Source organism: Pelophylax lessonae, assembly GCF_965119305.1.
Source record: "Pelophylax lessonae genome assembly, chromosome: 4".
In the NCBI taxonomy this organism is placed as follows: domain Eukaryota; kingdom Metazoa; phylum Chordata; class Amphibia; order Anura; family Ranidae; genus Pelophylax; species Pelophylax lessonae.
Window position 1 is genome coordinate 83,887,422 of NC_138771.1, and position 143,372 is coordinate 84,030,793.

The window sequence follows — 143,372 nt, forward strand, 5'->3', positions numbered from 1 at the left end:
CTACCTGTAAGTTATTAATACTATGTTTGCATTTGCTTATTCTAACCCTTTCCTTTATGACCCTAACTATAGGAGTATATGGATGTACAGGTTATTGAGGGAACACTGGTAATCTAACTCAATCTATATGTATTTCTGCTAGCTACTATATAAGGCTTTTTTTAAGAGATTTTACTTTAGGCTGCATTCACACTATGCCGCCATGAAAATGTAGGCACAAAAGCATGACACGCTTGTGGTGCCATTGTTTCTTAATGGCACCTCAAACACGGTGCGATTGTGCTATGCAACAAAATGCGTGTCGCCAAACGTACCGGGCTCAGTGCCAAAACTTGGCACATGAGCTTCTTTGGCACTTTTGACAGGTAAATGACAGGATGCTGATGTAGTTTGATTTTAGAGATATTTTAAATCCTGCATTGAAAGTTAGAGTTGGACCCCATTCACACCTCGCATAGTGGGAATGTGTTCTCACTTAGGGATGATCGAACTTTTCAAAAGTTCGGTTCGACCAGAACACCCGAACTTCCCGAAAGTTCGGCCCAGATTTCAGAACCCCATTGAAATCAATGGGACCCGAACTTTGGTAATCAAAAAACACCATTTTGAAGCCCTAAAAGCCAATAAATGCCCCTAAAAAGTGCCTAGGGTTCTGGGTCATGCCCCAGGGACTATTAATCACTAGTGTTGAGCGAACACGGACTGTATTATTCGTGTTCGTACCGAATAATTGGATTTTTTTTACCCGAACACGGACACGGACACTTTACTGTATGTTCGGGTAAAAATCCGTGTTCGGTCGTTTTATTTCCGGGTTTTGCATGCTTTGGCGCTCTTTTCATGGCGGGCTTTCAACAGCCAATCAACAATCGTTTAACTGGTGTGCCTTAAGCCATCCCAGCCATGCCTGCAAATGTCTTAGTAGCTGTGATTGGCCGTCTGAAGCATGTGACCAAGTCTTTATAAGTTCGAGGCAGCCGCCGCAGCAGCGTCATTCTGCTGCTTAGCTAAGGGACAGAGCACACATCAATGTGCTGGCTGCTGATTAGGGAAAGATAGGCAGGAAAAAACCATTTGTGTCCGGATAGAATTGAGGGACAGGTCGGAGTGTTTAGGCAGGGCGAGTTGTAGGCATTTTAGGGATAGAGTCTGCTGAATTATAGGGTCAGTGTCTTCTACAAACTACAATCGATATTGCTGTGTGGGGGGTGGGGTGAATCTGCACTCAATCCTGATCTACGATCTCTTCTCAATCCTGTTAGGGACAGAGTCTGCTGAATTTTAGGGAAACTGTGTTCTACAAACTACAATCGATATTGCTGTGTGGTGTGGGATTGGAGATAGGCAGGTGTCAGTGATCCACATCCATTTTTCTGTGTGTGAGCTGCAGTGAACACAATCTTTTTGGGCTGCAGTGAACACAATCTTTTTGGGCTGCAGTGAACACAATCTTTTTGGGCTGCAGTGAACACAATCTTTTTGGGCTGCAGTGAACACAATCTTTTTGGGGTGCAGTGAACAAAATCTTTTTGGGGTGCAGTGAACACAATCCTTTTTGGTGTGCAGTGAACACAATCTTTGTGGGGTGCAGTGAACAAAATCCTTTGTGGGGTGCAGTGAACACAATCTTTTTGGGGTGCAGTGAACAAAATCCTTTTTGGGGTGCAGTGAACAACATCCTTTTTGGGGTGCAGTGAACACAATCTTTTTGGGGTGCAGTGAACAAAATCCTTTGTGGGGTGCAGTGAACACAATCTTTTTGGGGTGCAGTGAACACAATCTTTTTGGGGTGGAGTGAACAACATCCTTTTTGGGGTGCAGTGAACAAAATCCTTTTTGGGGTGCAGTGAACAAAATCATTTTTGGGGTGCAGTGAACACAATCTTTTTGGGGTGCAGTGAACACAATCTTTTTGGGGTGGAGTGAACAACATCCTTTTTGGGGTGCAGTGAACAACATCCTTTTTGGGGTGCAGTGAACACAATCTTTTTGGGGTGCAGTGAACACAATCTTTGTGGGGTACAGTGAACAGAATCTTTGTGGGGTGCAGTGAACACAATCTTTGGGGGGTACAGTGAACACAATCTTTTTGGGGTGCAGTGAACACAATCTTTGTGGGGTGCAGTGAACACAATCTTTTTGGGGTGGAGTGAACAAAATCATTTTTGGGGTGCAGTGAACAACATCCTTTTTGGGGTGCAGTGATCAAAATCCTTTTTGGGGTGCAGTGAACACAATCTTTTTGGGGTGCAGTGAACAAAATCCTTTGTGGGGTGCAGTGAACAGAATCTTTGTGGGGTGCAGTGAACACAATCTTTGGGGGGGTACAGTGAACACAATCTTTTTGGGGTGCAGTGAACACAATCTTTGTGGGGTACAGTGAACAGAATCTTTGTGGGGTGCAGTGAACACAATCTTTGGGGGGTACAGTGAACACAATCTTTTTGGGGTGCAGTGAACACAATCTTTGGGGGGTACAGTGAACACAATCTTTTTGGGGTGCAGTGAACACAATCTTTGTGGGGTGCAGTGAACACAATCTTTGGGGGGGTACAGTGAACACAATCTTTTTGGGGTGCAGTGAACAACATCCTTTTAGGGTGTAGTGAACACAATCTTTGTGGGGTGCAGTGAACAACATCCTTTTAGGGTGCAGTGAACACAATCTTTGTGGGGTACAGTGAACAGAATCTTTGTGGGGTGCAGTGAACACAATCATTGGGGGGTACAGTGAACACAATCTTTGTGAGGTGCAGTGAACACAATCTTTGTGGGGTGCAGTGAACACAATCATTGTGGGGTGCAGTGAACTCAATCTTTGTGGGGTACAGTGAACACAATCTCATACTTCTGAAGATTTGAGGGTGCTGCCTGTTCCATACTCCCCCTACTCCTCATCTAGCCTTTTAGGGGTACAAACAATAGTAATTGGGGCCTAGTGTGGTTGTGTACGTGTGATATACATACACTTTTTTTGGATCATATTTTCTATTCCGCTATTTAATCAAAAACCTTTGGGGATCAGTTAAATTGGGGGATAGTCTGTGTTGGTACGTGTGAGAGAGATCCACCTTTCCAAGTTGTTGGGGTTCATCTCATACTTCTGAAGGTTTGAGGGTGCTGCCTGTTCCATACTCCCCCTACTCCTAGCCTTTTAGGGGTACAAACAATAGTAATTGGGGCCTAGTGTGGTTGTGTACGTGTGATATACATACACTTTTTTTGGATCATATTTTCTATTCCGCTATTTAATCAAAAACCTTTGGGGATCAGTTAAATTGGGGGATAGTCTGTGTTGGTACGTGTGAGAGAGATCCACCTTTCCAAGTTGTTGGGGTTCATCTCATACTTCTGAAGGTTTGAGGGTGCTGCCTGTTCCATACCCCCCCTACTCCTCATCTAGCCTTTTAGGGGTACAAACAATAGTAATTGGGGCCTAGTGTGGTTGTGTACGTGTGATATACATACACTTTTTTTGGATCATATTTTCTATTCCGCTATTTAATCAAAAACCTTTGGGGATCAGTTAAATTGGGGGATAGTCTGTGTTGGTACGTGTGAGAGAGATCCACCTTTCCAAGTTGTTGGGGTTCATCTCATACTTCTGAAGGTTTGAGGGTGCTGCCTGTTCCATACTCCCCCTACTCCTCATCTAGCCTTTTAGGGGTACAAACAATAGTAATTGGGGCCCAGTGTGGTTGTGTACGTGTGATATACATACACTTTTTTTGGATCATATTTTCTATTCCGCTATTTAATCAAAAACCTTTGGGGATCAGTTAAATTGGGGGATAGTCTGTGTTGGTACGTGTGAGAGAGATCCACCTTTCCAAGTTGTTGGGGTTCATCTCATACTTCTGAAGGTTTGAGGGTGCTGCCTGTTCCATACTCCCCCTACTCCTCATCTAGCCTTTTAGGGGTACAAACAATAGTAATTGGGGCCCAGTGTGGTTGTGTACGTGTGATATACATACACTTTTTTTGGATCATATTTTCTATTCCGCTATTTAATCAAAAACCTTTGGGGATCAGTTAAATTGGGGGATAGTCTGTGTTGGTACGTGTGAGAGAGATCCACCTTTCCAAGTTGTTGGGGTTCATCTCATACTTCTGAAGGTTTGAGGGTGCTGCCTGTTCCATACCCCCCCTACTCCTCATCTAGCCTTTTAGGGGTACAAACAATAGTAATTGGGGCCTAGTGTGGTTGTGTACGTGTGATATACATACACTTTTTTTGGATCATATTTTCTATTCCGCTATTTAATCAAAAACCTTTGGGGATCAGTTAAATTGGGGGATAGTCTGTGTTGGTACGTGTGAGAGAGATCCACCTTTCCAAGTTGTTGGGGTTCATCTCATACTTCTGAAGGTTTGAGGGTGCTGCCTGTTCCATACCCCCCCTACTCCTCATCTAGCCTTTTAGGGGTACAAACAATAGTAATTGGGGCCTAGTGTGGTTGTGTACGTGTGATATACATACACTTTTTTTGGATCATATTTTCTATTCCGCTATTTAATCAAAAACCTTTGGGGATCAGTTAAATTGGGGGATAGTCTGTGTTGGTACGTGTGAGAGAGATCCACCTTTCCAAGTTTTTGGGGTTCATCTCATACTTCTGAAGATTTGAGGGTGCTGCCTGTTCCATACCCCCCCTACTCCTCATCTAGCCTTTTAGGGGTACAAACAATAGTAATTGGGGCCTAGTGTGGTTGTGTACGTGTGATATACATACACTTTTTTTGGATCATATTTTCTATTCCGCTATTTAATCAAAAACCTTTGGGGATCAGTTAAATTGGGGGATAGTCTGTGTTGGTACGTGTGAGAGAGATCCACCTTTCCAAGTTGTTGGGGTTCATCTCATACTTCTGAAGGTTTGAGGGTGCTGCCTGTTCCATACCCCCCCTACTCCTCATCTAGCCTTTTAGGGGTACAAACAATAGTAATTGGGGCCTAGTGTGGTTGTGTACGTGTGATATACATACACTTTTTTTGGATCATATTTTCTATTCCGCTATTTAATCAAAAACCTTTGGGGATCAGTTAAATTGGGGGATAGTCTGTGTTGGTACGTGTGAGAGAGATCCACCTTTCCAAGTTGTTGGGGTTCATCTCATACTTCTGAAGGTTTGAGGGTGCTGCCTGTTCCATACCCCCCCTACTCCTCATCTAGCCTTTTAGGGGTACAAACAATAGTAATTGGGGCCTAGTGTGGTTGTGTACGTGTGATATACATACACTTTTTTTGGATCATATTTTCTATTCCGCTATTTAATCAAAAACCTTTGGGGATCAGTTAAATTGGGGGATAGTCTGTGTTGGTACGTGTGAGAGAGATCCACCTTTCCAAGTTTTTGGGGTTCATCTCATACTTCTGAAGATTTGAGGGTGCTGCCTGTTCCATACCCCCCCTACTCCTCATCTAGCCTTTTAGGGGTACAAACAATAGTAATTGGGGCCTAGTGTGGTTGTGTACGTGTGATATACATACACTTTTTTTGGATCATATTTTCTATTCCGCTATTTAATCAAAAACCTTTGGGGATCAGTTAAATTGGGGGATAGTCTGTGTTGGTACGTGTGAGAGAGATCCACCTTTCCAAGTTTTTGGGGTTCATCTCATACTTCTGAAGATTTGAGGGTGCTGCCTGTTCCATACCCCCCCTACTCCTCATCTAGCCTTTTAGGGGTACAAACAATAGTAATTGGGGCCTAGTGTGGTTGTGTACGTGTGATATACATACACTTTTTTTGGATCATATTTTCTATTCCGCTATTTAATCAAAAACCTTTGGGGATCAGTTAAATTGGGGGATAGTCTGTGTTGGTACGTGTGAGAGAGATCCACCTTTCCAAGTTGTTGGGGTTCATCTCATACTTCTGAAGGTTTGAGGGTGCTGCCTGTTCCATACTCCCCCTACTCCTAGCCTTTTAGGGGTACAAACAATAGTAATTGGGGCCTAGTGTGGTTGTGTACGTGTGATATACATACACTTTTTTTGGATCATATTTTCTATTCCGCTATTTAATCAAAAACCTTTGGGGATCAGTTAAATTGGGGGATAGTCTGTGTTGGTACGTGTGAGAGAGATCCACCTTTCCAAGTTGTTGGGGTTCATCTCATACTTCTGAAGGTTTGAGGGTGCTGCCTGTTCCATACTCCCCCTACTCCTCATCTAGCCTTTTAGGGGTACAAACAATAGTAATTGGGGCCCAGTGTGGTTGTGTACGTGTGATATACATACACTTTTTTTGGATCATATTTTCTATTCCGCTATTTAATCAAAAACCTTTGGGGATCAGTTAAATTGGGGGATAGTCTGTGTTGGTACGTGTGAGAGAGATCCACCTTTCCAAGTTGTTGGGGTTCATCTCATACTTCTGAAGGTTTGAGGGTGCTGCCTGTTCCATACCCCCCCTACTCCTCATCTAGCCTTTTAGGGGTACAAACAATAGTAATTGGGGCCTAGTGTGGTTGTGTACGTGTGATATACATACACTTTTTTTGGATCATATTTTCTATTCCGCTATTTAATCAAAAACCTTTGGGGATCAGTTAAATTGGGGGATAGTCTGTGTTGGTACGTGTGAGAGAGATCCACCTTTCCAAGTTTTTGGGGTTCATCTCATACTTCTGAAGATTTGAGGGTGCTGCCTGTTCCATACTCCTCCTCCTACTGCTCAACCATCCTTTTAGGGGTACAAACAATAGTAGTTGGGGCCTAGTGTGGTGGTGTACGTGCGAGATACATACACTTTCTTTTTGATCATATTTTCTATTCCGCTATTCAATTAAAACCTTTGGGGATCAATTCAATTGCGAGATAGTCTGTGTCGGTACGTGTGAGATCCACCTTTCCAAGTTGTTGGGGTTCATCTCATACTTCTGAAGATTTGAGGGTGCTGCCTGTTCCATACTCCTGCTCCTACTGCTCAACCATCCTTTTAGGGGTACAAACAATAGTAATTGGGGCCTAGTGTGGTTGTGTACGTGCGAGATACATACACTTTTTTTGATCATATTTCCTATTCCGCTATTCAATAAAAACCTTTGAGGATCAATTGAATTGCGGGATAGTCTGTGTCGGTACGTGTGAGATCCACCTTTCCAAGTTTTTGGGGTTCATCTCATACTTCTGAAGATTTGAGGGTGCTGCCTGTTCCATACTCCTCCTCCTACTCCTCATCCATCCTTTTAGGGGTACAAACAATAGTAATTGGGGCCTAGTGTGGTTGTGTACGTGCGAGATACATACACTTTTTTTGATCATATTTCCTATTCCGCTATTCAATAAAAACCTTTGAGGATCAATTGAATTGCGGGATAGTCTGTGTCGGTACGTGTGAGATCCACCTTTCCAAGTTTTTGGGGTTCATCTCATACTTCTGAAGATTTGAGGGTGCTGTCTGTTCCATACTCCTCCTACTCCTCATCCATCCTTTTAGGGGTAGAAACAATAGTAATTGGGGCCTAGTGTGGTTTTGTACGTGCGAGATACATACACTTTTTTGGATCATATTTCCTATTCCGCTATTCAATAAAAACCTTTCTAGGGCAAGATCTTAAATTAGTAATTTCAATGGACTTCAATGGGGTTCGGTGTCCGGGAAAAGTTCGGTAAAAGTCCGGGACACGGACCCGGACTTTTTTTTAAAGTTCGGCCGAACCCGTCGAACACGGACATCTAGGTGTTCGCTCAACCCTATAAATTACAGAAATATGAGGAGACCGTCAAATAAGGGCCGTGGCCTGGGTCGTGGTGCTGCTGGTAGAGCTCCTGTTGCAAGGAGAGGACGTGGTCGATCTGTGCCAGCTACACGCACAAGTGAAACACCTTCCTCAAGTGTGAGTAGGCGACAGAACCTGCATCAGTATTTGGTAGGGCATCAAACGCCCCTAGAAGTGATGAGGCCAGAACAAGTTGAGGCGATAGTAGATTGGTTTGCTGCTGACAGTGCCTCCAGTTCCTTCACATTGTCTCCCACCCAGTCTACTGCAGAAAGGTCAGAGTTGGCACCTGCAGCCAATGTCCAACCGTCTTTCACCTCACCCCCTTGCAAATCAGGCCAGCAGTCTGAGCCCCAAGCCATACAGCAGTCTCTTATTCTTTTTGAGGACTCTGTCAGCAGGGTTTCCCAGGGCCATCCACCTAGCCCTGCCCCAGAAGTGGAAGAGATTGAGTGCAGCGATGCCCAACCACTTATTTCTCAAGATGAGTACATGCAAGGATCATCGCAGCACGTCTCCGATGATGACGAAACGCAGGTGCCAACTGCTGCGGCGTTCAGCATTGTGGAGACCGACAAGGAGGGCAGGGGTGAAGACTGGGTGGAAGATGATGTGGAGGACGATGAGGTCCTCGACCCCACATGGAATGAACGTCATGCAGGTGACCTGAGTAGTTTGGAGGAAGAGGCGGTGGTCGCACAGAGCCACCAGCACAGCAGAAGAGGGAGCAGGGTGCAGAAGCGGAGCGGCCGTGCCCTAGACACTACGCCCGCTACTGCCCAACGCAGCAAGGGAACGAGCGCACCAAAGTCAGCTCAAAGGAGTTCTCTAGCGTGGAAGTTCTTTAGAAAATGTGCTGATGACAGGACACGAGTGGTTTGCACCCTGTGCAATCAGAGCTTGAAGCGAGGCATAAACCTTCTCAACCTGAGCACAACCTGCATGATCAGGCATCTAAGTGCAAAGCACGAGCTGCAGTGGAGTACACACCTTCAAAACCAAGAAACGTCTCTGGCTCATCCTGCTTCCTCTTCTGCTGCAGTCTCGGCCGCTCCAGCCACATCTGTAGTGATACCGGCACCTGCCACCCCGCAAACAGACGATCTGTCAGCAACACCACCACCTGGGTCACCAACAACCATCTCCACAATGTCCCGTGGAAGCGTTCAGCTTTCCATCTCCCAAACACTTGAGAGGAAGAGGAAGTACCCCCCTACCCACCCGCGATCCCTGGCCCTGAATGCCAGCATTTCAAAATTATTGGCCTTTGAAATGCTGTCATTCCGTCTGGTGGAGACGCACAGTTTTAAAAACCTTATGTCGGTGGCTGTCCCACAGTACGTCGTGCCCAGCCGCCACTACTTTTCCAGGCAAGCCATCCCTTCCCTGCACAACCAAGTGGGGGAAAATATCAGGTGTGCACTGCGCAACGCCATCTGTGCCAAGGTCCACCTAACTACGGATACGTGGACCAGTAAGCACGGTCAGGGGTGTTATATCTCCCTAACGGCACACTGGGTAAATGCAGTGGCGGATGGGCCTGAGGCGGATAGCAATTTGGCGCATGTCCTTCCACCACCGAGGATTGCAGGGCGCTTCAGTTTGCCTCCTGTTCCTAACTCCTCCTACTCCGCTTCCTCATCCTCTACCGCCTCCTCATCCGGACAGCGTAACACCTTCACCACCAACTTCAGCACGGCCAGGGGTAAACGACAGCAGGCAGTTTTACAACTTGCCTGTTTGGGGGACAAACCACACACCGCGCAGGAGTTGTGGAGGAGCATGGAACAGCAGACAAATGAGTGGTTGCTGCCAGCGAGCCTCAAGCCCGGCCTGGTGGTGTGCGATAACGGGCGAAATCTCATAGCAGCTCTGGGCCTAGCCGGTTTGACGCACATCCCTTGCCTGGCGCATGTGCTGAATTTGGTGGTGCAGAGGTTCCTTAAAAACTACCCCGATATGTCAGAGCTGCTGCAGAAAGTGCGGGCCGTTTGTGCGCACTTTCGGCGTTCTCACCCTGCTGCTGCTCGCCTGGCAGCGCTGCAGCGTAACTTCGGCCTTCCCGCTCACCGCCTCATATGTGACGTGCCCACAAGGTGGAACTCCACCTTGCACATGCTGGAAAGACTGTGCGAGCAGCAGCAGGCCATAGTGGAGTTTCAGCTGCAGCACGCACGCGTGAGTCGCTCTGCGGAACAGCACCACTTCACCACCAATAACTGGGCCTCCATGCGAGACCTGTGTGCCTTGTTGCGCTGTTTTGAGTACTCCACCAACATGGCCAGTGGCAATGACGCCGTTCTCAGCTTAACTATCCCACTTCTATGCCTCCTTGAAAAAACAATTCGGGCGATGATGGAAGAGGATGTGGCACAGGATGAGGAGGAGGAGGAGGATGAAGAGGTAACATTTCCAAGGCTTTCAGGGCAGTCATTCGCAAGGGGCTCCGAGGGTGGGTTCCTGCACACGCAAACGCCAGGGACGCAATTGTCCAGCAGGGGCACAGTTCTGGAGGATGAGGAGGATGAGGAGGAGGAGGAGCTGGAGGAGGAGATGGAACCATGTTCACAGCAGGGTGGCACCCAGGCCAGCTCATGGCCATCACTGGTGCGTGGCTGGGGGGATACAGAGGACACGGACGATACACCTCCCACAGAGGACAGCCTTTCGTTGCCTCTGGGCAGCCTGGCACACATGAGCGATTACATGCTGCAGTGTCTCCACAACGACCGCCGAGTTGCCCACATTCTAACTTGTGCTGATTACTGGGTGGCCACGCTGCTGGATCCCCGTTACAAGGACAACGTACCGTCCTTAATTCACTCACTGGAGCGCGATCGCAAGATGCGCGAGTACAAGCGCACGCTGGTAGACGCCATGCTGCTGGCATTCCCATCTGACAGCGGGGCCACAGTGGAAGCACAAGGCAGAGGAGGAGGAGGAGGAGGTCGCCAACGCAACCAGGGCACCGCCAGCACCTCAGAAGGCAGGGTTAGCATGGCCGAAATGTGGAAAAGCTTTGTCAGCACGCCACAACAAACAGCAGCACCAGCAGCTCAGATGGAACGTCTTAGCAGGAGGCAGCATTTTACCAACATGGTGGAGCAGTATGTGTGCACACGCCTACATGTAGTGAATGACGGGTCTGCCCCCTTCAACTTCTGGGTCTCCAAATTGGGCACATGGCCTGAGCTTGCCCTTTACGCCTTGGAGGTGCTGGCGTGCCCTGCAGCCAGTGTATTATCTGAACGGGTATTTAGCACGGCTGGGGGCGTTATAACAGACAAGCGCAGCCGCCTGTCCAGAGACAATGTGGACAAGCTCACGTTCATTAAAATGAACCAGGCATGGATCCCACGGGACTTTTCCGTACCTTATGCAGAATAGCAATGGATACCGACCTTACCCACCCATTGTTCCATTTTTGCTCTTTCTCACTCTTTTGGGGTGTACCCTCATTTAAAATTTTTGAAAAGAAGCAGTGTTGGCTACCTCGTCCTCCTCCTCAGGGCCAGATTAATGTAGGGGCTATTGGAGCTGCAGCTCCAGGCCCCTACCTTTTATATAGGCCCCGGGTTGGCCATATTCACTGTTACCGCTCTTCTGTCACTTGTAAACACAGAAGTCTGGCTTCTATGCTCGCTTCCCCAGGCAGCACCCTCAGAACCTCCCCACACAGCGTGAAGGCCGGACAAGGAGGGACAGTTGGCGATGCATGGATGTGTTTATGGGCTTCAGAGACAGCATCCCATGTTGAATTAGGCATGCATGGCTGCACCCTTCCTCCTCTGGGTGCATGGCAAGGCACGGCCCTTAAGGCCCTTCAAAATCCTCAGCACCAAGCCCATGATGCTGTTAATCCGGCCCTGGTCCTCCTCCACCGCCGCTTCCACCTACACCGCCCATAGGTGTGCGCAGCCTATTGCATTAAGGTGTGCACCCCAAAGTTGAAATACACATGCATGTGTTTGCCAGCAGGGAGAGTAATGTATCGGGGCCATGTACCTGTAGGCAAGGAGAAATAGAGCAGAGCAGGTCCCAGGGAGATCTTTCCCATCTCCTCACTGGCAATGCTATGTGCCCTAGGTGATTAGGGTGTGCCCAGGCACACCCAGCACACCCTGTGCGCACGCCTATGTCACCGCCACATCCACCACCACCTCAACCTCCCTCCTACTCCATATGGGCCTCGTCCTTCAGAGATGAAGAAGAACATTGTTTTATTTTTCTGGTTTTTTTTGTTGTTTTAAGTTATTTCCCTATCCACATTTGTTTGCAGAGCACTTGCCATGCTCTTAATTACGTTTTGCTGCCATTTGCAGCACTCTAGCCCTTTCCTTTGGTGTTTTAGAGCCATTTTAGTGCCTTAAAGTTCGGGTCCCCATTGACTTCAATGGGGTTCGGTGTCCGGGAAAAGTTCGGTAAAAGTCCGGGACACGGACCCGGACTTTTTTTTAAAGTTCGGCCGAACCCGTCGAACACGGACATCTAGGTGTCCGCTCAACCCTATTAATCACACAAAAAAAAGTTCTTAAAAATTGTCATTTTTGATAGAGAGCCAATTATTGAAAAAATTATTGAAAAAAAATGAGATTTCTTTGGATTTAGTGTCTGGGGGGTCTAAAAAGTGTACATGTGAAGTTTCAGCTCTGTAGCGTGTCCAGAACCAGAAAAAAAAGTTTGTTTGTATTAGAATTGCAATAGAACAGGATAGTGGCTCCGCTATTTTCACACCTTGCCGGTTTTGTAGCAGGCGTTTTTTTGGGCATTTTTTGGGGATCTTTGGAGGCAGGCATAACATCAGAACTTCTGTGTAGGGGTATATATATATATACACACACACACACACATGTATGTATATATACACACATACACAGGTGTGAAAGTAGCAGAAACCTATGCTTGCGCTAATGAAATAATTAACACCCATATTGCTTCTCTGCTATAACACCTATATGTGTGTATGTGTATAAATACATATAAGTGTGTGTGTATATATACCCCTATTCAGAATTTCAGATGTTTTGCCTGCCTCCAAAGACCCCCAAAAAATGGCCAAAAAAAACGCTTGCTGCAAAACCACACCTGGGCGTTTTTGTAGCTGGCGTTTCTTTGGGCATTTTTTGGGCGTCTTTGGAGGCAGGCATAACATCTGTACTTCTGTGTAGGGGTATATATATACACACACACATGTATGTATATATACACATACACATATATAGGTGTGAAAGTAGCAGAAACCTATGCTTGCGCTAATGAAATAATTAACACCTATATGGCTTCTCTGCTATCACACCTATATATGTGTATGTGTATAAATACATATAAGTGTGTGTGTATATATACCCCTATACAGAAGTTCAGATGTTTTGCCTGCCTCTAAAGACCCCCAAAAAATGCCCAAAAAAACGCCTGCGCCAAAAACAAAAACGCCCAGGTGTGTTGTTGCAGGCGTTTTTTTGGGCATTTTTTGGGGGTCTTTGGAGGCAGGCATAACATCTAAACTTCTGTATCGGGGTGTATATACACACACACTTATATGTATTTATACACATACACATATATAGGTGTTATAGCAGAGAAGCCATATGGGTGTTAATTATTTCATTAGCGCAAGCATAGGTTTCTGCTACTTTCACACCTATATATGTGTATGTGTATATATACATACATGTGTGTGTGTGTGTGTGTGTGTATATATACCCCTACACAGAAGTACAGATGTTATGCCTGCCTCCAAAGACGCCCAAAAAATGCCCAAAAAAACGCCAGCTATAAAAACACCCAGGCGTGTTTTTGCAGCAGGCGTTTTTTTGGGCATTTTTTGGGGTCTTTGGAGCAGGCAAAACATCTAAAATTCTGTATAGGGGTATATATACACACACACACTTATATGTATTTATACACATACACATATATAGGTGTTATAGCAGAGAAGTCATATGGGTGTTAATTATTTCATTAGCGCAAGCATAGGTTTCTGCTACTTTCACACCTATATATGTGTATGTGTATATATACATACATGTGTGTGTGTGTATATACCCCTACACAGAAGTTCAGAGGTCATGCCTGACTCCAAACATGTCCTCAAAAAAAGCCCTATAAACGCCTGCAACAAAAAGCCGGGTGACAGGGGCGAAGCCACTATCCGGTTCTATAAGTGTTCTAAGAGAAACAATCTTTTCTCTATAGCGGTCACCGTGACATAGAAGGGTTTTGTCACCCTGCCATAGCAGTCAGAGTCAGCTAACCCTACACTACGGTCCCCTTACACTTAACACTTTCCCTACAGAAACTAGATTATTAAATCTAACTATAGTGGAAAATAGTACCCTAACTACACTAGATATCCCTTTCCTCACACTAATAATTGCTAAATGACACTTTGAAGCAGAAGTAACAGAACTGCTTCCACTCTCTTCCACAGCCCTGTATTAAAATGGTAGAGATTTGACAGGGCTATCTTATATACTGGGGGGCGTATTCACTAATGATTGGCCTCTGGACCCCCTAGTCACTCCAATCACATTCCTAGCATTCTCCTGCCCCCTCAATTGGCTTTTACTGATGGTTCTGGTCCAATCACGGGCTTTTAAAGCCCAGTTCCTGTCCCATTGCATTTTGGTCGGTTCTGGTTGCCGAATTACAAACTTTTTCAGCAAAAAGTTCGGAATTCGGCCGAACCTCGAACAGTCAATGTTCGGGTCGAATTGATGGTCGACCCGAACCGTTCGATCATCCCTATTCTCACTGCCATTTTTTTTTGCGTTTCCTCCCATCATGCATAAGATAGTCACTTCAAGTGAATGGGCTGCCCTATGTCTGTTCCACTTTTTTTATTTTTTAAGTCTGTGTCCTATTAGGGTTACTTCCTGCTACACTTCCAGTATTGGCTTTACACAATTCATATAGCCTAAGTTTAGTCAAAACAATAATTAAAAAAAAGAAAAATGAGCACAAAGGACAGTACTTAAATGTAATCCAATGTGTACTGTCAGTTAAAATCATTGTCCTCTGCCCCTCTCCAATACCCCACAGCTGTAATCTTTCAGTGCTGTGGGGTAATAGAGCCAAATACCCATCATAAGCACTCATTAATAGTGCCAACTATATCTAACTTTTACACCCCCCTCTTCCATTCACAGATACTGTACTATAACTTTCATTAATGAAAAGCTAGCTACGAGTTGGGGATGGGTGGATAAAAGATCTGTCCCCTCCATTCATAAAGCGCTTTTCATTCATGAAAACTATAGTACAGCCTCTATAAATGAAGGAGGGAGGGGGAAAAAGGGCAGGCATAGTGTGACAGGTCCCTCAGCTCCATTAACCTCTGAAGATTATGGCTGCAGGGTATGGAAAACATAGGATTCTATGATAGCAAGCACCAGCACAAGGGACACTTTAGATAAAATGTAATTAGCATCCCTTGTGCTGATTTTGTTACAAAACGTTTTGCCTAAACTTGTTTTTTTAGGATGCTCTAGAAAGCAGAATTATTACCTTACACAGCAGCAGCCACCTGGACCTAAGAGAACCCTCATGATAGCCAACAACAGAAATCAGAAAATAGTTATATTTTTATCTCAGTTATTCGGATCACAAGAATAGAGGTCTCTTTACTTCCTAAGATTTTTAGGAATAACCTTATTGAATAAAACATGTACAAAAGGATTTTGAACTGACTGACTTCTTTTGAAAGTGCTAGTTGCCTGGCTAAAATGTGAATTTCTAATCTGCATGCTTGTTATGAGCGAATAACAAAGTATTGAAGCCAGCAAAGCAGCAAACATTTTTAGAAGGTCAGCATTGGCACCCATTATTTTTTTTCTGTACAAGCTTCCTTCAGTCAGTATCTCCATCACGTCATGGAAGATATACATCCTACTAGTAGGAGATGAAATTCTCCTGGCCAGAAGATGAACCGGAGTTGTAAGAGTTGTAAGAAGCATTGTAGTTGAAATAAGCATTACTTGGCCCCTCCTATTGAAATAAGCATTACATGGTCCCTCCAATTGAAATCTGCATTATTTGGCCCCCTTCAACTGAAATATGCATTAGTTGGTCCTTCCAATCGAAATAAACATTATTTGGTCATGGCAGTAGTTGCTATAGTAATATTATGCAAGCACCACAAGGCTGGAATAATTATACTCAGTCATTCTGTGTTTATGTTTCTAGGCAGGTTCTATGTGGTTGTAGACCTCAATATATATGGCCTCCAACCTCTCTTTAATGCTTCTATTGCTTATCTCTGCTCTCCATGTCTTTCTTTATATTTCCCTCAGGTCAAATTGTCAACACAACAAATCATATTCCCGCTAAAAGCAAAGCAATTATCGCTTTGGTACCTCTGTTCAAAGCTGGTAATCTGGATTGATAGAGGTTGCAGTGGGAGACATGGCTGTAGTGATATCGGAGCTGGTACAGGTGATAGTCTTGATAAAAGCATCACTTTCAAAATTTCCTTTGCTCATTTTAGAGTTCTCATATCTGTCATACAGTTTTGATGTTGGAAGAAGCTACTGTTTGTCTCCATTGTGCAATAGTTGATGAATATAACATACTTTTCCCTTGTACTTGTATTATTACCATACTATAATTCTATAGCACCACCAGTTTGTGCAGCCCTTCACAATATGAAGGGATACAGAACAGTTGCAATACAGAAGGATTAGGGGGCCCATGTTCATGGAGTTTACAATCTAAAAGGGAGGGGGAAGTTGTACAAAAGATAAGAGCTGTGGGGGATATGTTAATAGACATGGTTGAAGTACAATTTTTAGGTTGAGGCAGGGTTGGCTCCCTTGAATAGATGAGTTTTCAGGGATCTTCTAAAGGCAGACAGGGTAAGAAGTAACTGTACAGATTGGGGTAGGGACTGCCAGAGGATGAAAAGTTAAAAATTCATAAAAGGCAGCGCTAACAGGTAAAAAACAAAAATCCGTGTATACAATACTAAAAAGTGTATATAAATAAATATATCCGAATAACTGTGATAAAATATTAAAATACATATGAAATAAAGTGCATTCGTGATCAGCAAATACAAAAATCAATACATATTAAAGTGCAAAAATATATTGTAGTCATGTGTCCATTGTGCAACCATATGCAAGGTGCAAAATATATATATACTAAGGTGCAGTCCAGAAGAAGGTTTCCTTCAAAGAAACTAAGGTGCTGGAAAAGTGCTCAAATAATCCATATAGGTGCCCAGGTGCTCTTCAGGAAGAAAAACCCCCTATGGGGATGCACTCACCAAATTTAGGATATAAATAAGCCTTAAGCAGATATGATATCCCCTGGACGGATGGATGGATCCAATACAGTCTCTTAGGAATGGCTCCCTTAATGACTCCTCTCCTCTCTCTCCCCAACAGTATATTCAAAAGAAGGGGAAGAAGCCAAACATAGTGAAGCCCGTAGGTGCTTTTATTATAATCAAGTTAAAAAAGATGGTACTCACAAACATATCGTAGTAATCAGCATAGGTTAGCAAAACACTATGTGTCACTTCGCCGCCATGTACGCTGTCGGCGTGCGTTCCACGGTGGTTTCAGGTGACACATAGTGCTTTGCTAACCAATGCTGATTACTACGATATGTTTGTGAGTACCATCTTTTTTAACTTGATTATAATAAAAGCACCTACGGGCTTCACTATGTTTGGCTTCTTCCCCTTCTTTTGAATATACTGTTGGGGAGAGAGAGGAGAGGAGTCATTAAGGGAGCCATTCCTAAGAGACTGTATTGGATCCATCCATCCGTCCAGGGGATATCATATTTGCTTAAGGCTTATTTGTATCCTAAATTTGGTGAGTGCGTCCCCATAGGGGGTTTTTCTTCCTGAAGAGCACCTGGGCACCTATATGGATTATTTGAGCACTTTTCCAGCACCTTAGTTTCTTTGAAGGAAACTTTCTTCTGGACTGCACCTTAGTATATATATATATATTTTGCACCTTGCATATGGTTGGACAATGGACACATGACTACAATATATTTTTGCACTTTAATATGTATTGATTTTTGTATTTGCTGATCACGAATGCACTTTATTTCATATGTATTTTAATATTTTATCACAGTTATTCGGATATATTTATTTATATACACTTTTTAGTATTGTATACACGGATTTTTGTTTTTTACTTGTTAGCGCTGCCTTTTATGAATTTTTAACTTTTCCGGTATTTTATCTAGTGATCAGCAGCTTTAGGATATATTATTAATTCATTTATAATTTTATCTACACTTATTCAACATCACAGCACGGGTATTAATTTTCTGGTTTTATACTTCCAGAGGATGGAAGAAGTTCTAGAAAACTTCTGGAGTGGAGAATGAAAGGAGGTGATGAGGGAGCTGGAAAGCAGGAAGTCTTGGGAGGAACAGACGGTTTGGACAATATGTTGAGATGAGTTGGTTGTCGTCAGTGTAGAGGTGGTATTGGAAGCCATGGAACATTATCAACTGGCCCAAGGAAGAGCTCTTGAGAAAAGAAAGGGACCCACTGACAGAGCCTGAAGAGGAGAGGAGGGGTTAGCTTTCTAACCAGTAATTTAGGAGGCACAGTACATTGTAGTTCTCTGCATTATAGTTCATACCAGTACTTTTCCATTATAAACAGCCTACCGAAAAAACATCATCTATAAACCAGAAATCATAGGGGTTGAGAAAGGGAATCTTCACAGACACACATTGAATCCCACAGTAAAACCCACAGTACTGGTGTTACAACCCTTGTTCACCTATAGGGTCATATTACAGCTACCTAGCACTTTTTGAAAATTTGTACATGTGTCTGAACAGAATGCGTGCCATGTGAAAATGGCCATAATTCTTTATGGCCCCTTCCTGAATATTCTGTGGCAGTGAGCATCCAATATTATCTGCATTTGAGTTATATACTGTATGCTTTGATAAGCAGGTTGGGGAGTGTAAACTATGGGTTTTTTGTGTAACTTCTGTTTTACTGTAAAGAAACACCTTGGTAGATACATACAAAAAGAATCTAATTTGAAGATATTTTCATCAATAAAACATTGTAACCTGGGGGTTTAGGGTGAACTGTATGTGGTAAAGGCATATTAAGGGAGCTTCCTGCTTCTGTGAAGTTTTTTTCCTTTCTAGGCCTTTCAAGTTTTGAGAGTGTGCTTTTGTCATTAGTTACAAACTATTAATACATACTGTATACAGTGGAAGTACAACAGAACATTTTTTTTTAGTGTCAGTATCTTAAGTACAGTACTAAGAGACCAATTAAGGCCTCCTTCACGCGGGTGCTGAAAATAGGCAGTTGGGCCATGTGACCACTTCCCGACCACCTATCAGCACCACTCACAACAGGGAGCTGAAGATGTATATACAGCTTTAGAAGAGATTCACATTGTGATTTGGCAAAAATAAGGCTGCCTGCAGAGTTAGGCAGGAGCTAACACTTTGCAAATGCCTCAATTCACCAATATTGAAACCTGCTCCAAGCATACCATAAATGCAATAAAGTAATATTGCTGCGCTAAGTAAATCAAAAGATCACTTAAAATATGTGACAAATAATAATGTGATAATCATAAATCAATACCACTTAAAATAGGTGCTGTGATAATCATAAATCAATATAAATCAAACAAACACACTAGATAAATGTCCCAAATAAATGAGCAGTGACTTAAAATAATGTGACAAATAAAAGTCCCAATATACAGTGCAATCTCAGTGATGTATGAATAAACAAATCTTCATCTGTGCAAAATGTTCTGCATGCTTCACTCCCAGTGCTCCAGTGACAAATAGTGAGATTAGCAGCTCACCTCAAATGGAGACTCAAATGAGTCAAGACAGGCACATACAGCAGTATCCACTATCGCCTGGTGATCACCTCTGCCTTCACCTCCAACCAATCTCTCAAACTCCAGGGATGGGGTAGATGAAAAACAAATAAAGGAGATCTAGTGCTCTCTGTATTGATTAAGGGGCTATTTATTCATCAGTATAAGTAATACACTTACATAGACAGGCACTTCAGCCATGCCAGCTTGCAGTCGCCTCCAAACACTTCCTGGTATCTCCGGACCGGCGTAATGATGTGCAGCTCCTCCCCCGTACGCATTGCGTCATCGACTTCGTCAGCTGGATACTGCTGTATGTGCCTGTCTTGACTCATTTGAGTCTCCATTTGAGGTGAGCTGCTAATCTCACTATCTGTCACTGGAGCACTGGGAGTGAAGCATGCAGCACATTTTGCACAGATGAAGATTTGTTTATTCATACATCACTGAGATTGCACTGTATATTGGGACTTTTATTTGTCACATTATTTTAAGTCACTGCTCATTTATTTGGGACATTTATCTAGTGTGTTTGATATATATTGATTTATGATTATCACAGCACCTATTTTAAGTGGTATTGATTTATGATTATCACATTATTATTTGTCACATATTTTAAGCGATCTTTTGATTTACTTAGCGCAGCAATATTACTTTATTGATTACTGTGGGTGTTTTGTGTTTGGCACTGATTGCTTGCAGCTTTGTGTTTATCACTTTATTTTGAGGATTGCGCTGATTATTTTCACTTTATTTGATACCATAAATGCACCCTATTTCATTTACAGCATGTTTAAGGTGCAGTTGCAAAGTGATCATTTCCCAGATAAAAGTTGTAAAAAAAGTTCCAGGGCATTTGCGGTGTGTCATTTGCTGTACAATAAGCAAGCCTGTTGGTGTCAGCTTGCTAGCAACTGGATTTCTAAAGAGCACAGACCAAAGAGCTGCAGGGCCTACAGCTTCCTAGCGCTTTCTGAAAAATGGCACGTACTTGGCCTATCTATAGAGCATAATGGACAAAAACAGGAAATGCCTCTGAACGGGCCTTTTAGGGCCTTCAAAATATATATATATTGTAATCTAGGGCTTAGTAGACCAACAATAAATATACATAAGGTAACAATGTATGAAAAAATAAAACATTTTTTATTAAATACACATATTAAAAATGAAAGCTGATAACACATGCACAATAATAAGGAGCACAATGTAAACCATAATTGCCACCAAGTGATATTGTACAAAATTGAATGTGAAACCCATGTGGACACCCAACGTATTTCAGAGTTCAAAATGTCCTCTTTCCTCAGGGGAGATGAACAGGGGTACAATTCTTCTTGCATTTAAAACATCCTATAAAGTGCAGATCAACTTATAGTTACATAAAAAGAGACAAGAGATAGATGGTCCTTTTCAGTGCACTTGTAACATTACGGTCCTTCCTTGTGCCATGTTAGGATTGTTGGTGGGCTTTGCATCTGCAGTAAGTATAGACCATCTGCAAGGGACTTGCTCCAATTCTTTGGGGCTTCCCCTTCAGCTTCACCCCTCTTGCCGTGGTTTTACTGCAGAATCCAGTGAGGTTTTTTTCTTGGACTATGTGGTGTATTTAAGCCATTGTTTGCCGATTCCAAATTAAGTCGGGAGTCGATTCTGGACGATGTTTTGATGGGTTTACAGTGATTGCTAATAAGATTGCTAACTGATTGTACTGAAAAGGACCATCAATCTCTTTTCTGCTTTTATGGAACTATAAGCTGATCTGCACTTTATAGGATGTTTTAAATGCAAGAAAAATTGTACCCCTGTTCATCACCCCTGAGGAAAGAGGACATTATGAACGTCCTGTGTCCGCATGGGTTTCATATTCAATTCTGTACAAAATCACTTGGTGGCAATTATGGTGTACCTTGTGCTCATTATTGTGCATGTGTTATCAGCTTTCTGTTTTTAATATATTTCATAAAACATTTTGTATATTTTCAAATATATATATATATATATATATATATATATATATATATATTGTAAAGGCCCTAAAAGTCCCGTTCAGAGGCATTTCCTGTTTTTCTCCATAAATTCTTGTTGGGATGTTGGCCTATATTTGATGTATTATACATTTTGTGTTCATTTCCAAGATTCTTCCCCTTTTCCTTTCTATCTATAGAGAATCAGTACCATATGGAAATTGCCACAATTCTGTATGGCCCTATCTGACCCCAATAGTAGTGAGCATCTAATGCAATCTGGTTCATTTTACGTTCTGGAAACCTCAAATACAATTTGTTTCCAATGTGTATTATAGGACAATTATACCTTTGTGGACAAGAGACTACCAAAGGTTAACAATAAATGCATACATTTTGGAGCAGAAACGCCTCTTCAACTGCCTAGCCTTTACCAATTCAGCACAGTGTTTGCATCCTCCAAGAATGCTATACAGTAGCATAATATTGCAGGCAGCATATGCAAGATGAAGGTAGGGCTGGATGGGTTTAAGGCTGGCCAATATTCACTATGGCCAGGTCTAACACTGAATATTAAAAATTGGCGGTATGTTGACTGCTAATGACAAAAGCTGCTTTTATTTTATTTTATTTTTGGTGGTTAGGCTTTAACACAAAGACCTATCATTACTCAACTTATTTGGATGTTTATTTTAAAGAGGTTGTAAACTAAAAAAAAAAAAACCTGTAAGACAAAGGCATAATGAGCTAGTATGCATTGCGCTGCAGTCAGTGTAAAACTGCTAGAAAAAAAATACAGTGGATTGGAGTCAGTGCCAGTGGTCTACTGCTGCAGTAGAGTGCCACTCACTGCTGCAATAAATTTAAATCACTGCAGTGAGTGAGTGCCCTACTGCAGCGGTAGTCCACTGACTCCAGTCCAATCCACCGTGTAGCTGTTGCCTAGCTTTTTTTCTAGCAGTTTTGCACTGACTGCTGTAGTTGCAGTGAGTGCCATACTGCAGAGGTAGTCCACTGACTCCAGTCCAATCCACCGTGTAGCTGTTGCCTAGCTTTTTTTCTAGCAGGTTTGCACTGACTGTACTGCAGTAGTGAATTAAAATTATTGCAGTGAGTGAGTCCACTACTGCAGTACTTTATTATGCATTAATGCACAATCAGATGATGTGAAATGCAAATGTCCCTGCAATTGAAGTTTTCCTATCAGTTTTTATGCAGTTAAGGTGTAAGGAATGAGCCCTTAATGTTAAAAATGTTAATAAATAAAGATTTACATGTTCAGTAAGAGATGTGTCGAAATTTTAGTTTTTTTTTTTTGCAAAATTTTACATGTGTGAAAATATCAGCCAATACCGACATGCGATCGGCAAAATAACGGTATCGGCAATGAAAAACCGATATCGGTCGATCACTATTCTAAATGAGGTCTACCTAAAAGTCTATGTATGGGAAGCAAGACCTCCTTCCAACTCCAGTGATGCACTCCAAAATTATTTTCAGTTTCCTCATTGCCTGGTCACACGGTTTACTCATTTGCAGTCCTATACAATGAGCACTCCCAAATTGTTTTCCTCTTTAGTTCTGTCCAACACTCTACCCCTAAAAATGTACTCTAATCAGAGGATTTGTTTTCTCCAGGTGCAATATCTTGCATTTAGATGAACTGCCAAACCATAATTCCATGTTACAGACCCCTCAAAGAATATCAACCCTATTGCACACCTTTGTGTCATCTGCAAAAAAAGACATACCTTACCCAACAAATCTTGTTAATAATATAAAGATTAAATACAAATTACAGATTAAATATACTGTAATAGAATGCAGTTCAGAGACTTGTGGTACACCAATAATGGCTGCTCTCTTCTGAATGAACTGAACCATCCAAAGTTTGTCTTAGCCTGTACAATTTAGTTATAGGATCATTGCATGGAACCATATCAAATACTTTTCTCTAAGCACCACCTCGGTCCAAAATATTTGTAATATAGCCCGAATAATCGGATTTGATCTGCCCTCCGTAAAGCCATGCTGCCCTGGGTTCAGCAAGTTGCATATTTTAAAATGACAATTGATCCTTCTATTAATGAGCGATTCTGTTAAATTTTACTTACTACAGATGTTAACTCACTGGCCTGTAGTTGTCAGCTTCTTCCTTATACTACAATATGCTTCTGAGGGGAGGGGGACATTGAAGTGATCCTGTTGCTTTGTCCCGCATTAGTAAAGCTGAGGGTACTTTTTTATTTTTACTATTCTAACCATATGCAAGGATAAAGTGAGATTCAAAATTATTCTTTTATTTCGGTATTTTATTTTAACTTTTCATGCGGTGTTAAAAACCCAAAAAGTACAGAATTATTTACACATTCACAATACAACTTTACAAGATATCTACACGTTAAAGTACTCTAAAGAACAGGATAGAGCAACTTATTTCAATGGTTACTTTTATATGCTGGACGAATATAAAAAAGATACAATCTGATTTAACCTTTGCACAAATGGATAAAGCACTTTTATTAAATTATTTTTTTTTTCGCCTAAATTGAATGTTAGAAACATCAACATAAATACTGATAGAACTCACATTACGATCTACAAGGCAGTACAATGTTATCCAAGTTAACAGAGTTTGTGGTTTGGCTTCTTCAGGCTCTAGTGCTCACACCACAATCTTACACATGAAAACACATCAGCATTTTCACTTAAAAAAAAACCCGAATGACAACGTTGACATAGATTGCATAACTGGTAGTCATTAAATTAAAATATTGCCCCAAATCTAAAAATTAGAGTTCTCAGCTTTGGCCACAAGAAATACAGTTCAACATATTTTTATGGATTTTTTTTATATAGACTGTTTAAAAAAAAATAATAATAGTGAAGTAATGAATTTTATTTCCCTTCTTTGTATAAAATATAATCTAGTTAGACACAAATTTATCTGAAGGTTCCTTTTGAATAACATTAAAACAAATTCAACCTCTGCTTTGAAAACAGTCTATGTCAGGGATCTCCAAACTACGGCCCTCCAGCTGTTGCGGAACTACACATCCTATGAGGCATTGTAAAACTCTGATATTCACAAACATTACTAGCCATGATGGGAATTCTAGTTCCTAAACAACTAGAGGGCCATAGTTTGGAGACCCCTGGTTTACGACATGCTTGATAAACATGGTTTAAGCACATCTTTTGGGTTAAAAAAAAAAAAAAAAAAAAGACATACGTGTTAAACATCAGTGACAGAGAGGTACTTGTAAACACTTTGCACATTTCTAGCAGGTGCTGCATTAGCTTAGAAATCTTCAGAAATTCCAAACCGTGTTACTTACTATCCCGGATTAGGAATTTTGTAATAAGTGTTCCAACCACAACCTGTGTTCTACGGCCGTGTTTTTTCTCCTATGTAGTTGCCAATAGGGTTCAATCTAGATATTTCTGACTCTCACGATAAGGTGTGCTATATTGAACACACTTGACATACTATATTAATGTATTTTTATGAATAAGGCACAAAATGCACAGATTCGGGTACCCTCACACTCCTATTTACAAAATATAGTCATTACCTGCATGACCAAAGAAATCACTCATACATGTAATATATGTGTTTTAATTGCACTACTTTTAAGCTTCCTATGTCGTTCTGGGCAGTGTGACTGATTTACACATTTATAATCTTTTATGTAACCCAGTTATTAGGTTTCTCCCCATCACACCTTTAATTGCATCTTAAAGGCTACATTGCTGTTTAAAGGCTCTAAATGCTTTTGTGGCCCTGATACAGCCATTAGGTGCACAGAGCCAACGCGGCATCAAGAAGCATTTAAGCAGGCCAATTGCCTGGCCCTGTATTAAAAAAAAGCGAACTGGGTGATTACAATAAATCTACAACTTAGAGATTACCCAACAATAATCTCTTAGGAGGTTAGTAGCTGTCCTTCACTGGCCTTCTTTGAGGATTCCTCTTGGGAAACCATGACACTATATTTGTTATTTGTCATGAGGCCTGCATGTTCTTCCTGCTGTTTGAGGACTGTTCTGTGACATTCCTCCAAGGCTACACATGCACCTATGCTTTAAACAGGTGCAGGAAACTCTTCCAAGCGTTGTGAGGTCACGGAAATGCAGATGTTGATAAGCAAGGCAGAAGGTGTCATTACCAAAATGCTTCAGATCTGCTAAGTACAAATAACCTCTGCATTGACAAAGGTCATGTGAGCATTATTGGTCAGATGGTTTTATTTTAAAATCTACCCATGTAAGCAACTTTTTCAGATTTTGCAGGCACTCTGTTATACGTTGCATGTTGTTTTTATGTAATCCTTAAAAATGTTATGGGTCTGCTTTCAAGGCCCCATACATTTAAATTGCCCTTAAAAATGAAAGCCGATGTACAAGAAATGGCTTTAAGAAGCATTCTAAGACATACATAAGTGTATTAGAAATGCAAGCAAACAGATAAGGTATGGAGTATATACTTTAGGCACATTTTCAGGCTTATTCACTAAAGCAGTGCTAAGAGCACTGATAATGTGCAAAGTGCAGCAATCTAGAGCAAACAATTAGATTTCACTTTACAGTAGTAAGCCTGGATAAAAAGTAATTTTGATTGCTTCAGGTTACTGCGTTTTGGTCTTTGTTTTATATAATAAACCCATTTATGTTAATGTTTCTAATAGACTACACACTTGAATAGACGGCAAACATAAAAATGCCAGCTCTTGCATATATATTTATGACTCTCACCAGGTGACGTCGTATGAACTTATGTATTTTAGGGCATGTTGGCAACCACTTAAAAAAGTGTCCAAGCTCTACCTACATGGGACATTTGAGAGCCCCACCATCCACTTCTTTTTGGGTTCATTGAACAAACACTTGGTTGTTTTGCTGAGAACATTGCAAACCATCTATATAAGAGCATGTCCTATTCAGATGCTTTCATTGCACTTAGTACAGCACAAGTCAGGTAAAGCTCGGATGGCTTCTTAAAAGGCTGTCTACATGAGCCATAAAAGTTTGGTGGCCACATCAGTTTTAACAGGGAGAAATGAGCTGATCTATGGCTAAAAACATTATTTTAAAAATATAAACCATTTACTGAATTAATATTTTTACCACTTCTGCCCTTTTAACATGACTTGTGACATACATACACATAATAAAAATAAAAAAAAATCACCATCCAAGAAAAAACTACAACTTTAATAGAACTATTAGTGCAGGTCACTTTGTAAAACATTAGTGGTACTAAATTGGGATTTATAATTAAATCAGCTTTATCCTCCTAAGCTGTAAGATAAAGAGGCCCAATAACTCCTCCAACTCCAAACACTGCCAGGCCTTATCTGGAAAGGTGTAACCCCTTTTTTCAGAAAGGTCACCCCTCTAGGAGCTAAATTATGACAAACTTGCTAAAACCAAGATGTTCTTTATTATTAGTGTCAGAATAAAACTTTGCTTTGTAAGTTGTAATTAAAAAAAGTTTTGTAGCAAATGGAATGAATAAATTTAACCTGCCCATTGAAACTTTGACAACAAGCATAGATTTAATAGGGCAAATAACTATAGGAGCATTGTGACAGTATAGAAATCACTGATTTTATGTATTGAATGTATGTATTTATGTATTGAATATACAAGCTCTACCAAAGGTCTTCAGAGTTTAAAGCCTCTTAAAATCCAGGCGAGGGCAAGCCTTAATTAATCTTCATTGTGATCGGTTAACAATTCTTATGTCTTAATGCTATATTACCTTTCTTGTAACTGTCCATTTGTGGCTTTAAAACCAAAGGTAAATACAAATTATTTTACAAGGTCCCTTGCAATCCCTTCAGACCCAATATCTTATGTCCTGCTATAAAACTAGTAGTTCCATTTAAGGAGGCCTGCGTTTTCATTGATGGAAGCCAGGAACAAAAAAAGATTTGCTAGGTTACTAGCCATTGCGAGTTTCCTTCAACACCAGCTTTAATCAATGGGATTAAGCTCATAATGTCTAGGTACACCAAGCTAACTGATGCCAAGAGGAAACAAGCATGAACATACATAAATGTAGATTCTCCCCAGCATGTCCAGTGAATTACACAATATTTTAATAGCAGCATAACAGTTCTAAGAAATCTTTACATTCTTGCACGAGGTACCTTGTTCAGCCAAGTCAATTATCTGGAAGGCAGGGGAGATACAGAGGTTAGCCTTCAGCTGTTCTCCCAGTAGAATACTAGTGGAAAGAAATAAACTGTTTGTCCAGTCATGCTCCTTGTAAACAGTTGCACAGCATAGAAATTGCAATGAGAATCCTTACGTGCAGATGTATGTGTGTATGAGAGACAAACACACACACACACTAAACAAGTACACGTCAAGAGCATACAGAAATGCTACAGATGACCAATGATATGTATTGGACTTCATATAATAAAAAGGTACATTAACTTAAAATGCAAACTTTAACCGAGACACTTTTTTGACTCTTGTGCAAGAGGCAAGGTGAATGCATACATATTAATATGTTCACATTTAATGGGATGACTACACACAGCGGCAGTTTGAAATGAAAAGCTTGTTTTTTTTTTCGTTTCAAGTATATTTAAATTCTTAGTACTGTATCAGGTTTTTGTAATTGCAAGGTAGCCCCAACTGTGCTACATGTCCACTTACTGTATCTCCAAACAAAAGAAGCAAAATGACCAGCACTTTCCTTTGTTTTGTTCATTACAAGCATAGTTTGCAGTTCCCATGTCTTGGCAAAACCTAATGTTACCAAACTAAAGACCATTTCTTTGGTCTGTCATGTGGGGACTGGTTTGGCAAGCAAGCTTCTCTCTGCCTTAAAGGTTCTTTTACAACACAAAGTGTTATAACCATACACATTTCAAACAAGATGTTAGGCATCAGTAGCTATATTTATTTAGCTGTCTAACTGTTGTAGTTTGTGGGGCAAATGAGGGTTTTGGTGGCACGTCAGGCTTTATGGAAGTTGTCCTCTTTATTCCCATACGAGGGAGAGTTCCATGTCCTGTATAGCTGCTTTGCCGTGATAAGGAAGTCTGTTGATGAACTATAACAGGTGTTCCTTGCATGTAGTCCATCCTTGGGTTAGGACTTGGAGGCATATATCCGCCTCTATTAACACTATGTTGTCTGGAAATCAAGACACCATTTGGTGAGTTCATAGTTTTGGGCATAGCTGATATTGAATGCCTCTGGGAAGAGTTTTTATGGTAACTTCTTTGTGATTCTAAAGATGACATTTGTCCATTTGGGGTAGAAGGCACATCCACCCGTTTTGTTGGGCTATTTCGTGGAAGAGTTGAAGAGGGGGAGTATAAAGATGCCTCCCTATTTGGAACTTTAGGTGGAATTTCAGACATGTTTCCCATAGTGTCAAGCATCAGTGTCTGATGTGGAGTATGGTGGGTATTCTGATGAGCTACTTGTATATCTGCCATCATAGCTTTTGGATTCCCGGCAGATTCATTCAGATGTTTTAGAAAGTCGTTCAACGTATTTCTGGAATCCACAGAACGTCGATGGTCTCTTTTACTTGGCTGTTTAACCAAAGAATGCTCAATATTATGAAGCTTTTTGTCTGATTTGTGTGCATTGGAATTAGAAAAAGAAGTATTGTAATCATGGGTGGCATTTGGAAGAACAACTGCACTTGGGATTTGTCCGTGAGCAAGAGGAGAGTGAGGGGGAGGGCTTGAAGGAAAAAACTGTGGACTTTTAAGATGGGTTTCTTTAGGTGAAATATTTAAATTATTTTGAGCTTTTTCCCACTGGTTTTTGATGGGCTGTAAGCTCTTTTGCTGAAGCACTGGTGTAGATTCAGGTGTTGGAAGTGCAGCTAGTTCAGGTGGCTGTCCCTGAACATCCATCATGATGACCTTGGTTTCACCACTGGGTGGAAGTTCCTTTCTACTAGTAAGTATATTAGTATAATGTTTAGGTGAATCAATGCTTTGTTGGTATTCCTTAACAGGGCTGTCAAACAAACCATTAAGTTTGGCAAAGCTTCCACTGGAATCAGTACAGGATTGGGCAGACTCAGCATCCTTATGTATTTTTCTGGTTTTTCGTGCAAACATTTCTCGGTAGCAGTAGACAACAACTCCAGCAATGAAAGCCCCGAGAACAAATGCGGCCAGGACACAAGTGATCAGAACATTCATATGCACCATTTGGTTTGATTCTCCCGAGTGTACTTCCCACCTTACACCTGTAAAAATAAAACAGATGCCAATTTTCAAGACATATCTCTGCAACTCACAATAAGTCAGGGGTCTTCAAAATAGTGACAGCTCATTAAATGTGTTTATCTAAATCAGATCATTTGCATTCTGCTCTCAGTCTCCGTTCTATTAATCCTTGCATCAGTCAGGATGGAAAACAACTTGGAGAGGATAAATGATGAACGTAAAGATAAAATTAGGAGATAGTTACAAAATACATGTGGGCAATTACAGCTTGTGATAAGTATGGGGTGTTTACTGCAATATAGTATAGAAGGGATTTTAAGGTTTGCGTGGTTGGCGTTCCTATGCATATAGTTTGTGTTCCATGGCAGAACACAAAATATGGCAAAATCTAAAAAGGTATTTTAAGAAATGCTATAATTTTTTGTTACATCCTTTACAAATTGTGTTTGGACGGAGCCTTTCCACGGCAAATTTCTGGGCAGTTTGGATTGTAATTTGTTCTACTTTCCTGTGTTAGGAAACCTGTGCTCAGAGCCATGTTTATTTATGCTAATAAGATTTTTACAGCTGTGATATGATTACATAGAGTCAAGGTCAGAATAAGCACTGCACAATCACATAATAATTCTGATGGAAGTCAGAAGGTAAAACAGAATGTGTTCTTTCTTTGAGGCACTGAACAAAAAAATGGTACAACATGCAAAATTCCGAATGTATTCGAAATGTACCCACATTGTTTTTTGTGACCTCTCATACTGTATATTATAGAAAATAATATTGGTCAAGTCTTTTCTTTACAGAACTCACCTCAGGCCATGGCTCCAGTTCATTTTTGGAAATTTTGAGGAAGCCCAAGATTTAGACATATGTACTTATGCACCTCAAGTTACCAAAGAAGACCTTCTTTAGGTGACTGGGAGTGGTTAGGAAATATGTAACAGCTGCCAGGAAAAGTTATTCAGTGGTAACTTGTCTAGGCAAAGACTACTGTTTAAAGTTTAGACTGCCTCTGTTTCCCAGAATTTCTAATTGTGTGGGTTTATAAAAAATCTTTTGCTGGTTCCCTTGATTGGTGAAATCATTTAAATTAGGTTACTGAAGGATTGCCAGTCCCTTAAGCTCAGGAGTGGGGAGCAAATAACATTTATAAGTGAATGCATATTCTGCATATTGCAAACATGATAGATCTGAAAAATTTGACCTGTTGCCAAGGCACTGGAACACCAGGTGGACAAAAAAAAAAATGGTCACACAATAATCTCATACACTTGCAGGTGTAATATGCAACCGCTTAGAAAACGTCAATAATGATTTGGCAACACCATTGTTTTGTCAGTAAAATTATATTAAATAATTAACTTGTATAAATAAAGAATGCAGTATTAGCACACCATTAGAAAAGAACCAGATAAATATTTGAGAAACACATCTTGGATTCTTGGATTAATACATTGGTTAACCTTCTAAAAATCACTGAGAGTAATATATAAGCAGATAGGTGACCCTAAATGAATACAATATGCATTAAACAGCTGGCTTAGAAGGGAACGTTGATGTTAATTGCTTGTCACTATCAGAAAGGTAAGTTAGCAACCACAGACATACAAGAAGTTAAACTGCTCATACAAAGAAAAACTGAAGATAAATCCTTCATACACTTTAAAACCAGCTGGTTAGAACAGCTCCTAGCTGAGTGCAATACTTAATTTTGCTATTATAGTGTTTAGGTGAAGAATTAGTACTAGAACCACAGAGAAAGCTGGATTCTGTTAGTGGGAAGGCCTTTGAACATTTAGCAAGAAATGCTCCGGGTTATCAAGATTTGTTGGCAGTGTAGAACGGAAAAACAAAACATGCACACATAAATTACAACTGAAGAATGAACTCATTAAAAAGTAAACAAAAAAAACCAAAAAAAACAGACAATGCCAATAGTTTATAATTTAAAAGACGGAAAACTTAAGCAAGGCACTGAAAATAATTAAGTGGAGTATAAAAGCAATGCATATCTAAACTAGACCTATTTTGTGTTGAGCATTTAGAAGTGGAAAATCCCACACTTTTTGTTACCAATTAATTTTTTCAAGAATGTATTCTTCCCTTTGACTTAACCTCATGTGCATATCAAATAACTTAAATTATGGGTGGCTAGTCAAAAGTAATGCCCCAATAATTGCAAGAAATGTTATATTTGGAAATGGCTAGAAAATTGGTTTATATCAGCCTGTGGCTTGAGAATTGCTTCATTAAAGGGATGTCAACCATTAAAAGCAATAGGTTCCCATAATCAGTGCTGTATTAAATTTGAAAAAGAAATCCTTGTTGCCTTTTGAAACTAGAATATTTAGGAACTATGCAAGGAGATCCTACTTTTCATTACAGAGACGGGAAAGTATTTTAAATTGAGTAGGTCTCTTCCAGTTTCTAGACTGCTTTTTAAGCTAGAGATGTAAGTTCTAAATCAATGAACTTCACATATTGGGACAGTTTTTTGGTACAATGACATGGCTATCATTAGGTCCCTTTGATTCAAATTTAAAAAATAAAAAATGTGGGCTAATTCTAAAGTTTTAGAAAATCATCATCTATTCTAAAGAAGAATCATTTAGCTATTGTACATATATTTCATGACGTCATTAACTCAATAGCTATGTGAAGTTACTCAGTAAAACAAAATAGCAAATAATAATAATGGCATGTAATAAAAACAAAATACCAAATAAAAAAGTGATGCAATAAGAAACATAAAAAAAAACAAATGCATTGACAAATGCATTCAACATAAAAGAAGTTAAAAAGAAAAATAAAGATACACTGCCATTTCTGAGTAGAGACTTACCATACAATCTTTACAGCAATTACATTCATCACTGTACAGTGTCCATGTTTTAAACCTTTAATAAGATGGCATCAAGACCATCTAAAGTGATTTTTTTTAGGTTGTTAAAAAAGCCAGAAAAGCAAATAGAATATGGTCATGTACAGTAATGATGTATAGATACATGTAATCTGTAGCTGGGCAAGTCTCCACTCAGTCTTCAACATTCCCCTTGAAGGCCTTACCATTTGGGACACCTGTTAATGTATCAGTATAATCAGATGGGTTTGGGTCATCTTCTTGAACAAATTTCCGAGCGCCAGTCATTCTGGGTTTCCAGGAACCAATCACTTTAGGTAGAATGACTGGACTACTTGTCATTGTGGTTACAGAAGTGGTAGGAACTTCAATGTCTGTAGTAGCAAACAAATGTTTATTAAATTGTATTCTGAAACATACCTAATAATATCTATCTATTCTATTGTTCTGTTACATAAGAGATAAATGGGTTTTCCACTTTCAGCAAAAAAAATAAAAATAAAACAGACTATGTGGAAGATCTTTTAAAGGTAATAGTAACCTACATCAACTACAGCATAGTGGTTTAGGGCGGGGGGGGAAGTCTGCCTCCCATCAATCATCTGATTGAACACTGTTGTAGGTAAGCTGTAACATATGAAGGCAGCCAGAGGTTTTGGCTTAGAAGAAAGAAAACACATCTACTGCAGAGTTCTGAGATAGGAATTAACCTCGAATCAAAGAGAACTAAGCAACTATGAATGCTCTACCGGCCCCAGAGTAACACTGACCAATCGGGGTCTTAGGTGGGGAACTCCCCCCATTAGCCATTAGATATTTTCCTTTCTTCCTAAAAGTGGAAACTACACATATTATTGGAGTATTCTTTACCATAAACATTGAGACTTTGACATATAATCTTAGACTTTAATTGGTTCCATTTTACATAACTAGAACAAGACATAACGCAGAGTAATACATTTTAGTAAAAGTACTCTCATATATAAGGATGTAGTATGAATAATGTGACCATCATCTATCACTAATAGATGAAAAACACATTCTGACAAATGTATGAAGAGACATAATGAAAGCTGGCTGGCTTTCATGCTGTGAAAATGTCACATACTAATTAGACTTTTAATAAAAGATTTGACGCATCCATCAATAACGGGCAATTGGATAACATGCGGCCACACATAGGTGAATTAATTATCTTGAAAAAAAAAAAAAATACAAACAAAAAAAGGACAGATATCCATCCTTGCAATTAGTGAGTGCATGAAGTTGAAGCACAAAAATGAGGCCAACTGCAAAAGGAAGGGAAGAAGGGTAGGGTAGGGTCGGGCATAAGAGCAGAAAATGCTGAACCAAAAGAAAAGGCAGTTAATTTTAGATAAAATTAATAAAACTAACCAGATGTTGGATCGCCAAATATTTTGTAATCTGGTGTAGTTGTAGTAGGCAATTTTTCTAAAATTAAAGGAACAGGTCATCAGTAAAAAGAAATTAAAGGAAACAAAAATGTTACATAAGTTCTCGACAAAAAAAAAAAATAAAAAAGCAAAAAAATAAAATGTATTTTCAATTTCCTTTTTGGTATGTCCTTAAGCAGTTGCACATAGCCCAAAAATAATATAGAAAGAAAATAAAAACCACATTTCACATGTTTTTATCAACTGCAAGACAGCTAAGCCCATGAAAAAAATAAGTTAAGATTGAAAGGTGGTATGCGCATTATGAGTGCACTCTGTATTCTACTCTACAAAGCAAAAATTAAAAGGCTCTAATGAGATTAGTAAAGACCTGGTCCTTACCATGGCAGTCTCCGAGCTGTGCCGTGTTACCATGTTCCACATCCTGCTCATAACCAAAACTGCATAATGAAAAAAAAAAATACACATTAGATTTTCTGCAAAATACTACCAGAGAAGCAGTGCTCTGGTTTACATGTATAAAGAAGAAATACATCTAAACAGCAAGTTCCAACAAGACAAAATGTATTGTGTATACATAGAAAGCCAATTTATGCTTGTTTGTACAGGAGAATTGTTCCGTGATAATTAATAGGATTCTCCAGAGGAGTAATACTTCACCTCCCAACTGGATTCAAAGCAGATATTACAATTCTCGCAAGGATTAATGTTTTCTGTCTCCTAAGTATTACGTTGGAAATACCAAATAAAATACACAGTAATTTCTGTCGCTAAACAAAAATTATTTTATTCTCACTGAAGTCATACTGGTAGAAAGAAGAAATGCATAATCCTAATAAAACCGTTTAGAACCTCTAGTAAACTGAAATCTGTCAGCACATTAAGCTGTGAGAGGATATCTACACTTACAACATGCCAGGCTTGACTCTGCCACAGGTTTCATGATTTAGCCAACCGCAATAAGGATCTCGCGAACTGATGCAAGACCTGTAGATTAATGAGAAAGCATTTGTTAGGCACATTCATGCATTATTTTAACCAACAACTTGCAACCGCTGAAATACAATAATCATACATACTTTTTGCATGAGCCATATCGCTCACAGCGACTTAGAGGCAGACGAACAATGCATCCTGAAAAGGCTACAAATAAGGCGTGGTGGTCTTTATCCATTTGCAAGGACAAGACTTTTCGGGCTTCGTCATTGTCTCCAAAACATCTGTAGGAGTAATATGGATAGGAATAATGCAATTATTCAAAACAATCTATATACACAAGGCTACAACCTTAAAAAAAAAAAAAAACTATATATATATATATATATATATATATATATATATATATATAGATCTAAATAAATAAAATGATTGGACCTTGTGTGTAAAAACCTAATGCTTTAAACTGGTCTCCCATTCTCCCAGTATGCTCTGAGAACACGAAAGTGAGAGAACTGGTTGCCGTGGATAACAACTACTGCACATTAGTAGTATGCTATGTTCTATAAGTCATAGCAACAAATTATAAATCATCTTTTTTTTTTTCTAATGGTTACTTACAATTTCAGCTTACTATCTTTACTTTTTCAGGTTTATGTTTAATAAGCATTTTTACGCTAAGAGCACCATTTTCCTATTGCCAAAAGAAATGAGCAGATTGAAAATGTGCATTTGTATAGGAGAGCAACTTGCAAGTGAAATCGATACATTTGTTTTGTACAAGGTAATGCTTACTTTGCGCGATTGTAAGCATCAATTTCTTCCAGTAATACACTGTCATTCAGAGAAAATGGATTAGTCTTGGCCAAGATCTTTAGAACAATCCCAGCTTCCGAGCCCACAAACATAACTGTGTAGTTAAGGTAGGGGCCAGCTAGATGGTCAACTGCCACAGCTGTCAATCTGTACCTGAAATAAATAGAAGAGAATGATTAAATCAATTTTTTCATACTTTCTTTTGACAAATTATGGTAATACAGTGGATTTTCATGACTCATGATTACAGTATGTGTGAACATGCATAGGAAATTTTGGTTTTGGACTGTGTCCATGCACATTACCAGTGGGCTATCTGTATCTATACACTGGGGGATCTGATAGTTTAAAGGGAGTAAGTGCTTTTCCCATTCATGATGAAATAACAGTTAAGTTTAGTATCTGAACCACACTATTGCTGCTACTTAGCTTCCCCAAGATCTACCACCATCCTGTTTGATCCCTAGAGCTCTGTGAAATACCCTACAGATATAGCCAATCACTAGGTCTGAGAGCTCCCTTCTGACCAGGCTAATTGGGTTGCGAGGAAGGCGGGTAACACACACTGACGCAGCTTGGCTGTGAAGAAAACCTGTTTTTTTGCCCTAAATATGCAAAGTACAGGTTATCTTTACATGCCACAGAAACTGCTCCTTTGACTTTTCTTTAAGCAGCATAATGGAAAGATAAGGGGGGTTCTTTCTGAAAAAGTAAAATGAAAATGTTCTCTACCCATCTCCATTTTCAATCTTCCAGAGTATGCATATTTCAAATGACAATGTTGTTAGATAGATGCATACACAATCTTGGTCTAAAACTGTATAAACAAAAATCCCCAACTAGTCAAGGAATATGATGAGCATGCAGCGATATGGCCTTTCCGCATACACATATATACGGTCATAAAGCCACTCTTGTATAATTATCTTAAGCCAGGGGCTGATAGCAACCTTTTCAGAAATGAGGATTTTTTTTTTCCTGAGTTACATTTTGTTGAAATAATACAATAAGTAATTTGAACAGTTTTTTTTTTTTTTTTAAATGACAGAATATAATTCATTTTGATCAAGCTTAGTCAGACGTGCTCATACTGAAAGCTAGGGGCCTAGGAAATGTCAGTGGGTTCACAAACTTGTTGATTAGCGCAGGGTTTCTCAACCTTTTTTCAGTTGAGGCACCCTTTAAAACTATATAACATCTCAAGGCATCCTTTAAAATTATATAAAATCTCAAGGCATCCTTTAAAATTATAGACCATCTTAAAGCACCCCATTCTAAAATGTAAAAAAACTATTCTAATAGCTTTACACAATGTAGCAACATCCACAGGTAGGATACCCAATGTTAGAGATGATTTATTATTCCAAAGCAAATACACTTTTGCACACTGGTATGGACTAGTATTCCAGTGTTTCTCTTCTCCCTCAATTTCTCTCTAACAGTCAGCTAATGTCACCCCGGTGCTGAGGGAGAGGGGCACAGGAGGGTCACACAAGGATGCTGTGGAGGCAACAGACATCCTCCTTATTAACTGATGTTATTGATTGGGAGGATGCCAGTGTCTAGAAAGTCATAATGGCGCATAATGAAAACCCTCGGCTTTGTGCAACTAAAAGGCAGGCTTGATCCCCCTGCTGGCTTGTATACATTTTTTAATCAATTTTTTGGCATTTTTCCATGGCAACCTGAAGAAACCTCAAGAAACCTTAGGGTGCCTGGCCACCCTAAATGAAAAAGGCTTTATTAGAGACACTGGGCTTTACAGTGGTAAATCTGCTATGAGCAGTAGCCTTTTCAAAAGCCAATAAAAAAATAAAGGTTTTGCCAAAAGTCTAATTTTTGGGGAATTTTCTTTAACTAGAACTAAAGACAACACTATTTTTTATTTTATTTTTTTTGGGTAGAATGATGTGAGGACAGGACCACAGTCAGGTTTCTATTTCTGTCTATTTGTGTTCTTGCAAGTTTACTCTCTCCATCCATCAGGATCCCAAATATCACCAGGAATGAAAGAGAGGATAGATCCAACATTTTGCCACCACAACAGGAATTGAGGGAAAAATCTTCCAACATTGACACTTGTTCTCAAGACAACTGTCTAACAGGGAATATTCCTCACATTGGAAAGATACCTTCTCTTCCTGGACAGTATACCTTATAAAATATGTTATAACACAGATGAAAAAAAAACGGACAGATTTTAACCTTCCCCAACTCCAACCTCTAGGGGAAAAAAATCTTGCCATTAGATATACAAATACTTCAAGAAAGAACTGCTAAAATCACCTAAAGTATGTGTCAATTTTATGCTAATTTCTGGAATACATGCACATGTCTCTATATTGTATCACTTTTAACATGCTATACGTACAGAAAATTACTGTTAATGTGCCAGAAATACTGTGAGCTTCTTCTGTCCTCTTTGATATGACCAAGCCCTGAATTCCTAAGCATATGGTGTCAGGCCTAAAAAAATTACGATTTTAAAAACCAAGCAAATGCAAGAGGAGCCCTCTGGGATATCAAAGGTTCTTTTACGGTCCTGTCCTTAAGAACAAAGTCTCTGTACATTAATATCACATAGAAAAACTTATCACCACCTAGGTATAGTCATGCAATATGAAAAGCTTACAATTGTATTCATAACTAAATTTAATTTAAAAAAAATCACAATAGAAAAAGCAAAAACCAAAAAGCACCCTTAACCCTACCCTTAAAAATGACAATAAACATCACCCTAGGTTCAGACCACTCATACAGTGCACTGTTATAGCTAGCAGTCAAAATTCATTCAAAGACTTTTAGCGATCTTTAAAACCCCCAATTATATTAAACCACCAACAGGTTCTCATGAAGGGTTAAAATATTGGGAAGTCCAAAGTCTTTCACAGCATTAGATTATTTAGCCTTGAGGATGTCACCTTTATAACCGCAAATAAACTAGAAATAAGAGCACACATGACCCCCTCATTAGCCACTCTTAAATTCCTCCAAGTTCAACAGTGCTTCAGCAGATATTAAAGGACAGTCTCTCAAGGTAGGCGATCACCCCTGCAATATAGAGCCAGGCTGGCACTAACATTTACACCTAAAAAGAGCCCCACATAATAGCTTGTATTGCTTAAGTGTTAGGCCAGCCATACATGGTTCGAATTCCGGGCGGTTCAGTAGGAACTGCCTGAGATTTGAACTGTTAATGGGCTGGCTGAATGTACCAAGTTGATCAATCGATCAACTTCGGTAAAACCAGCCTGTAGATTCTCTTCCAATTATCACTAGCAGCTGCTATAGTCCCTAGCGATAATCACTTATTTCTGTCAAATGCATCCAGTATTTTTTACACATATTAAACAGATATAATAAAACATTTTCAATGGTATAGTTAGTAGACCAAAAGGGAGCCAAAAAAAGAAGGTTATTGTTGGGATTTACATACACTTTAAAGTAAACTGGTCATACATATTACATTCAGATTGTACAGACCTTTGCAATACATGGTTGTTGGTAGACTTAACAGATATTGTATGGTAGATTTAATGGACATTGTATGGCTAGCTTTACTTTTAAAAATAAGATGAACTCACTGAACCCTTTACCTGGTTATACCCCATATTAGTGATATAAATTATAAATCAAGTCGCGCTAAAGCAATGAAAATGGAACAACTTAAAGTCCATGTAAAGTCCATAAATTCGTGCAATCCGTGATTCTCAAACTAGGCTCCTCATGGATATATGCTTACCAGAGAGGTAAAATTTGAAAGCAGGTTCTCTATAACAGAATCTTTATCCACTTGATGGAGAACAAAGTAAATCAAGGCAATCACGTATAACACCCAACAGTGCTATCCTTCACCAGAAGAAGTCGCCTCTTACCAAAGAAAGGTAATAAATACGCCTGCGGGTAGATCAGACTCCAAGTAGGAACAATGGTATCTAATGCTTCTGGTTTTGAAACAAGTTCTGACCCAAATTCCAGATCATTTTGACCATCAATTAAGGATGGTCAAAACAGGCATGTGTCCAGATGGTATCCCAAGGCATGAACAATTCATCAAACACCGGTAGCAATCACATTCACGTGGGTGGCGTCTCCAAACCTCTTATAGATACTCAGCTCAATACGCCGTGTTACCTGGCGCTTTCCCGTAAACGGTGTTATACTTGTGACAATGGAAATGTAACTTAATACACACTGTACACTGGGAAATGTCAACAATGGTTCGGTTTTTCATAGCACTTTAAAAATAATTACACCATGAGTTTGATTTAATAAGGTAAAATAGGCTGTCAACTTGCAAAGGAATTTGCCCCAGAACTTAGTGAATGTGGCAACGTTTCACTTTGCAAAGAATACCCAATCAAGTGCAAAGAAATAATATAAAAAAAAAAAAAACCCAGACAAACAACATTTTTACAGGATTGGAGGATGGTAGTCAGCACAGCTTCACTCCTCACCCACTAAGCTCTGGGGCAAATTCCCTTGACAAGTGCAACTTTCCTTGCAAAGTCAGCAGCCTACTTGCTTTTAGTAAATCAACCCTTGCGAGTCTTAATTGTGTGCTGTTGTTCTCTATTCTGCATTACATCTACTGATTCTGGCAACATTTGTCAAGTCTAGACCTTCAGCTTGGTATGCCGTTTTAGCGTTAATCTGCTGAGCTTTTCAATGCACTAAAATGTAATGTGTCATTATATTTTAGTTAAACGTACCATCTAAACATTGATTTGCTCAAATAATGCATATTGTCTTTAAGGGAAAAGTCTGTAGTAAGTCAAATAATGGGCTTTTTAATAAATAAGCTCAAGCCATTGTCAGGTTCTGGTCATCTTTCATACTCTTCAGTATTTAAAAACATTGTTCGCTATCCAGAATGAAATAGGTGTTGGATATCATACCTGACACGGGTTTTTGTGAACCAAGGCTCTTCGCTGATAGATGGGACTGCAGGGTCCATCAAGGGATGGGACTTGATAAAAGCCAGAGTTTCATCTGGAAATTCAGTGGAAGACCTATAACCTTCGGCAAAGCCATGTCTTGCACAGCAACCAGGCCTAAAACAAAGAGAAAATACGGCCTCAATAAACCCTTCGCCACAATTCATCACAACTTTAAAAGCCAATGCTTCATTAATTCACTAAATGGAAAACGCCTGTATTTAACCACTTTACCGCTGAGTACTGGAATAGTACTGCGGCAAAGTGGCACGATCCCGTCTGACGACGTAGACCTACGTCGCCAGACTCCTCCCCTGTAGGCGGCGCTCGCGCGCCGCCGGAGGCGCGCTCCCGCTGTTTTCATTCACAGCGGGAGTCGGGCCAGGGGAGGAGCAGCGGCGATCGCCGCTGCTCTGCCCCGATCGTCGGGGATCTAGTGTGGAGATCCGCCCGCTCAGTGACAGGGAGTGACAGATCGGAGTGTTCAGCATAGCTGGACATCCGATCTGTCCCTGTCTCACACAGTCACCTCCCCCCACACACGTTAGTAAGCACCAGGCATACATTAACCCCTCCCTCTCCAATAAAATTAACCCCTTCCCTGCCAGTGTCATTTTTACAGTAACAGTGCATATTTATAGCACTGATTACTGTAGTAATGTCACTGGTACCCCCAAAAGTGTCAAAAATGTCAGTCAAGGGTCCGATCTGTCCGCCGCAATGTCGCAGTCCCGCAAAAAAAATCGCAGATCGCCGCCATTACTCGTTAAAAAAAAAACACCAAAAATGACAGAAATCTTTCCCTTTGTTAGTAAACGCAATAACTTTTGCGCAAACCAATCAAAATACGCTTATTGCGATTTTTTTTACCAAACATAGGTAGCAGAAAACAAATTGGCCAAAAATTTAAAAAAAAATTGTTTTTTACATCTTTTTTGGGGGGAATTTCATACAAAAAAATGTTAAAAATATTGTTATTTTTTCAAAATAAACGCTCTTTTTTTGTTTATAGCGCAAAAAGTAAAAATCGCACAGGTGATCAAATACCACCAAAAGAAAGCTCTGTTTGTGGGAAAAAAAGGACGTCAATTTCATTTGGGTACGGCGTCGCACGACCGCGCAATTGTCAGTTAAAGTCGCACAGCGCCGAATCGCAAAAAGTGGCCCAGACGTAAGACAGCAAAATGCTCTAGTGGTAAAGTGGTTAAGTTGTGGCTTTTTTTTTTTTTTTTTTTTCAAAGCTACCCCCATACCTTGGTTTTGGTACTTTGTCTTCAGGTACAGCTGTCCAAACAGAGTCTGGAGTCTTTTGTTCTTTAAATCTTCCTCTGAATGCCTTCTCAATGTCATCCATCGTAAAAGCGCAAACCGCTGAACCTGGTATACTAAACAGCAGAAAAAGAGAGAAAATAATCTTTCTGGTGTTCACAATTAAATAGAGGCAATTTAAAGCCAAGACGAAAGTGAAGGTCTCCATTTGATGTCAGATTATTCCTCTCTTTACCTATTAAGCTGTGTAGTAAACACTCCAACAACAGTGGGAATTCCATTGATTTCTATTATGTTAGTTATAGACTGCAGAACATCAAAGTAGAAGAAAGAATCCCCTGGAACAGAGCAGTTGAGTCTTGCTTTTACAAATGATGTCCAGTGTTTCTCCAGGACTCTCTGTGATCCTCCTAGGTCGTTTTTACATATGCGGGCTACACGGGAATGTACAGCCTGTGAAAAGGAACAAATAAAAAAAGCATTGATTATTAGAAAATGGAAGTGGCCATTATCAAGAAAAAGCTACTAAAAGGATTCTGAATAAGATTTTCTCTTTAAACAAACACAGAAATGATGTGGGTTGTTTCTCTAATAACAGCAACCTCTTACCACACTGAAGCCACTGGATCTGTGTATAGAAACTGGATTTTGTACAAAAGAAGAGAACCTCCCATAGCCACCATTGGGGCATTCATCCATTAAGGCGCAGGTGTCAAACACAAGGCCCGCGGGCTGAATAAGGCCCCCCCAGGCCATTTCCTGTGGCCCCTGCACCTCTCCTGCAGCTGCAGGACCCCCCTTATCTCTGCCCTCACCTTGCCTCTGTAGTCGGCAGCAGACAGGACAGAACTCCTTTGCCAGATCCTGCACTTCTCTGTGAAGCTGCAGAAAGGCTCGTCTTTGACCACCCCCCTCCCTTCTCAGCAGTCCGCAGCAGAGAGGAAGGCAGAACTCCGCCTACAGATCCTGCACCTCTCTGTGCAGCTGCAACACCACCCTGCCTCTGCCTCCCCTGGTCTCAGCATTCAGCAGACTCTGGAAGCTGACTCCAGCCCTCCTCTGGTTCTCCTCCAGACCCTGCGCTTCTTCCCAGATCCATCTGCATCTTCTTCCTGGCAGCAGCACAAGGTAAGGGGGTGCATTGTGATGTAAGGAAGGGTGGGTGACTCTTGACTTCTGATGGTGGGGGGGGGGCTCTTGACATCTCATGTAAGGGAAAAGGGGGCATGGGGTGCTCTAGACATCTAACCTTACAGATATAACTGGCTCTTTGAGTGCAACCATAATGCTGATGTGGCCCACAATGAAATTGATTTTGACATCCCTGCATTAAGGTCTTATTCTCTGAGAAAAAAAAATATGTAATCTAATTGGTCACTATGGGCACGTTCCCCATTTCTGTGGAGAATAAAAATCCATACTGAAAACATATGTGAGTTTAAAGAATATCAATGGTCAAAATGTAATATATTTATTTCCACATTGCTGTTCAATCATTTCTAGCTTACTCCTATTACTCTGAATGATGAAGTTTGTAAACTAATTTTATGAAGTTCCCTCCACATTTACCTCCTTGAATTCTGTGACACGTAGTCTGTATGCCCTGCTAGTAGGTACTGCTATGTCACACAGAGCCTGTATTCTAAACCAGTGGTCCTCAACCCTGGCCTACAGGGCCCACTAACAGGCCAGATTTTAGGTATTACCTTGGGGAGATGCAGACTAGAATACTGCAATCACTGAGCAGCAAATGATAACACCTGGGATGTATTTCAGTTATCTTGAAAATCTGGCCTGTTAGTGGGCCCTGTAGGCCAGGGTTGAGGACCACGGTTCTGAACTACAGAGGTTTTGAGAAGAGGAGTTGTTAGAGGCGGAGCCAAGACAGAAATCACTGCTTGAAGGCAACAAGGTACCATGGGATATATAGTCCTTACAAATGGAAAGTAAACGGTAGAGGAGAAGCTGCAACGCATGCAGGGAACCCAGAAAGTTGTGGAAAAGGATGGCTGACAGGCAGATCTCACAACATGAAAGGAGATTTTTCAGGTAAGATAACATTGGATTGTCAATAATAACTATTGCTTGTATTGTCATCACAGTGCCAATGTTAAAAAAAACAAAAAAGTGTACACTGTGACCATAGAGTTCCTTTAAATATTATTGGAAAGCCATCTATTCCCTTTTTAATGGACTTTTATGGTCGATGAGCTTGGTTGAAAGTGGCTTAATGACAACAAAAGTGACTTTTTGTTTTTTAATGCACCCTACAAAAACAAATTGGTCCTGAAAACAGTAGTAGGGGGACTCTCCTTGTGCTTTTCACGCAGTTATAGGTCCAAGAAAATGTTTACAAGACTTCTTCTAGAAGAATGAAAATTCTCTTTTGGTTTTGTGAGGAAAGACTTTTTTTTTTTTTTTTATGAACCCCGTGAAGTGAATACTATTTAAATAAGGCTTTTACTGCCGAAACCGATAATAAAGACATATGGAAGCCCTTTTCTTCCCAGTTTATAAAAGCTTGCACTTGTTGGGTTTAAGCAAGAGCTCCAGTTTATCTGAATTAGTTACTGGAAGAAAGCAGACAGTATTTAACTGCAGCTTGATGTCCATTTTAATGCACTGTTGAGCACAGCCTGTAACATTCACGCAGATCCCCCCACCTTTTGTGAAGTCTTTAATTAACCATGCGTAAATGGTTAAATAATTTACAGTGGAATGTCTATAATGCAGCCAAAGTATCATAAACTGCATTTGTGTCATTTAAATATTTAACATTTGGGAGGCACAATGGAACCTCTGTTGAAATATAAACATATTTATACATTTAATCCATGCCAAAAATGAAGCGGTGTCCTAATCAGAGTTACGCAGCATCCTGCCAGCCATTTTGCTCTGGGAAAATGTATTCCCCGTAATAATTGTTCCTTTACTCTGTTAGGACTTTGCAAACTGTGATGCACCTGGGCCATACAATGTACATCAGTCTTTTTAGGTCAGGTTTGAAGGCCAGCTTTGAAGAATAATTAGAGAAAAGATTGAAGCAAATATCATTTTAACAGAAACGGTGGTTAAGAAGCAGATAAAAATTAACAGCCCAGGGGCTAATGGATATTTTCATAATAGCAGGGAGAGGTTTCAAGTGCTGGCTTGTTGTAAGAAGCAGGCCAGATTTTTAGTATTTGCAAAGAGAAAGGCAGCTTAACCTCAAAACATAGAAATAATCTTTTGCTCAACTGTGACTAATAAAGGTGAATGTGCATATACATGTGTCATAGGTTAGATACCATTCTGTATTACTACCTTGTACAGTCTGTGCGTACATTTATGCTTTGTGGCTGTTTACACTTTATTCTGCCTTTGGACCAAAGACATTTATGATATACCCAGAACAACATCACAACCCACACCCCAAACTATTGTAATGCAAGGATTAGGGGGATCTAATACAAGGAAACAAAGACCATTACATGTATAACTACGTGAACCTATCTTTATATTAGTCTTCTGTAATCCCCCCGCACAGCAAAACTTGAAAAGGTCAGCAACAGAATACAGCCAATCAGCTGCAATGTACAGTATTGCCCTTCCAACTAGTTATGATCCCATTAGTATACTGCCCTCTTTATTGTTCAGCCATAGGCTAGGGCAGTGATGGCGAACCTTGGCATCCCAGATGTTTTGGAACTACATTTCCCATGATGCCCAACTATACTGCAGAGTGCATGGGCATCATGGGAAATGTTGTTGCAAAACATCTAGGGCAGTGGTCCTCAACCCTGGTCCTCAGGGCCCACTAACAGGCCAGGTTTGCAAGATAACTGAAATACATCCCAGGTGATATAATTTGCTGCTCAGGGATTGCAGTATTCTAGTCTGCATCTCCCCAAGGTAATACTTAAAATCTGGCCTGTTAGTGGGCCCTGAGGACCGGAGTTGAGGATCACTGATCTAAGGTACCAAGGTTCGCTGTCACTGGGTTAGGGGCAAAGCTTCTCAGCCTTTTTTCAGTCAAGGCAGCCTTTAAAATTATGCACCTCATTCTAAAATGTAAAAAAAAAACTAAACTGATAGTTTTACATATCACAGGAGCATCCACACATTTGGACCCCCCAGGATTCGAGAGTATTTTTTTCTTCACCTTTGCAAACGAATGCTGGCTACTATTCTCTCATCTCCATCAGTTGCTCCCCCTCTCTCTGCAAATGTGACCCCAGTACTGATAGACAGAGGCAGTGGATATATATATATATATATATCTATATATATATATATACATATAGATATATATATACACACACACACACACACAAGGATGCTTTGCAGGCGTTCGACGTCCTTCATATTAACCAATGGCCTCTGGTTATTAGGATGCCAGTGGCTGGCCCACACTGTGCCCAGGGTTGTAATGCTGTCGTTTTGTGTAACAAAAGAAACACGCTTAATCTCTTTGCTGGCTTGTTGACCATTTTGGGGCAATCTGTGGCAATTTTTATGCTTTTGCCAAGGCACCCTTGAAGAACCCAGAAGGCACCCAAGTTGAAAAAAGGCCAGGCTAGGGCATGCTCAGACCAAGCTTTGTTGGTTAATTGCAGTGTTTTCTTCAGAGGGGTCTAGGACCTATATTGCTCTATCTAGACTACAAGACTATGTATAATGTTCCCATCGTACACGTTCCTGGAAAAGGCATGAAGTAAATGGGTGCTGCAACAAGTGCCAGTTGTAAACTGGTACTACAAGCTAAACTATATATCACCAGCACACCAAGAATCATTGATATAATGTCTAAGTGTATATTCAGTGATCACATCTGGACAAAGCGGTCCTGTGTCGCTCCAAAGCAGGGATCCTCAAACTACGTCCCTCCAGCTGTTGCGGAACTACACATCCCATGAGGCATTATAAAACTCTGACATTCACAGACATGACCAGGCATGATGGGAATTATAGTCCTGAACAACTGGGAGGGCCATAGTTTGAAGACCCCTGCTCTAAAACATTGCACTTTACCACTGTTTCATTATCACTAAATAAACGCTCAAACATTATTTCACTGATTCTTGGTGTGCTGGCAATATATACTTTAGATGACAAGACTGGCACAAAAGAATTTATATTACTCTGAAGGAAAAGACAGTTCAAATACAGTATGTGTGTATAAACTATGCGTTTAGCAGTCTGCTTGAAGTCTGACTTTAAAATGTACAGAAATATAATAATATAAAAATATACAGTATGCGGTTCCCTTGAATGCCACAATTTCAAAACTCCAGAACACCCCCAATTCAAAGCTTACCTTGCCCAAATTATTATGCTCCACAGCAATCTCCCGAAAAAAGAAGTAAATGTAACTGCCGTACTCTATTGCGTGCAGAAAATGCGGCTCTGGAAAGGCAGGGAGACAAAATTACTTACATTATCCAAACTGCTTAAGAAAAGGCAAAATGCAGCTTTAATTCAAAAAGTTAACATAAGATTACATATTTTAGACCCGAGGTAGAAATATAGGTGGTTTCCAGCTTAATTGATTCTGCAGCCTTTAATGCTGTCTAATGGAGTGTAAAAGGGCCTCAAAGGATTTACATTACAGCTTTTTTTTTTTTTTTTTAAACAGTGGAATCAATCATAAACCATTTTGCAAACGAGGAAAAATATGCATTTAGCGTAAGGGCCTTGATGTATCAGCATACAACATTTAGTTTCATCATACAGCTGTGTCATGCCTAAAAGGATCCAAGGTAGTTAATATGCATCGTATTTCTCAGAAATACTATTAAACTGAGTCACGCTTCATTCCCATATCAAGTAGGTGTCTGATCTCTATGTCATTAATAACTGCCAGGTCTTGAGTACCTTTTAGCCACTTGGAGTCATATTTAATTGTCCTCAGAGCAAATCCATCCCCCATGCTCCGATAGATCACAGCGTCACTGGCTTGGAAGTCTGCCATGGTAGCCGAGTATAACTTCCCGTCTAAAAGAAAAAGAGAGCAAAACTCCTGGTGAGATGAGCAGGTTGAAAATAAAGCACTGTAGTGAACAACAATTAATTATCTTCAATGAATGAATTGCATAAAGCACGTTCCTAAACCATCTACAATTAATACTTGAATCTGGATTGTATACAGAGAAAACAATACTTTGTTTAGAAAAAATAAAACTACAAAAACATAATAGCATTGTTACATAAATCATGCATACAAAAAAAAAAAATACAAAAGTGAAGCTTTTAACAAAAAAGTTCAGCAAGGTACGGTTCGAGTAATTTATTGTATATATGTACTTCATAACATGGTACAGCATTGGCTACCCATAGGAGAGAAAAACCCTCCCATTCTGACTTTCTCAAGGAAATTTCCTGAATTCCCTTGGAATCCAGATTCCTTCTCTGTTCTAAAAATATAAATTAATTTAATGAACAAAGAAATGTTCATTAAAGGATATTTGCACCTTTTTGATAATAAAAGACTGCCCGCTACTTTTCCCCTTACATCTAAGAGGAGATTGCTACAATCGTATACTGGCATAAATACATGCACAGAGACAGACTTTGATGGACAGGGAATAACAGCGATAGGAAGACAACCTAAAATAATTTTAAAGTAAAATTAGGCCCTATCGGTGAATTAAAAGCTATCCCAACTTTGACGAGTTCAGCCCATTTCCAAGCAAATGCAAGGCCTGAGCTTACTGGAAACTTTACCAGCTATCAGATTATTCAAACAGGATTAATATTCTGACTACTGAATGCACTATTATATGTTGTAATCATTACTTTCACAAGGCTAAATTTAATTCAGTAAAGTATAATTTACAATAAAACTTCCATAAAATTATGATATCAATTTGCTAAACTGGAACAGCTTACACAATCACATCTGTCATAAATAAGCAAGCTAAAGGTTCTTACCAGCAAAGAGAGCAACATTGGTTTGTCTGGCGTCAAACGGGCACCTTGCCAAGCCACTAATTTCTTCCCCGTCATATTCTAAAGTACTTAACTGCAAAAGTTAACCATGTAAAAATTTAGCAACAAAACATAGCAGTGAGCCCATAAAGAAATAAAATTTAGCACAAGAATATTTACATTAGAGTTAAAATAAAAAAAAGACATGTCATATTCAGGCTACATTCACATGGGTGGCTGCGGGTGAGATTTAGAGATTTTCGCTGGCAGAGCTACCCGCAGCATGCAAACAGTGCAAATGTATTTAAATAAAGCCTCTGACCAACCCTGTATGATGACCGTGTGCATCCAGGGCAGGGTATCTGGCCAATCGACAGCTAATTGGCTAGTTGTATGTGTTTAGCCATCTCTGAACACAGCAAACTCTCTGTACTGGGGACCCATGTTAATGGGGACTAACTGAAACTTACTATTATTGTAATGCATTATCTCTTTATTATAAATGCAGTAGCTTTTTTTTTTCTATACACAAGTGTATATATTTTTTTCAAATATAGAATATACATATCTTTAATGAGGTAAATTGATCTGTAATGATTACAGGTCTACAAAGTGGATAGGAATGACTTCTAGACACAATAATGCACAAACTATCCCTAGCGGTCAGCACCACTCACCCATATCATCGTACCATAAGACCTATCCTATCATAATAAATAAAAAATCCTAGTAAACCTAAAAATAACCCTTCAGTTCACATCTATACTGCAGGAGGTGGAAGTACTAAGAAGATAGTTGGGCTTCTGTCTCCTTGTAAACAACATATAGGTCCGTTTGAAGAATTCCCTGTAAGGAGTTTTACCTCTATTGGCCTGAAATAATAGATCTGCACTATGCTGAGCACATAAAGCCTAATGTGTATTGGGGAACATGAAACATGAAGAATAATCCCTTACCCTGTAATATCTGCACATGGGATTGAAGGCGTTTGTACCACAGACAAAGATCATCTCATCGTTTCTTGGAACAAAAACCTTGATGTAGTTATGGCATTCATCCTGAATCACAAATACATGAAACGTTAGAAGTCTTAAGCTTCCTCTCTCTATCAACGTCATCTTTTGATGTCTAGCTTTCAATAGGTTAGTCTGGAAATACCTTGTGTTTGCCTTTCATTGCACAATTCTTTCGGTCTCCTTGACCCGATCTCCACGTCAACTTCTGAAGAAGCAAAACAAGCATATAGAAATGTAAATGGAATTGTCTCCTCTCCTTCGCTTTTAAAAAGTCAAAACCTATTTTTGACGGCCCTCCTATAACAGGCTCACTTACTCTGCTTGGTGTAATTTCAGTCTTGTGCACTTCATTTAAATTTACGGCATAAACTTGATCTCTGTGGAAGACGAAAAAAACAGCACACTTAGGGAAATGGAGAGCCGGCCTGAGATTTATCCATGCATAGCATGACAAGTGTGTTTTTAAGGCTCTTGACAGACAATGCATATGCTCTGCAGTCCAGACGTATTTCTTTGTCTGAGTGAAGGGGGGTTACCGCTGGGTTACATTTTCAGTGTTTAAAAAGAGTATCGCTTTCATTGTCTTTTGCTTGTGATAGAGCAATCTAGCTTTCTAGCGCCATGTGTTTTTTTTTTTAAAAACGGGCCAATTGTTGTCTTAGTGAGTTCTTGTTGAACAAACATCCATCTGCAGAGACTCTTTAATCATAGTTCTTACGCAGGTCTTTCCAACAAAAGGGATCATCAGGTTTTACCCAAGAGACAGTCGGGCTTGGCTATAGTATTTCACCATAATATTTATGAGAAAAAACCGAAACATGCTGCCTAATGTGCTAACTTTTCAGAAACATTTCACAGTTTAATAAAAAGAATACAATTAGCACTAAATATTCACAATGAGCTTCATTTATGGAAACTGTAGAAAAAGAAACCAATTACAACCAATCACGCATAAACTGCTGTTTTTTTAGTCTACTACTGACATTTATCTAGCGGTATGGTATAGAAGCGAATGAGGTTTGTATTTTTAATCTCTAACAGTTCACAAATACTGTTCAATTTAGGAGACACAGATGGCAGACAATATATTGAGGGCATGCCACTTGAAGAAAAGAGAACAAAAGTGTTAATACATAGTCAAATATAGCAAAGGAATCATGTGTAGAGCAGAAATGGATATTGCCAATGAACATCTGGCAGACGACAAGAGGACTCCAGCATTCTAGAATCTACCCTGTGATGACCAGGTCTAATATAAAGAAGTGATGACCAAGGAACCTATGTGACCTCCTTTTACATTGACTCATTGACTGGGTGCCAAAAATCCGTATGTTTGAAGCTTAAAGCAGTGGTAAACCAGCTGGTAAGCCTATAATAAGGCTAAACTGTAGGTACGGTTAAAAAGGAAGTAAACTTAGCCAAACAAACCCTAAAAATAATATAGCCACTACACAAAATCTTTTTAAATCAGTCTTATAAATAAACCCCCTTGGTTTCTTTTTAGTAGCTTATTTTTGTTTCCATGCCTTTGGTCCAAAGCTGGCACCATTTTTACTGCTGTCTTTTCTATCTAAGCACTCTAAAACTTCCACCCTTTGTTGTGGTAATGCCCGGAATCTCTCACATGCCCATTGAGTGATAACCAAGCCTCATTTTCATTCTAGGATTACTATGGCAACAAAGTCCGTCGTGTCTACAATTTGCACACCTGCACCTGTTTTCTGAACAGAGGTACTAAGAAAAGTAAAAAGAAATATCACATTGTGGGAGATTTGCTGTTTTGGTGTAGTTTTTTTTCAAGTTGCATTCTCTCCTTGCTGTAAGTGCCATGATCGGTGCTGGGGTTTACACCCATAGACACACAGAGCTGCAGCTCGGCTCGGGTGCCCCAAAAGCAAGCTGCTTGCTGTGGGGGCACTCTGCAGGAGGGAGGAGCCAGGAGCCTGGAAAGAGGAGGTTCTCGGCCACTCTATGCAAAACCAACTGCACAGAGGTGGTAAGTATAACGTTTGTTGTTTTTTTTTTTTTAAAAAAAACAAGATTTTACAAAGTTTTAACTGCAATTACATTTTTTTTGTAGTAAAAATTTTTTAAATTAGCCGTTCTGCAGCCGCCTAATATAGTTCCTGTGACATAGCCCTTAGAAACAAGAAAGAACATTTAAGTATTTGTTACGCCAACGTTTCTTATTCCTGATATGTGTATGCTGTACCATGTACTTGTCTGAGAAACTATCTTGTTCTCTTTGTATTGCTTCCTTTGTGTGAAATCTCTGGTGTTCCTGCCAGTCCCTCTGCTTTCCTATCAGAAATTGACCACACTAAGCAGGAGAACACACCGTGGTCAGTTTTCTAGCTGTGCTGGGAACTCAGCCTGCTCTCCTCCAATGATCAGATTTGTCCTGGCAACCCTTCCACCCCCCCCCCCCCCACACACACACACAGCCATTCACTGGAAAGCTCAGTGTGCTGTTTCTTCTCCTCCCCCAGCTCTTATCTTATGCAGCTGAGAACAGAGGGAATGTGATCACTTATAAAAAAGGGAAAACAGGTATTTAGAATGTTTTTTTTATATCTATACACAAATGTTTTGCCTTTCATTTCTATTTTAAATTGAATGGGTTGTTTTACAAAGTGATTGTTTATAATCACTTTAATTATATGCTAAAAATGAAACGGTTTTAAGCTGCCCCAAAGCGTAGTGACTCTCTAGGCATATGGCAACTTTTTAATATGATATAGACATGACTGTAGTAATTCTTGTTTATTCATGCTGCTGTTGCATGTTTTATTAGAGCTTCCTAAGCAGTAACCTAAAAGAATTACAATCCAAAGAAATATCTTCCATTTCTTGTCATTCTTGTGATAAGCTTTATATGGTAGAAACCAGCGAGGCAGGCTGGAACACAGTATCACATGGCAGCTCAGTGTGACTTGGTAGATCTTTATTACCATTCCATTACTTTCTAAGCATGAAACACAAAATGCTGATAGAGATCACTGTTTTCATTTAAACAGAAGATTTTTCATGTGTGTTAAAAACGAACTGCTAGAATAAAAATACAAGACCAATTTAAATAAAGAGATTAAAGGAAATTACCTTCCAGCAACATAAAGTGTGTCTCGAATTTTTAACATCAGTTGAAAGTCCAAGCTGTGCTGTGATTCATTGCCTGAAGGGCGTCCTCTAAATACTGGATATTGCCTTGAATCTGCAAGTTAAAATGGGATACACCATCACTTTGGATTACACAGCTCAAGAATCAATATACAGGATTGATTAGCTGTATATACCAGGTGTAGAAGGGTTTGAACTAATCCCTGTTGCTGCGTCTTGAATATAAATGAATAAAATATGACCAATGTCAGCAAATGTGACTTACTTTCCCCTCAAATGACATATTTTCCACTAGGGCACATCAACTTTAAGTAACTCTAGGGCTGACATATATGAAATTAGGTGATCCCCTATATAGGCTTAGGGCATTACACTTAATATTTAATTACCTATTACAATCAGCAATGGCATGAAATGCAAGAACCCACAGCAACCAATCAGAAAATGACTTCTATTCTAATAATAACTTGTGCAGGCAACTAATTAATTTTAACATAAGTAAGCATTTACTTACAGTGGTAATCTATAAGGTTGATAGGTTCATCGTCTTCAGGAAAACTAACTGCATAGACCAAAGACACCATTACCAGCACTTTGCCGGCAAGAAGCCCATAGAGCCTCATGGTTCATTAAACGGATGGCTTCTCAAGTTTCAAGAAGAGATTTCACCTACAAAGAAAGACAATATTCATAAATTATTTGCGCTTTTAACCTGCAATGTTTAATACATCCCAAACCTATATTCTGCCATATTACTGATATACAACATTTATTTGTAGGATTAAGTGCAATCAGATAATCATAAGGAGACCTTGAGCAAGTTCATTCTGCTGCAAATCAAAACACCAATATAGAACATGGTTTTCTCATTCAGTTTCAGCCTCTTGTTCTACAATCAATAAAGGTCAGGTTCCTTAGTAGGTTAAACAACAGGTAAACCTTATGGGGGAAGATTTACTAAAACTGGTGTACACAGAATCTGATTCAGCTGTGCATAGTAACCAATCAGCTTCTAAGGTTTATTGTCAAAGCTTAATTGAACAAGAGAACGTTCAAAAGGTTATTCGTTACTACAGTGTTTCCCCCAAAAATAAGCCCTACCCCGAAAATAAGACCTAGCATGATTTTTGGGGAAAGCTGCAATATAAGCCCTACCTCGAAAGTAAGCCCTAGTAAAGTGCTTGTAACAATATAGAATATGTTTTGTAAGAAGATTATGTCCAGTGGGTCCCCTTTTGTAACGGGTGCTCAGGTGACCAGCCGGAGATCTTCTCCTCTCCTCCTGGCTGACGTCAGCAGCCCCTCCCTCGGCATCGTTTGGAGTGGGGCTGACATCAGCTGGGATCTGGGCCCTTCCCTTGGCAGTGCTCGGTGCGGGGAAGAAGAGCTCCAGCAAATCACGTGAGGGCCTAGCGGTGCTGTAAAGGTATTGTAAGGGTATTTTCGACAATAAAGTTACAAAAAGGAGACTCACTGGACATATAATCTTTTTACAAAAACGGATTACATATTTTTACAATTTAATGAAGGTTTGTTTTTGGGATTAAAGAGGTCATATTGACTCCTGAACCTACAAGGGGAGAGGGGGAGAGAAGACAGGGGAAATAGATAAGACATCCCCTGAAAATAAGCCCCCAGTGTATTTTTTGTAGCCAAAATTAATATAAGACCGACCTCATTTTTGAGAAACAAAGTATGCACAGCTGCACTAGATTCTGTGTGCACCAGATTTACTAAATCCTATCCCCCCCCCCCCCCCCCAAATATGTTATACATTATTTTTTCATCTGCTCCATACTCCAAGGTCTTCTCCTAAAAGGAACGTAAACTCTGCACTCTTTATAACATGGGCATCACGGCTTTCTAGATGCCTACTACATGAAAGGCTATTGGTGGTCCCCTTGTCCTGCTAAGCCATGGTCAAATGTTCTTTTGTTAAAATGACCCCAAAACCAGCAAGACAAAACACCATACCAAAGAAAATATTTTGGGGATTACTTTTACATTTATTTTGTGTCTGGGTGCTTGTTCTCCAGGACCAGACACTGGCATGTGGTTCTTGGCACTGCATAAGCTCTAAGACGGTCTGAAAAAGAGCTTACACAGGGCTTCCTTCTTGGGGCTTTGGGGGGGGGGGAGAGTGGGACAGTGGTGTAGTACCAGAAAGTAAGTATAAGTATTAGCAGGTGAGGTGCTAGGCTATAAAGAAAACATGTTACTGTGAACTACATGAACAATGTGATAAGTTCAACTTCTAAGCACTGCCTTTCAACATGAACTTCTCTGGAATGTCTGTACAGGTAGCCCATACAATGGGCAGGGCTGACATCAGCCCATTCAAAAGCTGTGTGTTGCCAGCCTACAATAGAAAATTAGGAGCTAAGTGCATTTCAGGCAGATCCCCAATTATTTTTCTGAACTTAAAGGTCATTAAAAAGGGATAAAACCCAGGGACCTATGCATGTATAGAATATGGGCTGTTTGATTTAGTCTTGACATATGATTTTAATTTGTTCCCTGCATGACACGGCTTATATGCAGACAAGCTGCAGGCACTTATTGCTGTCTGCTTAGAATACACTATACATGATCCTGAACATTCCAGTGGCAAACCTAGATCTCCCAGTGGGACTGGAAAGTATGGAACCTTTTACCTCGATGTATGCTTGTAATACCAAATATTCTCTCCTACAGAACAAATTGTATTCTAGCGAGATCTCGTGCTGAAATGTCATCAGGTCTGGAATGCTCCCAGTAAAGACTTAAATTGTTTTATTTAGAAAGACATTTAATACACAAGCATGTGGGACTGCACGAAAGGTACACATTGGAACCTCACTACATGCTGAGGATTGCCCTACAACAAATCCACACAGCCAATAATTGCCATATACAGTAAAAAAAAACAAAAAAAAACAAAAAACTCAGTTTTAAAGCAATGGGGAATAATCTCCTAGTGCGCTGCAAGGCTGTTATAAAAAGGGATTTAGGAGGAATAGCACGTTTGCACAAGCGTTGTCTGTTATTTTCGCAGTTCAGCTCGCTGGGAAAGGCATTATTTGAAATGCACAGATATCACCTTCACTGTTGAAAGAAGACAAATGATGTTTTGTCACTTGTCAATTTTAACCGCTAATTTATCAGTACTCTCCCTGTGGATTTATCTACAATAACAATTCATGTTACACGGGCGGCTAGGTTAAATGATATTTGTTACAAATCTATGTACAACTCTGTCAGTTCCATTACTTTATTGAAATATGGGCTGATATTATTAAAGTGCCATATAAATGAAAGGAAAATCTCTTTTTTTCCAACTTCGAAACTAAAGTCTTGTTTAGGGACAAGAAAGGTGCACAGTCTCTCCATGTGTTCAACGCTTGCCCAAGATGTTCAGGGGATGAGGACACAATCAAAGAATATGGTGAACATATCCATGTATGCAAGACAGTGGGGTTAATTTACTAATAGGCAAAATAGGTTGGTTACTTTTCAAAGGAATTTCTCTTTGCTTAGTGAATAAGGTGAAGTTCTTCTGACTTCCATCATCCAATCATGGGCAAGCTAAATACCTTTTTATTTTTAATTTTCCTTGCATATGTTCAGGTATTGTTTGCAAAGTAAAAATGACCTTGCAAAGTGAAAATGACCCCGAAGGTCTGTACTAAGAGGCTGGGGTCTTTACTTTGGGGGTATGTACCAAAGAGTTAGGCTGGGAAGCGGTGCTGAAAAAGGACAGGTCCCAGGAACTGTCCAGAAGTCAGGACTTCCCTTACTCTGTCTGAACTGCTGCTGCATCTGCTAAAGAGATCTGTACTGAAGGGTGGTTAGTCTGGGAGGGGGGTGGGTGTCTGTACTGAGGGGGACTGTACTGGGGGGAAGTAAACTGAGGTAGGGGGGTCTGTACTGAGGGAATCTATACTTGGGTGGGAGTCTGTAGAGGTTGGGCTGTGATGAGGGGGCCTGGATTTTGGGTGTCTGTATTCGGGCATCTGGGGGGGGGGGGGGTTGGGACCCTTTTCTTTGGGTGTCTGTACTGGGGGTCACTCTACTGGAAAGGGGGAGGGGTCTTTACTGAAGTGTTAAGACTTAGTGGGGATGTGGGTGTTGAAAAATGATGGGTCCCCGCAGTCAGATATTCTAGGTATGCTACGGTCTGGATCTATGTGGTACACACCGATAATTTTTTTTTGCATTCAACCAAGGATAGAGCTGCTGTACTAACTATCAAATGTTAGTATAGCCATCTCCCTTTCTGTGCTATTGTGTTCTGACAGGGGGTATGGCCATTGGCTGAGAGCGCTGATCGGGAGCCAGCCGGCAGACCTTTTTCCGTTAGGAGCATTAGACAAACTGGCTTCTGTTGGACCGGCTGCAATAAACACAGGCCAAATGTCGGACGGTTTCTATTGAACTGCCCAATGCCAGCCAACGTTCGGCCTGTATGTACTAGGATTAAGTTTCAGCTTCAGACATTCAGCAGGCTAAAGTAAACAATTTAACAGACCCTGCAGCAGCCAGTGATGGAACACACTATGTCTTTTACTGTACAAATATACAAAAATCATGTTGGTCAAACTTCACCTTTAAATGTGTATTTGTTGTGAAAAAAAAAAAAAAAGGTGAAAAAAAACTGACCACAAACGATTGTATTTTCCCCTTTAATGTAATCCCATTGTTCAGTTACAGATGCATGTAGTGTATTTGCTCTCAGCCTGTACTGTACTCGTATAACACGTCCTCCTGACTAGCAGTTCTACGTGCTGGGTGAAACGTAAATTGCGTCTGGTTAGTTCACAAACGGACAACAATTTCTTCCCTCAACTCCGATAACTATAGAGCCATAACTCTGCACAGAGCACTCCGGACAATTCTAATTTACTATATAGACGTGCTGAACTTAAATCAAAACACCTATAAAAACATGAACTGCTACAGAAACCAAAATAATAAAATGCACCGCTAGACAGTCATGACGGCAGCGTGTTTATTTTAACCGAACGTGCCTTCAAACATGTTTTGTTGACAGTAAAACAAAAGTACAAAGCAAATACCATGATTTTTCTTTGGCACTCACACACTGCAAACAGCAGACGCAGCAGAAATCCCGCTGCATGGGCACAGCAGAACATGAATGTTAAGTGACATAATGACAACGTTATCAGAAATTGGAAGCATTACTCGCAGTTCACATTGCCTATACATTCCACCTCTACCTACATGGAAAGTCACTGTGCTTGTATGTAAGACAGAGAACTGTAAGCCAGCAAACTAGCAAAGTAGTTCAAGGTAAGAGTATACATTAGTTTTTAATTAGTCTTTTCACTCAGTATTAGAATTTCATGGTTGGAAAGAACATGGGTTATGTTCATACAAATTGAAGAATAAGATAAAACTCATGGATGGGATTCAGTCTGAAAAGAGAAATGGCATAATATTGGCGAGACATGTTGACTTGATGTAGACACACAACCAGCGTCTAAGCAATGTCTCCTGGCATTCCATTGCTCTGCCCAGCTAAGGGGTTCTGTGGGAAGAGCAATTCAAGTAAACAGAGTGCAGCATCAGCGGACACAGACATCATATCCTGTGTGTATTTCAATGTTTTCCCTGTTTCTTGTATTTCACTATTTTGGGATATGGCAGATGGTCCAATGGACATCTAGACACTCCGTTCTCTATTTTGAAAGTTAGAAGTGAGACCCCAGCGAACACTCCGTCTTGTTCAAACTATGCAGATACGCACTCTTTTTCCCTCTGGCGGCGGCTGTCGCACACTGCTGGGTGGAAGAGCGCAATGCACATTTAAATGAACCAGAGGACCCACTTAGGGTGCTTTTCTAACCTGCGGCCCATCCTGATGTTTAGGTAGAGCAAAGGAGTTTGGATACCTGGAAGTATTCGTGGACAAGAGAAAAAGTCCTATAGACTTTGTCTCAATTTTCTCATTCCATTCTTTCAGTACATAAAATATGTAAACAATATATAAATCTTCTTAGTAAAACACCAATAGACACCATGTGCACCTCTACCCCTCAAAATGGCACGCACCAGCAATTATGACCCTCAAATAACAGGAAGGTCAAGCAGGTATCAGACATACTATATCCAGATCATGGAAAACATCATCTCGTCCACAACAGCTTATAGTCATCCAAAGAATGCCAAAAACCAAAAGGGCTTCATATAGAGCAATATTGTTTATTAACCACTTAAATTATAATAAAATAAGTAACGCACGCACATGTGCATAGGTTGCACTATGCTTTTATAGCCATTACAATATGGCCACTGAGCACCACATATGTAAAATCAAACTCCTTGCATTTCCTTTGTATTGCTGAGCACTCTCGGGAGCTCTGTGAAACCAGGCTACAGTATATCACATAGGACACAGATTACAGAGAAAGTAACATTTAAGTTTTAGCATGAATCTAAATACTTAGTCTAAAATTGCAAAGCAGGCTGCTTTTGAGATCCTGACCCTCTAAACTGCAATGCAAGTTATGTGAACTAGGGGTGAAGGTTCACCCAAGGTCTAAAAGTTGCTTCTATAAGTCATGTGACCTCTAACCCTTGACTCTCCAAACCCATATACCGTAAATAAACCTAAAAAAGGAGGCAAAAATAAATCTTTCATACGGAACTCTGAACAAATGTAATCATTTTAAAATGAACATTCAGATTCTTGCATAGGCCCACTTGTGACAACCTTTTCTAAAGTCAAATGTGTGTATATATATATTTTTTTTTTTTTCTTTTTTGTTATGATGTTAGACTGCTTAACAAGTAAATAATTAGGTTTCCTTATGTTTTAGTGCTTAGAACACAGAGTGTTGTGGTGCTGGACCTCTTGTGACCCAAAGTACTTTTACTTTGGGTGGGAATAACCTTTTTAGTGTCTGGTACCAGAATAAAACCTCCTTCAGCAACTCAGAGGAACTTCAAACCTTCAAATAAATAGTACAACCACACACTGGTCTTTGTCCCCATTAAAAGCTCGTTCACATTATTTTAAAAGCACAGCACAGTCAAGCTCCCATTTCACATAGCAACATTTTGGACCATGTCTAGCCCTTTGTCATGCTAGAAGCAAACAGTTTATTTCTAGCTTAATAAAGGGCTAGCCATGGTCTAAAACATAGCACTACCACTGTTTTATACTACCATGTTTTTACAACAAAATGAAAGTCGAGACATTTTTTTAAAGAACACAGCCACGTTGGTACACCTAAAACTTTTCTGATTCGCCAATCTATTGGTAAACTTGAGACCAGATAATCTTCCTCTATAGTTCTATAATAGGGTCTTCGCTGACAGGCCACCACATTATAATAAAATTCCAGTGAGCGGTCGCTGTTTACCCAAGTTTATCAATGGGACTGGGAATCAGAAATGTTTTAGGTTTACCAACATAGGGGTGTTCTATAATTTTCGTCAACCTTCCGACAATCTGTACAGTGGTGACGTCACACCAGGTGATCGTGACTTGCCCTTACTGGAAGAGACGTAATTGGAGATTACATGAAGAGTTGGCTATTTTGACAGAACACCGGCACAGGGCAGCTTCATACAGTTCTGAGCACTAAAGCTGGTCATAGACAGACCATAATTTAGCTTGTTAAGCAGGGACTGGCTGATTTTCGGTCAGTTTGTACCTATCCCTGCTTGACAGAAATCAAATTATTTGTCCAGCTGTCAGAATACAATGCCCCAATGGGGGTGGGGGCTAATTCCTTCATCCACCTAATTTGTGTGACTACAACAGTGGCCTCCCAACTTGTGGCCCCAGATGTGGCCCTTTGCTTGCCATTATCTGGCCCTTGGGGCACTGTTCCTTCCACTGACGCCAGCAGTGGGGCACTGTTCCTTCCACTGACGCCAGCAGTGGGGCACTGTCCCTTTCACTGACACCAGCAATGGGGCACAATTCCTCCCACTGACACCAATAATAGGGCATTGATTACTCTCACTGGCCACAGTCCGACCCCCTAAAGTCGGAATTACAGTAAACTGGCCCTTTGTTTAGAAAGTCTGAAGACCCCTGGTCTAGAGGAATGCACTGGCTAAACGAAAAAAAAAAAAAGTCTATGGCCAGCTTTAAACATAATAAAAAAATACTTCCATATTCTTTGCTTGTTATGCTGGTGACTGCCGAACAATAAAAAAAAAAAAAAACATGAGGTTAACTGGGGTTTAAGGTAAACAGAGGGAATTTTTCATCTTTAGCAAAACCGCACTGTTTGTAGCATAGCATTAGCACTTCATTGATTGATTTCGCTTGTCTCCTACAACTGCTCATTATCAGCCTGCACTGTAACTACAGAAACGTGTCCTAATATTCAAGTTTGCTCATCAAAGTCTCTCGATCGCTAGCATGACCATTTTATTACCATTTATAGAGACGGAACATCTGCCGCCTTTCGGATCAAATACATGTGTATGTTTTCTTCAGATTATGTAGGAGGGAGGAATACAAATGTGTGTGCTTTGTTCTACATAACTGTGTACTTAGTCTCTTCTTCTCTCTCTCTCTGTTCCAGACACGTCTTCTTCAATGAAAGCCTACAGTGCTTTTCTTGTTTGTCAGCAACAGATACATCAGATACAGCATTGGAGAAATACAGAGAATTCCGGGGCATGATACTAATTGAGTGCGATAGAACAAATGCCCATTCTGTCACTTAAAAACACTACTTGACTTGTTTCAAAGAATCTGCATTAACACCTCTTGATCTATGTCAAAGCGAAAAAAAATTGTTTAATATTGAAACGATGAAGCCGCACTACTGAAAATCTCTGCTTTGATCTTAATTGGCTTCTGGTACTGCTAGTTATATTTCAGCTGTTTGCCAGCTTTTAATATTACAGAAAACCCATCCTTCCCCCTTGAACGGGAACAAGCTGGCAGAAATTCTTGAAAATAGATTCAGTGCTTTTTAATGATGTTGGTGCTTAGTGCTTCATTTAACTTACTCTGAGAACTAAATGCTGCTTTGATTAATAAAAGCACTTTGTACCATCTTTTTCATGTGAAAAACCCTCTAAAACCCAAGATAACTGCACTCTTATTTTTAAATTTAGTTTTGAATAATGTATAAACCGAAGATTATTATATGTGCTCAGTCTACAAAATTCTCCTATTAGAAAGAACGAGTTTTAATATTATAACATTTTTTTTTCCCCCTCATAAAGTGCCGCTAGTGCATTTGGAAATTTTGCAGGCGAAAACGATTCCCTGCTCCACTGAGCTTATAATATTATTTTTGCTGGAGGCCTGAGATCACAAAACAAGTTGACACTGGGATCGGCACCAAGTTTTGCCAGCTAAAAGCTAGTGGTCTGTTTCCTAGACAGAAAATATTCTACACCTGGAAGCAGAAAACGGCACATCAATTATTCTCTTTTGCAATTAAAAATAAAGTTTTGTGCACTTCAAATTTAAAATGTTCTTTATGTTGCATGAGTGATCTTGAAATGACTGAAAAAAGGTGCTAGTAGATTTTTTTCTATTACAGCAAACTTAAAGTAAAAAATTGGCTTAACGTTTTTTTTTCCCTTTATGCGTGACCACCAAAATATCAGAGCCCTGACCCCCATTCCAGATATCAGTAAAGTATTTCTGGGATCTTACATGGATATTTTAGTAGGGAGCATTAAGTGGAGGAAGGGGGACCAATGTACCTTTAGCATATACATACTGTACCTCCTAATTAGAAGCAGCAAAGCACTTCCATGCATGTGACAGTAGGCACCTTCTCTTTTTTCCCCAGCCTTATGGGTGCCCATCATTGACCGTCTTGCCTTCTGTCTCCAATTTATATTGATGGGGTCATGTGTAGTCACAGGCACCGGTGAGTCATGTGTAAGCACGGGCATCAGTGAGTCATGTGTAAGCACGGGCATCAGTGGGTCATGTGTAAGCACGGGCAGATCTGTCATGTAATTGGTTGCACTCCTACCAAATATTGTTGCTGCCACAGAACACTGCATGATTGATGAGAAAGTTGGCCAGGAAGAGCAGATGAAGAATGTCTTCTATAGGGCACTGTCTTTCAAATTAAATTGAGTATTTTGATTTAATTTTTAACCATCTGGATTGAGTGGGACATTGTAAAGTATGTGTAAACTGTACATGGAAAATTCAGTTATGAATGCCATATACAAAGGCCAAGAAGCCAATGTTCTACTGTGGCACAGATGAAGTGCAATAGATTTTTAATGGGATAAGGGGGAAGACTGGTGACCGCCTAGAGATTTTTCTACAGCAGAATATTTTTTTCTCTGATAATGAGCACTTTTTTGCTTGTTATCACTTAATAATTAATCACTTCAGCTCAGTCATCTCAAGCAATGCTGGAATTGGTAATTTTACTTGCAAATTTTCGAAATACAGGGCTTCTCTAGTGGTGGCAAGAGATTTAAAAAGGTTGTGAGCAGGTGCAAACATGATAAAACAAAACGGCTTGGCAATGTGTTCATGTTTAAGCCAATGTAAAGGGGAGAAAAAGCAACTAGATACCAATTGTTTTCTGGGTGGAGAACAACAGTGAATGGACACTGCTTGACATTTGTGCACACCAAAGACTTGAAATATCATCTGATCCGCCATGTATGGCCAGCAGCAAGATGACCAAAACACAAGTCCCCTGATCCATCACCTTCAGCAAAATCAAGAGATGGTCTATAAGCTATACAGTTTTCTTATTCAATTTTTAATTAGATTTACCCTCAACTATGTAGTGGAGGAGCCTGCCTGCATATAAAATTGAAAGTGTTTAGATTTGACCTCTTATTACATGGTTTTGGTAAATTTAAATGAAAATTGCACAATGTATGGCCAGCCTAAAGGCCATAAGGTAACAACAAAAACTGTTGGCCAAGGCATGTCAGGGGAGGAAATGATTGGTCATGTTTCCAGTCTTGTCTGAATGCTTTTTGTTTTCCCCCTGACAAGCAAACCATCACAGCAAGTGTATATAGTGTGCCTCCCCATCCCTCACTAAAACGTAAATAATGATAGCACTGGGTATAAGGCCCCTTTCACACTTGTGCACCCCAGAAGTCGTGCAATTTTTCCACAATTTTGACTGGACTTGAATGCCTGTGTAATCTTGAGGTCTACGAACCTCAAAACCCATAAGTCAGACCAAAGTAGTGCAGGGACTACTTTGAAGTCCCACATATATGACTGGTACTCACTGGAAATCATAGAGTATGACTTGTCATGTGACTTTGCAGTCTCAGGTTGTAGGACAAGTCGCAGAAGTGTGAAAAGAGCCTAAATGATAAGCGAATGCCCTGCCATGCTGTCACAGTGGCAGTCATGGGCTAACTACTCAACAAAAAATAGAGAGTGAATATTAACAGAGGATGGTTTGGAAGGGGTTATTTTGTTCACCTATTACAATTTATCTTATAAACTATATCTGTGTGAGATAAAAAAAGTGGAACAGCCAAAATAATAATTTGTTTTGTGTTGGATAAAATGAAGTGAAAAGGTTTAGAACCTCTGCACTTTTGTTCCATGTTGGGACAATTTCTTTCACTTCCAGCTCTGGTGGTGGCCAGTGCCATAAGAACACAAAGTGAATTAAAATCTCTCCAACTGGGATATGGAGAGCAAAAGAAGGATGTATTATAGAATGGGTAAAGATCAGAACCTTGGTTGAGTTTATACCCCGCTAAATAGGAAGGGGGCTGGTGTCTTTCCAACGGCTGTTCTAGTGATTGGTGCCACCAGGTGAAGGTAGGTTTTCCAACAACAATATACATTAGCATGTTCTCACCAGTCTTGTGTGTGGGCAGCTTTGCAGCTCTAGACTTTATATCTATAGGGTTTGGATGGGGTAAGAAATAACGTGCATAAAATAAGAGGTCTATGAACAGACAATATTGTTTTAATAATATGTTTTTCTATAAGCGTAACATAAAGTAGAAGTGCACAAGACTTCTTCCACTAGTAAGGCCTCTTGCACACTGGACATTATAAAAATGCCAGTAGTGTTAGCTGTAGAATGAGTTTATTGGTGTTTTTTAGCGTTTGCATTTTTCAGCTTTTTTTTTTTAGCAAGACTATACTCCCACAAAAGCTTATGGCTCAAAATTGCTCATATACGCCGAACAGCCAGCGTTTTTCAGCTTTTTTTCAGGAGTTAGAGCTGAAAAACTCCTCTTTAAACCCAATGTTTTTTTTTTTTTTTTTTTCTAGCCAGAAAACGCCCCTGCCAAAAAACACTGATAAAACCCTATGTGTGCATGGACACATATGATAACATGCTGGGGAGTTTACTGACTGCAGAAAGAAAACGCCTAAAGCCAGCTGAAAAATTGTACAGTGCGCATGAGGCCTTGAGTTTGAAGTTGGTTTTGTTTGCACTGCAGATAGGTTTGATATGATCACACTTATTTTGGGAAAATTAAATGAAAAAATGCACTTGTAGTAAGCAAATGGAAACGTCATAGCTGAAAATGTTGTTGTACAAAGATCATATGTGTGATATACTTGTATATTAACTAGATGGCTTTACTACATATGGACAGTGAGAGCAGTATTTGCTTTGCAGTGAATCGCAGTGAATCAAAGAGAATAGATTGTCTTTTTTTATATATACACATGGGATTTGAATAATGTACAAAGTTCCTAAAGAGAAATCCTACATATATCACATACAATCAATACATGTATCAGCAACCATAAGAAATTTGAAGGTTGTACTAAAATGGTTATATGTAATGGTGCCAAAACCGAAAGCATGAATTGGAGCACAATTTCAGGTATTTTTTTTTTTTTAACAATTATACCTTTGGGAAATTAATCTCTTCACAATGGAAAAAAAAAAAAATCTCTGCATTAGCATTAGTTTTTTCTAATCTCTTAAATTAAAAAAAAGTCAACTGAGTAATTTTGGTGTTCTATTGACTTATCTAGCTGGAGGTAAAGGAAATGGTGAGCATGTCAAGTTTAAGAATTAAGGCTATATACACAATGCCAAAAAGATTCAAAATTCAGGGGCCAACCTAATGACAGATACAAACCCTGAGTTAATGCAGAACTCCAACTAACAGTTTCCATTATTAGTTGTTTTAGCCGGAGGGAGAGGGTTAGGACATCTACAATGTTTTTGTGGTCTGCTGCTTCAGAAAGTTTCCCTTTCACTTCCACAGCTAGAAGTGAGGGAGAATCTTCCAATGATTAGACAGAAAACAATAAAAAAACCTGCCCAGGATCCTTATGCCCCGTACACACGTGCAGATTATCTGAAGACTTTTGTCTGCAGACTTACCAAAACCATATAATATGAGGTCAAACCTAAACACTTTCAATTTGTATGCAATCCGGCAGGCCCTTGCACTACATAGAAAAGGTAAATCTGCAGACAAAAGTCTTCAGATAATCTGCACGTGTGTACTGGGTATTACTCTTCAATGTATCTCACCTAAAATGGAAGGTTTTAGCTTGAGTTCTTAGTTTGAACAAAGATACAGAATCAATCCATGACTGGTATGCATTTTTCTGTACTGGACACAAAGAAAAGGCAGGTGAAATAATGTTCCAGCATCAGCCAATGAATAGTTACCTCCCAATTTTCTGACTTTGCAAATAACTGTTGCTTCTATGTTTTGACTTGTTGAAAAAACTGATTACAGGCTTACAACAATAAAATTTCCTTATGAATTATCTGGAAATGATAAACTATTATTGGGCTGTGTGAGATTTCAGAAGATATAACTTCTGTGTAATGTAAAATGAGTTTGTGATGCATCGAAGATTTGTGTGGTTTGTTTTGATGCCTCAGGCAACATAGATGCCATACCACACTCAGTCTATATTCCATCAATCAATATGGACCAACAGCATTGAAGTATATTTTTTATAAAGTCAGCAAACTCGTGATCAAAGAACTTGGCTAGTGTACTTGGAAATGAACAGAGCAAAATAAATCTGCTTCCTAAACATCCATAACTCTGTTTTGATGTCAATACCAAAGATTACGGTGTACGAGACTCTTCTGCTACCATTAGGCCCATGCAAAAGATGGAATTTTCCTAATAATGCATTGCACTAAGACAACATATATGTGCAGAGATTCCTCAATATTCTGAATATCTAAAATGTTCAAACTTCCCGAATATGAAAAATATCTGATTACGGTCTCACAAGTATAAAGCAAGTTGAGTAGATAGACGTATAGTAGCACACCACAGTACCTCAATGGTAACAAAGGTCTACTCTTTCATGTCTAATTCTTTTCTGAAGGAAATACCCAAGTACTTTTAAAGTACTCTTAAAAGAGGCAATGCGAGTTTATAACCAGAAATGTATACAACGTGGTCATTAGGTGCAACCAGAGACCACTTTGTGGGAAAGTTATACAGAGAGGGTCTCACAAACATCACTGCAATGCTCATTACTCCTTGATCTGTTTGATGAACAAATTACTGATTGACACACATTTGAACAGAAGAATCTGACAATGCATTGAGTGAGAATCCATTAAATAAGGCTCCCTATACATGCTCACCCGTAATGATATCCTGGTTCCCATCCAAAGGATTCTATCTTAATTACAATAAAAGTTTTTTTTATCAGTTAAGAAATAGGTTATATAAAGAATTCTTTAACCTAAAAATATTATTTCCCTGGGTTGCTTCACAGTGAGAAAAGGCTTACATCTCCATTTCTTAACCGTTCTTTAAACTCAACAAATTTCTGAGTGAAACAAATAGAAATCCAGCAATGATGCAATGATGAGTCAACACTGTGATCACCGGGCCCTTATTTACATATGAAATACACTTTTGTATCTCCCATGAATGTATTTAAAGTGAAACTTTTCAGCTATTATAATAATAATGAATCCATTTCTCTCCCTATTGCAAAATGCCAGGATAAAAGTTTGCAGCACAGTTCAGAATTTACAAAGCCAGCAACTAGAATGTATACTTCGGAAGTGACAATTTTTACAACTTATATAATATATAAGAGGAATTTAAATTGTGTTTAGTATCAATCCAAGATGCATATAAAGAACAGCGCTCATGAATATGCTTGAACAGAAGACAATGCACATCTGACAGGGCATATAAAATCAATTAGGTTTCCATTTCAACCTTTTCTCCCCCAACTTTAGGTACTAGCCTTGTGGTTTTTAAATTCTGAATTGCTGGTTCTATGCTGGCTAGCACAATAACCGTTTCCTTAAAAAAAAATAAAAAAAATAAAAAATCAATACATGAATAAATGGAGATGCATTTGGAAGGCAGACACAAAAAAAAAGGTATACAAATAAAATCTGATTGCATATACAGGGCAGTTGCAGATTGCTTCCCAAATTATAGAGTTTAATATAAATAAAATATGTTGTAGGTACTATAATTTTACGGCCTAGCTCAAAGCCGAAGTCAAAGCAATGTCTTTTTTCGTTTGTAGCAATCCTAACCCCTAATCAATGCGCATTACCTTTGGCATTAAAGCTCTGCAGCCATCATTCTTGGATAGGATACTAAATCTCAGGTAACTGTTCTAGTGGGGGCACTGCAATAAAAATGGTGACTTTTCCGACACTTGATCTCTTTGTAGAACCACAGATTGATCCTTACTTTTTCTCTTATGATGCTTCTGAGAAAAGTGAACCAGAACTAAAAAAGTGAAAAATTGCTAGGTCATAAGCAACATCTAGAAAAATGTATGTCTAAAGCTTCATAGCTATATATCTGCAGTGTGAGATCTAAGGACACTGTTGCCTCTGACTGCTAGTTAGAGTGATATTTGGGGGATGTCCCTACTGTGATGCGCATTGTTTTTCTTGCAGGAAAGGAAGTGGTATCTGAAAACCCACAGTGAAAACAACTTCCTGCTTCATTCATTGTATGGATTCGGGATTTCTTCCACCTTTCCTGCTGTATCCCAAGTATTCCCCCCACTAATTTTCAGGGGAACAGCTCTGACAAGAGAAAGCAAAGCCCTGTCTCTATCAAGATGGCTGCCTCCATATTCTGTGGATCAAGGCAAGGTAAGTTAGAAATGGGATGGGGATATCCCACTTTATTAGTGGTCTATAATAATAGAATATAACCTATGTAACTCAGATTTTAAGTGTATATAGTACTGGCATTTCAGGATCAAAACACAAAAAATGTTCAAAGGTTATAGGACTGTCCAAGGGAGTTTTTTTTAACCAGGGTTCTTCCAGAGGTTACTAGGGGTTCCATCAGAAATTTCTGACTCTTAGATAAGTAACCGCTACACCAATAATCTTTTTAGCTATCTGTAACGAGGGATTCTTCCCACCAGCCGCCAATGTATGGGGCATTCTTCCCACCGACCGCCAATGTAAAGAGCATTCTCCCCACCGACCTCCAATGTAAGGGGAATTTCTCTCACCGACCACCAATGTAAGGGGCATTCTTCCCACTGACCACCAATGTATGGGGCATTTCTCCCACTGATCGCCAATGTATGGGGCATTATTTCCACGGACCACCAATGTAAAGTACATTCTTCTCACTGATCACCAATTTAGTGGAATTCTTCTCACTCACCACCAATGTATGGGGAATTCTTTCTACAGACCTCCAATGTATGGGGCATTTCTCCCATCGACCACAAATATAAGGGGCATTCTTTCTACTGACCACCAATGTAAGGGGCATTCTTCCTACCGACCGCCAATGTATGGGGCATTTCGCCCACCGACCGCAAATATAAGGGGCATTCTTTCCACTGACCACCAATGTAAAGGACGTTCTTCTCACTGACCACCAATTTAGGGGAAATCTTCTCACTCACCACGAATGTAAGGGGCATTCTTCTCACTGACTGCTAATGTTTTACGAGTTGCAGATTTAGTAATATTAGCAAGTGTACCCTGAGACTGAATAGGTATTTCCAGGGTTCTTCCATGTTAAAAGGTTGAGAAAGGCTGGTCCAAGGTATAGATCATCAGTTAAAGCTATAAACAAATATTCTTCGAATACAAAAACATGCGTTCATAAGCGATTTACAACAGGAAGCTGTTCACATTCACATGGCACCTTTACCAAGATGCCTTCAAATCTTAAACTAGAGCACACTTCGCACCCAGACAAATGTGTCATCCGCTTCTAATATCTACATTACACAAATCAAATTCACACAAGCTATAGCATAAACTTCACAGCATTGCCACAAGTCTAAAATCAGTCAAGTGCTAATATTGAATTTCATGCAAAACACATGCAACACAATAGCTTAATTAAAGCTGTACTCAAGGCAAGAAGCAAACTACACTAATGCCTATGGGTATTGTTTTGTGTATTATAACCCTCTCTTCCTCGATCCCACCCAAAAAAAAAAAAAAAATTATATATATATCTATATCTATATTTTTTTTTTTGCCTAGATTTCTACTTTAAATTTCAGTACACCCCACACAGGCCTGTGACTAAATAAAGGAGAAGCAGAACACTGTTGGAAGTCATCCTCCTGCTTACTCTACTCTCTCCTCCAATCATCACATGATCCTGACTGTCTTAGTGCTGTGCAGGAGATCAAGAAAGATTCAGGTACCTAAACTAGTTACATTTAGAATATATTTTAATTTTCTTTTAATGAATACATAACTACATTAATGGTTGTATATCTGCTGGAAGTTAGGAACACCAACACTCCCCTGGAGAATGTGAGGATACGGGGTTGATTTACTAAAGGAAAATACGCGGTGCACTCTGCAAAAGCTGTTGCTCCAGAGCTTAGTAAATGAGCAAAAGTTCTGCTGACTTCCATCATCCAATCAAGTGCAAGCAAAAATGTTTTTTTTATTTTTTAATTTTCCTTACAGGTGATTAGGTACTTTTTGCAAAGTGAAGCATTACCTCATTTACTAAGCTATGGAGCAACTGCACTTGCAGAGTACAACTGCACTTTGCAAAGTGCACAGTCTTGCCTTTGGTAAAACAGCCCCTATGTGAGAAATGCCCCAGCCACAATTTATCCAGGATAGTCTGTATTTAAAAAGTGAACTTGATTTTAAAACATTCAAATATAAAATACATTTGTTAAAAGAGATACCATAGGATGCCCTTTACTACTGTAGTTAGCTAGACAAGATTATTCTGTGTTCATCACAACACAGCTTGTTTGTGGAATGTGTGGTGTCAGCCCTGCTTGGTTTCTTTTTGCCTAACTAGTCATTCCATTACACTCTCGGATCTCTTAACACATATACATTACTTGTTCTATCCTTTAGATAATGGAATGGAAGCGTGCACAGGACAGCTCTAAAAATTGTCTGTTATGATCAACAGGTGTTTATTTTAACTTACTGAATAGATATAGCAAAAAGGAAACAAGATACTGAAGAAAAGTTCATTGTCAGAGCTTACATACACTTTAATAATTCCACTTTGTTACTGGGTCCTGCCATTCCCTGACCTAATGGCTCATTAGACAGTAGCAGTCTGATCGGACAGTAGCAGCTTCTTAGACTGCAGTGGTCTCAGTGGATGGTAGCAGTCTTATTGGACCGTGGCAGCCTCACTGGGCAGTAACAGTTTCATTAAACAGGAGCAGTCTCATCAGAAAGTAGCAACTTCATCAAAAGTAGCAGTCCTATGAAAATTCATCAAAAGTAGCAGTCTCATTGGATGGTGGTAGTCTATTTGGACAGGAGAAGTCTTTTTGGATGGTAGTAGTCTATTTGGACAGTACCAGTCTCAAATGATGACTCTCACTGGATAGTAGCTGTCTCATCGGACAGTAACAGTCTCACCAGAAAGTAGCAGTTTTCATTTGACACCAGTAATCTCATTGGACAGTTACAGTTTCACTGGACAGTAGGGGTCTTATTGGACAATAGAGATCTCTGTGGATACTAGTAGTCTTAAACGAAGCAGTAATCTCATTGTAAAGTAGCAGTCTCTTCCAACGGTAACAGAAGGCAGCAGTCTCACCGTATGGCAGCAGTCTCATCGTATGGCAGCAGTCTCATCCAAAAGTGACCATTTTCAGTCAGCCAGTATTCATCTCATTGGACAGTAGCAGTCATACAGGACGGTAGACGTCTCATTAGACGGCAGCAGTCTCATCCAAAAGTGACCATTTTCAGTCAGCCAGTATTCATCTCATTGGACAGTAGCAGCCTTACAGGACGGTAGACGTCTCATCAGACGGCAGCAGTCTCATCCAAAAGTGGCCATTTCCATCAATCAGTATTCATCTCATTGGACAGTAGCAGTCTTATAGGATGGTAGACGACTCAGACGGAGCAGTCTCATTGGACAGTGAAATATCAGTTGGCAGGACCTATACACTAAAATCAGGCACCAATTACAAAATGCAATCAAAGCAGAGAAGGGAACAAAGTATTTTCGGTCTAATAAAGATAAAAGCGGGCATCTTGTGGTTTTAGGCTAGATTTTACACACATGCAGTAACATTCTAAACCATCGCAGTTTAAAATGAATTTATCATTCGGGACGCAAGATCTCAGTAGTGTATAGCAGACTGAAGCAACCCTGACATCACATTTACTGCTTTGTATTCACAGTGCTGTACTAATGGGAGTACAGTGGATTTCATGTCTTCGGTTTAAATCTCCAATTCTACAGAGGAAAGCAGAAAGTGTGACATTCACATTGCTCTGTGCCTGGACACTAAACTAAGGCATTAATCTAGACACACTGACAGTCCATTCATTATGGATCCTGACTTGGCCTAAAACATTACTAGAAACAGTGCTGAAGTGCTTTACTTTGTAGTGCCTGAAAAGTACCGGTGTTGGCCTTCAAATTGCCCCCTATGTCCCTGTCCATGATCCCCAGGCCCAGGCTGTACATAGAGCCACAACTTTGGGCCAAGTTTCATTAAAGCTGGCCATACCATATCACTTCATTAGAATTTTTTCAGGTGGTTAGTAAATTTTTCTAATGGTTAGTGGGGTCATTCCACATTCATTATCAACCATATTGAGAAAAGTCAAAGGGGCAGAATGAAACAAATTTTATTGAACAAAAGAAACTCTGGATGTGGCTTTTGTTTAGAAAAGAATGTACATATTATAATGAAACCTATTTTTTATTAGGTTTGGGATTCCAATCTGGATAAAATTTTTAGGATTTTTAAATAAAATTAGTTGACTGAATGATAGTAGGGAATAGTGAAACTATTTTTCTACAAACATTAGATTGAAAAGGTAGGCAGGCAATACATGCGATTTTCTTTCCTGCAGCCATGAGTTAGAGCCGTCCCTGTTAGTAGCTATAGCTGCTGGTAATAATCGCATGTAAAAATCCCGACATAGTGGTTGCACCCATGTCGATCGATGGATCGACTTGGGTACAATAAGCCTGTCCATTGATGGTTTGAATCTTGCACTGGCCCAGATTCGAACCATCTTTGGCCTGCCTTACTGTGTAAAGCCAGATTTGCAGTGCATTCATTAGAATGATCCTTTTACTAAAGCTGGCCATACAATAGTAGAATTGAAGTTTGAAAATCTTTGTTTTCGGAACGTTCATTCAATTTTCTAATGGTTAGTGGGGTCAAATCAACATTTGTTTTTAACCATTGTGATAGGGAAATTCAAAGGAGCAGGGTGGAATTTTCTTTCCTCAAATGAAGGAATTTATAAATAGTGAATGTGGTTTTCTTTGAAATTTATTCACACCAAACAATAAATGTTAAAATCAAACAAAAAATTTGAAGAACTTTCTAGTGACATTCATCAAAGCTCTGTTGGCATTATAGAATGTACTGCTGGGATTTTTCATATGAATGTGCCATGACGTGTATGGCCAGCATAATGTAGAAACGGTGCTGAAGTATATTACTTTGTCGTGCCAACAAAGTACCTGTATTACCCTTCAAAGTGATTCCAGAGTCCCTGTCCATGGCCCCAGGCCTAGACTGTACAAAGAGCCAGAACCTCTATCCAAGCTGAGAATAAAGCTACAGTTCATAACTCTGCATGAGACATTTAGTGTGTGTTTGTGAAGCGTTTGGCTGGTTTTACATGGATTACGATTCAGCTCTGTCTTTTGATGGAAATTATACTGCAGCATGCAGAGTTCATGTAATACACTGAACCCACAATGCACTAGCGTCCACTTTTGAAGCCCAATTGGGATTACACCTACTTTATGTTTGTTACATGTTCCCTTCAACAGGACACATGATCATCTGCACCTTACCAACTATGTAACTATACACGTAACTATATCATTTAAAAGAAGTTCACCTTTAAAAAAGGAAAAAATATTAAAGGCACATATTTTTGCAAAAATAGAGGGAAAAAAATGTGCATTTATTATTTTTTCAAGCAGGAGCCAGGAAAGCATTGTAGATCTCTGGTGCACAATTCCAAAAAAATGGTTAGAGACAAAAGGTCCTACCGTAAGAGAGTATTGCTGTAGGATTGAATATATATAAAATATGGAATACCTGAGTAGTAGAAATGAGGAACAAGTAGAAAGTGTTTCCAATAAATGGAGAAAATGGGCAGATTTCAAAAAGACTAATGATTATATAGAAATATGGACGGATTTGAGGGTAGACTATAGACAGGCAGAGTTGTATAAAGTACTCGAAACCCATACTTGAGTAAAAGTACAAGTGCTCGATCAAAAAGTGACTTGAGTAGAAGTGGAAGTGCTCGATCAAAAAGTGACTTAAGTAGAAGTACTAAAGTATTCAACATTTTTTGTACTTAACCACTTGCCTACTGTGCACTTAAACCCCCTTCCCATCCAGGCCAATTTTCAGCTTTCAGCGCTCTCACACTTTGAATGACAAAAATTGCGCGGTCATGCTACACTGTACCCATATGAAATTTTTATCATTTTTTTCACACAAATAGAGCTTTCTTCTGGTGGTATTTAATCACCTCTGGGTTTTTTATTTTTTACAAAAAAAAAGAAAAAAGACAGAAAATTTTGAAAAAAAAAAAAGTTTTTCTTATTTTCTGCGAGTAAATTTTGAAAATAAATTTTTCTCCTTCACTGATGTGCGCTGATGAGGCGGCACTGATAGGCTGCACTGATGGGCACTGATGAGGTGGCACTTATGGGCACTGATGAGGAGGTACTAATATGCCGCACTGATAGGCGGCACTGATGAGCACTGATAGGCGGCACTGATGAGCACTGATAGGCGGCACTGATGAGCACTGATAGGCGGCACTGATGAGCACTGAGAGGTGGCACTGCTGGGCACTGAGAGGCGGCACTGATGGACGGCACTGATGGTCACTGATAGGTGGCACTGGCGGATGGCACTGATGGACACTGATGGGCAGCACTGATGAGCACTGATGGGCAGCACCATCAGTGCCCATAGTGCTGCCAGTCAGTGCTCATCAGTGCCTAGATGAGCAGGCACTGATGGGCACTGACTGACAGCACTATGGGCACTGATTGTGGGCATTGATGGGGGGCACTGATGGCGGGCACTGTGGGCACTGAGTGTATGTTTTTTTACCTCTAGTAATCAGGGCACTGGTGATCAGTGCCCTGATTACATTGCTCTGTGTCCCCGGCGGCTGAGCAGCTCTCCCTCCTTCCTCACACTGCAGTCTCCGTGTGAGGAAGGAGCGCTGGCGATGAGAGATAATCTCATATGTTTACATATGAGATCATCTCTCATTGGACGGTCTGATCACGTGGTGAATGGCTGCTGTGATTGGCCATTCACCACGATCTGTGATCGGCTGTGTCCAAGGGACACGGCCGACACAAATTTTCCCCGATGCGCGCTATAAAGACGGCCTCCCGAAAATGTGAGTCCGCGCTGCAGCCGTATATAGGCTGTAGCGCGGATGGGAAGTAGTTAGGTATTGCAAGTAGTTTTTTTAAAAATTTTGCTACTCAAGTGCTGAAAGTAAAAGTACCAGTAGTTTTGAAAAAAAAAATTGCTACTCAAGTACTGAAACTAAAAGTACAAGTACTGTGTTATGTAGTTATTAAAGAAAGAAGTCAAAAGTTTGAACATCATATTGTTTTTTATTATTTCCAATGCAGCTTTTATTTATACATACAGTAGCATTTATTTTCGTATGCACTGATAATACACATGTTTTGAGCTTCATGAAACCTGCCATCTACTGTTCTGGCAGTGGTAATTTTTATAATTGTAACGAGTAACTATGCAGCACAAAAAAAAAAATATCGGAGTAGAAGTATTGAAATCATTGAAAAAATGTAGTGAAGTAAAAGTGGAAGTAGGAGAAAAAAATTCTACTCTAGGAAAGTACAGATACCGCCTTTGGGTACTTAAATACAGTAGTGAAGTAGTTCTACTTAGTTACTATACATCTCTGTAGACAGGGGGCAGTAGGGTCTGCTAAATGTAAATAGAGACGTAGGAGAAGAAGTGCGACACAAGAATAGAGCAGTAAAAAAAAAAAAAAGTAGATCACTGGTGCACTGTGGGCTCTTTCACCTCTCTATGGGCTGTTCACAAGCCAAAGGATAGCCCATTGGAAGAAGGTACAGGTAGTTTATTAATTCACAGGTAACTGAAATATTCAAAAAAATTTTTTTTTTTCCTTACTTACAGTACATGCTATTCCTGCTTTGTAATGTTTAGTAGTGGGCTGTGGAGTAATGTTTAACTGTTTACTACTATTAACCCTGTCACAGTTCTTCATTATCAGCTGTAAACTCGATTTGAACACTGTCTGTCCCAACGGTGAGGCCAGCCATAGACTGTTCAAATCTCGACTGGTTCAGCAGGAACTGGTTGATGCCCGAATCATGTGTGGCCAGGCTGAATGTACCAAGTTAATCAAGTAAACAACTTGGGTACAACCAGCCTGCCGGATTCACTTGCAATTATTGCTAGCAATAATCACAGTCTTCTTCAGGCGGGGATGGCTTCCCCTGCCCAGGTTTGCTTGGACCATGGTTGCAGAAAAGAAACTTGCACAGTCTATGGCTTGTCATACACGGTTCGAATCGCAAACCATTAATGGGCAGGCTGAACATACCAAGTTGATCAATCGACCAACTTGGGTATAACCAGCCTGCCAGATTCGCTTGTGATTACTGCAAATGGTTGCTATAGCGGCTAACAATAATCATGGTCTCCTAGCTTCCCTTGCCCGCCCGTGCCGGGAGCAGACAATTACTCGGCAGGAGGGGTTCCCCTGTAAGCACTGTCTGTGTTGATTGGGGAATCATTCAAATTTCTTCCCTGCAACCCGTGTTTGCAGGAAAGAAATTCCCACTGTGTATAGCCGGCCTTAGAAATTCAGGAACTACCCTTCTGCAGTGTATGATGATAAGGGATCTGTGTGAGGACAAGACGCTCTAAAAGCCACGTATACATGTACAGTTTTCTTTTTTCGTTCAAAAAAATTCTGACAGATCCAGTTGTGATCCCCATCAGAATCCACTGATCAGCTCTAGCAGCCATTGGACAGAGCGCTACACACAGACCAAAAAAAGTCGGCCAGTTGCTTCTGAATTGGCCTACTTACGACTGTCCAGAAATTCCTGGAATCAGCCAGGGCACCCACTCCCTGGGGTATCTAAAAAGGCAAGTAAAATTTATATTTATAAATATATATGTAATTTTTTTATTTATTTATTAGGAACGCTGTGTTAATGGGAACCGCATATAGTATCGTTTTCTCAAATTTCAATGCAAAAGTGGAAATACGCTTTAAGCCCCTTTAACTGTCAACGCCAGAACTTCTACTGCCCACTCTGAATGTTGTCTGTGTATTTTCCTTTTTTTCTTATTTGGAGTTGAAAACAGTTCCTATTGTCTCAAACAATTTTAGAAAACTCTGTTTCTTCTAAGTGACTTGGCAGATTCTAACTGCACTCTCTCGCTCCGAGATTCTCCTGCTGGGAAGATAACGCCTCGGTGGCTTAGCAACTGCTACCACAAAACTTAAAGCGTATGTCAAAAAAAAAAAAAGGAGGAGGAAGAACATTTAGTACACCTCCCCAATACATGCACATTGTCCCATGTTCCATCCCCATTTGAACACACTGTAAATCCAGATAAATAAATGTTGATAGGCCAGCAATATCACGCGCTCCTTAACTTTGACATGAATGAAAAAAAATCTGTGCAAAGCCTTGATGGTCTTGAGACTTCCTAGGAACTGCAATCTCATGATATGGCTATTTGCTATTATCTCAGCAGTTGTTCAGTAGGGATTCTAGCCTATAGACACTTGGTATAATGTAAAAATTTGTACAAGTAACACTATCATGGAAATGTAATATGGTATGCATGTAAAATATTTAACTCATGGAACGAATTACAGTTTCCCTATAGCTAAAATGTAAACTCTCAATATGCTTTCACTCATACATTCATCAATATCATTTAAAGGGATTGTAAAGTCTAATTTTTTTCGGTTAAAAATACCAAACATATTATACTTAACTGCTCTGTGTAATGGTTTTGCACAGAGCAGCCTGGATCCTCCTCTTCGCTGCTCATCCCTCCTGTTGAGTGCCGCCACAGATTGGTCCGGCCCCACCCCCTCTCTCCCCTGATTGACAGCAGCGGGAGCCAATGGCCCCGCATGCTGCCATCCCAGTCAATCCCAGTCTTGGGCAGCCGAGACACTCCCGCAACATCGCTGGATAGAGAGGGGTCCTAGGTATTAGGGGGCTGGTACACACAGAATGCCTTTATCTTAATGCATAGAATGTATCAAGATAAAACCCCTTCTGACTTTACAACCACTTTAAGGCTGTCACAGACAATGCATTTGCCAACACAGCATGTTGCTGTCACTTGAGTCGCATCAATGTAGACGGCACCGATTTAAATTAATGTGTTTTTACTTGTTTTGCAACTTTGTGTCACAGGACGCAGCAAGTTGCACCAGAAGTGGCAGAAGTGTGAACCAGGGCTAAAGAAGATTGTACAATCAGATGGTATATTGAGTGATTACCTTAAAGAATTTCAATCTAAAAGCAGAGTTCCACCCAAAAGTGAAAGTTCCGCTTTAACGACTAACGAGGAGAACTTCTGCTCAGGCTGCCTAGGCGGTTCGAGCAGAAGTTCTCCTCTCCCCCGCCCTCCCTGCAATCTTCTAAGACACGTCACAGGTCCCAGAAGATTGTCTGGCTATCCAGGATGCGCAGCGCGTCTCGTGCATGCACAGTACGCAAAGCGGTCACAGCCGGGTGCCCACACTAGTGATGCCGGCGCCAGGGAGAGGAGGGGGAGAGGAGCGAGGCTTCAGGTGGCTACATTGCTGGACCGTGGGACAGGTACGTGTGTGTTCATTAAAAGTCAGCAGGTAGACTTTTTTTTAGCTGCTGACTTAATAAACACAGAAACAGCTGAACGCCGCTTTAAAAGTGATTGTAAAGGGAAAAATTGTATTAAGAAAAAAATAACAATCAGATTATACTTACCTGCTCTGTGTGATTGTTGGGTCAGCCCCAGCTACAATGTAGAGTGATCTGTTGCACAAAGTAGTCCCAATCCTCCTCTTCTCAGTCTCTCTGTGCCCCTCCTCCTTGCAGAGTACCCCCATAGCAAGCTGCTTGCTGGGGGGGGGGGGAGGCACTTGTGTGTGCTCACTTCCGAGTCAACTATCTGTGTCCATAAGACACAGAGCACGGCTGAGCCCCGCCCCCTGCCTCACTGGCTGCGATTGGCAGCAGCGGGAGCCAATGGCTCCTGCTGCTACATCTAAACCAATGGGGAGGGAGAAACCCAGGGGAGCCTCTGGTCTCCTGCACATCGCTGGATCGAGATCGGCTTAGGTATTGGGGGGGAGGGGGATGCAGGGGGGGCACTGCACACTGAAGGGTTTTTTACCTTCATCGTGAAGGTAAAAAACCTTCAGGCTTTACAGCCACTTTAAAAATATTCCATTAAACTGTCTGTTTCATTCAAACCTCAAAATGCCAGAACTCACATCATCAAGCCAGAGATTTTTTTTTTTTAGCAACACTAAAAAGTTTGGGCACAGAAAGCTCTTCTATTTCTTCATCCAATAGTTGTATTGTCCACTGGAAAACTCAATTACCTTATAAACACATTTTGACTTTTCCCAATTAAAATTCTGTACACATTGTAAATGGTTTCATTTCACACATGAATCTTTTCAACTTTCGGGTTACAGTGACAACAATGAAAAATGTAATTGCTTGCAGTGTTGGATTTGCAGCCAGCTTCATTGTGTTTGTTAATCAGACACTACAACTCCCACGCATGCGGTCAAGTTTAAAAATTAAAATATTTATGCAGTGGCTGTCATTTGAACAACCATACATTTAAACTAAAATAAAAAACGGAATCAATCACAGTCATCAATTGTGTCAGCTGCTTTGGGGAAGGGGGGGTGGGGGGGTGTGTGTAAGCTCAGGAATTTTCCTGGACTGTAATCACGCTATAAATGAGACGAAGAAAAGCTCTGCGTACTGGAGCAGAGCTCCCAACTGTCCCTGATTTGGAACAAAGTCCCTCTGTCCCTCTTTCCTCCACATTTTGGTCTGATCTCCTTTGTTGTATATAAAATGCACTTTTTATCTTTTAAAAAGTGTTTTCCAGTGCTAAACCTTTCATCCAATTTTAAATTGCTGTATTTGTAAATTTTTAATATAGATATATATATATATATAATAAAGGAATAGTAGTGGAGGAAAAAAAAGCACTTGTGGGTTTTTACAAATATTTTTTGCATTTTTTTTCCTTTAGGGGGGAGTGGCAGGGGGTGTGACCTATGCCTACATACTTTTGCTAATTGAAGACTATAAGAGTCAATAGAGGAGGTCCATACATGTAGGATGCTCACTGTAGTGGCTGCTGGTGAAGAAGATAGAAGCAACTCTAGAGAAGAACAAGGAGAAAGACACAAGCACCTTCTAAGTGCAGCATGCAGGAAATTTTATTGAAATATAGATAAAATCTTACTCACAAAAGGTAAGTAATTTTCATGCATATAGTACTAGTCCTCAGCATCACTGTCCTTGGGGTCCCGGATTGCAATGAGCGTGCTGTTCAAGTGGTTAGAGGCTGCCTCTGTGGCTTCTGCTGCTCCCCAAGACTGTGGAACGCAGAGTCTCGTTGTCGGGGTGACCATGGCGGCACTTCCTGGGTGTGATGCCTGGACGTTGGCGATGCGTTTGCGGAGCATGCGCCCCTTCTTCAGGCCATGGCATCACATTCAGGAAGTGAAGTCACGGTCCGCCCGACAATGAGACTCGAATGCGTTCCATGGTCTTGGGGAGCAGCAGAAGCCACCAAGGCAGCCCCTAACCATAGGAACAGCACCACGCTCATTGCCATTCGGGACTCCCCAGTGATGCTGAGGATTACCTACCACAGTTCTATATGCCTGAAAATGACTTACCTTTGTGAGTAAGATTTAACTGCATTTCATTAAAATGTCCTGCATGCTGCACTTAGAAGGTGCTTGTGTCTTTCTCCTTATACTTTTGCTAATAGGTGTCCCTTGTTCCGATCTCAAAAAGTTGGGAGATATGCTAGAAGATGAACCCCTCTACTCACGGCATCACTGCCCTACTATCTCTGCCAGATTGGCAACAGCAGCACTGCAATGAAAGCAGCTGTAACCTCTATAGCAGTGATGTAGTTCCTAAATATCTGGGGTGCCAAGGTTCACCATTTCCCATCATGCTCATGCACTCTGAAGTGTAGTTGAGCATCATGAGAAATGTAGTGCCAAGGTTTGCCATCACTGCAGTATAGGTTAGTCAACTGCAACAGATCACTCTACATTGTAGCTGGTGCTCACCCAACAATCACACACTGTCCTTGCCTGATCGATGGTGCTTCCCCTTCCCTGCATGCTCTTGAAGTTGAACTCTAAGAGTAAAAACTCATTTTAATATACTCCTCAATCACCATATAGGAAATAAATCCACTTTGCCCTTGCAAATGCAGGTATTACTTTGCAAAATTAGCAAGGACATCATCAATGTGCTGTACATAGCCTGTGCAGAGAGCAGAGTTGTGGAAGGGACCCGACAGGTCCACCCAATACAGACTGCCTGCAGATAACTACAGGAGGGGGCAGAGACAAGATCAGTTGTCCTGCACAAGGAATGAGATCAGCAGTGAGTAGTCTTCATTACAAGAAGCTCCTGAGTCATATACTCACACTGGATTACTGCACAGAGACACATACTCACACTAGGTTACTGCACAGAGTCATATACTCACACTAGATTACTGCACAGAGTCATATACTCACACTGGATTACTGCACAGAGTCATATACTCACACTAGGTTACTGCACAGAGTCATATACTCACACTAGATTACTGCACAGAGTCATATACTCACACTAGGTTACTGCACAGAGTCATATACTCACACTAGATTACTGCACAGAGTCATATACTCACACTAGGTTACTGCACAGAGTCATATACTCACACTAGATTACTGCACAGAGTCATATACTCACACTGGATTACTGCACAGAGTCATATACTCACACTAGGTTACTGCACAGAGTCATATACTCACACTAGGTTACTGCACAGAGTCATATACTCACACTAGATTACTGCACAGAGTCATATACTCACACTAGGTTACTGCACAGAGTCATATACTCACACTAGGTTACTGCACAGAGTCATATACTCACACTAGATTACTGCACAGAGTCATATACTCAAACTAGATTCCTGCACAGAGACACATACGCACACTGGATTACTGCACAGAGACATATACTCACACTGGATTACTGCACAGAGACATATACTCACACTGGATTACTGCATAGAGTCATATACTCACACTGGATTACTGCACAGATACACGTACTCACACTGGATTACTGCACAGAGACACATACTCACACTGGATTACTGCACAGAGACACATACTCACACTGGATTACTGCACATAGTCATATACTCACACTGGATTACTGCACAGAGTCATATACTCACACTGGATTACTGCACGGAGTCATATACTCACACTGGATTACTGCACAGAGACATATACTCACACTGGATTACTGCACATAGTCATATACTCACACTGGATTACTGCACAGATACACGTACTCACACTGGATTATTGCACAGAGACACATACTCACACTGGATTTCTGCACAGAGACATATACTCACACTGGATTACTGCACAGAGACATATACTCACACTGGATTACTGCACGGAGTCATATACTCACGCTGGATTACTGCACAGAGATATATATTCACACTGGATTGCTGCACAGAGTAATATACTCACACTGGATTACTGCACAGAGTCATATACTCACACTGGATTACTGCACGGAGTCATATACTCACACTGGATTACTGCACAGAGACATATACTCACACTGGATTACTGCACGGAGTCATATACTCACACTGGATTACTGCACAGAGATATATATTCACACTGGATTGCTGCACAGTCATATACTCACACTGGATTACTGCACAGAGTCATATACTCACACTGGATTACTGCACAGAGACATATACTCACACTGGATTACTGCACGGAGTCATATACTCACACTGGATTACTGCACAGAGATATATATTCACACTGGATTGCTGCACAGTCATATACTCACACTGGATTACTGCACAGAGTCATATACTCACACTGGATTACTGCACAGAGACATATACTCACACTGGATTACTGCACGGAGTCATATACTCACACTGGATTACTGCACAGAGATATATATTCACACTGGATTGCTGCACAGTCATATACTCACACTGGATTACTGCACAGAGTCATATACTCACACTGGATTACTGCACAGAGTCATATACTCACACTGGATTACTGCACAGAGACATATACTCACACTGGATTACTGCACAGAGTCATATACTCACACTGGATTACTGCACAGAGACATATACTCACACTGGATTACTGCACAGATCTGGCATAAATGCACAAAACTCTCCAAGATTCAAGGAAGAAAACACACAATATTTAGGTATTCTGAACATCAGCATTAAGGCTCCATTCACACAGGAGAGTTTTAGGTCTCAAAGCTCCAAATCCCTAAACATCTAAAATCGAATGGTTTTTATTTTTGTGCCTGTTCACCCCCAAGCATAGTGTCACATGACATGATTTTCTTTTGAGCTACAAGCTTCAAGTCTGTTTGGTCCCAGCAAACTTGGCATCCCCCCACCAAAAAAAAAAAAAAAGGTTCAAAAATGTGCAATTTGCTAATTTTTCCCTCTCGTAAACTAGCTTTCCATTGGTTAAAAAAATAATAATATTAAATAGCAAATGTGCCTGTACAAAGCTAACAAAAAACAATACAATAAAACAAAAAAAAAAAAAAAAAATACAACAAAAAAAAAGACAGTAAAAATGGCCAAATACACACAGCTGAACAGTGAAAGCAGATTGTGCTTTCCTTTTATTTGTCTGGTATTAGTAATATACAGATTTTTCTGCTCATCCACAGAGGGAAAAAAAATGAGCTCCTTGCTTGCCTTACATTTCCAGTACAGCATTCCAAATTTTAGTCATGGCTGAAACAGAAAACTTTCCCCCTATTCTGAATAGTTTTTAACCACGGTCAGGTCAAAAAGAGCAACAATGCTGCAAATTCTGCTGGAAGTTTTTTTTCCCCTTCTGCTTTGTAGGGAAAAAAAATAAAATAATAATAATATATATCTCAATCACAGTCCAATTAATGAAAAATCCAGAACTGCACAGATATTTATGCTTTGAACTGAATCATAGAAGCCAACTGGGCAACTTTTTTTTGAACAGTGGATTGTTTGTTCATCTTTATCTGCAAGCATTCAGACTGCTAACAGTTTGCAGATTATGCAGAACAGATTGTATATGTAATGACTGGTACAGACAGGCTTACCTCATTTTTATTTTTAGAAAGTGAATTAAAATATGATTAGGTCTATTTGACAAGGTTCAGATTAATGCACAAAAAGCGTGCAAAGCAATCAGAATTTGCACTTCGATGACTGGTTACAGTTCTTTACACATGATCACTGGTTACAGTTCTTTACACATGATCACGGCTCTTTCAGTCCCGGATCACATTGGTGAGTGTCAATACAAAGGTAAGGACACCCCCAGATCAGTTTGCATATAGCAGTGCGAACTCTCAATTCGGACAGGAATCGGATCGCATAGGTGTGAAAACCTATACGATCCGATTCTGGTGCGGACCAAAAAAGGGCCCTGCATGACTTTGGTCCGAATGCGATGCAAATTCAGCCATACAATCTGTATGGCTGAATTTGCATCGCACAGACATCGCATGTGATTTGCAGAATAGTGCGCTCCAAATCACATGCGATGTCTGACATCGCTATAGTGTGAACTGGCACTCAATTCCGCCACCAAACAGAACAGCAAAACCATCAACATTTATGGCATAGCATATTGAAACCTTTAAGATAGAGTTTTGCAGCTCTACCCTTAAAGATTACTGTAGCCGGGATCAGACTACTATTATAAATATACAGATTTATCGTTATTGTTGGAGTTGTCTGTGTGCCTCTTTAAGACTGCTTACAGAAGAGATCGGCCTCTCCCAGGAAGTGAAACAGAACAGGATTGTGGGAGATGTAGTTCTGAACAGATAGACCATTGTCTGGATGGCTGGGGGGACTATCTTCCCAGGTAGCAGCGGGGAAGCGGAGGACCATGGGAGAGACTATAAACCTATCTGCTCCACAGCTTGAACACTCTCTTGCTTCCGGGACTCAGTGAGTGCAAACCAGCCTACTGCAGGTGTGAAGGACTGGCTGCAGCTACGGCCTAGTGCACGAGGCCTGACCTGCGTGTGGAGCTCATCCTCAGCGAAGCGGATGCTGATCACTGTGGATTCTGTCACAGTATAGCTGAAGAGGAAGCAGAGAATCGCTCGTTCCCAGACGCTGGAGCGTGGGAGAGTGCACTGCCTATCCTTTAGGACCCTTACAAACGGAAACATCCGAGAGAGGGAGAGGGTGTCTGTGTTGAGTACTGACCACAAGTTTAACTTTTCCATCTACATACTGACTGCAGACACTATTATATACATCACTTCCCTTGGGATTACAAATTAACCTCTGATTCTTCAGCTATTTTATGATCACCTTGGGCAGTATTAAGAGCTCCAACTGCTGGTGAAGATTTAGCAAGGCCTTGCTAGGGGAAGGGAGTTGACATCTGCTACGGCTTAAAGGAGACACAACTTATCTGGTTACAGTATCGCTAGTTAAATTATTAATAGCACATAGTTCAGAGCTCTCCTTTAATTTAGGAATTGCAGTATTATCATAGAGGATATCAGTCACTGTATTCAACCTTAAAGTGTTGTTCCACCATTATTCATTGATATTGCAATTCTTTATTTGTTGTTTCTATGCATCAGTCTTGCTTGACCGTCAGAACCTAGAGTGTCAGGTGGGCTGGACGGTTCACAGGGTCCCAGGAGTGCTGAGGGACACCCATTAACCAGCAACCCTCAAGGGGGTAGTGCTACATTACATACAGTACATCCCTAATCAGGGCATTTCATATAAAATGCTTAATTTGTTCAAAGACTGCTTGCTGAAGTTGTAAAGTCTCTGGAGCAGATTTCTAAAGCAGTGAATCTGACATTCACTAGAACATTCACTGCAGATGAATATTCCTGATGCATGGGTTTTAAAAACGCGGACTGATTCACCACCAGTCAATGTTGGGTGAAAGTTGCATTCGCGGCTTCATAAATAAACCCTTAAAACTACATTCATCTATGGCCCCCATCTTCTCAAATATGTCATCAACTGTAAGTGATTAATTAGGGCAACATCTCTATTCTCCTACTTAAAGCCATGTTCCACACAAAAGTGAAAGCTCTGCTTGTCTGCTCCCCCCCCCCTCCCCCATGCCACATTTGGCACCTTTCAAGGGGGAGCAGATACAAATCAAAAGCAGGTACCTGCTCCCACTTCTGTGTAAGGTCGCTGAGGTGACCTACATAATTAAGGCTCCTCCCCCCCCCCCCCGCTGCCTTCTGGGAAACACACACAGGTCTCTGAGGACAGTGGGACTATTCGGAAAGTGAGGCACAACTCGCACATGCGCAGTAGGAAACAGGCTGTGAAGCTGCAAGGCTTCACTTCCTGTTTCCCTTAATAAGGATGCCGGCGCCTGCACCCGAAGCCAATGGATGGATCGGCTAGGGGTGCCGACCTGGACAGGTAAGTGTCCTTATATTAAGTCAGCAGCTACTGTATTTGTAGCTGCGGACTAATTTTCTTTTTTTTAATACAGGCTGGAACTCAACCCCCATCTCCAGGGAAAAAAAAAAACAAAAAAAAACTACCTTTCCAAATGCCCCCACTCCCCTACACACATTGCTAGGGTTGTAGCTCTAGATGAGGAATAATGTGTAATACCTACATTATTCTATACCCCAACAACCTCAGGCACTCTCCTTCATTCTGGCCTGTAGGTAGCCCCTCAATGAAGGGTAGTGTTCTCACCCTTCATTGTTCTTGATGACATTGTGCAGCTGTGACCCAGAGGATTCACGGGACTAGTCATACAGATGGAGAAAGCCTTCTGGAGAGAGGAGTAAAAGTATTAGCAGGCATTCAACCCTTGCTGTGCAAAGGTAGTTTTTTGTGATTCCCAGAGTTTGGCTTCAACATATTCTTGACAGTAAAGAAAGGCACAAGATGCTGAATGGCTTTTTCTACAATGCAATCCCCTTGGTACAAGGCCAGTTGGATAACAACTTCAGGTTTTAGCAACCAGGATGATCAACTTGAATTCATGTGCTAGTACTAGGATGACCTTTTCTTCAGCAACAGTAAAATTCAAACTTAGATGTCAGAAGGACTTCATGGAAACTTAGCAAAAAAATATAAGAACATTTGTACATTTTTCCCAGAAACACTTTTACAGAAAATATGAAGTTTAATACATATCAAATAGTAGATATGTGTTTAATGTATTTTTGGTGACTTTTAACCCATATAAAAAATAATTTTACCTTTTTTAAAATTTTAGGATGTCTGTGGAATAGGTTAAAACATAATTTTTGTTAAATTTAGATCTGTTCATTCTTGCTGGCTATAATCTAACAACTCCCCATCCTCAAACCGGACTTTCTCATTTTAGTAAAACTTATATTGGTAAAAGAACAGCTTAATAAAAACAATATTCAATCTTAAAGGTTTAAAGTCCTGTTGACACCACAGGAAGTCTGCTATTATATTTAATAGCCAGAAAAGCCTCTTTTCCCGGTTGACTTGGTTTCTCTTTGTTACTAAGGCTTTCAAGCCTTCATTGCAAGGTTCCATCAATTGCCATGTCATCCCCCATCCAATCAGAGTGCCTTTACTGGTCTCATTGGACCACGGAATGGCGGCTAAGCAGGGTTTAGCTGTCAAGTCAAGAAAATCCAGGCCCCATGAAGAAACTGAAATTAAACCAGAGAGGAGCATAGAAGAGACTTTTATGGGTAGCAGCAGGCATCCTGTTGCACCAACCTTTTTACGAGATGTTTAGTTTAAACAGTTTAGAGTGCTAGTTAATTTCAAGTACTTCTAAAGTGAAATCATTGCTCCAGGGTCTGCTATCATGTGATTTCATGAAATAGGAGGAGTCAGTGTTTCAGCAGGGCCAGTGAGTACCCAGTTGTGCCCACACCCCTTAAGATAAGATCACGTGATGGAGGCCTTGGTATATGAGTATGTCGCCAAGACTGGAGGGATACCAGAGCAGTAGTTTCTTCAGAGTAGGTAAAGGTTTAGAAGGCTCTTAAACCACTTATTAGAATACTTTGACAAAACATTAGGGTATGGTAAAGGCACTTTAACAAATCGTAAATATTGTATGATAACAGTTTTAGACAAAGTAAATGCATAAAGAATTACAAAACTTTTAGGGCTCTTACAACCTACTGGATAAAGTTAATGCTACCGCTTTACACAAATCATTTTTATAACCTGATGAAAATGCAAACTATAAAGCTATCCAGACATCACAGGCCAATCAAGACCTGACCATTGCTAGATTATGATTGTGTAAGGTCTTTCCAAAGAGATTATATATATATATATATATATATATATATATATATATATATATATAATGATATTGTCAGGATCTGGATGACCTGCTTGTGGCACTGCAGTTCCCGGAGCGGAAGGTTCTGGTGTCCATCAGTGGGTGTCTCCTAGCAACCTGCTGATCCCAGTATTCAGTCTTCACCTGATGCTGGATGCTGGGATTGTATTTAGACCTTCTTCTACTGGTCCCTCTTGCTTCAGTGTTTTGTCTTTAAGCCAGAATCATGCTTGATGAGTTTCCCCGAGGACTAATTAATGCAGGATGTTTTTTTAACTCTCCTAGAAGTCAGCAGCATTTTTTGCAGAGAAAAAATGCCCAATGCTTGTAAAAAAAGAAAGTCTAATGCTTTAACAAGCTTTTACAGGCTTCAAGCTCTTGGGCATTAATTTATTTCATTAGCCAGAATAAATACATTTATTCTGACCATTGAAATCACTTAATGCTCAAGCACTAGCGTTTAGGCGTGTTTAACAGCTTTTAGTAGCCTCAAGCATTTTTCTGCCTAAAACCTGCTGCTCCTGGACACACTGGCAGTGTTTTATGGGTCTAGTCATCCCTGCTGTTGCATGCCTTTTGGCATATGATCTCAAGACCAGCATATTGGGCACATTCCCAAAACATGCAGTAGAAATCTCATGAAAATCGAAAACAAAAGTAATCTGCAATTATCCCAATGGTTATTTGCTATTCCCCTAGAATTGGCCAGGGATGTCAGGAGATCAGCTGATGTCCACATGAAAAGAAAGTTTGGGATCAATCTGGCTGAAATTGCTTGGTTCAGCTAATGATCCAATTTACGTCTATGGATTACTTTAGTGTCACCGCCACATGCAAATGCAAACAGCGGTTTAAGGAAAAATGAGAGGTGGCTTTATTCACTTTTTAATATTCAACTGTTTAAAAAACAAAATCGAGCCAAATTTTAACAATTGCCAAGAAAATAGAAATTGTTTAGATTATATGGTAATATGTGAATATAATGTAATATATTGAGGGGATAATATAACCAAGAAAGATGTCTATTAACATACTCAACCTATTTGCTTCCATTTGTTTACATAAGCACATACAGAATTTCCCCATGTGCTATAGACGTGTGTATGTTGGTGTGAGAAGCGATAGAAAAGGATTGCAACTATGCTATATTTAGAATTTCCCATGTTTCCAGGATATTGCTGCCATGCAGATTACCTCTTTCAGCTCCATTATTTCAGCTTTCCTTATACTAATTGGGATCCAGCTACCATTTTTCATGTGCTCATTAAGAAGGACATGCATTTAAAATAAAGTTGTTTGCAGGACATATATGCTGAAACACCTTCATAAAATGGTTTGTGTGGTTGATTAGCACTGTGCTGGTCACTGGGGGATAGAAGACTTTAATCTATGTGAAGCATCTGTCATTGCTTTATTATGTCTATGGAGAGAAAATACATTTCCTGCTTCTTCTGATGATCACTGCCAGTTTTCCACTGTATTAACTGTGACATACAGGAAACAGACCTAAAGTTAATAGTAAAGTTTACAGTATAACTAAAGGCAGTTTGTTTTGGATAGAATGGAGAGGGATTAGAGCACCTGTCAGGTTTTTATTGCTGTCTGTGTCCCCATTAGGGAGATTCACCCTCCCTATTTGACTTATTCACCCTTATCACAGATAGAGTGAAAGAAGTTCCCAACAGTTGGGCTGCCAACAGATGTCCTGTTTTAGCTATCGGACAGAAAGTGAAGAAGGGAAATCTGCCCAATGGGACAAAGATGTCTGACAGCAGTTCTAACCCTCTCTTACTCTACCTAAAATAAAAAAACGTTTTGCCTTTAGTTTTACTTTAAAAGGTGCCTACCGATCAAAGAACACGCAAGAACTTTGCATTGAAAGAGAGAATTTGTGCCTTTGAAGAGGAGTGGTGGAGAAGTGGGGGATCACTTAGCACACATGCCTGCGCTAGCAATGTACTATATCAGGGATCCTCAAACTACAGCCCTCCAGCTGTTGCGGAACTACACTCTGACATTCACAGACAAGACTAGGCATGATGGGAGTTGTAGTTCCTGAACAACTGGAGGGCCATAGTTTGAAGACCCCTGTACTATATAATCCAAACTAATCAATCTGCAATTAAAAAAAAAAAAAAAAATTTGAGTAGAGAGGAGATTGTCTGGGATGGTGGGGTAGCACTTACAGATACACCCACATTATTTGATCGTAAGCAACAAGATTAGACCAGCGTTCTTTGGGGGTCTGTAGATCCCTTAAAGACTTAGGCCTCTGCACACAGGGCAAATGTCAGGAGACATTGGCCAGTTCAAAAAAAAAAAAATGGCCAGCCCGTGCATACGCCTGTTCGACCAGCTTCTATTGGACGAGCATTCTAAAAAAAACCAGCAGCGACTGACTCCCGATCAGCGCTCTTAGCCAATGTCGGAGAGCGCTGATCGGAATGTTTTGGCAGGGGGGCCGTCCCCCTGCCAGAACACAACAGCTCGGCAGGGGAGATCGGTGTACTAACTTTGCATAGTTAGTACAGCGGCTCTGACCGGAGTGGACAGTTTTTTTTTTGTTCAACCCGCCAAAAAAAAGAAAAAAAAAACACATAGTGTGTATCAGGATGTAAAGTAGATTTCCAGCCTAAACCTAACTAGTCTTAAAATGTCCCCTCCCCCTCATAACACTTATGCTGACTAGTCAGTCTATTTTCACCCTGCTCCAGTCCAGTTGAGTGATCCAGTTCCCCTGTGTCAGTCAGTGGAAGCTGCAGGGGAAAGGAAGGAGCACCAGCAATGTTGTCAAACATTCTGTCCTCTCCCCTGCAGCTTCAGTTGATAGACTATGGATCATGTAACGACCCCAGTGGGCTGAAAAGTAAATACATCTTTCATACACAGGTTAGTCAGCATAGGTGTTTGGGTGACTGAGAGCTCCGTCTAGTGGCCAATCTATAAAATGTCTGTATTGCATAAACCAGCTAAATATGAAAACGAAAGCTTGTAAAAACATCAAATACTTTAACATCTTCCTGCCCAGCCCCGGCGTTCCTTTAATAGGGTCACCTGGGAATGGGAAGGATCAGCAATCATGTGACTACTGTGATTGACTATTTCAGCTGACTAGGGTTTGTAACAGCCGCTAGTGATAATTGCATGTAAAATCTGGCAGGCTGGCTGTACCAAAGAAGATCAAATAACTTGGGTACATTCAGTCTGCCCATACATGGTTCGAATCTCGACTGGTTTCTGTTGAACCGGCCAAAATTCGAACCGTCTATGGCTGACATAAGGTCTTCGGACATCTTCAAGACCAATGTAAGGCTCAAAGCCCTACCTATATGAGGATGCAAAGAATAGTCGACTGCCATCTGGTGGAGGATGCGGTCCCTAGACAGAGGAGAATTTAACCATTGCAGTGTGGATGCAATCCTGCCGTTAGGGAACATTTTTACTTACCCTAAATTTAAACAATGCACTAATAACTCAGTACACTCACTCACTGAAAATACACTATACTTTTTCTTTAAAGCTAACTAGGAGATGCACTGGTTCTACTATGGACTCCCCCTTGCTGCTATATTCCTTTCTACGGTTCAATGGGTGACGAACAGTCATGAGTCATTAGAGAGGGGATCAAGAAGAAGTACGTTTTTGGGTCCCTCGATACTCAAGGAATTAAATGAATGCCAATGCAGGCACCAGTAAATATCTTGATGCTGGTTCAAAAGTCTTCCGAAGCTCTCAGTCTAGCTTGACGAGAATGTATTTTTATATCTGGTTTCCTCTTTTAGGAACTCAGAACCATGATGAAGGTCAACACTGTGGAAATATGCCAGTTTCCGAGCTCCTTACAATCAATCTCATCAATAAGGGCACAGACAAGGTTCCTCTATTCATTCACTTTGATGGCAAGATAATTTCTTGCAGGATACTAAAAAGTGACAATGACAATCTTGGACATATGGCTGGCATCACAAAGACCTATTTAGTTAGTGTATTATGTTTATGTCACAGAGTACACAGAGTTTTCAGGGAAGTTACCTGCAGCTAAACAATTCATGGGTTTAGCATTTTCCACATATCCTGAGGGCGAAAAAAATAAACAGATCCATGGCTTATTTATGTTTTGGTACACAAGACCTGGAAACTACGTAAAAAGGCTAAACCACAGGAAAACAAAACGGATGGATCCACCCTATAAATAGACGCTGCTTTTAAAATGACACAAAAGTACTCAAATATCCTTTCGAGATAAAAGAACTCGGCTGTCTGATCTCGGGCGATGACGGGAGTGGTCTAGACACACAACAATAGCCGTCCAACTCATGGAGCTTCTTTTAATCCCAGTCTCCGTTTGGTTTTAGAAATGAAAACTGACTCCACTTGCCAAAAGGCATTAAAAAAAAAAAAAAAAAAAAAAAAAAAAGCCTGAATTATTTACATTGTGGATGATGGACATTAGATGCTCTGGGGATTCATTAGAAAAAATATGGAGCTGCTGTATATTAGATTATTTACAGCTATTCTTACTGCCCATGATTTACATAGTGCTGACATAGTAGGCAACATTTTATAGAGATTTCCAATCTGTCCCTGTCCAGATGAGTTTACAGTCTAATATCCCTTGCACAGACACACAGTCTAGGATAAAGATGGACAATTCAGGAAAGTAGTAGAAACCAAGGTCTGGAAAGACCAAATAAATAAAACAATTAGAAATCACTTTAATCTAAGAGCCAACAGCATAATCATTCAGGATGCATCCATTTCCACTCACCATGCAATAAAGGGCTCCAAAAAGTTAAAGGGTAAACTTTATTTTGATTGCCATTTTCCCAATGAAAATGATTCTATCATATACAAAGGCTACACAAGTAATATTGTAATGGATTATTACCTTTCCTTTGCAATCTGCAGTGCTGCCATTTTCTGAACATGCATATGCAATATGACTACCTAGAGGTGTTCTGTACACAGTTGGTATACATAACTTCCCCAGTCATTTCCTGCTTGAGTGATTGGCTCACTGATTTTCCCAGAAGTCTTTTGGCAAGATATTCCCAAAAGGTTAATTACATCTAAAAGGAATGCTGACACTGCAATCTTCCTCATTAGAACACTGAAAATGCATCAGCTGATTATTAATGAAAAAGCCACTCCCATTCAGATTCACTCTGCACACAACAAACTGCTATTTCTTCAGAGCAGAAACAGGTAATAATCAGAAATAAAGTTTGTTAAAAATCCTTGCGTCGTACATCACTCTTTTTTTTTTTAAACAAAAGCGAAGCCTAAAGTTGTTCTTTAAGCTTGCCAAACACTAGTATATTTTCAAATGAAAGAAGAATCTGGTGCCAAGGATTTCAATGATTGTATACCACTACGAAGGAGTCTCTACAAACTGCTGCTAATTGACTGCAGGTTGTCCAACATCAGAGGCAAATAGAAAAATAAATCAGCGCATGTTCATGCTCCCCCAGTAAGTAAAAATATTATCTTTCTACCTAAAGTGCTAATGCAATGAAGAAGTAATTCGTCAAAATGATCAAAAATATATAAAAAAATATGAGCACAATAAAACATTGTATATGTAAACAATCAATTAATTCATCAATACTTATATATATTATACATATACTGTGGGTCCAAGGAAAAACAACCTAATACAAGTGATCAAAACTTCATAACCAATGTCCTATATTCTGTGAAGTCCCAAGTGAATTGTTTAAAAAGTGCAAAAAGTGCATATAACGTTGTGCAACTTCTTCTAAGAATAAATTTAAGCAATACACCCTGTGTAATCCTTCCACCGATCACCCCAAACTGACTCACCAGATGGGGTGACTGGTAAGATGATAAACCAGCTAATTTGTTTTTTTAAATATAATATCCAGCAGGCTTATTCTCATAGAAGTTGTTTCCGTCTTCATATACAGGCAATCCCATAGGGATATGTAAGGGTAAATAATATTTAGGAAGAAAGGAGAATCCTATATAGTGTAAAATTTCACTAATTTATTTAAAAACAGTTGTAACCCTCACATTTTACAAGTGACACTCAGGATTAAAAGTGTTTTTTCATACCAATATATCCTCATCTCCTCTGGCTGTGCTCTGAAGCCACGTGTACGAGTTTGGCATGCGCGGTAGTGTCCAGTGTCCTAGTACCGCCCGACTAGTTTCGTCATTTGACGCCCTTACGGAGCGGCATTTGCAGACAAACATTGGTACAAAAATTCTCATCAGTACATGAGATGTCAAAAGTGCTTCAAAAAACATTTGCCTTTAACATTCAATTTCGGAGTGAATAGACAATCCAGAACGAAAACCACATTTTGATACATTGACACAAATATTTCCATTCTTCGAAATTTCTCATCACAGCAGCTAAAAAATGAACGATCAATCGATTTGACCCCACTAACAGTTAGAAAATCAAAGGAACATTCTTAAAGCATTTTTTGAACAAAAATCTACTAGCGTTTGTGGCCAGATTTGGGTGACTTACATTTTTTCATTGGCTACCTAGCTTATGGTATCTGTCCGATATTGATCTAGGTCCAATCAGTGAAAAAATAATTACCAACGCTATATCATTTTGCGTTGTTAGAAACTAAAGCACCCAGAAGAAACCCAACAAGGACAACAGAATCCATGCAAGAATGGTCTTGGGAGCATTTCCTTGCAGGAAGACAAGAGTTAGTCTGGTGCCAACACGCTAACTGTGCACTACAATAATTTATTATAAATGAGGCCCCATGGCCCTAACAAAGTACCAGTGGACTGAGCCATTTCTGATTTAGCAAAATGCAGTTTGCACCACAAAGAGAACATTCTGCTAAAAAACAGCATGCCGACATTATGGCTGCTTGTATTTTTACTGCTGCCACCTCTCAGCATATTCTATCCAAAAGAAGAACGCCCGTCTTTATTATGTGCCTAGCTGAAGCTCTCATATACAAAATTACAGGTATTTTTTGTAGCACTGACAATTCATGCAGTTCTTTACATATTGTACTATCACATCAGTCTCTGCCCCCAAGGAGCTTACCGTCTAAGGTCATTATTTCCCATATGCATACGCACGCACGCATGCACACACACACCGGAGGAGCCCATTTCCTCCCAGCATGTCTAAAAACCTCTGCAAGCACAGGGAGACCATGCAAATCCTATGCAGAAAGTGTCCGGAGCAGGATTTGAACCAGGGACCCCAGTGCTGAAGTGCTAACCACTAAACCATGCATTCAGCAACTGGCTCTTTAATGCAGACCTCCTTAGACACAAAAAACTTCCCTTCACTCCCCCATCACTTCATTCAGCCACCAGGAAAGTGCTGTGTAAGCTTTGATCAGCAGAACAGGAGCCTACATAAGGATATGGACTCCCCTGTGACATTGCTGATTGGCCCAGCACTATCACATGGAGTTAAATAGAAGCTCCTCCACACCTGGAAGTACTAGGTATTTCTGGGATTGAACCAAGTGGTTAGGGAGTGTAAGAATGGTAATGGGGATTGGGGAGGTACCAGAATAGGAGGTTGATACGTTGATTGAGGATGGGTAGGTGCTGGAGTAGAGGTCAAGGGGTGATTGTTTGGTAAAAGGAGGAATTCTGTGGCATTATCAATGGAATAATCCCTAGATCTTCTAATGCAATGGCTGAAAATCCTGCATGTTAAGTGCGCTAAACTTCAATTTGCCTTTCAAGTCAGCTGACTAATTCTTTTCAAGTGTGCACCAGGTCCAAGCAAGGCAAAGTGCAAAATAGAGTAAAGCTGGCTATACACAGGTTTTTCCTTGATCCACACTACGTTGATGGACAAAATCTACCACTGTAGCTGATGTATTTTGACATCAACCCATGAAATGCCAAAATACCTGACCAGTGTCTGCATTTGATTGGACAGAGATGCTGTTTGGGGGTAAAGCGGGTAATGGACCTCTCAGATAGATATCTTTCTTATGCCTATTGGGTCAATGAGTTTTAGGATTAGTGGGAGTTCTCTCTTTTTTTTGACTGATTATACTATTGCTCACTGTGTCCTGTGTATTGCAATCCAATAATGCCGACTGATCTTACGAGGTGTTGGGTTTGTACTTGGCGTAATGCAATTCGATGGTTGTATTATTTTTTTCTTGTCTTTTGTCTATATCTTTGTGGGAAAATAAAAAAAAGATGCTGTTTGGCTGACAATTTCCGCCCAGCTCCTTCCATTTTTAAATTGAGGGATGCCGGGAAGGAGGCAGCCAACAGAGCAACCCAATGAGCAAATTTTGTCCGGTTTAACAGGAACCAACCAAAATTTGAACAGTGCATGTCTTTCTTTACCCACTGCAGCCAATCAGATAGAAATACAATGAAGCCAAAATAAATAAATTGTAATTGGTTACTGTGGGATACTGCGCACTGCATTGGTCTCTTTGTTTTATTAAAGAAGTCTAAATAGGTTTAATAGAACATTTCCAGCAACCCTGTGACTATCCTGTGTAGTTACAGATAGGAACGCTTGTTAGCATTGATTCCTCTTTAGATAATAGAGGAATTAACACATTTGGACTATTTTACATGGCTCCTTAAGCTGCTGGGAAAAGACATTTACTCCAAGAGAGCTGCAGCCGAAATTTATCAAGCTGCTCCAATCTATAAGCGGAGAAGAGGCCCCGTACAAAGGCTAGACTTTTATATGGAGTCAACATCCAGGTACAATAGAGAAGCTACAGGGAACATTCTGAGTACATCAGGTAAATTTCATCTGCTCATTTGTATTTGTAATGTAACAACGCACCAAACTCTTCCAGGCACATCCAGGTATGGCCTTCACCTTGTAAAACATCAGCTGTAGAAGGTATGAAAAAGAATTCTACAAGAAGAAACATTTTTCATCACTGGAGAATTGTTAATGGGTTCTATGAAATCAGCATAGGCCAAGCAAAATAAATCCACCTGTGAAAAGTACACATAATAGGGCACTTAAAGTGAGGGGGAGGGCATTCAAGGGAACCCGAGTTCACGTCACACATCCAATCCGTGGGGGGGGGGGGGGAGGAAGCCCTATTTTATTGCAATTTTATTTCATCTGAGCATATCTTCTATTTAAGAGTTTCATGTGACAAGGTGACAACGCAAGACCACAGTTGGGAGACCGTTGTCACCTAATAACAGGAAATGCCTGAACAGGGGCCTACATGGAAATGTTAAATTACAGTATGTCAATAAAAGCTGCAGATTTAAAAAGATTGAAAATAACTTTTTGAAATTACGTTAAAATGATACTTTTTTTTTAAAAAAAAGGGACTGGGTTTAGATCAACTTTCAATTAACTTTACTGTTCTGTATCTCAAAGTACATGTTGGTAAATCAGATACTGGATTATGAGATACTGCCAGACAAAAATCACAAATCGAACAGGAGTTCATTTTTTTTTTTTTTTTTTTATCCGATTTGTGTATATGAGGAAAACGGGGTACTAAGTGCTTTTTATCTGATTGGCGTATATGGGGAAACGGGGTACTCAATGTTTATCTGACTGATATATAGAGGGAAATGCGGTACTCAATGCTTTTTATCTGACTGGTGTATATAGGAAAATGGGGTACTCAATGCTTTTTTTTATCCGATTGGTGTATATGGGAAAATGGGATACTCAATGCTTTTTATCTGATTGGTGTACTCCGTGTTTATCTGACTGGTATATAGGGGGAAATGAGGTACTCAAAGCTTTTTATCTGATTGGTGCATAGGGGGAAAAGGGGTTTGCAATACTTTTTTATCCAATTGGTGTAGAGGGGGGAATGGGGTACTCAATGTTTATCTGACTGGTATATAGAGGGAAATGCGGTACTCAATGCTTTTTATCTGATTGGCATATATGGGAAAATGGGCTACTTAATGCTTTTTATCCAATTCGTGTATATGGGAAAATGGGGTACTCAATGCTTTTTATCTGACTGGTGTATATGGGAAAATGGGGTACTCAATGCTTTTTATCTGATTGGCATATATGGGAAAATGGGGTACTTAATGCTTTTTATCTGATTAGTGTATATGGGAAAATGGGGTACTCAATGCTTTTTATCTGATTGGCATATATGGGAAAATGGGGTACTTAATGCTTTTTATCTGATTAGTGTATATGGGAAAATGGGGTACTCAATGCTTTTTATCTGACTGGTGTATATGGGAAAATGGGGTACTCAATGCTTTTTATCTGATTGGCATATATGGGAAAATGGGGTACTTAATGCTTTTTATCTGATTAGTGTATATGGGAAAATGGGGTACTCAATACTTTTTTTCTGATCTGTGTATATGGGGAATGGTATTACCAATACAGATACATATTGATAGTGTAGGTTGGAAAATAAAAGTAAGATCTAATTGTTTGCCATGCATAGAACACCCTCCAGGTTTTCTCAAACAAATCCACTGTTTGTAGTGTTGCTGCCTGCCTAAATATATTCCTGCTTACATCTTCTATATGCAGGGTGTTAATTGAAGACAATGCACTTTGACTGTAGAATCTCCTTTAGATAGACCAATTAACTGCAAGTGTAATAAACTGAATAGATTGCTAGACCCGTGTACTTCATAGCGGTTGGGGATTGTACAGTCAGATTGTAAAAGCTGGATTTATACCATGTGTGTTTTGTTTAGCGTTATTTGATGCACAATAAATGTACTTTTGTGCCACCATGCCCTCCACCTCATCCAAAGAATGTCTTGAATTCATTGAAGAAAAAAAAAAAAAAATCAAGGCTTTCTCTGTACGGTGGCAGTGATAAACGAGTGCCCCCTGCAGTTACTATGCAAAACAGCAACTGCTCAGCACAGGATTCAGAAGACTGCTGCCATAGTGGAAACTACTACAGTGATTTGCAGCTTCCACAGGGATCGGTCAGGTATGAGATCTGCATACTTTCATTGGTCCAAACTGGGCAAGAAAAACAATATCTAAGCTTTAGCCTTAAAAGGTAACTCCACTTCCGTGGGGAAAAAAAATAGCAAAAAAAGAAAAAATAATATAGCGTATACAATTGCAACACAAATCGTATTATGATTGAATGTTATTAAAAATGACTTTTCCTTTTCAATCTGCAGCTGTTGTAATTTTCTGAAAATGCAATGCAATATGGCCGCCTGGAGCTGTTCTGTACACAGAATGTATACTGACACACCCCAGAAACATCATTTCCTGCTTGTCAGATTTCTGGCATCCCCTGCAATAAAAATGTCATGATGCAGGCCCTGCAGCTTTTCTCATTAGAGCCCTGCAGCTGCCACAGCTGATAGATAGATAGAGGCACAGAGGAACAAACAATGATTTCTTCAGAATAACAAACCCAGAGGAGAATGTTTTTTTCTTAACAAAAGTGGAATTACGCTTTTAAAGTGATATTTTAATCTTTGTCTATTTTTCAGTTAAAGCTGGTGTCATGACCCCTAAAAAGTAATCTCTCCTGTTTCGGGGAGGCTCCTTCCTCTCAGTGTCCAATGGAGCCATCCTTGCATGCAAATTTGTGTCTCTCTACACTGTATGCATCAATAGAAACACACAGCCTACTCTAAGATGGCACGGTACTCCCCTTCTCCTCTCTCCTCCAGACTAACAAGATTGGCTGGAGACTGTGCTGTCCACTGTTACCTGTGAAGGCCAGAAGTTTAGGGAAGCCGCACTAAGAGTAAGAGCCAGCAGTATTAAAAGATATAAACTGAAACTGCTAGGATAAGAATTTTAACAAAACAGTTTACTTGTGGAATTTTAATTTATTGTGCTCAAAAGTGTTAAAGAGTAAGTCTGCTTTTTTTTTTTTTTTTCAGCACAATAACATTCTCCTCTGGGTGATCTATGTAAATTTCAAAACTTAGCAAACTTTGTTGTTGTTCTGAAGAAATAGCTGTTTGTGTGTGTGTCCACATGCAAATGAATATGAATGGGGGTGACTTTATAATCATCAATCAGCTGCTGAACTTGCAAGGCTGCAATGGAGGAGAGCGGCAGGGACGTTAATTTGAGAGTATCTCACCAAAAATGACATTTTTGTTGCAGGGGATGCCAAAACCTGATTTGTATCTTAGTGCAGACTTCTGGGAAAATCAGTGAGCCAATCACACAAGCAGGAAAGGACATTTCCGGGTGACGTTTTGTATACCATCTGTGCATTCAATGCCTCCAGGTAGCCATAGTGCGTTAAATTTCTAGAAAACGACAGCAGCTGCAGATTATAGAGGAAAAGTATTTTTAAATAATATTCAATTACAATATGACTTGTGCTATTTTTTTTTTTTTACCCATAAAAAAGTGGATTTACCCTTTAAGGCCCCATGCACACAGGGCATCAGAAAAACGAGCTGCAAAGCTATTTCTGACGCCAGGAAAAAGCGGTGTCAAAAACGCGCCTTTAGCAGCATTTTGCATTGGTGTCAATGCGCATTTAGACGTGTCGGCGCTTAGCAGTGTTTTTAAAATAAACACAACCCTCTTCTATTTGTGACCAATCACATTTTTCATATTTAAAAAAATGCATGATGCTGCTAAAAGCCGATATACAGCGTTAAACTGCGTTTAGCAGCGTCGGGCGTTTTTACAGCTTAACGCTGCTGCTCCTGAATGCACTGGCCCCTGGGTTTTTTTTTGCAGCTTAAAAACGCCTATGCCACTTGGAGCTCCTTAACGCCTGTGTGTCCATGAGGCTATAGAATAACATGGAGGGGCGTTTTTAAGCTGCAAACGTCTGACGCTCCTAACAGCAGCTGCAAAAATGCCCTGTGTGCATGGGGCCTTAAGCCAAAATAAACACTGAGGGTGGTTTATTAATACTTCTTTTAAAAGGCTGTTCTATAAAGACTCCTAAGGCTTATCCAGCAGTTGAAATACAACCATCATGGATTGGGAAAAATGAAGTTTATGGGAGCTGACATACGAAATTTTGTACGAAATCCGCGGGGAGAGCTCGCCAAACATAAAATTCACTTTATGACTGTGTTAAGTTTTGTTGCTAGGGCACAACAATGCTGGCAATGGTGTGAAAAGGAAAAAAAATAAAAAATGCTCCAGCCAGCTGTGTTGTTCACAGTCGGGTAATTCCTCTATAGCTATGAATGGATGTGGGGCCAGTAGCCTGTTGTGGCCAAGGACAGGATGATGGATGATCTACACACTGTGCCCAAGTTACAGAAGAAAGGCAGAAGTTCACGGCGCCGCTGTTAAAATGCTAATCTGCCTTTGTTAACAAAGGGAAGGATGAAACTGGAAAGTTAGAAGGAACTGACACCCCTCATGTTATGTGTGTACACCGGTCACTTGACGCTCTTCATACTTCCCCATCAGTCTGTTGGAAGTGACACCATTTACTGGTCATCCTGTTTGAATAAAGTAAATCAACTTATTATTAGCTGCGCTGAGCCTTGTGCGACTGACACCGAATATATACCATGACATGCCTCCCGCAGGTCCTGGAATTGGCATCGGACCGGAAAAATATGGTTTTCCTTCAACATTTCTCAGCTACAAGGGGGAAAAAAAAAAAGCTGAACACAATCTCTTCCGAAGCTGAAATTGGCAGCTATTCTCCGAGCGAGTAAGAACTTAATTTAATGGCTTACACGGATTTCTGACTGTAACCGTAATGGCTTACCTAATGTATGAAAACAGATCATCTGTCCTAGCAGATTCACGCAAAGCACTCACTGCTTTAATTACACACATTTTATTACTTACTTGAGAAAATATTAAGATATCGTTGAGTAAATACGTCTCCAATGTCACAATTAGGGTTCATACAGACGGACTAAAATAGACATTTTTTTGTATGCCCAAACGAAAAGCTCCCGGCGCTTTTCCGTGTCCGGTGAGCCGCAATATGTGACCGTACTCCTGCATGTGCGCCCGGAAAATTTTTCTGAACGCGTCCATGTGGGGGTAAACCCTGATGCAAGGAAGCATCAATATTTGCAAAAGTACAGCCATTCACTTGTATGGCAGGTTGTAGGCGGCACGTCCCGCTCCCCCCAGGGTGGAAAGCACTGGGAGATTTTACACCAGGCACTAAAAAAAAAAATGCCTAAGGCTCCTTTCACACATACAGTCCGTTCAGTTCATCAGTTCACTCACGTCAAAATGGCTCAGTTTTTCATCCATTTTTAATCCATTTTTTCCATCCATTTTTCATCCATTTTTTTTTTACATCCACTACCAATGCAAAAACAGATGAAAAAAACGGACCGTTTGTCCGTTTACATCCGTTTTTCTTCCGATCCGTTTTTTTTTTGACGGATGAAAAATAGGGCATTCATCCGTTCCAAAAAAACAGACATTGACGGAAGTGGATGAAAACTGATGTTAACGGATGATCATCCATTGTCATCCGTTTTTACATAGAGATACATTGATGTCCGTTTTTCATCCGTCAACGGATGGATGGAAAATGGACCGTATGTGTGAAAGAGGCGTAAGACTCCATTCACATTGATGTGTTTTTTCATGCTTTTTGCAGAAACAGGACATTTTTTTTTTTTTTTTTTAACATGGGTCCTATGGAACACATTCACATCAATGCATTTTTGTGCCTCTGTGTTTTTGGAAAAGGTTCAATATACTTCAAAGGAGAAACTGCAGAAAAGCATATAGTGCGTTTTCACTGCGATTTTGCGTTTTTAAGTCTGCCCAACAACAAATTTTCAAAAACACACACACATATTATAATATATATACACACACACATATATAGGTGAGTGTGTGGGTGTGTATGTATATATATATATATATATATATATATATATATATATATATATATATATATATATATATATATATATATATATATATATATATATATATATATATGTGTGTGTGTGTGTGTGTGTGTGTGTGTGTATGTGTGCATGTGTGCATGTATATATATATATATATATATATATAATGCAAATTGTGTTAAAAAAAAAAAAACACACAACAACACACAACACGTGGAAAGCACAGCAAAAAGCACTACAGAAAAGCTCAAAAGCAACATGCATAGATTTGAATCTAGCCCAATTTAGTCATATTCCTGTGTATTTCCGCACGGAGCAATTTCGCAGCCCATTCATTTGAATGAGCTAAAAAAAATAAAATAAAAAAAAATAAATAAAAAAAATCGCACTGGAACGTGTAGAAAGTAGTGGGGGTACCATGAGATTTGTGGCCTGTGAATGCACTGAGTTTGCAGTCTGCATTTAGGGTGCCATTAACATTACATTGGCGACTGCAGTAGATCGCAAAGGCAGCGTGTTTTGAGTGCAGTGCGGGGGAACTCTCACGGAACACGCCTTTGTTCTGGTGTGACTTGGCCCTTAGGCTGGCCACATATGACCAAAACTAAGGCTCCTTTCACACGGCCGCTCCGTGTGAAAGGTCCGCTGCGAGACTTTTTTTTTTTTTTTTCCACGGAGCGGATGACATTTGTGTCATCCGCTCCGTGTGTCCGCATATCATCCCATCCGTTTGCGGATGATATGCGGACATAATGTAAGTATATGGCACTGCGGATGTCAGCAGATGACACCGCTGACATCCGATTTTCCTTCCTTTCCGTTTTTTACACGGAAGGAAAAATGGGGTTCTGTTCCATTCGTAAAAACGGAACAGAACTGAAAGGAGGAAAATCGTGTGTCAGCGGATGGTATTCCGCTGACACCCGCAGTGCCATTCACTTACATTATGTCCGCAAATCATCCGCAAACGGATTGGATGATTTGCGGACACACGGAGCGGCCGTGTGAAAGGACCCTTAGTCAGTTTAGCGGGGAGTGGCCGAATTTTGATCCATGTGTGGATGCTCCCACTCAACAGAAGTTGATCTAACGATCAATGGGCTGCAGCTGCTGATCAGAATGCATTTGGGCCGGGAGGGAGATTTACTAAAGGCCCCTTTCACACTTATGTGACCTAAAAGTTGTGCGATTTTACTGCAATTTTTTTGCCGTGGTTTTGACTGGACTTGAAGCAATACCTATGTCTATGGACCTCAAAACGCATCACATTGCAGGAACTACTTTGAAGTCATTGCAACTTGAAGTCGCACATATATAAACAGTACTCATTGGAAATCATGGAGTAGGACTTGTCATGCGACTTTGCAGTACCAAATCACAGGACAAGTCGCACAAGTGTGAAAGGGGCCTAAATCTGACCACTCAGAATTTGGCGCAGCTGTGCCATGGTAGCCAATCAGCTTCTAACTTCCACTTTTTCAATAAAGCTTTGACAATAAAAACTGGAAGCTGATTGATTTCTATGTAGAGCTACACTCCACTCTTAGTAAATCTCCTCCAATATCATTATTCCCCCCAACCACCTTGATTGCTGGCTAAAACAGAAAAAAAAAAAATAAGAGATCCAACTATGACCAGTCTTAGGCCCCTTTCACACGGGCGATCCGATCCCCTGATCGGGTGCTCAATGCATCCCTATGGGGCAGCGGATGTCAGAGGAGACATCTCCACTGACACCTGCTGCTCTCCGATCCGATCCTGTCCTAAAAATCTGAACAAATGGAAACCCTATATTCCATCCATTTGGAGGATCGGATTGGAACGGACAGGCGGTCCGTTCTCATCCGATCTCCCATAGAGGACAGCGGGGATCTAACAGCTCCGTCTCTGCACACAGAATGTAGATAGAGCTGTCATCCGCCTGCTCAGCGGGGATCGGCGGTTTGATCCCCCGCTGAGCAGAACGGACTCCGTCCCATGTGAAAAGACCCTTATACAGCTAAGCTTTTTTTTACTCTTTTCCATTTTCATGTTTTTTTTTTATGTGTGTTAAAACATTTTGCGCATGTATTGATGAGCGGTTTAGCCCCCCTTTCACATGGGCTTAGAGATGTGAAATGTAGTTAGCCCAGCTAATGCATTACCCGCATTACAATGCATTAAAGAACGCTGCCCTCACATCCCCTGTGGTTTTAGTGGCTGTTTTTTTTTCCACACTGGGGAAGCACTGTAAAGGCTTCAAAGGACATGCATTGAATGCATCAAAAACACTATAGGTGTGTTTTTGGTGCCCTGCAATGAAATTCAATGGAGCCAACAGGTTGCAGCAAAGCCTAGAGAATCCAACATGTCCTGGCATTGCTGGCATGATGCAAAGCAACATTAATGCAGTGATGTATACATTCTAGTCTGCCTGCCATTGTTTAATTACATAGAGCATTGGGAGGCGGTACGTGAGTGTAAAGCCCCGTAAACACGTAGCGATTGTCGGCCGAACGATCGGCCGTCTTTTGTCCAGGGCTGTCCTGTCGGTTGAAAAGTGCTAAAGACTGCACACGAATTTTGTCGGCCGACTGCAGAAGTGATGTCATGTGATAGTTAACTTTCCGTGTGTTTTTTCTTCTCTGAGCATGCCCAGTCTTGCTAATCTGCTGTTTGTCGGCCGAATTCTGTACTGACTGGCGAACAATCGCCCGTTCTGGTCTTGACCAACAAAAATTTTAAAGCCTGCACACCAGATTCTGTTTGGCCGAAAAGTCGCAGTCGGTTGTCGGAAGCATCATACTAACAAGCCGACAATCGGCCGATCGGACGTTGGCCGAATATTTACGGCCGACAATCGCTACGTGTGTACGGGGCTTAAGGCTCCATTGCACCAATGCATTTTTGCAGAAACACAGGACATTATTTTTAACATGGGTTCCTATGGAAAACGTTCACATCAAAGCATTTCTGTGGCTCTGTGTTTTTTGAAAGGGTCAGGGGATGTCTTAAATGCAGAACAGTGCTTTTCTTACTTTTTTGGTTCAATAAAATCCAATGGAGAAGCTGCAAAAAAGCATTAAGTGCATTTTTACTGCAATTTGATTTTTTTTAGTCTGCCCAACAACAAATTTGCCAAAAAGAAAAAATAATAAAAAAAAAAAACATGTACAACCCAAATCGTGGCAAAAATTACAGGAAAAAAAAAAAAAAAAACACTGCAGAAAAGTGCAAAAGCAAACTGCCTAGGTATGAATGGAGCCTTAACCACTTGCCTACTGGGCACTTAAACCCCCTTCCTGCCCAGGCCAATTCTCAGCTTTCAGCGCTGTCGCACTTTGAATGACAATTGCGCGGTCATGCAACACTGTACCCAAATCACATTTTTATCATTTTTTTGTCAAACAAATAGCTTTCTTTTGGTGGTATTTAATCACTACTTGGGTTTTTATTTTTTGCTGAACAAAAACACAAAAGACTGAAAATATTGGGAAAAAAAAAAAAAAACTGTTTTATAGGTTGTTATAAAACAGGTACCCTTCTGCTTCATAGATGTGCGCTGATGAGGCAGCACAGATGGGCCCTGATAGGCTGCACTGATAAGGCGGCACTGACCTGCACTGGTAGGTGGCACTGATCTGCACTGGAAGGTGGCACTAGGGCACAGATGATCCTCTCCTCTTCGGGACCAATGTCCCTCTGACAGCAGCCGGCGATCAGCTTTTTTTCCCCCACACACTGACAGCGCTGTAGCAGTCTTTTTCGGTTATATCGTGGACGGGAAGTGGTTAAGCCGACCATAGACTGATCAAAAATCTTGCGGGTTCAGCAGAACCGGCTGAATTTTGATCTGCCTCTGGGCAGACTGAATGCATTGAAGTCAATCCATTGACTGACTTCAGTACAACCAGCCTGTCTTTTTTTTTTTTCACCTGATTACTGCTGGGGGCTACAGCTGCCAGCAGTTACCATTGGGTTCTGGAGACGGCTCCACAGGTAGAACTCAAAAAGCACTGTAAGAGAGATTCCCCCATCAACGCCGACTGCGTTGATAGGGGAAATCGCGCAATTTTCTTATATTAATATATAGAATATTGCATAATGTATGTCCTTGCCTTAAAAACCAAGCTAAAATGCTTTTTTAGCATTGTAACTGGGATTGCCACATCTCTAGGCCCATGTGAAAGCGGTCTTAGTGCATTTTCATTCATTATTTATGCGTGATCAATATTAGGCCTGTTAGCAGGGGCTGAAAATACCTGCAAATTGCATTATAGACGCATTTTCATGCTTTATCACTACTTCCTATGACTCTCTAAATGAATTAGAGACGATAAGAAACAGAACTGAACTGTTTGCAAAAATGTCCTGCAGCGCACAGATGTGACCACGCTCCATCTATAACATTGCCTTTGATGACACACGTTTGAGCACCGCCAACGCACACCAATAAAACGGGAATGTGTGAATGAGGCCACAAGAGTTTGGTTAGGTCTCCTCATATTACGCAGTTTTGGTAAATATAATGATGGCTTTATACAGAGTGATTTTTATAGACGATTGACTGCTGATTAATTTTACTGCCTGGGAGAAAAATATCAGAAGATCGAAAAGATCGTTTTATGCATCATACCCTGAATGATCTTAGCAACCGATTTACTTTCCACCAATGGAATTTCCAATCCAGATTTATCAGAATCCTGGTTTTGCTCAAAATTGTTCAGTGACAATAAGAGCTCATTTAGATGTGTGGCCGCCATTGCTGCCCCTCTGAAAAGCGATCCACCACAGATCATTTTTTAGAGGGGCAGACATGAAGGAGGCCACATACTTCCTCTTAGTTGGCAGTCTAATATCTCTAAAAAGTGATCCATTTTAGAGACATAAAATGTGGCTAGAAGGTGCTATGTCCCCTCATTACCATCGCCTGATTACTGCCCCTTGAACGGTTGCAGAACAGTAGTGGTGTGGCCCAAGGTAAACCACAGCCAAAGGCATCCTTTGGTATAATTTTTGCTGCACTGTGATTGCAGCAGCGTGTACTAGCATGACTGCGGGCCATGGTAACCTGCGACTGGGCGGTCTAACTATGGCTCCAACGCCTATTTACACCGCTCCCCCCATGTAAGCAAGGTCTTTGGGGGGGAATTGATCAAAACTGAAGCAGACGCAATCTGGGGCAGCTGTGCCTGGCAATCAATCAGCTTCTTTCATTTTCCAAGTTTAACCACTTCCTGCAAACTGATGTACTTGTACGTTGGCTTGAAGAAGTGGTTGTACCGGGTTGATGCCGGTATCCTTTTTAGAGCCGGCGGTCAGCTTTCAGGAGATAACAACCAATGTGGCTCAGCAGTTATCCCAGTGTGCGGGAGGGGACGCCCCCCGTGGCTCTGCCCGGGTCTCCCGCCCCGCCGGGAGACCCAAGCAACCAGCCAGCACGTCTGTTGGGCTGGTTGGGGTCCCGAACAAGGCCGGATTCGGCTTTGATTGAGTCTCCAATCACGTACCCCGGAGGCAATGTCACAACTTCACTTCCGGTTTACTTGGCTGCCAATGGTGCCGATTTTTTTTAAAAAGAAAGTGTCAGTATTCAAAAGTGCAGATTTCGATGTTTTGAATACTTTGAAGTGCATTGGAGGGGTTTGGGGTCTTTTAGACCCCAGATCCCTCCATAAAGAGTACCTGTTACTGCCTATTACTCTCACAAGGGATGTTTACATTCCTTGTGACAGCAATAAATGTGATTTTTTTTTTGTGTTAAAAGAGAAAAAAAAAATTAAAAAGCGTCCTTGTGAGCTCGCCCAAAGAAAACGCATATGTAAGTCGTGCCTGCAAATTTGTGTTCAAATCACATGTGAGGTATCGCCGTGATCATCAGAGTGAGAGCAATAATTCTAGAAAAAGACCTCCTCTGCAACTCTAAACTGGTAACCATTGTCGCCTATGGAGATTTTTCAGTACCGTAGTTTGTCGCCATTCCACAAGTGTGCGCAATATTAAACCATAACATGTTAGCTATCTATTTTCTTGGCGTGACGTTATCTTTTACAATATACAAAAAAAAAAAAATTGGGCTAACTTTACGGTTTAGTTTATTTAAAAAAATTTCAGAGAAATGTATTTTTTCCAAAAAAAAATGCGTTTGAAAGACCGCTGCGCAATTACAAAAAATATTGCAATGACTGCCATTTTATTCTCCATAGTCTTTGCTAAAAAAAAAAAAATTATATAGAGAAAGATAGATGTTTGGGGGTTCTAAGTAATTTCTATAAAAAAAAAAAAAAAAAAAATACTGATTTTACCTTGTAAACAACGTGTCAGAAATAGCCTTGGTCCCTAAGTGGTTAACTAAACAAGCTAAAACAGAAGTTGATTGAATATAAATATAAATATTTATGCTCTGGGGACACTTGTGGGAACACAAGAGGCGTGGGCAACAGTACCAACACTAGTTTATTTTTACATTGATAGTGGTAGCACTGACACTAAAAATAGGTTCACTCTGATTTTTGATACATAGTGGTGGTTGTGAGTTTTTAAATAGGTTGTAAACCCCCGGACAAAAAAAAAAAAGACACAGGCATAATGAGGTAGTATGCATCGCATACTAGTTCATTATTAAAATACTAATCTTAGAACAAAGCCCTTTCAGCTGCGCCCGCACACCACGGAGACTGCTGACATCGTCCTTGTGCCTCGTTTCCACTGAGCGGTACGGTTCGGTACATCTTGATGAGGCTTGTGTTTCCACTGCCAACAGTACCCAAGCTCATCAGTACCTCAACAGTATTGCTCCACCCTGTTGGTACGGTACTAATGTGCTTGGTACCCCAACGAAAGGGTACCAAAAAAGTGGTACTGTACGGAATTAGGGTACCATTTACAACTTTTGACAATTGAAACAGCAAAAATTGCGTACCGTACCGAACCGTACCGTACCACTCAGTGGAAACGAGGCATTGGTGTTACTTCCGGGTTCGCAGGCTCCGGTGCTGTGGGTGGCCGTAGCCATGACTCACTCCTGCTGGAGCCGCCTGTTTGTGGCATGGGCTCTGAAGGTCCGGCACGGTAAGCCTGTGCAAGTTTAGATATTCACAGAACCTACAGCTATGCCTTATTATTGGCTTACCTGTAGGTACAAGTGGTGGAACAAAGTTTACAAGCACTTTAAAGGCCCCTACACACTTGACAAAAATTGGACGAAATATCCTCCGATTTTTCTCTCTCATGCTCAGCGGTCATAACCGTTTTTAGTTGACAGTGCATAATGTTTACGAAATTTCTAGTCCGATTTTTTTTTTTGGGACATTTGTGCCTAGACTTCCGGGTCGTCAGCAACTGCAGATCATGCGCTGCCTTTCGTATTCAATTTTTTGCGGACGTACTGCATACACATTGAATGAAAATTGGTCGTCTGAGGACAGACGATAAAAATTTTGGGGTTTGTCCCTCCATTTTTTTTCGTTGAAAATGTCGGCTTTGGCTGCTGAAAGTTGTGTACACACTAGCCGAAAATCGTACGATTTTACCTCAGACGGGAATTTTCGGCAGATTTTCTACTAGTGTGTACCCCACTTTAGCAGCAGTCTCTCGCTTATAGTGATTGTGCTTAAGTTTTGTGTTTTTATAGAAGCTGATTGGTTGCAGTGCAAAGCTGCTCCACCAGTTTTGGCAAATTCCCCTATTGTATCTTTTCAAACATTACAAGATTTGATCATCTTTTTCGATTCTGTAAAGAATCGTTTGATTCAATCGTTACATGCATGACCGCCATAAAGGGAACTGATAGTGCGCAATCAGATTGTATAGTGAATGGCCAGCTTAAATAAGTAGAAGAGGGTCCAATCTTTTTTCAGCTGCCTGTGTTTGGCCAGAGATTCCTTCTGTACTGTATGGGGGACAAATGACAAATCTGCTGAAATAACTGCATCACCTGTTGTGGATGATGACAGTCATGCCACGCTGTGCATCATTGCAATCTACTTTCCCCAAAGCAGCAAGGCGTGACCTCATAAGCCCTAATATATACAGTGCTAATTAGATTTGTAGGAGGTCACACAATTATGTGTCATTGTAGAATCACTCTATTACATTTATAAAGGTTCTTTTTTTAATATCGCCTGAAGAAAGCTCGGTAGTCACATCTGATTCACACATGCCAGTAGGGACACATTGTAGCTGATGACTGCAGCAGTAATTTCTTACTTCCATTACCTATCAAGAAAAGACATATGTCTCCTTTATAGATTTCCCCTAACCCTAACTGGTTATTTCCGCTGAATACAAACTAGGGTGAAAATTATTCCTTTATTACCGTAGCAGCTAATGGCTTTGTTATCCTTCTACAGATCTTTCATCACAACTAGCAACTCCCATCAGCCTCTTCAATAGGAGTTGTAGTTTAGAACATCTTATTATAACATTTTTGTAATATAAATAGATGTAGTCAATGATGGGAAAACATTTAATTACATGCTAGACCAGGTAGCAACTGTTTTATCTCAACTGTTTTTTCTATAAAATTTCTTCTGTGAATAATTAATTTTATGCCATATATATTGTTGCATAAATATGACAAAGCCTTAAAATTGGTCTCATTTATTTAAGCTGGTATAATTAGATGCCTGAAGTATGCAATTAGATATGAATGGCAGGACACATTCATCTTTCTGTAAATTTCCTTGGCGCAAGGTAAATGTTTACAGGTAGCGCGTCATCCACTGGTGCGGCTTGGAGGAGGTTCATTAGGTAGACAGTTGGGTTTACCACATGAATTCCTAGCCTGGGGCAAGAGGAGCATGGTAAAAATAAAACTCCTGTTTATAACCTCACAGAAGGAATGCCTGGTCCTGGGCTTTAAACATTTTCAGCAGAGCATTGAAAGCTACAGGATCCATTCTAAGCAGGCTTGTGCTTGTTAATTACACAGCTAGCCCTATGTGGGGGGGAAATAATAGAAAGCCATCACTAATATTACCAGAAGAGTAGTAGAGATCTGGAACCAACTACCAGCAACATAGCAGGAAAAACAATATCCACTAGAATAAACCCACACAGCATAAACAAAGATCTGCCCTTAGGCAAAAGGCATTAATAAGCAAAATAAATATGAAGATTAGCAGGATGACTTGGTCTTACTGCCATCAACACGTTGTTCTTTTAAATTACAATCACTCATTAGAGTTGGGCCTTTTCCAAAGCAAACTCATTACTTTGCACATGCAACATCAAATAGTTTATAAAATACGTTCTTTTGGTGTATAAATTCATAAAAAGGCCAGGAGTAGAGGGATGACTTGGTGTTGCCTGCCATCAACATCTTATTACTCCAATATACAATAGCTCAACACAGTTGGGTTTTTTTTTTTAAAGCAATATTTTACTATGTGTAAATACAGCATTAATACTTCAGAATTACTTTCAGTGTATAAAGGAGTAGGTCATAAATGCTATTTAATTGTATAAAGAATGCATATAATAGAAGATTGGAAGGATTACGTTGTCTTGCCTGCCACCAACATATTGTCCCTTTAATTTACAATAGCTCAACCAAGTTGGGTCTTTTCCAAACCAACACTGTTACATCTTAAATGCAACATCAATATGTTATAAATCCTTTCAGTGTATGAAGAATATTTCATGAATAATATTTCAATGTATAAAGAATGCATACAGAAGACTGGAAGGGTGACTTGGTCTTCACTGCTATCAACACATTGTCCCCTTTAATTAGCTCAACCAAGTTGGGTCTTTTCCAAACCAACCATGTTACTTCTTAAATGCAACATCAATATGTTATAAATCCTTTCAGTGTATGAAGAATATTTCATGAATAATATTTCAATGTATAAAGAATGCATAAAATAGAGACAGAAGACTGGAAGGGTGACTTGGTCTTCACTGCTATCAATACATTGTCCCTCTGATTTTATAATGGCTCAACCAAGTTGGGTCTTTTACAAACCAAACAGGTTACTTCTTAAATACAATATCAATATTTTATAAATACTGTTTCCAGCGCACAAAGAATATTTCATAAATAGGTTTTCAGTTTGAAAATAATGCATAAAGAAGTCACAAATGATTAGGAGGATGACTTGATCTTGCCTGCCATCAACACATTGCTCCTCTAAATTACAATAGCTCAAGACTTGTGTCTTTTACAACCCAGACATGCTACTTTTTAAATATAACATTAATATTTTATAAATACTTTCAGCGTATAAAAGAATGCATAAAATAGTCAAAGATTGGAAGGGATGACTTGGTCTTGTCTGCCACCAACACATTGTCCCTCTAATTTACAATAGCTCAACAGAGTTGGGTCTTCTCCAAACCAAACACATTACTGTTTAAATACAACATCAATATTTTAAAAATTCCCTTTTTTGCCATATAAAGAATAATTTATAAATACTTTCAGAATATAAAAAATGTGTAAAATAGTCACAAGAGATTGGAAGGATGACTATATCTTGCCAGCCATTAACACATTGTCCCTTTAATATACAATAGCCCAACAGAGTTGGATCTTCTCCAAACCAAAATTAAAATGCAACATTAATATTTTATTAAATATTTTTTTTTCCAGTGTCTAAAGAATATTTCAGAAACACTTTTTTCAGTGTATAAAAACATATTTTATAAACATTTTTTTTTTCAGCGTGTAAAGAATACATAAAACAGTCAAAAGAAGACTGGAAGGAGGACTTGGTCTTGTCTACCACCAACACACTGTCCCTCCATCTCAGAATAGCTAAACAGAGTTGTCTCTTTTCAAACATGTTACTTTGTAAATACGACATCAGGAAGTCAAATATTTTTTTAGTGCATCACCACAACATAAAATAGTGACACATTTATCTTAGTGTTCTATACATAGAATCCTGATCTCTCCTAGAATGCAAGGCACAACATATGCACACATCCCAGCTATCTCTACTCAGCAGCAGATCGCAGGCCATGCTGGGCTTTGTAGTTCAACCACAGACACCCCCCCCCCCCCGAAAAAAAAAAAAAAAGGGGGGGGGGGAAGGAGTGGAGTCAGATTCAGCATAGCAAGTGCCTATAGCAGTCCAGCCCTCTACTTTGAGCTGGGTGAGGTGTGGTTTCAATAGGTGGTGCACTGCACTAAACCAGGATTTTTAGTCCAGGATTTCTCTTGCAAAGCTTTAATCCTCGCACAGCCTGTGACCTTTCAGCTGCGATCAGGCTTTACACACAAGATATCTAAACCTTGCTCGATCAGACATCCAAGAAATAAAAAAATAAAATAAAAAAAACTTTATGCCTGTGTCTGGCTTGTCATCTTGCCTGGGAAGGCTGGAGCTCTGCGATCCCAGCACTGCACAAGAATAATAGAGATCGCAGCCTCTCCTATTTGTTTCCATACATAATTGATATTCACAATGAAATCTAGCTGCCTGCTTGCTTACATGCATGCATGGGGGGGGGGGGGGGGGTACCCAGTGCTGGACAAAGTTCTAGCAATACAGCACTAATACAACTGCACGATCCATCTCCATTCATCAATAATAAACAACCCATGCAATTGCAACTTGCTAACAATGCAATGGAAAGGAAGGTTTGCATGGAGTCAGCACCAGGGAACAGGTAGCCCCCATGTCCCCAGATCACACAGGCACACATAGAAATGGTCACTTATAACAAAGGGTAACTTACCTATAGGAAAGGAATTGTCGGGAAGGAGGGGGATCGCTGGCAGCTACTTTCCCATTGCTGAGCACACAGTGCAAATCCTGCTGGTATCCATCTAAGTTTGCATTGTAGGCTTCCTTGCTTATAGTCCACCAAGGCAGGATTCCCATCCAGGGGTAGGTAGGAGTTCCCAGGGACAATCCAGAGGGGGGTTATCACAAGGCTCTGCACATCCCGGTGTCCTATAGACCAGCACTGTCTTGAGGCCCTGCTGTAAGCTTTCTGATCTTCAAAGCTCCAGCTTGATCAAATGGCAGAGAGACAGTGGACTGCCCTAACCCCCCTGCCTGCACCAGCACCTCCCCCTGCACACTCCCATCCCCCCTCCTCCTCCTTCCCCAACACACAGCTCAGCTCCCTTTACAACTATTTGCAATCACTTCCATGCACACACAGCCAGGGGCATAGACGATCCTGGCTTGCAGAAAGTTTGCCCCTGGCTGCCCGCAGGCTCTCCCTGCTATCAGGGGTGCCCAGGCTGCAGGGTGGCACTGAGCTCAGCTTGCATGGTACGCAGATTGCTTGCTGGATCCCCTGGCTGGCAAGCTCTTCCTTGCTATCAGGGGTGCCCAGGCTGCAGGGTGGCACTGAGCTCAGCTTGCATGGTACACAGATTGCTTGCTGGATCCCCTGGCTATCAGGGGTGCCCAGGCTGCAGGGTGGCACTGAGCTCAGCTTGCATGGTACACAGATTGCTTGCTGGATCCCCTGGCTATCAGGGGTGCCCAGGCTGCAGGGTGGCACTGAGCTCAGCTTGCATGGTAGGCAGATTGCTTGCTGGATCCCCTGGCTGGCAAGCTCTTCCTTGCTATCAGGGGTGCCCAGGCTGCAGGGTGGCACTGAGCTCAGCTTGCATGGTACACAGACTGCTTGCTAGATACCCTGGCAGGCTATACCTTGCTATCAGGGGGGCACAGGCTGCAGGGTGGCACTGAGCTCAGCTTGCATGGTACACAGATTTATTGCTGGATCCCCTGGCTGGCAAACTCTCTCTTGCTATCAGGGGTGCCCAGGCTGCAGGGTGGCACTGGGCTCTGCTTGCATGATACACACAGATTGTTTGCTGGCTGTCAAGCTCTATCAGGGGTGCCCAGAATGCAGGGTGGCACTGCATGGTACACAGATTGCTTGCTGGATCCTGCTTACCTCTTATGGCAAAGCGATCTGCTTATTCTTCTTTCTGCTGTTGCTCCCTTCATAGAATAGTAAAGTCATGAGAAGCCTTCCAGCAGCAGCAGCAGCTACAGCAGGGCAAGCCAGGAGAAAAACAAACTGAGACAAGGCAAATGGTGTAATTCGATCCATCTCTAGTCAATCCATCAAAAGATCAGTAGGCTGCTGCTTACTAAACCAGGGAGCCACCCCCAGCTCTGGGATCCTGCAGCACACATGCACATATGGGTTGTCCTCCTCCTATGTCTTTTTTTTTTTTCTTTCTTTCCCTGGATGGATGTGTGTCTATTGCTAATGCTGGAAACTCTTGGTGACCCCAAGGTGGCCTCTCCCTCCCCCCCTTTCCAGCTAGAACAGTGCCCAGCTGAATATTAAGACAGTCAGTCCTCCTCTGCTCATTATCCCCATCTTATTACAGACATCCTGAAGACAGATCATCTCTCTCTCTGCACCACAATCTCAGCAAAGTTCATTCCTAGTTTTCTTTGGCAGAAGAAACACGTTATACTTAGCAGCAGAAAAAGCAATCAGCGGAGGTGCTTCGTTTCCCCCCCACCCCACTGTAAATTGAACACACAGATTCTCATTTTCTATTTTTTTTTTGAACTGAGCTCGACCAGCTCAATGTAATTTGCTGCGCTAATAGGAGGGCTGATTTACTGACATCTGCGCATGCAAAGCGTTTTGCAACAAAATAGGATGCTAAGGGGCCGTTTGTCTGCTGCGCAATCTGTGGAAACAATTCAAAGCGAAAAGCGACGACGTTATTGGCTTGGGAAATAGTTTTCGCAAATAACGACAGCAACAGGAGATGCAATATAGGGATAAAAGGGTTATAGGTAAACATATAAATATAGTGTTGTAACTTATGTACTGCATACTGCTAATTGCTATAATATTCATATTCATATTGTTATTAGTTTTTATTTTATTTATTTTATTTATTTGCATATAGATTTTATTGATATTTCTTGAGTTACAGTGCTTTCATCATACACACAGCAAAGGCAAGAGGTTTCTTGCATAAACTCACACCCTTATAGATTGTAAGCTCTAACGAGCAGGGCCCTCTAATTCCTCCTGTATTGAAATGTATTGTAACTGTATAGTCTTCCCTCATATTGTAAAGCGCTGCGCAAACTGTTGGCGCTATATAAATCCTGTATAATAATAATAATATGAATAATGTACATTCCACTAAGACCCCTCCCCCCCCCCCCCTTCGACCCAGAGACAAAGGGGGGGTATCCAAAACAGTGGGACCATTCCGTCTTTAAAATAACAAAGAAGTGAAAAAATGAGAATCCAATAGGACAGAAAACTATTTTAATACAGGGTTTACATAGCGCCAAAGTGCAGCACTTCAGGATTACAGTTACAATACAATTAAAGATAAGGAGGTTAGGAGGGCCTTGCTTGCGAGAGCTTACAATCCTAAAGGCAGGGACAAGTGGTACAAAAGGTAATAAATATTGTCATATTAATAAACAAGAGCTGTTCATACTATTATGCCAGCCACAGACAGAGCAAATTTTCAAGTCGCTTGAATCCCGCATCAACACAGTCAGTGTTAATGGAGGAATCCCTCCTGTGGAGCCATTGTTTTTTCCCAGCGATTGCTATAATAGCTGCTAGCAATAATCGCATACAAAATCCGACCACTTGGTTGTACCCAAGTTGATTGATTAACTTGGGTACATTTAGCCTGCCCATACATGGTTTGAATCTCGGCCAGTCCCCGCTGAACCAGCCGAGATTCAATCTGTCTATAACCTGCATTAAAAATGTTTTTGGACTGTGAAATTCTACCCCATTTAATGAAGAGGTGCATGTTTGCTTATGAAAATTGAAGGATTGGAAGCTCAAAGTCAACTATAGCCATTGTTAATTTTTTTGGATTTGGGTATCACTTTTAATTCACCCACAAGTAGACCACAGATATTGGAAAGCACTGGTAATGAAATGCACCAACCACTAGATTTTTTTGTTAATCTGATATACTTATGTCCTAATTAAAGCATGGTACACACAGGATGAATAATGGCCGGTTCAACAGAAACCGTCTGATATTCAGCCCATGTGTATACACCATCCTGGCTTCTGACAAACAGGCATGCATGGAAAACCGGTCATTCAATCAGCGCTGGCAGCCAATGGCTGAGAATGCTTACCAGTGTATTCTGATGTGGTGGCAGATCCCCTGTCAGAACAAAATAGCTCAGCGGGAAGATTGCTTTATTAACATTGCATAGTTAGTACAGCGAGCTCCTCCCAAGCTCCTTCGGTTTTTTTTGTTCAGCCCGCTGAGTTGAACGAAAAAACTGATTGGGTTTACCAGGCTTTACCCTTAACGCTGCTGTTTCCTAAACTACTGTGTTTAAATGTGTCTGGAGAGGGCACCAATAGGCTTTCTGATTATTCAAGTCAGCCAAAACAAAAGGCCAAACAACGATCTTCTAACATTTGGGGCAGCCATTGCTGACTTCCAGCTGAAAGTGCTAGTTGGGTTGGCTTTTATGTTGACCAACTGTTTTCAGTACTTTCTGAGCCACAAGGTTGATTTACTAAAGGCAAATAAACAATTCAATTTACAAGGAAATTTTTCCTTAGTTCGGTTAAGCTCTCTTGACTTCCATCATCCAATCATGTGCAAGCAAAAATATTGTTTATTTTTACTTTCCTTGCACATGATTGGGTATTCTTTGCCAAGTAAAATGCTACTAAATTTGCGAAACTAATACAAAATTTGCTTGCAAAGTGAACAGACTATTTGCCTTTAGTAGAACAACCCCTCTGACTCAGAACTAGTATGCAGAAAAAGTTAGAAAAAAAATCAGAAGTCTTTATGTGCATACTTGTTTGGAGTTAATGACTCATAAGCAGTGAAGCAAGAGAATTGTCATGATCCCCTTTACAGAATGAGACGTTAAAGGCAGTTTCTGTGTTTGTACAAGGAAAGGTTTCTGATAAACATATTTGGCAACCTTTTCCAAAAGTATCCAATTCTTCCAGTTTTATTATTTTAGTACATTAAGGGTCCATGTACACGGGACGTTGTTAAAAGTCCCTTTGAATGCTGGAATTTTTACGACGTTTGAAACGTCCGTTCGGTCGCGTTTGTACCCGCGTTTAGCGGGCGTTTGCGTTTAGAACCGTTCCTAGAGGTCATAAAAATTATTACCCTTTAAAATGGAAAAACGCGAACACCAAACGCGGGTCATCGTGTTCGGTCGCGTTTTTGCGTTTGAAATGCCGGGAAACACACGTTCGAACGCAAATAATTGCGTTCTAAAAAAAGTCCCTGAACGCAACTGCCCGCAAATGACCGCAAACGACCTGGTGTACATGGACAGATAAGATAAAATGTAGATGGGTTCAGGGGCTTCTAAAAAAAACGCCCAACTGCTCCTAAACGGCCATTCCCAGCGTCCCGTGTACATGGAGCCTAACAAGGTGATTCTGTAAAATAACGTAAAGAGTAATGGTAAGATGCGAAGTGCAGTAACCCATAGCAGGCAGTATAAAATCAACTTTCAGCTGAGACTGCTACAGTAAAAGAAATGTTGATTGGAGGCATGGGTTTCTGAACCCTGCACATCACTGTTGCTCTTAGGACTGTCCTACTGAATAAGTCTATATGCTGTGTAGCTTTGCATAGACCTATCTTTATACCCGTAGGTCTAGGTACTTGTCAGATTAGACCACAGACAGTAATGATCAAAAATGAAAGATCATGCAGACCTCAAGGGAGGTTGTTATACACTGGTCTCATAAGTTGTGCAACCTCTGTCCGCTCACATCAATTGTCCCATGCATTTGATATCTAGTAATTACAAGTAGATGTAAGTCAGCATCAAAAAGACTTGTCACTACACACTAAGTAAATAGGAACAAGTATGACCCAAAACAATCTCCTCATATTTGACTGCTACATAAATGTCTGACATCCTCATATAAAGTATCTCTTTTGACATTTGTTATAGGGGTCACCACCTAGCATGTTCAAGATGTGCTCCTAATTTTTTACAGAATGGTTGAAAATGTCATTAATGAATGAACCATTATGAGCAATGAATTGCTGAAATACTGACAAATGTCTAGACATATCAAATGTTTCAATCTCAGTTAGTAATCATAGCTTATTTAAAATAGATTTAAAAGAGAATTCTGTCCAAAATGGGTCATTTCCAGTTTTGGATACAGTAGGAAAAGGTTAGAACCATAACAGGTTCCTGTTCCTCTGTCTAAGCAAAGTGATTTCCCTCCACTTCCTAAGCATTGACACAAGAAGTAAAGAAATTTCAATTGTGACAAAGGCTACAAAGTGGCTCCAACAAAAACCCACAAAATGGGCTAAACTGTAACTCCCTGTCCATTATAGGAGTCTGTGTCTCCAGTAAGGTTTCCTTACACCTTATTCCAGTGAAAACTAAAAGTGGATTTGGAATTTACCTAATAAACTGAGATTCTAACCTTTCCTCACTTTGCTAAAAAATGGAAAACACTGGGTGGATGGAGTCCTACTTTGAATCTGTATTTTACTTTTCCCAGACCTTCCCAAATATGTACTTGCCTTTCCATGCACTGCTCCATTCAGCTGCCAGGACTGGGAATATGAAGTCTGTGTAAGCTCCAGACCAACTCCTTCCCTAAACACATATTACAGTGAATAAAGGAAAGGTAGGTATATGCTGATGCATTGGGCAATAAAACAAACTTGTTGATTTTCCTATGCATAGGCAAACAATAGGTTTCCTTTAAAATTATTCCCAAAAGAAAGCCTAATATAATATTCCCTCTACTTCAGTCTGTCTTTACAACTGACAATATCTTGTGCAAAAATGGCATTGGTTGGTCATGCTAAACACTATAAACTGTTACCACAATTCTGTCCTATAGAGTTTCTCTTATATTTTTCTCTTATGCTGGCTGTAGACATCATTTGGTTGTGAGATGTTGGGTCAGAAGTGTGGTCATGGTCTAACCTATTCTATTTTTTTTATTACACATATTTCACATCAGTCCCTGGCCCCTAAGGTGCATACAGTCTCAGGTCTCTATCTCTCATGCATACGTTTACATACTAGGGGAATTTTGGCAGGAGCCAATTAAACTATCGTCTATTTTTGGAGTGTGGGGGGAAACTGGTGTACTCAGAGGAAGCCCATGCAAGCTAGGGAGAAAATTCAAACTCAATGCAGATATTTGGGGTTCACACTGAGCACCTTAGAGTTACTAAGCAGGAGTGCAACCCATTAAGTCACTGCAGGGCAGGCCCAAGACATTGTGCTGCCTGGGTCCAAAAATCAAATGCTGCGCCCCCCCCCCCCCTCCAAAAAAAAAAAAAATCACTCCCACCAAAAATCCCACACAATTTTATTTTATATCATGGCAAATGAAACTAAAATTAAATTTATCAGGAAGTCAGATTTATATGCAACTGCACCTTGTCTACATGCCCAATTATATGACATACCATTATGTTCAATTCCAAACCACAAACTCCAGTATTATTTAGTTTGTCTGAATGTCTGATGTCATTGCGCACACCCTCCGCCTCCTCATACTCATCAGTTTGCACTACGGGAGGCAGTATGAGATAGGGAAATGCCGCCCGTAATGCACTGTAAACTGATGACACACAAAACTGCCGGAAAAAAAAATCTTAGGCATCAATTTGCTGCCCCTCTCAAAGTGCTGCCTGGGTCCAATGGACCAAGTGGGACCCATGGTAGGGCCGGCCCTGAGTCACTGTGCTGTCTCTGCTTTTCTGTAAAGATCCTGTGGAATACATGCACGTTCAGATTCCTAATCATTATAGTATTGCTTATAAAGGAGGGAATGAGGAGGCTGGGCAAGTACTTATGGTGCTGACCTAATGCCAACATAAAAAATAGTCTTCTTCTGAAAAAACTATTTTGCCAATAACTAGGTCCTCTAAAAATCTAAAAATGGTTGACTGTGGATATCTTTTACTGACTGTTGGTACATATAGACAGAAGAATTGTTGCATGATCTAGCCAAAAAAAGCTTATGTCCATTGCTATCTGAAACAAAGCATAACATTTTCCAAATATAAACAGTTAGCATTTGCTTAGCAACTCAATGGGATGGTTAAATAGTTCCAATGTTTTGTAAACAGAGGATAAGAATTAGCATAAGGCACACTGGGCTAGTGTCTATAGAGAAGGGGAGGGTCTCCATTTAGACGTATCCTAAGGGTATGTCTAGGGCCTGACACACTAAACACAATAAACCTTTCCCTGCACATGATAAACATTCCACTCCCTCTAACATTGGAAATTGAATGAAAAACCAAAAGGAACATTATTCAACAATTTATTTACTATTTGTGTAACTTTTTGAATATGGATCTTCACAAAGCTCCCTCAGGTATAACAGCAACACAAACACATGTAGTTTTCCAGAATATAATCTATAAATATAACTCTCTTCATAGGGAGATATAGTAGTAGATCATTAGCTTAAAATAAATCCCAGTATATTTTTAGCCTTGCTGCCTAGACCCTTTGTAGACATACAAGGGGAGTCAATAGTGCACACAGGACGAACATAGTCATATCTATCAGCTGACCAATTCCTAATTAATAAATGAAATTAAATTTTAAAAAGAAAAAACGAATTAAAAAAAAATACATTTGGCAGTATGGGTAAGTGAATGGATAGGTGGATAGGGGAAGAGATGAGTTGGTGGAAAGCTCCCAGTGCTAGCCTATTTCAGGGAAAAAATAACCATTGCAAAAATATTTGATTGAATGGCGGAGAGATTGAGTGGTTGGAGAGTCTTCTTAGACCTGAGATTTTTTCTTTTTGTTGTAAGCAATTGACATATCTCAATTTTGCAGACATACAAGGGGAGTCAATAGTTCACACAGGACTTACTGAGGCATATCTATCAGCAGACCAATTCCTTATTCATTAAATTAAACATAAAAATAAAATTAAATAAAATTAAATTAAAAAATAATAAAAATACATTTGGCAGAACAGTGCTTGCCTATTTCAGAGGAAAAATAGCCATTACAAAAATGTCTGATTGATTGATGGAGAGATTGGGTGGTTTGAAAGTCTTCTTAGCCTTGAGAATTGTTATCTTTATTATAAGCAACTGACATATCTTAATTTTGCAGCATTACTACTAAACTTAAATTTAAAATGAACTTCAGGAAGCATGCTACGTGTAAAGCTGCCATTCACCACTTTTATTATATATTGTTCCTGGAATGTAACTGTAGGCAGTGCAGAGACAATGAATGTACTGAATGTAGGAACCTGCACTGTAGTGAACTTTAGTCAAAACAAATTGATTGATCAATAAACGTAACCATGTGACAGCGCTAAATCTTTACAAGCAGCTAAGTGAGCCACAGAAGCACAGCAACCTGAATGAATGAACTGTAAAAGAACACTTGAAAAAACAATATTTTACTTTATTCAAATACGTAAAGTACAGTAAAAACACTGGTGGAAAAATTGTAACCTTGTAACTTTCAGGCATATTGTTGCACATTTCTTCTAGTAGCTATGTGCCTCTTAAGGGGTCAGCCCACCAAAAAACTTTATATTAGATTTTAGTAGATATCAGAGAGGCAAGTCATTTAATACTTTCTTATGTCTCTAAAAAAGTGTCTGGTAACAAGCCCAATCCAGCTTCTTGCCAGGCAAAAAATCACTATCAGGTTGATCCTTACCTTGAAAGAGAAGAGGTGAAGAATTGCTCATTCTTTAGGCTGTCATGCAAGTTGCAAATGAATGATGAGTTATGGGGTCCAGTATTATTGAGGGCCCTGTTGGTGAGAAGCTCCTAAAAGTAATATAGACCAATCTGCATTCCTGGTTTGTCTAAAGGAGTCTGAAAGAGTGCCATCCAACTGGTGGTAAGCCTTGTATAAACCTGCTGGTCAAAACATTACACTGGTCCAGATGGGATACGGTTCGTACATGATTAACTATTTTAGTAGTTTACAAGTAATATATTGTCTTTTCAATAAATTTGGAATATATGTACAGCATATCTTTTATAAATCTACATATATGTACATGGGGAAATCATATTTGTATTACATTAAATATTTAGACTATGGGTTGATTTACTAAAGGCAAATAGGCTGTTCAGTTTGCAAAGGAATATTCAGATTGCAAAGGGTATTTTCCTATAGCTTAGTGAAAGCAGTAATAATTAATCTAGCAAATAAATAGCCAATCACTTGCAAAGAACATTAAAAAGCCAGTACTTTTGCTTGGACATGATTGGATGTTTGAATTCAGCAGCGCGTCACTTTATTCACTAAGCTAAGTAAAAATTCTGTTTCGAAGTGAACAGCCTATCAATCAATTGTAGTCAATCAATCCCTCTGTCTCCTGCTTTGAATTCCTTCCTACACAATGGTTGTGCTTTACTGCTCTGTCAGTCATTGCAATGCTACGAGTCATTCAATTCATTGAAAACAATACAAGTGCTGTGGGCAGATACCTTTTCATGGTAGTTACGGAGTAATTGCACTGAGCGACTAAAACCGGCAATACATAGATTTAAATTACAGCGGTTCAGCAGGGACCAGCTGAATTTCGATCCATGTATGGACAGGCTGGTTATGCACAAGTCAATCTATCAATTTGTGCACAACCAGCCTATCTGGTTTCTCTCGACCGACACTGATCATTGTATCAGGGGCGTAACTACAGGGGTTGCAGGGGTTGCAAATGCAACTGGGCCCCATGCTCCAGGGGGCCTTTGCGGCTCCCCTGTACACCTGGATAGGAGGGGACAACACGTAGAGAAACCACTGTCCTCCTTTTTCCTCCTGTAGCTGCAGGAGAAAAATGGAGTAGATTGGTTCCTCTGTATGCTGCCCCTGCCACTCCTTCTATCCAATTGACTTGTGTTCTGCTGTCTCTGGGCCCCTGTGTGCTCCCCTGGTCCCCCCCCCCCTACTGTTGCTGCCCCCCCCTCAACTGTGCTCCCTTCCCTCTCCTGCCAGCTGCTGCAGGGATTGTGTCACAATAGAGAACTAGGAAGGGGTCGGTAAATATGTAATTTAGCAGCTCCTTCCTTTTCTGAATAGACAGAATCATAGTCAGTGACATTATAAAAAAATAAAATAAAATGATAAAAAAATAATACAATTAAAATACCAAAAAATAAAAACTACTGACACCAGTGGGTGAACTTCCAGGATCGCAAAGGTCACACTTGCGACCCGGCCCTGGTATTCCACCACCGTGTGGAGGTCCTAAGATGGCAGGAAGGGGGCCCACTGCAGAACTTGTGAAAGGATCCGGCTGCAGGATCGTAATAAAGGGCCCCGCAACGAGAGTAAAAGGCCCCAGGATTAGTGGGAAGAGCTCCAGGCTTGAAGGGATCCGTTGGACCCTTTATGGTTTCTTGCACCTGGGCCCTGAAGGTTCTAGTTATGCCTCTGCAATGTATTGTGATAGCAGGCTAGTCTCCCCACTGTCAGAACACAATAGCACAGGGGCAGGATTCCCCCATCCACACCGAATGTGTGGTTAGGAGAATCAGATATTTTCTTCTGAGCAAGCATTTAAAAATGTTATAAGGGGCAAGCATGCCCTAAGCAGTGGTGTCCAAACTTTTTTTAAAGAGGGCCAGACTTGATGAAGTGAACATGCGTGAGGGCCGACTATATATATATATATATATATATATATATATATATATATATATACACACACACACATATATGTATATATATATATGTATATATATATGTATATATACACATATATATATATATATATGCATATGAAATAAAAAGCATCAGTGCTTTATGAATAAAATCACACTCACACTTACATAAACAGGCAGTAGAATTGTAGAGATGACACCTCCTCAGGCAGCTCCACAAGATCCTTGGTCGGCTTGTACAGGTGGCTGTGTGCGGTGAAGGAGAGAAGGAATTCAGTTTTGAAATTCATTCTGCACTCCCGCGCAGTCGTGGGCTGCGCCAGCCAAATAGAGCAGAGCGGGGGGCGGAGCGGGACTCTGCGGGACTCGGAAGCAGCCGAACTGCCGAGGTAGGCCAGAGGCCCCGAGCCATCGCATCGGCATCGGGGCGGGGATGTGAGATGTCTCAGAGAGAGACATTGACAAAAGTCAGCGGTGTCTCTGGGGGCCGTATGGAACTAAAGGACGGGCCGCAACTGGCCCACGGGCTGGACTTTTGACATGACTGCTCTAAGCTCATGCAATATAAATTTCAACCTAATTCCCCCACCCAGGGAATCCAGGTTGCTGTGTTTTGCTGCCCATAGACATTAATGGCTGTATGGAACTGTACTGACACATGCATAAACACTCATACAGCATATTCTTAAAATACACCCATATGCTATACAAGTATTTACTCTGCGTCTGTGCATAACTGAGGACAGCTACACAGTCATTCATATCTATAGGCAGCTGTAGGCAGAAGCTTGGCATCCCAGGTGGTTAAAATACGCCAGAATTTATGTTAAATGGTTTCAAAATGGCCGTGTGCAAGAGCTCTTAAAATTAAATTAGGACCCATTAACTTCATTGGTGCATTGCAGTGCCATTCATTGTAAATGGTACCCCAATGCACCTTAAAAAGCATTGTGTCCTGTACATTTTCCTGTGTGTTGCACTATTAAAAAAAATGCAGCCTGCTACAATTTCAGGTGAAACGCAAAGCACCTCAACACATTAAAATGCATTGGGGTACACAGCGTTGTGGTATAAATGGGCCCTTGAAGTATAACTAAAGGCAAAACTATTTTTTTAAGTTTTGGATAGAGTGCAGAGGGACTAGAACGCTTGTCAGTTTTTATTGCTGTCTGTGTCTTCATTAGGGACTCTTACATCCTCTCTATTTGTCCTGTTTACCATTATCATTGAAAGTGAAAGTAAAATAAAACCCCAAATTGTGGGTTGTCCCCAGAAAAGTTATAGAGGGAAAATCTTCCAATGGGGACACTCGTTCTGGTGACCTGGGATCCCCAAGAAATGCCTTTAATTTTCAGTGATTTCATCTCACTTCCTATTTAGCTATGAGACAGGAAGTGAAGGGAAATCTCCACAATGGGACACAGATGGTGAAAACAATTCTAACAGGGGTTATAACTCTATCCTGCTCTATCCAAAATGAAAAAAAAAAGGTTTTGCCTGTAGTTCTACTTTAAATATTACACCTGTGACTTTAAATATGTGCTTACTGAAAAAACACTGTAGATTTCCTATAATGCAGGGGGGATGTGAGCTGATTTTTAGTTGAAAGTACAATTTTGGTAAATGACCCCCTGCACAATGAGAATTATGTCAGATAAGATATGTTCTTTGTACAGTACAGTAAAAGATTATGAGCATAGGAATGTTAGTATGGGGAAGAAATATTACTAGTTATTGTTTCCATGATTTTAGTTTAGCATGGGCATAGGCCATCTATGGAGGAGAGACATTTAGTAGAAAGCTCAGGTACAGACATATAGGTATTTTACCAGTCTCAATTCATCAATCTCCTATTGGAAATGGTTAGAGCTTAGCTGTGTCATGAAAATGTCATTTGAGGTGGTCAAAAAATGGCTGGATTAGATCTCATATCCATTGATAGCTTTAGATAGCCTGCAAATGCTCACAATTTCATTGACATGATGTGTGCCTTCCCTATTCCTTCCACACCCATCATTTGCACATCACAAGCATCTCACTGTGTTCATCACATATCACAAAACAATGTCAACAAATATCACACCATCCTGACAGCTTTTTCTCGGAGCCCTATCACATCTCTTCTCGCCAGTTGTCTCCTCCATCTTATCTATTGTTGTGGCAAATCTGCATTTATTGCTAACAGAACCCATAGACATTACACTGTCATTGCCCGATAATTGGGGTGTCTGGGTAATCTGCAACTATTACCAATATCCCCTCTAATTCTCTGCTTATATGGTGGTTTTGTCAATAGTCTGATGTTCCTCAAGATAAAACAATGACATTTTTATCAGCTTGACATAGGTTATTGTTTGTTCGAGTCTTTATGAATTGGTATGTCACCAAGGTGAGCACCAATGGTCTGATGAGTGTGTGGTGACACAATTGCCCCCTTCATAAAAGGGGTCCCCCACACTATCTCCAATACTGTTGAAGAGATGTTTCAGCAACCTTTAGATCTCCATGTACAAATCTAATGATCTTGTTTGAGGAATTTCTGTGTTTCTACACCCTTATTCTTTATTGTAAGTCAACTTGGGCTGAAGAACTGGATCCACAGACATAGACAAAAGCTCACTTTATCCAAAACTAAGCAAATAAAGACTTTAGGACTTAGTTCACACGGGTGACCAGGCAGGCACTTGATTTGCTCCTCCTGACCACCCACTTACAAGCAGATATGGCAGCTAGAGAGGTTTGTACACATGCTGTACAATGCTTTGCAACCACAATAAATTAAACTCGGGGTGTCTAGTTTGACAGGAGGCTGTCAAGCTCAACTATTGAAGTCAATGAGACAGCTCAACAAAGATGAAACAAACATTTGGAGGCAGCATCAGCAGTATTGCCTCCTGAATGTCTGCTAGCCTCTTCACAGATGCCTCCAAAATATGATCCACCAATGCTTTTATTGAAGGAAGGGAGGGGGGGGGGGGTTTCGGTTAACATTGCCACCTATATGAAAGGCCTTAGGGTTAGGAGCACCACAGATATGAAAACAGATTTTGTAGATGACAAATAAAAAATGAGTATTGTGTGCCAATATTACAATTGTTCTTGACACTCTGTAATCTCACAGATGGCAGGATCCTTTCCTAATATTTTAAGGGGAACAATGAAAGGCCATACTGGAAAAAATCTCTGAAATTACCATACTTTAACCAGTTCATGTTTAATTGTCTATGTAGTTTGCACATGTGACTTTTGGTAGTAAAAACTGTTACCTTACCAAAGGCCCTACCTTGCTTTTTTCCAGCGTACATGTTTAGATATCTGTGGGGTGGGTAAAGAAGCATTCGTCAGTTGCATTGTTTATTACTATTTGATTGTGACTAGATTAGTAAACGCATAACCTTTAAACTGGCCATACACCTTTAGATTTCTCAGAGAGAGAGACCAATTAATTATTTTTTAGTTACATAGTTAGTCAGGTTGAAAAAAGACACAAGTCCATCTAGTTCAACCAATTAAAAAAAAAAACAATAAAAACAACCATATAATCCTATATACACAATCCTATACCTACAATTGATCCAAAGGAAGGCGAAAAAACCCCAGCAAATCATGATCTAATTTGCTCCAGCAGGGAAAAAAATTCCTTCCTGATCCCCAAGAGGCAATCAGATATTCCCTGGATCAACTTTACCTATAAATGTTAGTACCCACTTATATTATGTTTATTTAGGAAAGAATCCAGGCCTTTTTAAAAGCAATCTACTGAGCTGGCCAGAACTACCTCTGGAGGGAGTCTATTCCACATTTTCACAGCTCTTACTGTAAAGAAAACTTTACGTATTTGGAGATTACATCTCTTTTCCTCTAAATGTAAAGAGTGCCTCTTGTCCTCTGTGATGACCTTAAAATGAACAACTCAACACCAAGTACTCTATATGGACCCCTTATGTATTTATACATGTTGATCATATCCCTCCTTGTACAGGGGCAAAATTATATCTCCCTCTCTCTCTGGGGGTCCATATCTCTCTTAATACAAGAAAGGACTTTGCTCACTTTGGAAACCACAGTTTGACATTGCATGCTATTATTAAGCTTAGGATCTACCAAAACCCCCAGATCCTTCTCCACCATTGATTCCCCCAGTTGTACTCCCCCTAGTATGTACTGTATGATGAATGCATATTTTTAGCCCCCAAGTACATACCTTTACATTTATCAACATTAAACCTCATCTGCCACAAAGCCATCCAATTAAACAGTGCATTGAGGTCTGCTTGTAAGTTGGAGACATTCTGTAAGGACGTTATACACTGCATAGCTTGGTCTTTCATTGACACTAAATGGCGTGGACGGAAGAATCTACACTGACAGCTATTTATTCAGCAGCCAGTGGGTTCCACAGTTGCTGAATACCCAAACGGCAGCTGTATCTGACTCTATGCAGTCACTGTTCCTCCAACAATATTCCACTTGGCTCCTTTCACAAAAAGTTGGGTTGTGTCAACAGGTCCACCATCCACTCATATTTTAGCCAGTTTCAAAATTTGAGAAGTTTTTTACTGGCTTTAGGAAAAGTATTGTTCTCAGAAGGTATACAGGCATTATTCACACAAACATATATAAATATATGTTTATATGTTGATCTATATCTGTCCAATTTGTTAGATGTTGTAGAATTTACCTTCATGTGTATAATAAATGGAACGTTCTACTCTATGTGATGAAAACACAAAGCATTTTTTACTTTTACAGATTTTTTTTTCTATATTGTAAATAACAGATGGATTCTCCTGCATGAAGAAATACTTACCACTAGGGTTGAGCGAACACGGACTGTATTATTCGGGTCCGTACCGGATATTTGGATTTTTGTTACCCGGACATGGACCCGAAAACTTTACTGTATATTCGGGTTTAAAATCCGTGTTCGGTAATTTTATTTCCTGTTTTGTATGTAATGGCGTGGTTTTAATGGCGCGGTTTCAACAGCCAATCAACAAGCATTTAACTGGTGTGCCATAGAAGCCATCACAGCCATGCCTACTAATGGCATGGCTGTGATTGGCCAGCTGAAGCATGTGACCCAGGTCTTTATAAGCTAGAGACACAGCGCGGTGCGCGTCAGTCTGTTCTAGTGTAGGGAGAGAGCACACACAACGGTGCTGGCTGCTGCTGATTAGGGACAGAGACAGGAAAAAAAAACATTGTGGCTGTTAGAAAAGAATGTAGGGACAGGTCGGAGTGTAGGCAGGGAAAGATAGAAAAGCATTTTAGGGACAGGCTGGAGAGAGTAGGCAGGGAGAGATTAGGAGACACAGGACAGAATCGACCGTTAGCGATCTACATCAATTTTGCTGTGTGGGGGGTGGTGCAGTCAACGATCTTTTTGCCCTCACTTGAGCCCACTGAGGAGGAGGAGGGAGAAAAAAAATATTTTTATCAGCCTGTTGTGTGCAGCGTTCAGCTATATTTTACTACACAGTGCTGTTCTAATCTGCTATTTAAAAATTACAAATTTAAAGGGGAATTTTTTTTTAAGAGCACTTGCCATGCTCTTAACTACATTTTGCTGCCATTTGCAGCACTCTAGCCCTTTCCATTGTTTTTTTAGAGCCATTTTAGTGCCTGAAAGTTCGGGTCCCCATTGACTTCAATGGGGTTCGGTGTCCGGGTCAAGTTCGGAAAAAGTCCGGGTCACGGACCCGGACTTTTTTTTCAAGTTCGGCCGGACCCACCGAACATGGACATCCAGGTGTCCGCTCAACTCTATTTACCACCAGGCATCCCAGTAGAGCTAACATCAGTAATCAGAGTAATATAATGTACAAGCCCAAACGGCAGCTGTATCTGACTCTATGCAGTCACTGTTCCTCCAACAACATTCCACTTGGCTCCTTTCACAAAAAGTTGGGTGGTGTCAACAGGTCCACCATCCACATTTTTGCCAGTTCCAAAATTTGAGCAGTTTAGGAAAAATATTGTTTCTAGAAGGTATACAGGCATTATTCACACAGACATATATAAATATATGCTTATATGTTGATCTACATCTGTCCAATTTGTTAGACGTTGTACAATTTACCTTCATGTGTATAATAAATGGAACGTTCTATTCTATGTGATAAAAACACAAAGCATTTTTTATTTTTACAGATTTTTTTTTTTTTTATATTGTAAATAGCAGAGGGATTCTCCTGCATGAAGAAATACTTACCACCAGGCAACCCAGTAGAGCTAACATCAGTAATCAGAGAAATATAATGTACAAGCCTGAGAACGCTAAGTGCCGGTCTCTCCGGGTTCTTTCTCGCTGCAATTGGAACATTACGGCAAGCAGTAATGTTTGGCAGCCTCAGAGGGGGTCACATAATATCCTAGCTTTTCTGTGTGCATGTGTTTGTCGTTAATCTGCAGAGTTTGCTTTATTTAAAAAAAAATCCTTCTGTAATGTTCTTGTATGTGGATCACTTCTTTGTCCATGGCTATGCGGCTTCTGGAGGTGGCAGCTGGGTTGTAAACTGATAACAGGTAAAAAACAAAGCTGAAATGGAGGGAAGAGTAAAGAGAAAGGCTAGAGCAGTGTGGGGGAGGATGGATCTAAGAATCTAATTGTCTAAAGGGCATAAGAGCACTGAAAGTGAGGAGGGGAATGTGTATATGTAGAAACTTGTAGAGCCTAGAAAGACTGGCTACAGAAGATATAGCCAGCAGTCATATTTTTCCTTGCCTGTAAAGAGCTGTGTTTACTTAGCTGACACGCCAATGTCTTTTGATGCTACGAAACAATTTGCAAAAGAAAAAAAAAAGCGAAAGAAAAAAAAAAAAAAACATCAGTAGTATTTTGCATTCATCCCAAGCCTGAAGAAGAGTTTTGCTGAGCACTATCTGAATCCAAACTGGTCACATGAGATATTGTAGATACAATCACAATCCTTTCTGCCAAAGAAATTCTTACTCTTTGTCGTTTAAGTAGATATGATTGGCTCCATATTGAAATCATTATTTTTAACCACTTCAGCCCCGGAAGGTTTTACCCCCTTAATGACCAGGTCAGTTTTTGGGATTCGGCACTGCGTTACATTAACGGAAAATTGCACGGTCGTGCGATGCTGTACCCAAATACAATTGATGTCCTTTTTTCCACACAAATAGAGCTTTCTTTTGGTGGTATTTGATCACCTCTGCGGTTTGTAGATTTTGCGCTATAAACAAAAAAAGAGCGACAATTTTGAAAAAAAACATATTTTTTACTTTCTGCTATAAAACATTCCCAATAAAAAAGTTTTTTTTATCAGTTTAGGCCGATTCGTATTCTGCTACATATTTTTGGTAAATAAAATCCCAAAAAGCGTATTGGTTTGCGCAAAAGTTATAGCTACGGGATAGATTTTTGGACTTTTTATTTATTTTATTAGTAATGGCGATTTTTAGTGGGACTGTGACATTGCAGAGGACAGTCCGGATCCCTAACTGACATTTTTGACACTTTTTGGGGACCAGTGACACTAATAGAGTAATCAGTGCAAAATAATATGCACTTTTTTTGCCTAATATGCTAACTGACTGTGTGTGTGTATGTGTGTGTGTGTGGGGGGGGGGGGGGGGGGTTCTGTGACAGGCACAGAGAGATCGCAGTTACAGCTTAGCTGAAACTGCTGATCTTTCCCTTTCTGTCTGACAGAAGATCCGCCTGCTTTGTTAACATAAGCAGACGGGTCTTCTCTCGGTTTCTCGGACAATCGCGGGATTGCTGCTGCCCTTTCCGCGGCCGCCTAGACACAGCTAGAGCATGGCTCCGACAGCACACGCCGCCAAAACCACATGCACCCCAGTCACATAGTACTATGTGACTAGATGTAGCCGAGCCGCCCTGCCGCAGTAATATTATGGCGGGCGGTCGGCAAGTGGTTAATGCTCAGGTTAGCCAACCTTCACAATAAAGGCGATTCCGCTATGAATTTATGTGCCATTCGAAACCATAAAGCAGTATATACAGTAAACACAAATCCCTTTATGTCAGTCTATAAACATCAGTGATCTCCCCAATATACATTGTTGTAGGTAATACATGCTTTGTAAATGTAAAAGTTTTTTATGCTTTTCAAACTCAGTTAAAGTATAACTAAAGGCAAAACTTTTTTATTTTGGATAGAGGGATGATGGATTAGAATACCTGCCAGTTTTTTTGCTGTCTGTGCCCCCATTAGGGAAATTTCCCCTCTCTACTTGTCCTGTTTACCATTATCATTGAAAGTGAAGCTAAAAGAAAATTCCAAATTTTGTTTTGTCCCAAGTAATATAAGGGAAATCTTCCAATAGAAATACTAATTCTAGTGAGCTGGGGGTCCCCAAGAGGTTTGCTAAATTTGAAGGGATTTCCTCTCACTTCCTGTTTTGGCTGTGGAACAGGAAATGAAGGTAAGTCTCCCCAATGGGAAAAATATGGCAAAAATAAACCTTACAAGGATTATAACCCCCCTTTACGTAATCCAAAATGTTTTTTTTTAATGAGGTAGGGAATAGTTAAAACCTCTGCCAGTTTATTTTTTGCAGGAAATCTCTACAAAGAGAGGGAAATTCCTATCTAAATCTAGCCATATTGCCATAGATTTCTTTGGTTCAGCCTGCAAATTGGTTATACAGGCCTTAACCATCCTTCTCCAAGCTGTAGGGAAAATCAATTACATAATCCATCCTTTTCCAACCAGGGTGTCTTGAGGTTTCCTCAGGGGCGCCGTGGCAAAATGCCTATAAATTGCCCCAAAATGTTATACAAGCGGTGAGTGGATGAAACCTCCCTTTTAGTTACACAAAGCTACAGCTTTTCATTGTATAACAATTGTATACCATTGTATACATTGTATACCATTACAAGCTTCTAGTTTCCAACCTCCTGATGTTGCTGCATTATGTAAAACTATTAGAATCGTTTTTACATTTTAGACTGGGGCGCCTCAAGACTGTCCATAACTTTTGAGGGTGTCTCGAGATTGTCTATAATTTTAAAGGATGCCTTGACTGAAAGAATGTTGAGATATTCTGCCATAATCCACCTTAAGCATTAAGAAACTGCTGCAAGCAGGAACGTTTTGCCATCTGCAAACTCTACCTTCTCCTAGGGGCAGGAAAGCAACAACTGGTTGTGGCCCCAGTAAGCACTGACCAATGTCTGCCCATCTTCAGTCATCCTAGAAGATCAGTGATGAAGGTAAACTGACAAAATTAGAGACTTTGGATGTCTGATTGGAATTTAAATCTGAATTTGAAGTCCCAGCCTTTGGGTTACTAGATGTTATGTCCTACAAAGAGATACAGTAGTTCCTTTACCCCTATTGGGTAAATTGATGGCTTCTTTCAGCTCACAATGGCAGCTCGCTGTTGTTCACTTCTTTCTAACTTGGAAATCTGAGATGTCTTGGAGGCCTGTGATGGGGATACAGCCCAAACAGTATGCTGATTTACTCACCTTGACCCCTGGATCCTTGAGAGAAGTAATCCACTCCATGAGAGGACTATCGGGGCAGAAGATTTCTCATTTTAGCCACACAGCTGGAAGTGACCTTCCTGGCTTCACCTGGATAGGAAGAAATCCAAGTAGAGACCGCACTCAAGGTATATGATGAAATCAATAAGTATCTTTATTCCTCATGAAATAAAGCAGACAGACAGTGTTCAAACAGACGTGTCGGGTCGACGCGTTTCACTATGCTGTAGATCGCTTACTCATAACCACACCACGAGTAAGCGATTTCATCATATACCTTGAGTTCGGTCTCTACTTGGATTTCTTCTGCTCCTGGATGACGGATCTGACCTGCACCGGGTTTGGAACATACACCTGAGCGGCTTTCTCTCTTTTTGCTTCACCTGGATAGGGACATAACTATGGCAGGTTGCTGTCCCGGTAATAGTTCAAGTACAAAGCTTCCACATGATTGGCACTATGCCTGATGGATGACCTCTTCCTACAGAATAAAGCAGATCCTGCACAAGGATAAAAGGAAGCCATGTTACCCAACCTGACAAAGGACCAAACTTTGCATGGGCCAAAGGCACAAGTCTGTATCCAGAATAGAGACATTTCCATTCAGCAGGTTCTTGTAGATTTCATCATGTGCTCCTTCCAAAATGGTTGCCATAGCTTTGTCTCCATGTGCTCATCCTGTTTTTTTTCCATATCGTAAAGCTCCACCACAGACTGTGTCCTGCCTCCTTCCCTGTACCAGCCAATCCCATTGACTGCTCCAAGTCTGTAGGTGCCCTGTGTCTGCTCCATGTGGACAATCCTCTGACTAATCTTCTACAGCAACATGAGACACATCAGGTCTGGTTTGTCAAGCCACTTCCACCGATCATGACACTTGGAGCACAAGCTCATGCCATGTCTGCATATTCCGTGGCTCAGGCTAGGGCTTTGGTGTTTGTATGCAGGTTGCCCATGTGACATGGACTGTCTGAATACCCAAACAGTGGATGCAGTCACTGTTTGACAGACAATCATCCACCTGGCTTCTTTGATTTTCCAAGAAAAGTTTTTTTTTAATCAGGTGGTGCCCTCAGAGCCATCCAAGACTCAAAATTTAACTGATTTAGCAGAAATTGTCTGAAATTGAAACTGTGTATGACCAGCTTTAGACAGTTTTAATCAGAATAGATGTGAACATGGTAAATTTAGCCCCATCTTTTGTGACAACTTTTACATTTGGAATTTCTCATCCATTTCTGTCTTGGTGACAATGGTCACCAGGATGAGCATGAATTAGCAGGGGCAGAGAAATGCGGCCACATGACCTCAGAAGAAAGCCATGTCTAGTAAGTAATACATGGATTAAGGAGCATGTGCCCTGTGGTGGCAACACTAAAAAGGCTCTATGAGCCTGCAGATCATTGCCACCAAGGAAGAAGCCCTAATGAACAGCAGGATCAACAGGTAACAACAGGTAATATCTACTAGAGGACAGCTTAATGTAAAAGTCTAAGGCTAAAGAGCTAATAGAAGTTCTTCGGAAGGTTTAAATGTTTTTGCTGGAGAGTTTTACATTTTTTGATGTGAACTAAAGGTTTCTGATGTGCCTACTTGTTCCTTGTTGGTGATTCTAAATGTACTGTCATAGGATAAACATAGGAAGTGCATGTAAAAGAAAACAGTTATAGATTCCTTTCTGTGCTACCAATATTTCATCTATACTGCTGTCAAGGAATCATAGAGACATAGAAAAGTGACAGCAGGAAAAAAAAAACACCAAGTGGTCCATTGAGTGTGCCCATTTTTTTTTTCACGTTTTGTATTTTTTTGTTTTTTTTTTCTGACTTTTTTTTGTCTGAATATAGATCAGTGTTTGTCCAAAGCATGTTTGAGACCAATGTGTCCTACGCACTTATGGGCGTGTTAGATGCCTGGTCCTCCGCTAATGTTTTTGGATCCATCCTTCAGCCCCTGTATCACTAATGTGTCTTGTAGTGATGTAAGTGCCATAGGATGGAAACACAGCATGTAGCAGGGACAAAGGCATCCCACACGCCAAGTGCGTAGAAAGCATAAGATTATTCAGAGTACGCTAGCTCTTCAAGAAAGTGAAGTTCAGCAGCACAAGAAGTGGGACAGACAAGTGTTGATTGTATTCTTTTTCAGGCATTTCTTTGTTTAATTTTTAAAGAAGTGACAGAGTAACTTTAATTTTCTTTTTTTGAGTCAATAAGGGGCAAGCTGTAAATAAACAGCTGGCGCATAACGGGGAAGGAAAAGTATCACCAGGGACTTCACTAGTATCACTAAAAATAAACAACAACCAGGGAGTAAATTGTTGTCAAATAAAGGGACAATTCATAAGTCCATATGTAAAAAGGTTCATAAAAAATCCCAAGATGCACTCCTAAAGCAGCTCTAGTGACAAGTAGAAGATGCTTGGAGTCAACTGGAAGGAAAACACAGGCGCCACTCTAAGTGCAGTAACTTGAGATTTATTGGATAGAACCAAAGAAAGGGGTACTCACAATGGTGATCCGGTATGGGATCAGGATGGCTTGAGCGGTTGCGGTAGACAGGCTGTGAGCGGTAGCTGGCCGCACTTCCTAGTCTCAGGGACACTCTGATGCCGATCCGTCGTCACTTCCGGAAGCATGATTACGTTATGGCGCCGGCGACGCGTTCTCGGAGCATGCGCTCCTTCTTCAGGCCGATATTGCGCCATTTTGGATGTGGGACTTAAGTACAGTGGGAGCCTGAACCTGCCAGGTCCTAAAGCCTACCTTAAAATCAAATGTAGCGGCAGATAGGACCTGGCAGGTTCAGGCTCCCACTGTACTTAAGTCCCACATCCAAAATGGCGCAATATCGGCCTGAAGAAGGAGCGCATGCTCCGAGAATGCGTCGCCATGATGTAATCACGCTTCCGGAAGAGAGGACGGATCGGCATCAGAGTGTCCCCAGGACTAGGAAGTGCGGCCAGCTACCGCTCACAGCCTGTCTACCACAACCGCTCAAGCCATCCTGATCCCATACCGGAGTGTTTGCTTATGAGCCTTGTATACCATTACCATTGTGAGTACCCCTTTCTATGGTTCTATCCAATAAATCTCAAGTTACTGCACTTAGAGTGGCGCCTGTGTTTTCCTTCCAATGGGCAAGCTGTGCCTGTCTTCACCATTGAAAGTTATGATATTCCCAGGAGAAGTGCCTCCCAAGCTCCCAATTTTATGAATTCATCCTCATATATATATATATATATATATATATATATATATAGCCATGTGGAGCAATGACAAATAATCTTCTTTCACAGATGATGAAGCTATATAGTCAGTGATATTTCAGTTTTTGGTACATGCCAGAAATTAAAATCATATTATTGATAGTAGTGTATCTCAAGGATTTAAAGATCTGGTGAGATCTGTATGCTTAAAGGAAATCTGAAATGTGTTTTATTTTGGTAAAGGGAAGCTGTCATGGAATAACTGGTAGCTTTAGGTGTCTGCCTTGGTTATTTTCCTGCTGAATGCTGTGCCCCAGTTATTCATTTCCACCTGCTCTGTTGGTCCCCTTACTGCATCCTTAAGTTCCTTATTGGTCCATTATTATGATGGGCACCCGTACTAGTGAATAGTGATTATTGTTCTATTGACCAGCACAGCTGGGATTAAAAATAAACCTGGTGCACAGAAACCTAGGGGTGGCACTGCAAAGGACCACAGAGGCCAGATGATACCTAAGCAAAATAGACTCCATCGGTAACCAAACTTTAATTTTTTCATGAAGTTTTAACTTAATAGATAGGTTCGCTTTAAAATAAATATTGCTCTCTTCCCTTCCCAAATCGAAATTTACTCACCTACCTTCTCCACAATATGCAAATGTACCTCAATCTAATGGCCATGGTTTCGCTGTTTGTTTACAAGAAGATCCACAAATCTTCACTGTCCTGCCCATTACAGCCTCATAGACTTTTATGGGTCTGTGTTTTGAGACTTTAAAAGCTCACTGTTGGTCCCATAGAAGTCTATGAGTCTATAGTGCACAAGTTTGGCCATGACAGTGAAGAGCTGCAATGCTGGATGTAAGTATGCATCTCTGAAAGGGGAGGTGGGTCAGATTAGGTGAGAGAAAGATATTTTTTAAAACTGCACTTAGCCTTTACATTTTCTTTACCTTGAATTTTGCTTTTCTAATAAAATAATATATGTTGTTACTAATGTAAAATAAACTTTAAAAAAAAATGACTCAGTTACTCTGCATTGTACACTGTGTCATGTATCCAAGCATCCTGCTGGTTCTGTATCTATTTTGTGTGTACATAATGTTCCTATCATCACAACATAATGGGGAATGCTGACACCGTATTAACAAATGGTAAGAATAATAATAACAATACCGTAATAGCAACATAGCTAATGGCTCCTTAATGGCTTAGGAACTAACAGAATGATTCAACAAATCTGTGCAAAGTGAAACAAAGTGAAAATAACTAATCAGATTTCAGTGTACTTAAAGGATATGTGGTGCCAGTACCCAAATTCACCCCCAAACCTCCATCTCCCCCCTCTAGAAAATATCCTATCATTATTTTTTCTTTTAGTATTTCTTTTTTTTTTTTTACTCCCTCCTGTGACTGTATTACTAGGCTTGTAAAATCCCTGCAGGAACAGCAGCTGAGAAGCTCCTGTAATTTTTCTGAGTGTTAAGCAGCATCACATTGCTCAGATGGGAATGGGCACAAGAATAACTTAGAAACCTGGTGTCAGGCTCGAGGCGCTTCTGGAAATGTGTTTCAAAATGCTCAGGTGTGAATGGGGACTTAACCTCCTCCAGCCGATGTGGACTGTATATGCGGCCTCTCGGCAGGTGGGCTTTAACGCCAAGAATGTAAACAGTTTTCTGTGCTAAGAGCGCAAGCCCTGCATACTCCCAGCATGGTCACCAGCAGGGATCAAAAAGCTCCCGATGCATACTTGTGATCAGGAGCTTTCCAATCATGTGACCGCTGTGACAGCCAATCACAGCAGTCCCATGACCCGAATGCCCGCCCTCGCCTCCTGGCATTTGGAAGCTCTTAAAGACTTGGGAGGCGACGGAGGGAAGGAATTAAATATTAATTCAAATTTGTTGCTATTGTCCACTTACTATTACAATATTGAATAAGAATTGGGACTCTTGTACATGGGTGTTTGAGTCCTCTAAAAAAGTGCAACATCATTTCCAGTGTATTTTCCCCACCCGGAAAGCCCAGGTGCTGTGCACAGCTGCCCATAGACATGAATGTCTGTGGCATTATATACTGCTCACTGACTGCCCTGCCACTACCTACTGCTCACTGACGGTCCTACCACTACATACTGCTCATTGACTACTGTGCCACTGCCTGCTGTTTGCTGACTGCCCTACCTCTACATTCTGCTCACTGACTGCCCTGCCAATACATGCTGCTCACTGACGTCCCTGGTACTACATTCTGCTTACTCACTGCCTACCCGCTACATACTTCTCACTGACTGCCTTCCCACTACATACTGCTCACTGATTGCCCTCCCACTACATTCTGCTCACTGACTGCCTTCCCACTACATATGGCTCACTGACTGCAATCCCACAACATACTGCTGACTGACAGCTTTTCCACTACATACTGCTGACTGACTGCCCTGCCACTACATACTGCTCACTGACTGCCTTCCCATTACATACTGCTCACTGACTACAATCCCACTACATACTGCTGACTGACTGCCTTCCCACTACATATGACTCACTGACTGCAATCCCACTACATACTGCTGACTGACTGCCTTCCCACTACATACTGTTGACTGACTGCCCTGCCACTATATACTGCTCACTGACTGCCCCCCCCCCCACTGCATACTGCTCACTGACTGCCCTCCCACTACAGTACATTCTGCTCACTGACTTCCCTGCCACTACTTACTGCTCGCTGACTTCCCTGCAACTACATTCTGCTCACTGACTGCCCTCCCACTACATACTGCTCACTGACTTCCCTCCCAGTATATTCTGCTTACTGACTGCCCTGCCACTACATACTGCTCACTGACTGCCATCCCACTACATACTACTCGCTGACTTTCCTGCTACTACATTCTGCTCACTGACTGCCCTGCCACTATCTATTGCTCGCTAACTTTCCTGCTACTACATTCTGCTCACTGACTGCCCTGCCACTACATACTGCTCACTGACTGCTCTGCCACTACATACTACTTACTGACTGCCCTGCCACTACATTGTGCTCATTGACTGCCCTGCCACTACATTCTGCTCACTGACTGCTCTGCCACTACATACTGCTCACTGACTGCTCTGCCACTACATACTGCTTTCTGACTGCCCTGCCACTACATTCTACCCGCTTACTACCCTGCCACTACGTTTTGCTCACTGACTGCTCTGCCACTACATACTGCTCACTGACTGCTCTGTCACTACATACTGCTTTCTGACTGCCCTGCCACTACATTCTACCCGCTGACTACCCTGCCACTACATTTTGCTCACTGACTGCTCTGCCACTACATACTGCTCACTGACTGCCCTCCCACTACATACTGTTCACTGATTGCCCTGCCAATACATTCTGCTCACTGACTAATCTGCCACTACATACAGCTCACTGACTGCTCTGCCACTACATTCTGCTCACTGGCTACCCTCCCACTACATACTGCTCACTAACTGCCCTCCCACTACATTCTGCTCACTGACTAATCTGCCACTACATTCTGCTCACTGGCTGCCCTGCCTCTACATACTGCTCACTGATTGCCCTGTTATTATTCGCTGCCAGTACATTTAGCTCCCAGATTGCCACTAGGTACTATGCATGACTCTGCACTTCTTTATCACTACATACTGATAAATGAATGCCTCTCATTGCCCTGCACGTTTCTACTGCTACATATCACACACTGACATTTCTTTCAGCTCAATACCCTGCACTGCATGCTGCTTACTGCTCACTGACCTTCTCTATGTACTGTTTTGCACTGATACTACTTACTTTGACCACACATTGCACATGTTAGTACAGGCAGTCACACTGAGCAGAGAAGGGGTGAGGGGCCCTGTCAGGTAGGCTTTATAGAAATTTTTAATGGTGGTGATACTATACAGTGCTTATGTAAGCATTAGTATAGCGTATGAGCGTATGCAAACAGTAGGAAGTGTAAGAGATCAAAAAATATTTTTGTAAGCATTGCTGTATACTCAACTACAGCTGCATAAAGCCATTCATGTCTATAGGTGGCCATACACAGCACCTGGACTTCCCTGGGGTAGGAAATACCCCAGTATTTACAATTCACAGGCACAGACACCCATGTGCAAAAGACCTTAAAGGGGCTCTTCAGTCATTTTTTCATTTTTCCATCTTTCCATCTATTAAATCCTTTGCCCTTGTTGTTTTAACTTTGGATAGTAAAACATTTTTTTTTCTGCCAGTCAATTACTTATACAACCCTTTCCTTTTTCTTGTCTGATCATTAGCCTAGGCTAATGACATCATGCACAGCTCTCTCTCTAACTCTCCCGAGAGTTTGCCAGC

At 40.5% G+C, this 143,372-nt stretch overlaps 1 protein-coding gene across 5 annotated transcripts; it reads right to left on the minus strand.

Annotated features, from left to right (window-relative positions):
• Nucleotides 1-28,111: 28,111 nt before the first annotated feature.
• SEMA6D (semaphorin 6D) lies at nucleotides 28,112-116,876 on the minus strand. 5 transcript variants are annotated; one of them, XM_082254402.1, is made up of 19 exons: nucleotides 116,625-116,876; nucleotides 53,534-53,688; nucleotides 53,002-53,113; nucleotides 50,219-50,279; nucleotides 50,045-50,107; nucleotides 49,843-49,944; nucleotides 48,890-48,980; nucleotides 47,834-47,953; nucleotides 47,277-47,365; nucleotides 42,216-42,433; nucleotides 41,965-42,096; nucleotides 40,673-40,828; nucleotides 35,754-35,927; nucleotides 35,102-35,242; nucleotides 34,932-35,009; nucleotides 34,404-34,462; nucleotides 34,003-34,059; nucleotides 32,814-32,981; nucleotides 28,112-29,770 (listed from the first exon to the last, which is right to left on the minus strand). In XM_082254402.1, exons 2-19 carry the CDS (start codon nucleotides 53,640-53,642, stop codon nucleotides 28,443-28,445), a joined length of 3,258 nt encoding a protein of 1,085 aa, XP_082110528.1. In that variant the 5' UTR covers nucleotides 53,643-53,688; nucleotides 116,625-116,876; the 3' UTR covers nucleotides 28,112-28,442. The 5 variants fall into 5 exon arrangements, with proteins under 5 accessions (XP_082110528.1, XP_082110529.1, XP_082110530.1 ...); XM_082254403.1 differs by lacking the exon at nucleotides 116,625-116,876 and adding an exon at nucleotides 115,443-115,467; XM_082254404.1 differs by lacking the exon at nucleotides 34,003-34,059.
• Between the last annotated feature and the right edge of the window lie 26,496 nt (nucleotides 116,877-143,372).

What these genes read in the sequence shown, in the direction of transcription:
- SEMA6D (XM_082254402.1), bottom strand. Translation starts at nt 53,642, where the DNA reads ATGAGGCTCTATGGGCTTCTTGCCGGCAAAGTGCTGGTAATGGTGTCT. An exon ending in ACACTTTATGTTGCTGGAAG is followed by an intron (nt 50,280 to 53,001) that starts GTAATTTCCTTT and finishes CGTCTTCCACAG; the next exon opens with AGATCAAGTTTATGCCGTAA. An exon ending in AGAGTCAAGCCTGGCATGTT is followed by an intron (nt 34,463 to 34,931) that starts GTAAGTGTAGAT and finishes TTCATTATGCAG; the next exon opens with TTTTGGTTATGAGCAGGATG.